A 131275-nucleotide genomic window follows, 5' to 3' on the forward strand; every position below is an offset into this window, starting at 1 on the left:
AAAAAAAAAGAAGAGAGATTTGTCTCTCAACATAATGCACAATAATACAGGTCTGTGCATGTGATCATGGGTCAAAGCTCTTTGTTGCTAAAAAGTCAGTGAGCTTTGTCGACACACAAACAGCTGCTGGTTTTGGTGCTTTGTCACCATAGCAGCACGTCGGACCTCACACTACGATTTGACTATTTACAACAACACATTCATGACAACACAAAAACACAGGTGGGTGCTGCACACAGGCTGTACTTCAGTTTTTTGTCGCCTGCACTCGGACAACCCATTATCTCCTGATGAGGCGTGCTATTGAAACGGAAGACATTGCTAATCACAGCCAATCACTTTACAACACATAAGGGAAGGTTGGAGTAATTACTGGTAGAATAGAATATAATGAGCGCTGTTATACCTCTCCATTTGATCCTGTTTTATTGTCTTTATCATCATTATTACTAATCACTGCTTATTCAATTCAATGGGGCAGTGAACAGCCCCTCCAAAGCGCTGATTTATGTAACAGACTCCACTTACTCTGAGTCAGTTTTGCTTCATTTCACCAGCTTTCCACACTTGATTTTGATTTCTTCTTCTTTTAAAGAACAGTGATTGCACCGCAGCCTTGATTGGTGCTTATTGATGGGTGGTGCGTATAATAGCAAAATTATGGCTAAGGACGTCATAGCTGAATATAGGATACCAGGAGGAGTGTCTTTAATGAATGGGGGAGCTATGAAATCCATCGAACACACTGTCAGGTGATAATGATGCCTCACACTCTTGTGGACCAGAGCTATCAGAGACCAGGTCTTCTCTCGGTACAATCTTATAGATTACAGGCTGTGATAATTGACCTGTCCACTGTATGTTCCTTATTGATGTTCTGGCAGGAGCCTGTCAGAATTGTGGGAGACATATATGTCTTTATTTCACCTTTGTTTGACAGCAATCTGTGAGAGGGTGCATTATGAAGCAGCTACTTTCTTATTCAAAAATCAAAGAATGGTCTATCTAGACAATCTGTGGGGATTACACGGAGATGTTGTACAGCGTAAAAGCAGAGAGCCATGTGCTGGTTGTAGATGGATGGTGAGGAGGGTGGGCGAGGCGGCACAACTAAAGCTCACTGACTTTTTAGCAACAAAGAGCTTTGACCCATGATCACATGCACAGACCTGTATTATTGTGCATTATGTTGAGAGACAAATCTCTCTTCTTTTTTTTTCTTTTCTTTTTTACAACTAAAGGTGCATTCCACTCATTTTTCACATTAAGATGAGTTTACTAAAGGTGCATTCCACTCATTTTTCACATTAAGATGAGTTTCCTTATCATAAAAAGTGTTACTCAGGCTGTGAAAACACCTCTTTGTCTTCTGCGGCTCTGGAGAAAGCTCCAGATGATAATGAGGTAATTAGGGTTATCTCAGTTTGAGGATTAAACACAAATTCTATTCAGCTGTGTTAGGGGAAGTGTTTTGAGACCAAGTGTTTTGAGAACTTGATGATAACTAAGGGCTAAATGTCGGAACGTATTTGACATCTGCTGCTTAGATCGTTTTTTAAAATCTGTCTTTCCTACTTCCTTCAACTTTGTGCAAAGTGCAATCCAAAATCGGAGTATTCCCACTTCTCTCTCTATTGCATGCACCCAATTTATTGTCGAGCTCTCAGTTTAAGATGGTCTAGAAGTCTGTCTGACCAAAGCTGTAAATAATAAATTGTGTGTACGCAATAGAGAGTGTGCAGCGGCTTTAATTTCTTTTTGTCTGCCATGTGTGAATATAAAAATGTCTCATTCTTAAAGATGTCCCGTGAAATTTGCTTGTGAGATGTAAAATGATCCTGTTAATAAGGCATTGCAAAGCCGTAATTTTGAGCTCTTGTAGCGTTGACCTTTGTCTTGAATTTAATCAAACCATTTAAGCAAACCCTTTTTTCCCAGCAGATCAGTGCCTGCAGAGGGAGAAATCTACATGTACCAAAATATGTTTTGGAGCTATCTGACTCATACTCAGTGTCGACAGAGGATCGGGCTTAAGACAAGTGAAGGGCAGATGAAGAGGTCTGTAAAACTAGAGAAATACACTTGAGGGCGATGGAATAGGAGCAAAGGCTTAAGAAGAACTGGTGGTTGTCTGCAGCAGGTTAAAAATGATTGAGTTATTTCACTCCAGAAGGCAATTAGACCTCAATTAATGGTATTAATCTCCTGCAGACAGGGCATCACTGGCCAAAAAGGGGGGATAGTATCACTGCAGGCAACTGTACTTTCACACCATAATGGCGGGAACACACTGTGGGATTATTTTCTATCCCTACCCTCAAGAGGATTGCTACAAAAGCCAGGAGGGGCAGTTCTTTTTCAAATATACCAAAAGGAAGCAGCTGTATTGCTGTTCAAAATGTATGGGTGACCCCTCTCAGCATCAAGTCTTTGTATATGACTTTTGATAGTCTGTTTCACCCCGGTCACTCCACTCTGCTCTTCTAATGATTTATTGTTCTATCCAGTCTCTCTATTTGCTCTTTGTATGTCTTACTTTTTCCCCACCATCATCCTCCCGGCTTTTTAGCGCCGAGATCTGCTTTACCTCTTGAGTTTCTCTGCACTTCGAGCGAGGTTCTTATTTACTGTATTAGAGGAAGGAATTAAGTGCGGCGTGCTTTTAATTTCGTACGGCGAACGTGAGTGCGCTGACAAGAGGGGGTGAGCTATATGTAATCTATAATCTATATACACTCACGTGCAAGGCAGTTATTGATGATATTTGAGTGATATTTATTACGTTATCTTTTTTTCTGTTATTATACTGGTTCAGAGGCTGCTTCTTGTTCTTAACCTGCACTTTGTTTAGTGCTCAAAGGGAACACAAATGTCTCAATCTTATTTCTATGACGTAGGTCAACTAAGACAATTAAAACAGGATGAGGCCAGCTTCTATTAAAATCCAGTTATAGCAGGTTTTTACAGCAGTAATTGTGATTGTTTCCTGTTACTGCAGTGACATCTTACACATATTCATTCAACACCTGCCAGGCTTGCAAGCAGTGTAGCCGTTTGTGGACAAAGCAAGTTGAAAATACAGTTAAATTGAATTAAAATAGCTTCACTTGTCAGCGAAAAATATACACTTAGATAACTGTTAAAACACATTCCCAGTCCTTCAAAGTGCTTGCAAATTCAAAGGTAAAGGGTAAAAGGTCTTTAAATTTATTCACAGAGAAGCTTTACTGGAACTTTTTATAAGCAGCTCTTGCATAAATCTTGTCGTTTTCCCACACTGTTGTTGTCCTATCATACCTCTCAACAACACTCTGTTATATATGAAAGGTAAATATGACCTCTCAATCAACTTGTCAGCTCAGAGTATTGCTTTTCTCATCGCGCTGAAAGAAAATACGACAGCTTCCCTCAACTACACTGCGGCATTTAACTGGAGATGTGACACGTGCTGTGGAATATTTTCCCACCAGCATCATCATAGCTTCTCTATAAATACATGCACAGACACAAACACACAATGACCCACATGCAAAGCAAACACACGCACTGCCACCATGACAGTGAACGGAGATGAGAAACACTTGAAAACAACCGTCCCCTCGGGATTCACAGCAAGGATTAGAACTGTACGTGGAAACATACATACACAGGCAGAAAATCACAACATAACATATTTTAAGAATAGTTTGTTAATGACTGGATCTAATAAGGGAATATAGTGAACTAGGTGAATTCAGAAAGTATGTGAAAGTGGGAAAAAGAAACACAAAATATGAGCAAACAAAAAACTTTCAAGTCTGTCATGAAAAATGGATTTTAAAACTTCATCACGTGGCAAAAAAACCTCATGCCAGCGAGCAAAACATTTGATCCCAAGAGTCTGATTTGTAATCAGTGACAAAAAACACTGTCCCTCCATTCACATGACAATCAACTCATACAAACAGACACTAGCAGTCTGACACTAAACTAAATGAAACTAGAACAACAACGGAACAACATGACGGTAAGTGCTTTAGTGCTCAGAAGGTAGAAACCCACCACAGAGGACCACTCTGCCACCATCCAAGCAAACATGTTCCCATTTCACATCTCATCAACAAGAGAGAGCTGTGATCCAAACACATGGCAAAGACAAGGCTTATTTATTATATTACTTATACTTATATTGGAGGAGACACTTTGCCACATCATATTTTGAATTTAAGATTCACATAAAAGCAGTAGTCAGGGGGGTAAAGGTCTAATTTCCGATCAAGCTCTGAAAAAAACAAGGTCAGTAAATGAATGTAGTCCTAATAAACAATCCTTTGAAATCATGCTCTCATGGGGTTATGGCAGTTCAAGGCCAGCTAATGATGTGCAGCTTGGAATATTTTCATCTGGATAAAACATGATGTTAAAACCATTAATTGCTCTTAAAAAAATAATCAAACGGGGCCACATTCATGTCAAGCGTGGCGCATCCATGTGACTGGAGCATATCAACACTGTGGGTGCCTGGTAAGAAAATGGGAGACTTGAAGAATCCAAATTACTATACATCCACTTGGATCCAAACAAATCACTACAGCTCTTACCAACATTTCCTTCTCCTCTTGGACTGTTGACTGCACAGAACGAGAAAAACCAAAATGGTCAGGAGCTGCTGAAGGCATCCCACTGATGTTTCACATCCGAAAAACACGCAAACGCGCAATTAAAACCACAAGTCCGGAGGCTGTTTTCAGGCCCCACATAAGTGCTGCTCTGACGATGAGGTGATCTGTTATTGTCGCCTCCAGTTCGGCATCCAAACAGGTTTGGACTGTCTTGTTTCCTCCACTACTAAAGCCCCACCATTTGATTCATTTCGTACAAGACAGTATCCATTTGAAGATCCCTTCCAAGTCCAATGTCTTGATTTAAATATATGCTCATACATTATATTGTTAAAAAAAAACATGATCACAATCAGGATGAAAATTGTTACTTGCATTTAAAAAAAATAAAGTGCTGTAGTCGAGTGATAAACTTACCAGTTTGGTGAGTGGGAATTCCCTTTACATCCTACTGCAGGTGTCGGTGCGCTGCGCTATCACCAACACTGGACCCAGATTCACTCCAGCGCTCTCCAGGACAGCCGGCTGTCAGCCAAAAACGTGACCAGAATAATTTGCCTCCGTTTTGTCATAAATATTACAGCGGGAGGGGGCGGGAAACCCTCCACGACTGCAGATACAGCAGTGGCTGGTGCCAGCACACAAATCAGATAATATGACAGTGTGTTTTTTTTACTTTTTAATTCCCCAACTCAACGCGGCGCGCCTACACCTGTCCACTTTTACGCAGCGGACTTGTACAGCATCCCACACACGGACCGGCCAAACGCATGATTATGCGCTAACTGCTCGCTGGAGCGCAGTCGCTCCATCCTAGGGAGTAATACGGTGATCTGCAAGCGGAGGGGGAGGGAGGAGGGAGGGAGGATGGAGAGGGAGGGGGGGGGGGGTTTTGATTTGGAAGGGGGAGGAGACAGGGATGCGGGAGGAGGAGTGGGGGGGCTGCTGGTGTGTGTATGTGTGTGTGTGTGTGTGTGTGTGTGTGTGTGTGTGTGTGTGATGGGTAGCCTTTTACAAGGACGACCTGAGATTCCTCAAGGGTGAACGCTCCTCTGTGGTAATTCAACGAGATTTCCCAATTACTTGCGTCTCCCTCCCTCGAAACATATTACACACACTTCACCTGATCTTCCCCAAAGCAAAATGACTAGGATTCAGGCTTGACTTAATAATATAAGTCGTTCCCCACCCAACACCCCCCTCCCCTGGTGTGTGTGGAGTAGGCGTTTGGAGGCTTCTCCCTATGCTTTGCTGCGCACTGGAGGCTGTACAGTGAGTGTCTGCCCTGCACATGTCAGACTCACACTAAATTTCCATGTGGCGACTTCATCGCTGGTGGAAGGTGAGCTGGTTGCACAGAGAGATTCATGAGGCTTGAAGCTATATTTTACCTGGGATTATCATTTCATTGTAAAGGGTGCATCCTCCACCTGCTGTGGCTACAATAACCACCCTGTCAATATGAGCTGTGTTCAGGGATCAAGGTCACTGACTGTTAAATCTTTGACCTTGGGAACACACACAGTAAATGTAAGGTGCCTGTCACTGCAGATTGCACAGGCTGCTGTTTTAGCGAGGGGCCGTAAATTACTGCGCATGTGAATGTGTGAGATAAACTGTGCAGAAGGAGATTTAGATAAAAGGTGTGAACACCTGTGGTCTCCGAGGAGAGCAGCTGTTCACTCGTCTTAAACTCATGTGGTGGAATGTGAACTAAAAATAACAATAAGATCCCTGAATAAGACTTGATATATCTGATATACGTCTTATTTTGAATTGATAAAAGGTTCCTAGAACCTGTTACACCCGCAGAGGTAATTTCCATATCCGAGCCTCGTTTCTAATAAACAGATGGTGGAATAATTTACATTTATCAAGGATAACCTTGAACAAGAAACATTTTATACCTCTACAGAAAAATTCAATCAGGGTAGACTCTCCTGCACCTCCATCCTCCGCCTTGTATTTATTCTTGATCCCAATCTTAATTTTCCTTTTGCTATCGGCCACCACCATCACCACCATCACATCATCATCACCATCACCGTCACCACCATTACCATCACCACCATCACCATCATCACCACCACCACCATCATCACCACCACCACCACCATCATCATCATCACCACCACCACCACCATCATCACCACCATCACCACCACTATCACCACCATCACCACCATCATCACCACCACCACTATCACCACCATCACCATCATCACCACCGCCACCACCACCATCATCATCGTCATCACCATCGTTGTCGTCATGTATACGTTACGTCTTTCAAAGTCTTGCAGAGTGTGTTGCAACAGTTAATGCAACAGTTTGACATTTTAGAAAAAGTGCTTACCCACTTTCTCTCCAAGACACGAGAAGCTAAATATCACTTCTGGTTAACGTACACTGGAGGTTAGCTTAGCTTAGCATAAAGACTGGGAAACTGGGGGGAAACAGCTAGGCCTGGTTTTGGTCAAAAGGTCCAAACCCTTTCCTCAGCACGTCGAAAGCACAATAATAAAACATCATGGCATATCTTGTGTTCTTCCAAAAAAATTTGTTCAAAAACTGTAAAACAACAAATTGCAGTCTCACAGTGGTTATGCTAGACCTCTTGACTGGTTGCCTAGCAACCCCAAAGACTACAGTCACATAACTGCAACATAAAACTGAATCTTCTTGGGTTTTGGTACGGATCAAACAAGAGAGATATAAAGTATTAATTAGAGAGCTTTGGAGACGTTTGTTGGCAGAACCGGGGATCGCTGTTTCAGTCATTATGCTAAGCTAAACTGACGGGCTGCTGACTTATACTGTATCATACAGACATGGGAGTATAATGTATTCTCTCATCTAACTCTTGGCAAGAAAGCGAGTGAATGTTTTTTACCAAAATGTCAAACTACTCCTTTAAAAACTGAATATTATTATTTGATAGAGACTGTATCGTCCAGGCCCGGGTCTGGTTTTGGACTGATCATCAATCTGTAGCCTTGTGTGTGTGTGTGAAATGTGTGTAAAGGCACTGCGAGTACTTCGATTTTGGGGAGGGGGAAAAAAAAAAAAGAGTGGAACATAATGATTTTACGTGATACTCCACTGATGGTCTCAGTCTAAAGATTTTAGCAGTTTTTCCACACATTTATCACACCCTTAACTCACTTCACACTCCACCCCCTCCCTTCCCTCACAGTCCACCTCTTCCCTTTCACTGCGCCACACATTTTACACAGGACACGGAGGCACCCGCCCCCCCTTCCCTCCTCCTCCCATGATCCGGCAGCCGCATCTTTATTTCGACAAACACAAATATGCAGTGAATTGCCCTTGCTACTGATCTGAATATCTTGTGAAAACAGTCACATACAAATTCAAAGCTAGCCAGTGATTAGGAGCATCTGCCAAACACCCACATACCATATGCCTGTATCACTCAGCCAAGGGACAAAACACAGAAAAACATCTAAACATGCACACATGTAGTAGAAAGCAAATAAATAAAAAAAAGACATAATGTCGACAGAAGGCCTCAGAAACAGACATGTGCACACAGAAGCATGCACGGAAGCACACAGATTATTCATACAGTAAACATTTATGTGCTGAGACATGTTGCAGTGAAAGACAGACGGGCCAACATTCAAGAGTCACAGCAAGTATCTGATAAACATCCATCTAAACAGCAGATAAATGCTGTGTATACACTGTTTTGGTGTATACACCTTCTCCTGCATCGGCCTTGTGAACTCCATCACCTCATCTATTTTACTGATTTTCTATATTTCCCAGAATGCCTTTAAGCAACACCAAGACAAGGGGCATGAACTTGCAGCATGCAGCTGTCGGGTTTAAAGAGCAGCAACAACAAGAAGAACACAGCACAAGGTTTTCCAGCCACCTGACGTGACTAAGTTTAAGGAGAAACTCTCTTATATATCTCTCCTTCCTCCAGCAGAGGATTTCTTCCCACGTGGCTGTTAAATGTCAGTACAAAATGCTACGGCTAAAAAGAAACCCCTGCTCTATGACTTTTGTGAAGTGATATAAAAATGCGATCCTTTCTCTGACGTGTCAGAGCAGTGAGGCTTCTCTCATGCCTCATTGCAGCCGGAAACATTTTCAGGTAGTCTGAAATGTGTGAAGTAAAAACTGAACCCCTAAAAGATGATTGTCCTGTTTCATCTCTGGAGAGAGATTATCAATAAAGCATCAGGTCTTTTTTTTCTGTGGCTTTATTGACTCTGTAAGGTAGTGAATGTAAACAGTCTGTGGTCACGTTTCCAGACAAATGTGGGAATTAAACATTTATTGGAGCTATGATATGCTTTGGTTTGTGTACATACTGTAGCCTGCGTGGTGTGGGTTATTGAGTACGTTTCTGTATCCTGTCTGACAGCATGCCCGGCAGTGAGGAGGGTCTGTGGCTCCGTCTGTCCGGCACAGCATCAAAGACCCTGGCAGAACCTCTGGCAAGCCTGAACACGAGTCAAGGCCTGCAGCCCGGTCTGGCTTGTGACCGGTCACCAGAAAGAGAGCAGAAGGGCCTGGTTGCACCAAAGCCACCACACCAGCCAGTGTTAGGATCCTTCCTTCACATTGTTTTCTTGTCTGTTTGAACATCTGGTCCGTCTGTCTCTGTCTGTGCTGCTGGGTGCGACCTCCGGTTTTCCCTCTCACCTGCCTAACCACCACCACACCTGTGTGCCATCATCCAATCAACTTGCTCAGAACAGAAGACAAGCTCCCAGACTCTGGCAGACTCTCTATTGTGGAAACTACAGCTACAGCCAACTCAGTATGTTATTTTTTCTTTTGGTGAAATCTGCTCTGTGACTCTTGTTTAACTTTGATCTCTGTGTGCTTCAGGAACTCTGCCAGCCATTCCCTCACCGCGTCCAGCTCTGTCTCATCTCCCCACCTGTTTTTTTTGGGTGGATTTTCTTCACCACCGCCAGCCCTGCACCACTCCACACCACAGATCACCTTCACTCAGAATACATCCTGCTGCTTCTTCTTCCTTTGAGTATTGTTTTGAACCTCACTGTCGGGTTTCAGTAAACAGTTTCACTAAATCTGGTATCTTTTTTTAAATTTTTGGTCCATAACAGTCTGACCCTTCACATATATTTATCTTTATCTACTGGTTGCTAAGCCTGGAGTGTACACACATGTATAACTAACACTGTTACATCATAACACTTGCTGTAACCAAGCAATTGTTAATGTTGCTTGTTACACCTGCACTTTTCCTGCTATGGCAAGTTATAATGTGTGGAAAAGTCTGAGTGCTCTGAGGCTGGAGACCACAGAGTTACCACACATTTTGTGTAGACACACATCAAAATGTAACCGTACACTCGAAAACTCCGATCATATAAGCTACTAGATGTAAAACGATGTATTATTTTGTAGAAATTAGCATCAATGGACTTGTGATAATGATAAAATAGCTTATCCAGCTCAGGCGTCTGATAAGTGACAGACACAACATGGCATTGGCAGTCTCGTCTTTGATTTTCAAAAGATTTCCTCCGAGCACAGATGTGATGCCCTTCTTCACAGTTATTTCTGTCACCAGTTGTTTTGTTTGGTCCCGTCACTGCCCCTACTGTTCACAAGTGTTCTGCATTTTGCTGATCCGTTGCAAATGTGCACGACCAATGCTACAAGTGGACACGGGATATACGAGGTAGCGTATGATTTTGCTTAATGAAAAGACACCACATTCATTAAGGTTTATACTTTAGGAACCACATATGTGCAAGATTACATGAACAGTATTACAGCACATGTCAAATGAGGAGGAAAGGTATCAGCCACCTGTAATTTCCCAAGGTCTGAGACCTGAATGTTAAGCTCTTACAACAGATATTAAATATGCTGAGAATATAATTGGGATATGTTTAAGCACTGTTTTATATTCAGCCGTAGTTAGGTGTGCCCTTGAATATGACAGAAACATGCGGTGGACACATACTTATAGGTGACCTTATTATAGTCACAGACAGAAAGATGACCAGCTGGAGTGTCCCATAAAACTGAAACAGCGCAAATTAAAATGTCACGATGCCTCACCGTCGTCACCCACTGACTCAGCTGCACTTCCTGCTCAAATGAAAGGACTTGAACATAAGAGGCGAGATTGATCAGATAGACCCGAGAGGAGAGGGAAGCAATAAGACCAAAATGAACAAGGAGTTCACAATCACTTAATAGCAGCCGATAAGACGAGACCGACCGTGAAAAAAACATAACAAGGCTTTTACATAATACTGAGACAAGAGAAGAGAAAATTAACCATCAAACTGTGTGACCTGATATCCGTTTGAGCATGAGATGGTATGAGGAAGAGGAGGAAGAGGAGGAGGAGGAGGAGGCGGCAATGAAAGCAGAGACGCATAAAAAAAAAAAAAGAAGTCTGTGAAGCCATTGTGGCTTGAGAAAATGACCTTGAGTTGATGTTTGAGGGAGGTAAACGCTGAGCCAGGGGCACGGGGCAGACAGAGAGGATTATGGGTGAGGTAGAGTGACAAAGACAGCCAATGAAGAGGGATAAAGAGAGAGAGAGAAAGAGACAGAGAGAAGGAAAGAAAAAGAGAAGAGAGAAAGACAATGATTTGCCGTGGCTGTTTGATTCCAGTCCAGCCAATTAGAATCCTGCATTATGAATGAGGAGAGACAAATTTACCTTTTTGCCAGCATAAAGAAGGGGAAGCAGGGCGGAGAGAGAGAGAGAGCGCTTCACTAAATGCCACCTCTGAAGTGTGTTTGTAAAAGCTCATGGTGTCCTGCCTAAGGAGGGGGTAGAAAGACAGCCCTCTCATTAGTGTACCCAGGAAGTAGCGCTGGACCTGCACAGTGGGTCTAATATTGACTGTGTCACCGTGACTGTGTGACCCGGCCGAGACTGGCCATTCGCCTTTAGCTGGTATTTGGTGGCGGCTGTAAACTATAATTTTCTTGATGCGGCATGCCCCACTGTGAGTCTACTGGCTGCTGCTTTTCAAATAAGTCTAATGGGCTGTGAAATTAGTTTTATCTCTACGCACAATATGGCTACAGAACAATTCTGGACTATCTAGTCTCCCTAAAGGCTCGAATGGGGGGAAAAAAAAGTCTATTTTCAGTCTGAATTACATGAAGTGTAGCGCTCAGAGTATTCATTTACATATACATGCTTCAGTTCAGGAAATAACACATTGAAAACATGTTTTTTTTTCTAATTTTATTAGATGATATTTTTGTCTGGCGCAACACAAGTGGGCACAGGTGTCTGCATGACTACGCGTGCACCTGTGCTCCTGCAGTCGAATTCAGTCGAGGCATTTCCTGGATTGATTGAACCACAAAAGGACCGTATGATGGATGTAAGATGGAACACGCGCTGACTTTTCACATCATTAACCCGCGCTCCCTTGCTTCCACTCTGGACCTTTTCCTTCCTTCCTTCCTGACCTCTGCCTGTGCGGTCTGCGTTCCCTGGGCAGCATCTGACATCCACGTCCCTGTCTCTTCAGCCCGAGCCCTCCTGTTCCTCGTCCACATGCACAGCCTGTCACTTCTTTCCCATCTTGAGTCATCTACCTTTCATTTCTCCAGCGCAGCAACAGCAGCAAGGCTCTCCTGTACCCCCACCTGCATGCATAAGCTTAGTAATAGCTTGTGGTCATCATCCTCAAACATTTTAAATTAGCTACTACTTCTACAAACTGGTATCTATGTTTCTTTTTCTTTTTTCTTTTAGACCACAGCCGGAGGGTGTCATTTGATTCAGAGTGAAGATATTACTCGAAGCCTGCCAGAGATAATATGCTGAATAGGAGAGACGTATAGCCCTGGAGCCCCGTAATCCAAACTGATACATCCTCACAGACAGCTTCCATACTTCCATCTACAGAGACAAGGAGGAAATAATCTTCTGTCTCACCTCACAAGTCTTCTTCTATCTCCACTGAATGGCACTCTCTCTGAATGCCTTTCTGCTTGAATACGGCGATATTCAGTCAAAGGGAGCTTTACATTAGACAAATTTTAATGAATCAATAGGCAATTACTTAGGGAAGCAGTAGTGGTCACACGAGGTCCGTTAGGAAGCAGAGAGCGTAAAAGTCATTCAGGTAATGATCCCATGGGTCCAGAGAAACAAATTGAGTCATTAAGGGAATGAATAGTTAAATTGAAGATTAGAGCCTAGTTGTTTGTTTTTTTCAAAGCCATTACCCCAAATGGATATCGAAGTGAGTTAAAAACCTGAGGACAAACTTTGCTTATCCAAAATCAAAACTGAAATGTGAGCCGGAGTGAAGGATGACAACTCAAGCTACCGGCTAAGTGGCGGCAGTAGGTCAACAGACAGCGCTCTGCACCCTAACCCTGTCTGTGAGTATGGTGAGATGGCCGATGGCACAAACAAACTGAGGAGGTTGAGTATTATGACACGGAGCAAAATGCAAGCAGTTCTGTGAATCTGTACTCAGGCACTGTGTTGATCTGAATTAAATGGCTGCGTTAACAGGCTGATCATGAGCATGTATGTTTACTTTTGCATCTGAGTTTAGTGTGTAACCGGGTTTGTACAGAGCGGTTAAAAACAACAAGTCAGGCGGGACACATTTATATATCCTTCTTACCTGTAATTGCATATTTTTCCCATATTCATGCTGATGTCAGACACCCCTAAAATGGACCATACCATTTCTTAATCTCACCTTGTCCACCCAGCTCACTCCCATCATAGCAGTGGCTTGTTGTCCTCATTAAAAATCAATGTTTGTGTGTGCATTTCACAATCCAATGGAGACGCTGTAATGTGGTTAATGTAAGTAAGCTCTTTATCCATTGATCTGTATATACACTTTACTTTCTGTCATTTGTTTTGGAGGTATTTGATTGGTGGCATTCTCTGTTGCCACTGTAGGTCCTCCAGCACCTCTTCCCTGCAGCTCATGCACCACGCCCCCCCTCCACAATGACGAACCAGTGAGTCATATAACCTTAGTCTACGCAGATCACCAATCGTAGCTGACTGGCCACCAACTGACTAGCCATATTCATACAGGTGTATAGTGTGACCATTATAACCTGACACCTCTACGAGTCCCAACACCTCCTCAACCACTAAGGAAATTGTTTTTTTCCATTAAAACTCTGAATTTTTGAGTTCGTCTTCAAAGGGGAGGACATTCTACACCAAATCGAACTGTAGAATAATTTAATATCAATGGTTACTATTTTTTTTTTTTGACTGAAATGACAGTTTTATAAGAGAAACCTGTGCTGACATGAAACCTTATGATCAGAGGTAACAAGCTGCAGAGACACCTGGGTGGATCTTGTCATCCCGCTACACGATACTATAGGGAACAGGTCTAGGTGTTGCGGCTCCAAAGAGCAGGAAGTTCTCCTTACAGGATCTTATCTTATTGCAATCTCACCCTCTCTTCCAGTAAGTAACAATTTCCAACCCTCTCTCTGCTTCCTAGTCAGCTGCAAAATTACAGATCACAGATTTGGTTACAGTCAAGAGAGGGAAGTGGATCGCTGGAGGGGAGAGAGATTGAAGGAGAGAGGCAAAGAATTTGGAGGGAGAGCGTAATGGATAAGGAGAGCTGAGAAACTAAAAAAAAAAAAATCAGGCCATCGGTACTTTGAGCATAAATTGAAATAGAGCATGAGCTTCTGAATGACAGCAGGGAGAGATGAGAAATGGCATATGCTAATTTAAGCTTATGTGCCCGAGATATCCCATGAGGGCCATTTAATAATGCTGAGGCATTGTGACACTCAGGTGGCCCCGTGCTCATCACTGCCATAATGAAGAGAATATGCTAATAGCTGACTCATCTGCTGGAGGAAAAATTAAAACAAAGTAAACAACACCTTCGCTGTTCCCTGTTAGTGCGTGGAGGAGATGGACAGAGACAAAGTGGAGGAAGAGAGAGAGAGAGAGAGAGAGAGAGAGAGACGGAGGAGGTGCTGACGGACATTAGCAATGAACTGCATGTGAAATCTCAAAATTTAGACACAGTTAATGTACAGCTCATGCCTCCATGACCTTCATTTCGCATTCATAAAGGTCTCTTTAGATATTGAACATTTTTAAATGACATCATTAAGCACCAAACCCACCGAGCATAAAAATATACGACCCAATTCAATTCTAGAAAAAAAATATGAGGTGAGCAGAGACAGGACTGGCATCCCTTTCGATTTCAAACTGCTTTGTGTGAAAGTGCTCAGTACAGCCAGAGGCCCCCTCGAGAGGTTAACCCAAATTGCTCAGATCAATGAATGAACGCTTAGGCTGGCACAACTGTGAGTGCTCAAGTGAAAGACTTTCCAGGACAGAAGCAACTTCTGATGCCCCGTCCACAACTCACAAACTCCGGGTAGACGGAAGAGAGAAAAACGTGAGGTCAAAGCATCGGGGGAATCTGCTGCGAACAGCACGCACAAGCTTTACAGTAATCCCACAGTGCATGTTGTTCATTTTTATCCTGACGCTCACACACGTGCATATAAATCAGCGAGTATATATATATATCTATATTATATATATATACACCCACATCCAAATGGTTCCTGTTTTTTTTTTTGCTTAATGAGCAATATGTGCAAGAAAGTGTGATGGAAATAAACATATAGAAGTGATACGGATCATATGCTAATATGGCTGAGGGGGTAAAAGTGAGATTGAGCACATTTCTAGCATGTTTCATTGCTATAGCAACAGCCTTTGTACTTGTGGAGGGAAGTAGGTGGCAGAAAAAAAGAGCAAGTGTGAGAGGAGTGACAGAGAGAGAGAGAGAGAGAGAGAGAGAGAGAGAGACTTTGGCTTGCTCCTCTCTCTTGGCGAGGTTTTACCAATCGTGCTCCTGCCAACCCGAAGACCCCGGGGCTTTAAACAGTCAAGGTCACCGAAGAGGAAAAATGAACAACTCCTAAACGTGTTTCTGCATACTCCACATCCGAGGAGCACTTCTGCCTCACACAGACAGAGGGAGCCACCATTGTATTCACTGCTGGTGCTTGATTGCCCTCCACGAGACCCACTACCAACCAGCAGAAGGATCATGGTGGCTGTGAAATACCCTTGAAGGGTCACGGGAGGGGGAAATCTAGAAGAATTTAATCCTTATTGTATTTATTTGAATGGCTCAATCTGGCAACAGTTTCTATTTTATAGTGAAAAAAACAACCACTCGACATGAGAGTGCTGCTTGTTTTGTATGCACACGCTCATGTTCTCAATAATGAAACCTTTATGTCAGCGGTGGGAATTACAATAACATCAATGAAGCACGGCACATAAACGCAGTGAGGCGTAGTTCGTATTATATTACAATTCAGCTGTATCCAACATTCAAACACACATTAGCATAGATCTGTGAAGGACAACCTTGAGTCACAAAATCAGTGTGTTTAGAGAGACAGAGAGCCCCAAAGGTAACAGAGTGAATGTCAAATTAGTTAAGCTTATTAAAGCTTCATAGAGACCCAAGTTTGCACAAGCCCCCCCCCCCAACATACACACACATGCAAGACTACCTCACGTGACTTGCGAGACTGCTCTAAAGGCTTTACTGCCTCATGTAAAGCCGGCTGCTTACTGACTGCTGAAATCAGCGACAGCTGCTATTTATATGATATATGACAATATGACATGTATCTCACACAAAAATCATGATGAAATATGAGTGTGTGCCAGTGAGCACACACACACACACACAGACCGGAAGAACTGAGCAGATTGAAGACATGGCAGGAAGCAGAGAAGCGTGAGAAGCATATCCATACATTCATACATGCATGGTTGTGTTTCCACGTCATGTGGCAGGTCTGTGTTTGAGTATTTCTCAAAATGTCCTCAGTCTTTATCCTCTGACGGTGCAGCGTGGGTCATATGAGGTTTATGACGGTGTCATAAAAACAGCTCATTACATAAGTCGGCATGGATGATGAAGCTTTAGTGTTTCAGGCTCAGCTGAACAGGTAGGAACAGGTGACTGAGAAAAGGCAGCCTCACGCTGTGGTGTCGTATTCATGCTGTTGCTTTGAAATGTAAAAGTGTTTAAAATACATTTATTCCCAAAACACAGTCCACATTTAGTGAGACACAGCATGTTCTGGTCCACTTTGCACACAGCAATCTGCTTTAAAAAAAAAAAAATCTCAACAGAGGGAAACCTTAATGCTATTGTTTAAAGTAAGTACATTTACTGAAGTATTCCTTATAGTAGTTATTTACTTTATTTGAAGTATTCCTTATAGTAGTTATTTATTTATTCTTTTGTATAATAATATACTATGTTTTGCTCAAGTCCATTTAGTGAGAAATATTGTACTTTTTAATCCACCACACTCATCAAATATCAAATATATTCCAACTAAGGTTGCACATCTCTCTGTGATTGACGATCTAGATACACAGGTTACGATACGATTCAAAAACTTTTATTACAGACTGAATACGAATCGATACAGCGTAAGAACGATTTGGTTTGATTTGATTCTATGGTTAATATTTATTGTAGATATTTTATAAAATAAAGAAGCCAATTCTATGAAAGTGACTATCATACAGTACAGTACAATATTTTCTTTTCAAATGTGTAAAAGACCACACATCCCCAAGCATTGTTGCTTTATGGCACTGGCAAAAATAAAATAATAAAAAAAAGAACAACAACAAAATCACATGTTAATGTATTTATTTTTAGACATGGACCCAAAAAAAGTCTGGCTGAATCAACATCATTTGTTGGAGAGAAAAATAAAATACCCCGTGCAAACTGCCGGTCGTAAAAACAGACAAAAGCGAAACTAATTAACTACGTGGCATATTTACACACGTAGAAGAGAAGCAACACGTAGAAATTTGAGCAAGTAAACAAAGTCTGGGGGGCTATCGCTCACAACCCTAATTCCAACATATCAACTTCTAAAATAAACTACATGAAAGAATATAAAACACTGAACTTCTCTAAAATGTTTTTTTTCCACCTCATACATACAGTGATATTTTAGTGTACTTTCAGCTTCTTCCAGCAACACAAAGAAAAGTCATCAAAAAAATGGTTTTCAGAGGTCGATGTGGAAGAACTTGACAGACCTGCACAGATTACAGACCTGAACCACATCCAATACTTTCAGAGAGTCAGGCCAGCATCAGTGTCCCACTTCACTAATGCTTTGTTCAGAGGTTCAGAAATCTTGTTGAAAGGAGGAGGCAGTGATTTTAATTTAAACATGCATCTTTATTTATATCTCCACAGTCTCAACGCTTCTGAGCTGATTCTGTAGCTATATGAGATGCTGATTGTCAAAGTTTGAATTTTACATTTTGAAAGTAACTCTAATGTCATTCCTGAATATTAAACAAGACCAGCCTTCAACTAAAATGTCAACATTACTCATCACATAAAAAAGCAGCATCTGAATTGGTGGCAATTTACTGTGACACTGCAGCAGTGTGCACAATGTTCTTTGTCCATCACCTAAACAATTTGAAGCCTTTTTCCACGTATTTATCGTTGATCATCTCTGATCTTGTCTGCGCACCGTTTGTTGAATCTGTCTCACAGCCTCCGACAAATACGTGTAAGCCTGCGGCATGATAAGGCGCTGACTGAGATAACTTTTAAAAAATGAAGTCAGGTAAAGAAAGAGGGTGAGGTCGACAAAGTCATGCGAGGCCTGTTGAGGTGTGATGAAGTGGATATGGAGTCAGTGTGTCCTTCACCAGGGGAAATCAACCGAGGGCAGAGAGCATGGAAAAACCAAGAGAGGAGGAGTCGTGGCCAACAAGCAGAAAATCTTCTCATTAAGAAAATCTGCTGATTAAATTACAACATCTAGATCAGTCACACGCACTCACGCGATGATTTATACTAATCTCCATTAACCCCTCCAATGAAAAATTATGTAGTGAATTTCCCTGATTGAAATTATTCCTTTCTTGTCTGTACATGGACACACATCATTCAGACCTTATCATTGGATTTTTGTTGTCTGCTAATGAAAAGGCCACCGGTTCAAAAGCTACACGTGTTTTTGATGTGTTGTTTTTAAGTTTGAGCGTGCTCACCTTCTTACATGTTTTACATCTAAAGCTAAAAGCTGTAAAAGATCAATAGCTAAAATAAGAGAAAACACCAAACTCGCCTTTACTCAGACACTTGGTTTATTAGAAATGGTTATTTAAATGTTCCATAATACTACAGAAACAGGTTTGTACCACATACAAAACAAAGCGCTTCCATCTTCAATACACAGTATAAAAATACCTTTAAAAATAGCACCGTTTCTCTGGCAGGTAAATATGCAGTCGTGATCAGAGACACAACTTTCCCCAAACAATATAAAACAATATGTACAAAATATTGGCAGAATATTGTGCTTGATTCTTCATATTTACTACAAATGATAACACTATATCCATAATAATAACCCAATATAGTTGTACTTGCATAGTTATCATGTAGAGAAGTGTGAGGACTTATTTCAGGCATCAGGAGTTCTGGAAGTAAAAGTCTACAGACAGTATCAAGGTTTAGATGGAAATCTCCTCAGTTCATTTGAATCAGGCTGCTGTTTCTTTAAGTACTACAAGACCATGTGCAGACAAACTTTAGAAGATTAGGCTCTGTAAATAATATTATAAAGGGTACGACCTTGTTATGGAATTTTCTATCCTTAGGTTACACGAGGTCACGTGTGGGCCTTGAGGTCCTCGGCAATATTAGCTGTTTGGCTTTGGTTGAGAACAGTAGGTGCCAGTCTATGTCAACACTGTGGTGACCAGGGTCGAAGAGACCTATTGCTGCCTTCCTAGACATAATAGATAGCTGCTGTTGGCGGTCCAGTCTGCGTAAACAGACATCTGTGTCTCCAGACTAGAATATGTTGAACACTTTCTTCCTTCCTGACCTCACCACCGACCTTTGACTTCAGCAATTTCTCCACAACAGACCTAGAGCTACTCTATATGGCAAGTGTCGAGATATTTGAGATTACTGAGATTTCTGTTATGATTTGGTGCTATATAAATAATAATAATAGTACAGTTGAATCATCATTCATGCAATGTTGTTCTATTGATTTTTTTTAAAGGGGATAAAAATAAACGTTGTAGAAATCTGTTAATACGTTTGAACTGATTCACTTTTGCATTCTGGATCCGTTTTAGATGAATTCAGCATTCGTGGTGCACTGTTACATTATTTACTGACGCTCTGATTTGCGATTAGATATTTTGTCTTCTCTCTAGCAGAGACTGCAGAGCAAACTGATCGATGAGACGCGATTTCTCTGAAACAAACACAAACCTGAAATATTGTCACTTGTTCAGGTGACTCTGGTGTTTCATTACAGTAACATTACCATTAGAAGAAAACCTTCAAATCCTCATTTACAATAGAGAAAATACTTCCAGAACCCACATGTCTGCCCTGTACTGCAAAGTAGTATGAACAGCCTGTACATACAAGGAGTGAGCAAAGCGATAAAACAACATTATAACACAGCATCCTTACGATAACCAGTTTGGTGAAGTTCATTAAGGGTGTAGTTTGTGCTGCCTGTTAACAAAATGTCCTGCTGTGTGTATTTCATTCTACTTGTGTTCCCCCTTCACTAATACTCGACACATTCAGGCAACAGATACTATAAATCCTGATTACAAAGGCAGCTACACATAAGTCTTAGCAACATGAGGCACAACTCGCATCCGACTCAAATCATAAGGACATAAACCAAACACAAAAATACTGTTCATACTTTTTTTGTGTGTGTATTACCCTATTAGTGAATGGAAATACAAGTAAGTAAGGTTGGACTACTGGTTACATTAGTACAACCTGAATGCAATCAATCCGAACAATGACTCACACAAGAGTTTAATGACCACAAATTAAAATTATATCCACACTCCACAACCAACACCGCCACCAGCAAACCTTTTAAAACAGTGAAACTGTGTCAAGTGCTTGGTTTACTGCTGTATTAAGTTATGAAGTTCTTTAAGCCCATTCAGACAAAGAGCGATTTGTGATTCAGGGCTATCAGAATAAAAATTAATTTGACTTGACTGAGAGAAACATGTACCTTGAAAAGATGGAACAAAGTGCCTGCAAACAATGGAAGACAGAGAAGTACATCTTTGGATTAATTCAAGTGGGTGGGAGAGTGTGTCAAGACATCACCTCCAAACAGAAAGAGGTTTCTTTGAGTTTCTTCGTTTCAATAGTATTAAGAAGACACCACTGAGTTAATGAAACTTCACCGTATTGGTCTTTATTTAAGGATTATTGCATTAGTCTGTAAGGTGTCCACTTCCTCTCTGTATGCAGACATGAGTCTTATTATCTGTGTGCAACATGAAATCGATAAAAGTACTAAAGTACCTCAATACTGTGGTTAACTTATAAAACTAAGGGTGAGCCCTTGTCTTCAGTGTGCAAATGTTAAGATGTTTGTCTTACTAATGCACAAAATAATAGTATTTCCTTAAATCAATAAACACTACTTTGTCCTTATTTTTCTGGTTTTGAGAACATGAAGCAACGAGGCACTCTGGTATCCCCTCTCAACCATGCGGTGAAGTTGTGGCTGAGTTTACCGAAACAATAAATAAACAAAAACAAATTCTGACCATTGACATTTGACAACATTATGATCTATAAAAGCAATATAAAGGCTAACATTCGTGTGGCTGAGGAGGATTTGGCCACAATCATCGCGCTGTCTTCACTGGACCTGCACGACAGATCAGTCGTTAGTCTGCGCACATTTAATACCTGACATAACCAAGTGTCTGTGTGTGTCTATGTGTGTGTTCGTGTACCTTCGGTCTTCCCAAGGCAGACCTCCTCACACTCCTCCTGGTGAAGGAAGCGGTTGCCGTTTCCTTCACAGCCGCTGTAGATGAAGGGCCTACATGCCTGAACCTGGCTGTTAAAGTACCAGCGTAGAGTGTAGCGGCCACAGCTCCCCTCCTCCATGGGCAGCAGGCACAAGTCTGCTGGAGCTGCACAACACACACACACACACACACAAACACACACACATGTGAGAAGTGTGCATGCATAGACACAAGAAGGCACAATGAGGAAAGGGCAGGTCAGGCAAACAGGAGCGGAGGCAGAGCGGCAATAAAAAGCAACAAGGGACCCAAAACAAGCATTCGTGACCGCAGAGCTCATTAGCACCGTAACTCATTAGCACTGATATATTACTCTTTGTTACTGTTGTTTTTTATTTTTTTTATTTTACTGGCTGCATAAACGCCTTGAAGTCAGCAGCAAAACAGCCAATGCAGCCGGAGACATGCAGAAAGCGCCAAACACCAGCCAGGCACAATAGATCTTTTTTCTCAGCAGCCATTTGGACATGAAGTAGTAGGGTCAACGCAGGTGTTACCAATGATACTAATTAAGCGCCCTGACTCTGTTTGACCTGAACGCAACTCAACCTTAATTAGTTTCACAGGTAACACCTGTGTTTACTCTGCTGTTTCATGTCAAAATGGCCGCTTTGAAAAGGGTCTACTAACCCTTACTAAATCCCACAACAGGACGACAGCACACGAGCTGGTTTACCTTCCCCTTTGACACTCCTCTTGGACCTGACTGCTCTCAGAGGTGTAACTTTTACTGCTTTCTGACCAGCAACTGTTGCTGTTTTCTTAACGCCAGCTCTAGCTGATATTTTGGGTTCAACTTTGACTGTTTTGTCAGTTTCATCTTTGACTGCCTCACCTGTCAACACACACAGAAAACACAAAACATACACGCACATAAACGCAGTGACACGCACAGAGACACACACACACAGCAAGGACAGCATGAACACATTCGGTATAAATAGAAATAAATAGAAATCATGATCGTCATGAAAGGTCACAGGCTCAGGGTGGTGTGTGCTTGTAGCAGGCGGTGGGAGGAAATATGCGAGGCCTCATAATGTCATGAAATGAGCACAAAGTGCAATGCATACATAATGTGAGACATGCTCCTCACAGCACAAATTGGATTATGCACTGTCTGAATAAACCAAATTACGGGACATGAGCACGAATTCGTAACGCTATCTTCTGTTTATCACATGATAAAGTTTGTAGCATATAAACAAATCTGATTAACGATGGGGTCATTGTTTTTTAACTAAAATAATTGAATTAAAGGGGAATCCCAGTATTTGGTGACCGGGTTCTCTTTATTATTTATTTGTCCATAGGGACTTTTTTTGCCCGAAACATTACGGTCACTACATTCATTGTAGAGATTTGGAAAACCCAGACTTAATGGCATAATGTCAAAATAGATAGGCATGTTAAGTTATAATGGACAAAAATCTGGAATTAGGGAGTTGAACAATAAAAGACACAAACTTCCACAAGTATCCTGTGGAGTTTTTGAGCATTTGTAGTATTATAAAGCAATGTTTGTATGAGTGTCTCCTGTATATCCAAACACTGGTCAATAGTTTATAGTATAGTATTCTGCTGATCTAGTCAGTTGCTGGTGGTAACATGAAACGTATCAATCTGCAAAAAGGAGAGGCAAGCAAACATGTAGATAAATATACAAACATTTCAGTTCACAATTCAGAAATATTTTTTGAAAATAGATGCATTTAAAAGATTTGTCAGGTCTTGAACTGCTTGTTTACTAACTTAAAATAACTTAACACCCCCTCCAAACACCTCTCCGACATCGGATTCTTCATCCGATGTCGGAGAGGTGTTCAACCATTTCTCTAAGCTTCTGGAACTGATTATTTCTCTCTGACTGCCTTTTTTTCCGACTTGTTACACGAGTAGTTTTGTCATCTGACACTGACCATTTTGAATGCTTTTCAGGAGAGACTGTCTGAACATGTGCACCATTATCCCCCTTTTTTAAACAATTATTATGTCTCCCAACTCTCTATGATGCCTGGCTTTTAACTCCCACTCCAGCAGTGTCTGTTCTGAACTGTGATAAACACTTTTCATTTTACAACGTGGTCAGATATCATGTCTCACGAACTAGCTGTGCTCGAGCATAACCCACACAATATGTTTTGGTGAGGAACAGTGGATGTCAACATGACTTTTTTCCAGGTAGTGTTCTTTTACTTTCAGGGCAGGGAACGCACAGATTTTTCAAAATAAACTCATTTAGCAAATTTCATGTGAGACCATGCTGGTCAAGTTGGTACATAGTGTGTAAGAAAGTGCTACTTTACTGCATAATAGCATCGGACTATGTTGTAAAACACAGTACCATCACTCTGGTTGGCAGAAGGAGCGAAGTAGAGGAGCTCGTCCGCAGGGTCATCGTAGGACTCGATGGAGTAGATGTGCTCATAGTCGGGGTCATTGGTGTTCACCACCACACGCAGCTCACGGCCTGAGAGAAAAGCAACGCCACACAGGTCAGAAGATCCTCCACTCCAGTGTGACAACCTCTAAGCTTTAGATACAGGCGAGGCTCAGTCAGTTAAATAGAGCCTGTACATTTGTAATTTGTCTGGACAATCTCAAAGATAAAGCATATTTTATGTGGGACATAGATGGAGTCCTCTGTTTTCTTGATTAGAAAACCACCCAGTGTTCAGAGATCTCCAGACGCATCACCACCAAGGTCAACCTGTTTGTTAAGGACGGACACACACACAGACAAACAAATTGAAGCCGACAGGCAGGGCGATGGACGGACACACTCACCCTCCTCACCCTTCACGGCCAGTTGTTGTTCCGGTGCAAGCCGAGCCCTGACCGAGGGCTGGGACCGAGTTTCTGGGACTGAACCTGAGAAAGCCAAACAGGTAAAGGAAAGAGGAAACAAGGGCACCGAGGGAGCAGAGACAGGATCCAGGGAGTGAGAGGGACCACATATGTGTTACACAGGAAGGAGAAAAGGGGGGGGACCAGAAAGGTAACATGATGAAAAAAAAGGACGGACAGAACATTCTGGTAGTAAAAACCTTCAGACACATGAGCCAACAACAACCCCAAAGCACCACAAAAATCATTCCACCGTTCCAACAAACACACAAGCTAAAAGGATTTACAAAGTTTTTGCGAGACTGGTCAACACGGGGCAGTCTTCCAAAAACTGGTTGTAATCCTTTAAGGACTCAAGCCGCCTTAATAAAGACTTGTGTCACACTCGAGTCAAACATTTTTTGACTTGAGTCCAAGTCAAATCAGAGCTGATTCAACCAAAGACAGCAAACTCAAACTGTCACTGACTTGAACATCATGAAACACACAATGACTGCTTCTTAGATAATGAGAAATAAATTAAACATGAGTGAAATGTTTGTTTTGGCCTCATTCTCAGTAACACTGCATATTTATTAACAGCCTGCATCACCATCACTCATCTCATGCTGCTGCTTGAGTCGTGCATTGATCAACAGATTAACACATTAAAAACTTTGGAAAAGTTGATCGTCTTGAGTTTTTTTTTTCTTTTCATTCATTTACTTTGAAATATTTAATGTAGCACATTTTCAAAATACATTTAGATTAGATTTATTGGACAAAATATGTCTAGTGTAACTTTTGTGTGCATAAAATAATGGAAAATGGAAGCAAAACAAAAGTGTGTTTATATTTTAGCTGAGTATAATAACATTACGCTGGTTCAAGTTCATCATAATGATCAACTAAATATCAAAATTAGGCACTTGAAAAGTAAACAAGAAATAATACAAAACATCTATGCACAGCAGAAGATATTTCAGACCAGTGTTAAGATTATTAGTTGTTACTTTGTTCAAAGAAATGCCTCCAACCAGGGAACAAAACTATGTTATTTATGTCTACATGAGGTTGAATGATGATGCATTTCACTCATTTAAACTGCACACGAATGTTAAATGAGGGCAAATGCATTGAAGCATGTTACAGATATATAATATATGAGGCTGACTGCCCTCACTACAGCAGCATATGTGGTATAGTGCACCGCTGTGACTCATGCTAAATCACAGCCCTTCTGTCCACCACTCTCTCTTCTGCTGCAGCTGAATGGCTCACTCACCTCCACACGCTGAGGATCAGGCAGATGGACAGGAAGGAAGCAGAAAGAGACAAAATAATAAAAGGTCAGTTTTAAGAAGTCATGGCTTCTTTTGTATTATATTTTCACAGAGATTGGCTAAGGCTGTGACTGTGATTACCATCTAAAGTTTAACTGGACGATTCTGCTATAAATGAGCAATTCAAGCCTTCTGAAAGACTCACCACAGTGCTGACTCATCTCGGAACGGACGTAGGCTCTGACTTCATCCTCCTGGATTCAAAATAAAGAGAGAAAGAGCAAAACACACTTTGAAAGCAGCACTAATATCAACTCTGCTTGAGTGTGTGTGTGCTGTTTGGTTTCAGCGTCTTCAGATCGAGCACTGACCGTCATGCCTGGCTCTCCTCTGTCTCCCTTGGCTCCATCTGGCCCGAGCTCTCCCTGCAACATGGACAGGTCTTAGGACACACACGACCCACAGAGAGGCTTGCAGCACATTAATTCATTAAACGCAAACCAGGTGCAGCACTTGAACTGAATGCAAAGTCAAAGTGAAAGGTTAAATCATAAATTGTGACTTATAGAGACACATAAAAAGATTTTATGTATTGTATGAAGCATGGTTCTCAATCTTGATGGGATCCCTAACAAAAAATTGGTATTATTAAAGTTTAGAAATCGATGGAAATAATATATGACTGTCACTTTAAATTACCATTTTTTGGTCCTTACAAATTTAACTGGCAAAGTGATGAAGGTTCTCACTGAGGGATAAAATAAGAGAATATAATCTTCTTGAAAAATGTTGTAAATTTGGCAAACGTTTTAACACTGAGGCTCAACAAGTGATTCTGTGCTATGTGATTGTGAATATTTTCAGATATTTTTGATCAGGGTCCCAAGATTTTCCCTGACTTTTTTTTTTAAGATGGCTGTCAGGTGGTGAAACAACACTAACCTGCTCTCCTCGTTCCCCTGGGATACCTGGGATACCACGTGGACCCACTGTGGCAGGACCGGCTGGACCTCTCTCCCCCTGGCACAGAGGCAAAACAACATTGCATTATAAAACATGTCTGCAACAAAAAGAAAAACAACCTCTGTTTATGTCACCTCTGGACAGGTGCTATTTGTCTGCATAGGTTCAGTGAAAACAAAGTTTATGTTACACTATATTGTTTTTTTTTTACTTTTTTCTGTATCCTAAAGTCATTTTCACGACATCAAGGCTGAAGATTATACAGCTTTCATACTTTCATAATCTAGTTCTGTTACATGTGCTCTTGTATTTACATTGAGACTGCGGCACACAGATGTTATATCTGCATGAATTAATAAATACATGCGCACACAATATGCTGTAAGTCTCACAGTTCCGCTTATATCTTGTATATCAAGTCATTACAGGTTTAAAGTCTTTGTGCTTTTTCTGTTCTATTAGCAGATCACATGCTCAGCATTTCTTTCAGGCTGCACCATTGCAAAATGTTTGTTTACGGGAAGAAAAAAAAAATGGAACTAGGTTCTCAGACTGAATAAAAGGTGCATCCATCAGATAGACAGATATGGCTGCTCTCCTGTCACCGGCTTTCTTCTTTTCGTTTACGCGATGACGCTGCAGACAAGCCAGTCAAAAGCACGACCCATCAAACTCTCAATTACCATAAAGCAATGCACAGCAATCAAACAAAACTACCAGTCGTGTGAAGAAGACAGAGCGGAACAAATTAAGGAGGAATACAAGAACTCTGCATTCTTTTTATATCACTCTTTTATGTCGTACTTTTATTGTCAAAACTGTCAAAAACAAAAGGTTTATTTTTGGTTCCACTCAGGCACCTCTGACTGCTGACATTTTCTGCTCTGTGATGTAACTGGTTTCATGTAATGTACCAAACTTTTCTTTGCTAAACCAACCTCCGATCTGTGCACAGCCATAACTGATGGTGCACACACATCATTTTATATCTCGTCTTCTCTTTGAACAGACTTCTGCCCTCACAGATAACAACCAGCGTATAGAATTACACCATGAAGGGTGTCACCTTCTGTCCCTGGAGACCCTCGGGGCCTTTAGCACCAGCTGGTCCCTGAGTGCCAGTCAGGCCCGGGACTCCATCCACCCCTCTTGGTCCAGGAGGACCAGGTACCCCAGGCGGACCCTAAATGAAGAATAGAGACAGTTAGTTATGCATCTCAGGTAGTTGTGAGCAATGTTGTGCTGCTGATAGTACATACATAATACAGTGATCAGGACAACATGAAGAAGTTGAAGTTAGAAACTCACCCTTTCGCCTTTCTCTCCCTGAGCCCCTTTGGGCCCTGCAAGCCCGTCAAAACCACGGTCTCCCTACATAGACAAAGGAAATGGGTTATATTTTAAATTTGGACATAGTTTTTGTACGAAGAAAAGTTATACAACACATACCTTGGGGCCAACTAGCCCCTCTTTTCCTGGTGTGCCGGGAGCCCCAGACGGTCCGAGTTCCCCCTGGAAAGCACAGAAAAGCATGTCTGTAGGAGTATGATCTTAAAGTAGCATACAATACACAAGAGGATGCCTGTTTTTCTACCACAGATATGAGTCATACCTGTTCACCTTTTCTTCCTGGTAGGCCAGATCGTCCATGAATACCACCATCTCCCTGAAGACCAAGTACATCACATACTGTACACTTCTATTTCTTCATTATTTGGACAGAATAAAAAACCCTGTGTGTCAAAATCCGAGTGGCTTTGACATTTTATCTACGCAGTTTCTTCATTCATGATTTTTCTTCTTTCCTCCCTCCTACCGAATAATATTTTGTCTGTCTTTTTCAATCCCACCTTTTCTCCTTTGGGTCCATCGCCTCCACAAGCCCCCTTTGGTCCTCGGTCGCCCTGTAAACACATAACTTCATCATTGACAAAGGCACATTAAGAGGCTTATGAGTCACAAAAGGACAAAATGGACCAGACCAGACAGACTGAGAGCCCATCTTTACACAGACAGTCCTCTCACCTTCCCCTCAGGCTGAATCACTGTGCATGGGCACTTACTGCGTACACACAGTGTACATGAATCACCTTGTGTAGCAAATTCCAAACAACAACGGATATGACGCAGAGCCGAACGCTATAATTTTTTTCTGATAATGGGTTTTCAGACAGCAGTGACAAGTAAAAGCAAGATAAGTGGCATCACAGCTGTAGCACTCTGAGAACTCAAACTGAAGTTGTCTGGTCCAGCCACACTGAATCAATGTGCATGGCACACTAGTATTATCTTTAATGGTAAATACGAAGCTCCGGCCAGTAGACAGTAGCTTACGCATATTTCACATACTCAGCTTAACATAAATACTGGAATCAGGGGGAACGGCTCGCCTGCTGCTGTCCGAAACTCACTCATTACATGTTGTGTGTTTAATCCGTACAAAAACATCACTTTGCTGTTTTGTGAGGATTATTGTGGCAGACTATTTTTCTTGGCCAGGACCAGTTGCCAGGCAACCAGTGGAGTGTTCAGGAACTTAGTGGTCCGGGCCAAGAAACAGAACTGGCACATGACCCGTTTTATTTTTATTTTATTGATTCTTATACTTTTGTATTAGGTAAATAAATTAGTGATTTTCAAGCTAAGCTATGGTAAGCTGCTGGCTTCAGACGTGAGAGCAGAATCGACCTTCTTATCTAACCGAGCAAAATACGCAAATAAGCCTATTTTCTCAAAGTGTCGCACTAGTCCTTTAAAGCTTTATAGCGTTTGCGGCGACGTCTCATCCAGCTGAGCTATTTTAAACTCTGCATCTTTTGAAGATGTCTGTGATTGCTTCTGATGTTGTCTCTAGGTATGTGCTTACGTGTGACTGTGTTTGTTGTGTGTCTGTTTCTTCATGCTGTACTCGAGGATTATTATGTCAACGATTACCCTACCTTAAATATAATATTATAATATAATATAGCCAACCAGTCTGCCATGTCTGTTTCATTATACACAGTATGTAGTGAACAAGGAATTTGAAGGAATCCATTTTTTTTTTTGGACAAAATGGAAGTTATTATGAGAGAGAAACAAGAAATGCTGTCTTTACTAGTTTGAGGACTGATAGGTAGCTTGGTCATGTTATAAAAATTAAGATTATACTGGGGTGCAGATGTCTTAACTCATACAGATAGTGTGTGTCTGTCCTGTTCTTTGTACGTCTCGCATACCTCCCTTAGTTGGCCTCTGATTTACTGAGGCTGGTAGGGAGGGACAATTATAAATTAGTGGTATAAGGACAGGAGAGACAGGCTAGGGGAGTACCATGTGGATATAAAATATAGTGCTCATTTCTGAGTAGTAAACCAACTAAAGGAATGTTATGACGTTATCTGTATCAGTGGGGAGGTGTCAGAGACAGCCCATTTTTGAACAATGTATAAAAACCTATTGATAGTGCTCCTCAGAGAGCCTTTTCTCTGTAACCCTGTTTGTGTGTTGCACTGTTAAACGCTCCTTCTTGTACAAGAATATTAAATTCAACTTAAACAAAAACTTTGATACTTTAAATCCAGTCCTCTTTATTTAAGGGTTCTTCTTAAAAATTCTCGTAACATTTTGGCGCCCAACGTTGGGCCCCAATATCTGTTCTCCTCTGGAAGCAACGGCACTGGAAAAACCCTGCAGGTATATTGACTAAAAAAACGCCACGAGGTTCTTAAGACCCCGTTTTGGCGTAGGCCAGGACCAGCTGAGAGAGGAAACAGTGACGGGGTCAACCACACAAAAAGGGTTCTTCTTAAAAATTCTCGTAACAAGTCACATGTTGCAATGAGAAAGAAAGGACGACTGTATACTGCAACACTGGTATGTTCTGTACCACAGAAATGTGTTTTTGCAGAACATTATGACGTCAAGTTGACCACTGATCTTTGGATATCACTTCACTCTTGTCTCTTGTTTGACATTTGTGTCGAACTATATCATTCAGTTATGGCCAAAAACGACCCCGTTTTGAGGTCACTTGACCTTGAGTCCAAGAAAATGATGAATGTATGGATGGATGGAGAAACACGCCAAAGACATAAAAATGGAAATTAAGTTTAGCAGGCTGAGCAATACGCCCATTTTCAGGTACAAATCATCATTATCTGCATGGATATTTTTCACACAATTTGTATTAATCCTCTGCAGTCATATCAATTTTATGCTATTACTGACTTATGACCATCATCACTGACCTCTTTCAAGGTTGAAACCACACAAAATAAACACTGTCTTATGTGCAAACATGCATAGAAACACTGAAAATACCTTGATTCCTCTCATTCCTACAATACCAAGCTCTCCCTTGTCCCCTTTGCGCCCTTGCAGCCCGTCGTTTCCTGATAAACCCTGGAAGACAACACAGAAATCATCACTCATTCTGTCCCCTGGACAGAGAAAATCACGCATAAATAATCTGTTTCTGGATGAAAGCAGAAATTACAGACCGATTCACCAGGAACTCCAGGCTGGCCGGCTTCTCCCTGCCGAGAGAAGATAGAATTACAGTAATTACAGCAGTAGGATCATTACCTGTACTGATGACTGCGTTGCTACTAATTATGATACTGATTCAATTACAATGATCACCCATGCTCAGGGTCACTTGCCTTCTGCCCACCCGGACCACGAGCACCCGGGAATCCAGTGGACCCTCTTTCTCCTGGCTCTCCCCTCAGACCCTGATGTCAAACACACAGAAAAATACTTATTGATAATCTGTAATATCAATATCTTAACGTGACATCTTATCTCTGGTTTTGGTTACTACGATAACAGGATATTCTTTAAATGTCACCATGAAGTGATTAATATTCCTGATCTTGTTTCGCTGTTAAATAACTAATCAATGCCTCAGCCTTGAATAATATGCCATTCAAACCTAATTTAGATTAAATATAGTAAAAACAAACAAATAAACAACAATTTTTTTTGTTTTTATTTATTTATTTATTTCCCCATGTTTTAAAGATTATTATTTTTTGGCTTTTTCAAGCTTTATTTTGATAGATAAATCTGAAGAGTGACAGGAATGCATGGAGAGAGATGTGGGGAATAAATGTGGGAAAGAGCCACAGGTCGGATTCGATTCAGTCAATTCATTGACAACAACTTTGATAATTGATAAGATTAGCTGATTTCTTGGCTTTCTCTGCTTCTTTTTGGTGAATATAGAATATCTTTTCTTTGTTGGATAAAATAAAAAATGTCAAGATTTCACCTTGCGATTTTGGAAATTCAGGCGAACACTTTTTACTGTTTTCTGCCATTTTCATTAGTTATTACTTAGAAAATTAATTAAGTAGCAACCCTAAAACTATCACACCTGTTCTGGCAAGAATAAACAAATGTACCTGCTCTCCTGTAGGCCCTTCTTGACCCTTCACCCCTTTTTCTCCTTGCACACCTTTTGGTCCTCTGTCACCCTAAAATGAAACAAAACCAAATATACAATATAAGAACAGAACAAAATTGGATATTTTCAATATTCAAAATTTTAACCCATCCAGGTGTTCACTGACTGTTTCTCCTTTGTTGCCCTTTTCTCCAGCAGGTCCTCCCACCAGCACAGTGTCCCCCTGTGAGTAATAGTACAGCTGTAAACATCTGGTGTCACCCCAAAGTCAAAACATCGACACACAATGTTTCATCCTGTTACCTTTTCTTAAGCTGTGCCACTCAAAAAATATCGCAGCTCATTAAACATTGTGTGTATTCATATATTCCTTCTGCTGTCTGCAGAGGAAATCTCATGAAAGAGCTATTTCAAAACAGCCACTGCTGACACAGATACGCCTCAGTTTCCCTTTTCTCCATTTCTGTGTCAGTTCCATTTGCAAATATAAACAAATACACAAGCAGAGGAGCTTATTAGATATTAAAATGCACACACCTTCTCTCCTTTGTCACCTTGCAGCCCGATGTCTCCCTGAAAAAAAGATTGAGAGCAAAACATTTCATTCAGGCGTGTCAATATAATTCACTACTTTACGCGAGCTGAACGCTCAGGGGATGCAGCCCGCATGATGACACAAATAGAAAAGGGACTGGTCATATTCACCTTCTCTCCCCGAGCACCACGAATCCCTGCGGGACCCTGATGGACACACAAAGACATATGCCATCCCCCATTATATACTGTACAGCTCCACAGTGAGCACAGATTGATTAGATTTCTGCTGCTCTACAATGATGGGCATTGTGACACTGTGAGGGAGGACAAGGCCTATAGAAAAAATGTTTTACAACCTAAGAATACATTGTGTCCTTGTGAAGAACAGCACTTTTATAATAACAAAGATTTAGGCTTGTATTTCTTCCTTTATGCCTCTCTGGAGACTTCCTCCTGGTGATTTACCCATTTTCGAAAAACAGAAAGATTTAATGAGAATAAAAAAGGAAATATTCAATATTTTACCGGTGACCCTCTCTCCCCATCCAAGCCAGCACGACCCTCCTCTCCCTAAAACATGACAGACAAACCAGTGTTAGTTTCATCATCCAGAGGCAAATTCAGATCACATCACATCTTCAATGATACAGTGATGTAACCGATGTCTTACTCTGGGCCCTGAATCTCCTCTCTCTCCTCTGGGACCGGGTACTCCAACGCCAACTTCCCCCTGGCAACAGAAAAATATGTACGCCTTTTAAAGCTGATCATTAACATTTAAACAGGTAGATGAAAATATGTGTTGGCTTTGATAGTCACCTTGTCCCCTTTGACACCGTTGGTACCAGGAGTGCCCTACAAAACAATCAAATCATAAATTACAAGTGTCTTCTGAGCTGAACCCAACTGCTAATCACGATGTAATAAAAACTAAACTCACTGCCAGTCCAGGAGGTCCAGAAGGACCAGGAGGTCCAACATTTCCTGCACGGCCTGCAAAGCCCTGAAGTCCCTGAAAATGAGACCTCAATAATTGAAAATCATAGCACAGAGATTAAGACTGAAAGCGCACAATACTGTGTAATCAGCAGCTCCACCAACCCTCTCCCCTTGTGGTCCAGGAGGGCCAGGTTGTCCAATTTCTCCTCTCAGACCAGGCGGCCCAGTGTCACCTGACTTCCCCAGTGGCCCTGGAGGACCAGGTGTACCAGGAAGTCCTGGATCTCCCTGAAATCAAGTCACAGTTAGATCCTGACCTGTGGCACGTCTGATAAAACCACATCTGATTCACTGGACACCACGTGCTGCTACTCACCTTCAAACCTAGAGGCCCAACCCGACCAGGGGGACCTGCCAGTCCTATGCCTTTCTCGCCCTGAAACACACATTTTGCCACAAATGTTACATGGATCGTGTTGATTTCAAGCAAATATATAAAACATATGAAAAGCTCACCTTATCTCCTTTTGGCCCAGGAGGACCCTGTGCCCCCTGCATGAAAAACAAACACGGGGATGTGAAAAAAACAAAGTTTTATTGAAATGTTGATGAAATGTTGAAGTATATTAATAACAAAGTGCTGTTTCAGTTTGTTTAAAAAGTGTGACAAACTTTTGAAATTCATTATTATGCCGGTGAAGACACATTCCATCAGTACTGGTGTGTACTATCAGCAGCTCGGCTGTTATTCCAGTTAACACGCCTCGTTAACCTCAAGGACGACAAATAATCAAAACCTCGAGCATCAGAGAAGATTACAGTTGACACTTTTAGATAGGAGGTCTAGAGACTGTAATCACACTGTGATAGAAAGATGGCTGATTAAAGCAAGATTAAATAATTGGGCTGGCTTTGGAGTGAAAGACCTTGACAAAAAGAAGACTAGTTTAAAATTTCCATCATTAAATATAGAGAGTACATTTGTTGCACTTTTTTTGTGATTTCTGGATAACAGAAATGTCAGGCCACTAAAACATGACTTCAAGTATGATGAGTAAAACATTTGGAGTCCTCTGAGCATGCTAAATATATTATATGACACATCCATCGATCCATTTCCTGTAACCACTTATCCTTATCAGGGTCATGGGGCACTGGAGCCTATCCACTGAGTGAGAGCCAGGGGACACCGTGGATAAGTCACCAGATTATCACAGGGACAACCATTCATGCTCACAATCTATATTAAACTATAACAAATATTATATACAATTTATATATAGCTATATAGATCAAATGCATGATACTTTTGATATAGAAAAGCTGGATGTTAAATTAGAGTTGTTACATACCTACAGTCCATCATTACGGTAATGATAAGCAACCCAACATGTTAACAGCATATTGAACTCACAAGGATGTGAATGAAAACTATCAGGAGTAAAAAGAAAATGAAACTAGGTACTTCAACAAAAGAACTCACTGGCTCAATAAATTATAGTTCCCATATGTGCAAAGCGAAGCAAACTTCAGGAGCAATTCAATTTAAAACAGATATAATCATCAAGCTCAACGCTTTAGGCACAATTAAAATGTACAAATATCAATTATATGCTAATTACTCGACTTAAAACCCTTTAAAAAAACATAAATAGGTTTTAACATGTGACACGTGATTTAGAAAACAAACACCACAATCTAAATCCAGACGGGCTGATTACTCACGTCTTCTCCAGGCTCTCCAGGTTCACCACCTACTCCCTAGTATGACAACAGATAACATGTTGTCACCTTGTTGTGATGTTAACATGAGGTATATGTGTTGTTCTGCAGCGTGATGGTAACTCACTCTTTCTCCTTTGATGCCAGCAGCACCTTTGTCTCCCCTGGTACCCTGACAGACAGCAGGTATCATAAAGTTTTAATGAAAAAGCACATTTTCACGCCGACAGTGAGCGTTCACTGCTAATGGTTGGTCAGACTTACCTTTTCTCCAGACAGACCTCTCTCTCCAGGTGTGCCTGGCAGTGTTTGACCCGGAAGACCCTGCATCAATCACAGGGAGACAGTGATGTCAGGTGCTGCCAGCTGCTCTGTTCTGCTTCATCATATAATTCTTTAGTCTTTCATTTCCAGCTTGAGCTGTGTTTTGTATGTTTGTTTTCTATGCGTCTGTATGGTGCAGTTAGCTGATTTCTGCCTTTTTCATATGAAGTTTTATGTGTTTCCATGTATTTACTGTTTTCTTATTCTATTTTTTCATCTAGTGCACATTGGACCAACGTGAATAGAACATTATCATTAGTAGTAGTACTGACTGAACGGGGCAGCTGTGGCTCGGAGGCAGAGTGGGTCGTCCACTAATCAGAAGATGAGCGGTTCAATCCCCTCCCCTCGAAGTATCCTTGGGTAAGAACCCCAAATTGCTCCATCGGCGTGTGAATGTAAATGACGTACGTACTGTAAAGCGCTTTTAGCGTTCAGAAGACTAGAAAGGCGCTATATATATATATATATATATATATATATATATATATATAAGTGCAGTCCATTTCCCATTTACTACATTAAGCATCTGCATTCAATACCTGTATTTGACAGGCATTGCTACAGCTAAAATGGAAAAAAAAAAGATGAATACGTTGGTGCCAGTAACAGTGACTCACCTTCTCTCCTTTGGGCCCAGGAGGTCCAGCCACAGCCTGTAAGTGTGCAGAAAAATTGAGAAAATAACAGTAATTACCTATGCTGCACAGTATATGTTCTTGTTCATGGAACAACCATTAGGCTTTCAAGCTATATTAGATCAAGAGCCTTAATGTCTTCCACAAGGACAGCCAACAAATGCACAACTTCTACGGCTTAACCACTGCACTACACCAGACTGAAAGTCTGACATCTAAACTTTTGTTTTACAAAAATGTGTTTTTTTGTGCCCTGTCTTCTCAGATTCCAGAAAAGTTGTTTGATTCGAGACTGAGTGAATGAAGCAAAGTGGAATCCTGACTTCTTGGACTCAACTGAAACACAAAAATATGCTTGCAGCGGTCTTTTACAAAGCTTTATATATGTCTTTTATCAAAGTCCATTTCAGGTGTGGAGTTGAAAAATGCAACGTCACTTCATCTTTGTTTCCGTGTGTGTGTGTATGTGTGTGTGAACAAATGGTGAGGCAGTTGAGCAGATGGACAAGTGTTGCCTGGTTATTTATCAAGCGAGTGAACTCACTGACAGTGTCACCGTAGCTCTGTCCAAGGTGCTGAACCTGAGTCTGTCAGCGGTGAGGGAGCTCTTCGAGACACTCATCACAATTCATGTCAACATCCCAAACAGCGGGAATGGCAAGGAATACAGAGTGCGTAACAATCGAATTCCATCTTTGTGTCTTTTTGTCTAGACACATTTCACCAGCAGAGATAAACAACAACCCTGGCAACGAGAATCTCCCGGCAATGATGAGTTTAAAAAAGAAAAGAGGACAGGGTGTCTAGTGGCGTACCGGTTGAGACACATACCATATGCTGTGAGACCTTTATGCCGGGGACCTTTGGTAAATGTCATACCTCTCTCTGATAAAAGTTACAATATGATATGAACTCAGGACAAATATCCCTTGAGACACAATATGTGCACCCTTCCATAATGAAAAAACACCCATAGAGGCAGCATGCAAAAGGATATAAAGAAATTTTACAAGCAAACATTGCCGAGAAAAAAATGAGTTGGAGCACCAAACGCTAGTGGAAAGAATGAAGATGTGTGACAATTAAATTGTTGTATGGTTGGATAAACATGTGCCTTACATGCATAACATGAACACCTCGGCTTTTATACATACTGCCAAACAGATGTTCCATCTCTGAAACACCTGTTCCACATCTGTGCAACGACTTATCGACTTGCTATCAAAATGCTTAGAAAACAGTGCAGTTTTGAGTTAACAGCTAGTAAATGTGTGTGTTACTGCATGTCACTGTCAAATCTGGCAGCTAACCTGCTGCTTTGCATTACAAAAGGCTCCGCTCCGGGCTAAAAAGTTTGATCACTCCTGGCTCAAACGAGGGCGGAATCTGTCGCAGCAGAAAATTTAGAGCGGAGTCATTTTTTAAGATAAGGTCAGGCGCATGCACAGGTTATTAAAAGCTTGAATAAAAGTTTATATGTTAAATTAGTCTAATTGGTGTTGGTATCTGCAGTGTAGAGGTATGAGATGGTTTTGACTGAAATTTATGAATGTATCTGACCTCTGTCATTTTCAGTCTCACTAAGCTGAAATTTGGCTTAATTGAGATTCTCATTGGCAGAGCTGGCACAGACTTTGTGAAGCCGAGCCAATCCTTATTAACAGATGCCTGCAGTCACTCAAATACTGGCAGGCAACAATATTTCAGTGTCAGTGCTAAGGTTGTATCCATTTGAAAGCCAAGTAGAACTGGCAAATCATGGCTGAGCAGAGGTGGACTTTACCTTTAGTCCAGGTTATCTATCTATCTATCTATCTATCTATCTATCTATCTATCTATCTATCTATCTATCTATCTATCTATCTATCTATCTATCTATCTATCTATCTGCCTGTAACCATAACGATACAAAGTTTCCTTTGAACCTAAAATATTGATGCTTGGATATGGTGAAGAGTAATATTTAATTCAAGCAATAATTCAAGGAAACTCATCGTGTGGATGTCTTCACCTTAACGTGGGAGAAGCTACGCATCCAGTTTACTCTGCTTTGCCACTTCCTAACAGATGTTTAACGTGCATGATCGTGCATGATTAGACAATGAGGTCTTGGACTGGTGAGACTGTAACGCGCGTTGCTTTGTTCTGCTTTTGGTAAAATCTTGAACTAGCACAATATGTTTGTGTTCACCAGGCTCTTTTTCTTGTCATTTTTAAAGGTTAAATGCAAAATGAGATTCGAGCCAGGGATGTAGTTTACATCTTACCTACTACAAGATATTTAAGAACAAATACAAGGCAACCCAGACCAGCTGGTGCTACTTGCTGACTGACAGTGCTTTAATAGAACTCTCAAAGCAATTATCCATGCAAGGATTTAGCTGAAATTCACATTGATGTTTGGTTATTTTTAGAGTGGGAGGCACTACAGTCCTCCACAGGGTTTTCCCCCCATTTCGATACAATCCTGCAAAAAAAAAAAACCCTCAAGGGCTGTACTGCACCAGATAATATAAACCTGTGAGGGTAGAGTGAACACAAGGAAAGAGTAACTAAATATTTTTCAAACATGTGAAAACTCATTTCACTGGGTGTGCAAGTGCCAGAGAATTTGCTCTTTGAATGTCAATCAATAACAGAGAAATCCCACTGAGACAGCTTGCATGGGAAGATGCAGTCCTTGTGTTACCGCCTAATCCCAGCTCAAAACACTTACCAAATGGCAAGGGATGTTTATGAAAGTACACAGCTCACTAACAGACATGACCTTATTTGATTTAACCCCAGAATTTTGTGAAAGTTTGGAGAAACGCGTCTCCCCTGTTCCTGGTTAGCGTGAACATCGAGAGGAATAAACAGATAGCAGAGGCAGCTGTCAGCACAGAAACAAGAGCAGTTTCCAAATTCATTGAGCATTCAATGACCACCGCAAACCTCTGCTTTGCCCGTTGTATTGACTCCATCCGCAGGCTACTAATGGATCCCCTCCTCCACAGATAGAACATGTCCGTCTGTCTATATGTCTGACTATATTCTGTTACTTTCTGTTTGCGAGCAGCTCACACTGCTGCAGCCTTTTCAGAGATACCAGAGTACAAATATCAGACTTTATAGACAGCGAGCAGCAGCATATAAGTAACTAACAGTGCGACTCCGGACCAACTATAAAAAAATGAATAGCAGGGAAATGTTTCTGGAGGCAGCTCCAGCTCCTGGGTGGACAAACAGAAGCCCAACCACTGCCCCTGCAAGATGCCTCAAACTAGGACCACCTATTGTTGTACATCAAATGAAAACTGCAGTAGGAGGCTAATAATAGCACTACAAAATTTATTTTTTTCATTGCTCTAGGCAGCAAATCACTCTGTTGCTGGGATCACATCCAATAAAAGCAACCACAAAACCAATTTCATTGACTGTCTACAGCTACAACATGTTCTCACCTTCCCTGGAGGACCGCTGTCTCCCTGCTCCCCCTTTAAGCCGGCCTGGCCTGGAGGTCCAGCAATGCCCTGAGGGACAAATTATTGCACGATGACCTGATAAAAACAGCACAGCGCACGCTACACACTACATACACAGTCAACTACATGAACACAAACAGATGCACACACACACACACACACCTGCTTTCCTGGTAATCCATGTATTCCTTCTTTGCCAGGTACCCCATCTCTTCCAGGGACTCCTGGTTTACCAGCTTCACCCTGGGGAGCAGCACAAACTTCAGTGTATGTAACATGTATTTGTGTGCAGTCACAAATAAAAATGTGTTGGGTTTTTTTTACGTCTCCAAACATCACTTCACCATTTTCCAGTTTGTTTGCTTCTCGTTATAATTATTGTTTTAATATATTTCTTCTGTGACATTGAGATATTATCACACAGTTTCCAACAAAAATAATATGATAACGGTAACTGTAACTGGTAAAAATTCAGCATGGTATACATGCCATGCTGAGCGGTTTGCTTGTTTTTTAACTGAAGGAACAACAAGTCACATGTTCCCGAATTATGAACACAAAACGCAGCTGAAGCCGCCATTTGTCAACAAAAAACTCACTGCACATGTTTTTGGCATTTTTATTTAATTACTTTCCCATTTTCAGTTCTAACAGAAAGGCCTCAGGATCAAAACATTTCTTCAATTTTACACTTCCTCACTGTGCGGTGCAGCAACAGTACCAGCCAGATCAAAATTGCACACTCACCACCTGCCCTGAAAGTCCTGGGGGGCCCTGTGGACCCTGCGGGGGATAAATAAATACAGTGGTATGTGATACACGAACGCAAGATTTTCAATGAATTTCATGAAACATAAAAGCAGTTTTTTCCCCCTGAAGAGACGCTGTGATTTATTGGAACACTTACTACAGCTCCCGGAGGGCCTGGTGGTCCCGGCAGACCTGTGCTCCCTTGAGCACCAGGAGGCCCCTGAAGAGAGGAGAAATAAAGTCACACACTGCAGATCTGTTATACAACTTCACAGTCTAGATTGTGATGTGTAATGTGACTGTGTACTCGGGCAATTTGATGTCTTTTCTAAAATACCACTGGAGTTGTTTTACCTGGACGCCAACACCCGCCTCTCCTTGGTTACCCTGTGAAAAACAAACTTTTTTACAACTATGGCCTGCAAGAAAGAAGGAAAAAGAGTTTCTGCACACTGTGATGAACTCACCTTCACGCCTGGTGGACCTGGAAGCCCGTTGGGACCCATGGGGCCCTAATAAATACACATATCAGCGACATGTAAACGGCTGTTGTTAATAACGGTCTGTGTATGCGTATACGTGCTTTGTCATGTGTGTGACACTTACAGTTGGTCCCCTCATGCCAGGCTCTCCTGGGTTTCCCTAGAAGAAAAATACAAGTCATATACAGTACATGATATATTTACTAAAACAGCACACAGCCAACATTTTAAAGAAATATTTTGACATTTTGGAAAAGATTATTTGCGTTCTTGCTGTGAGTTAGGTAATAAGACTGATGCTACTCTTGTGTTAGTCATTAAATGACTTCTTGGAGTCTCCTCTAACAACCTCACGGTGACGACAAAACTCCAGGAAGTCACTGCACACAGCTAACAAACGCATGACACATATTTATGCATAAATATGTTTCTAAAAATTAAGCACATAAAAAAAATTGACTTTTTATGTGCTAATATTGGACAACATGGATTTAACACAAATAATGCACAGACATATCACTGAGATACATGAGTGTCTCTGCAGGAGACAACATCTGTGAGTCGTGACAACAGGTAGGACAACACAGACACAAGAGGATCAACAATGTCAACAAAGAGACACATGCTAAGCTCTGAGAGAAGTAAGCACACGACAGACAGCAGGCACAGCTGCATGCATGATAAGCAGACTAAAGCGAACTGACAACACAGTACATTTTGGAGAACACTCAATTTAGTAACACCCTCACTTTTGTATGTTGGATTCTGGTAAGATTCGGCTCAGGATGTCTGATTTCCTTTCAGTTTTTCAATTTGCCTGGAAGTTACATGACCTGTGTGCATCCTGAGGATAGGTTATTCTAGTCTACTGTTATTAAATGCAGATACATCTTTCGAAGCTACTTGATGTAACCTAAAGCCCACTGGTATCTCTACAGCTTTGGTCCACTCCCACATCTCCCTCTTGTATCTGATACCACAGGGACCAATAATCCCAGCCCGCCCTCCTCCAGAGCACAAGCATGCCAGCCTGCAGCAGAGAACCTACCGGTCTGCCTAGAACTCCTGGGAACCCAGGCAAGCCCTAGAGAGGATGAAAGACAGAGGAAGGTGGATGACAGGAGGGTGGGGGGGATAGGTGGGTGGAGAACAGTGTTGGAAAAGGGGAAACAAACAACACAGAAAAGGAAATGGACAGAGATAAGGCACATATGAGAGACAGAAAGAGAGAGAGGGAGAGGAAGTTGGAGAGTGAGGAGTTAGCTGCACAGCTGTAAAAGGTTACTGTCTAAAGGATCTATGAAGCCTCGGCCCAAGAGGGGGAAAAGAGAGCTCCATCAGCTTAGTGCTTGCAGCCGGCCCAGTGGTTTTCTCTCAAGCTCAAGCCTAAGAAAAGGCCCATTTGCTGGTTACTCACTGGTTGGCCTCGAGGACCAGCAGGCCCTGTTGGGCCCTGCTCCGGCATGGTGGGAAGGAAAACAAAAAGTGTGAAGAAGTGCTTAATATCTCTCCTTTCTTAACATTCACTCCTGCACCCAGATAACAAGCTGGCACGAGGTATACAGTTCATAATCTGACCAACAGTGTGTTTGGGAGTTTAGTGAATGAAGAGACATGAAACCTTAATGTGTCTCTGATGTGAACTGGAATGCTGCTATATTTACACACGATGCTGTAAAGTTATGAAGACAAATACAAAAGAACAAATAAGCAAGAATTTTATGAATACATTACTAACTATAAATTATTAACTATATTTTGTTACTCTCATAAGAAAAAATACACACTTACCAAGTCTTTGAAGCAAGAAATATGAACAAAAAGTGTCTCTGAACCAAGAAAGTCATTACTATATCATGCTCTTTGTGAAAATTTCAAAAATCTAAAAACACAATATTGTCAGTTTCAACTTCACTGTCATCTTCAGAGGTATAACTCAGCTCTCACATCCTGTATTTATCCAGTATCTTACCGGTTTCCCATCCTGACCAGGTTTTCCTGATTCTCCTGGTATTCCCTGAGATGACAAACCACAGATCGCTTCTTATGAAACATGTCATAGTTTTTCATTGTGCCTTGAATGTAGGATTGTAGGACTAAGTGTAGGTAGGTTCAAAGTCGGATTTTGTGATTATTACAACATTCTTATCTAGATTACACCTGAGAGTCGACTCACCTGCTGGCCATCACGTCCTCTTTCACCAGATTCTCCTCTGTCTCCTTTGTCACCACGAGCTCCAGCAAAACCCTGTGAGGTACATCAAAAGTAGGTCATTTACATATAGAAACGTATCACAGTGCGTGACATATTATGTATGAATCTTACCCGCTCTCCTTTAAGTCCTATTGGTCCGGCAGCACCAGGTTCTCCCTTTTGTCCTGCAACTCCTGGAGCGCCTCGGGCCCCAGGCATACCGGTCAATACTGACTCAGCAGATGCTCCCTACAGTACATACACACATTAATGTGCGTGAACTCCATTGTATGTGTCTCTACAAAATGTGGTTTCACTGCATTAGAGATGAGGAGGAGTTTACCTTTTGACCTGCTGGGCCGGGGGGTCCTGTTAGTCCGAGTTTACCCTAAAAAACAGACACATCAAACATAAATTTCTTCTCACTGGCTTTGATTCTGAGGACCAAAGTAAACAATGTAACATAAGCACTTACAGACTCTCCTTTGTCACCTTTCTCTCCACTCGCCCCCTGAAACACAAAGAAACGTGATATTAGCAGAATCATGTTGAGAAAAATGAAAATTTGTTTACCCAACTCTCCCCTTCACCTGTGCTGGGTATAGTTACTTTGGAAAGTAGCTAATTAGGTTACAACGCTATTTACGTTACAGCATCACCTATGAATAAAAGTAATGCGTTAGAGTACTCAGGCGGCACCACGCACATGCTGCAAGTTAACTGACACAGACACACAGCCTGTTTTAAATGCACCGAGACGTCCTGACAATGAATAACGTCAGTCATCCAACCAAACTAACTGTAACAGGAAAGACAGTCAGCAATACGCCACATAGCGTTTTATTAATTAATTATTTTTTGATCAGTCAGAACATATGATCAAAATTCAAGAGTTTCCTAATCTTGTTTGGTACTCATATATACCTACCCAGTCCAGGTAGCCTATATATGAACACCAAACAAGATTTTTTAACCCGAATGCAGTTATGAAAGTGCATTTAAGTACGCTTAAGTAAACACAATCTGAGGTAGACAGGTAGCAGATTCAGATCCTTTTTTTAAAAAATAACGAAGTTACTGATTGCTTAATGCACGAAACTAACGCGGTACGTTACACGTTACAAGAAAAAAGTAATTAGAGTACTCTAACGCGTTACTTTGTAACGCATTACCGACAGCACTGCCCTTCACCTTATCTCCAGGTCTTCCAGCCTCCCCGAGTTCTCCAGCTCGCCCAGGAACTCCCGGTATTCCCGGCTTGCCTGGCTCTCCAGCAGGTCCTGGGGGTCCCTCAGGTCCCCGCTCACTAATGGCTCTACCTGGAGGCCCAGTTGCTCCTGCGGGTCCTCGCTCCCCTTGATCTCCTTTGACGCCTCTCTCTCCTGGAAAACCACGACCACCCTGGTGCACAACAGGAAGTGGAAAGAGATAAAAATATATATAATTTTTGAGCATGACGTGATAAACATTTAAATGTAGTGTACCCTTCGGACTTGTTCTGTTCTCACTGGGGGCTGTTCACAGGTGTTTCCAAGATGCCTTTAGTCATACTTACATCTAAACCAGATTGTCCTCTTTGTCCAGGTTCACCCCTGTCTCCTTTTGCACCTTTCTCTGGCTTCTGCACTGTGTGAGTCAGTACTGTGTCCTTTATGGCCACAACAGCCTTCAGATCAGACACCTGTGTGGAAGGCAAAAAAGGGGAATGGTTGGCAAGAGCTTCACAACTCTCAGCCAGTGGTCCCTGTCTGTGAAATGCGTTTGATCTAAAGTGAGGACTAGAAATATAGTGTCCAAAAATATCCAAGGTTACCTAATGGTAATTTTAAAAAGTGATACATACAAAAACTCTGAACTGCGAGAGTTTGTCATCTGCAAAGAATACTAAATGAGGCTAGTAAACTATGAATGCACTATGTTTATTCTAAGAAGTGATAAGTCATTACTACATGACCTCAGCCGCTGCATACTGCTGTGGTTTTAAACTACTGCCCGTCCTATTTTCACCATGCCCATAAACCAGGAGCAAATTTTTATTTGACCGTGGCGACTCGGTTAATCCACTTTTACTGGATTGAAGACATTTTATTTTCACACTATTTGAGCTGTTTGACGCAGCTGAACATGAGTTATAAATACATCCGGGAGCTGTAAATGGAATGATGACATCTGCGAGAACAAATGGACAATAACACTTTACCGGTTCTCTGATTTTTTTTCCATTAGCAAGACAGTTAAAGTATTTATCCCTAATAGATACATAATAAATGCTCTGACTGTGTTTATGTAAATCTAGAGTTTGCCAAACTATATGTTTATCTATATATAGTACTGATGAGAAGAGTACCAATCAAAATGCTGTGCAGTGTGTGCAGTGTGTGTGTGTGTCTACTGCATTTAAATTTAACATAATTACATAAAATACTGAAAACTAGAAACACAAAAGATTTAGAGAATCATTCAATCATAACACACATACCTGAATGCCTAAGCCGGACAGAGCCTTCTGTACATCCTGGTAATAAAAATAGAAAAGACGTTATTCCACAAGGATGAACAATATTGACAATAACTGTTTCCAGAAGTCACAGTTGAGTCATCGCAGGTTATGTGCTGAAGTCTTACCACTGCTGTTCCAGGTTTGCCCGGTGCCCCGTCCTCTCCTGGGTCTCCCTGCCAATAAAAATATATCAAGTGTCAACACAAAACACATGAAACTTCAACTCGTGTCACATTTTCAATATAACAAGGATGGAAGTTTAACTTACAGCTTCGCCTTTGAGGCCGGCTGGCCCTCTGTCTCCCTGGAACAAAGAAAGTTAGAAGGTCAAAAAGCAGACTAAGTGGTTAGTAATCTAAAGCAAACCGAGATCAATAAAGACCATCATGACTTACTCTAGCCCCCGCAGCTCCTGGGATCCCAGGTACGCCCTGAAGGACAGAGCAAGGGCAATGATAAAAACATCAACAGATAAAAGTGTGGGAGGGCTGCAGTAGCATACAGAGACAGATGTAGATAAAGCACATGTCTTTGCTGCTGCACGTGGGAGAGCAATGCTGCTGAGGGATAAAATGACCAGACCAGAGCTAGATACTGTGTTTAAATACAGTTTTTTTCTATGGTGGCATGCAAAACCAAAACATATTAACATGTAGGGGGATTGTTTTGTGTGTAAAATGAGTTTATTCCTACTGTATATTATTCCTAGCACACAACACTGCAGGAAAAGCAGTATTGCTTGTGTTAGACTGTAATCCGCATTTAAAGAATGTAATTAACAGCAAGTCATGCACACTCACAGGGGTTCCTGGAGGCCCCTGCGGACCTGGGATTGGTGCCGCTTCAACTCCTTTAACATACACAACCTGAGAAACAGGGATAGGGATTTGACTGGTAAAAATGGAAAACTCAGTCACGTTTGAAATCGTTTTAAATGTGTCTACATCATTCAGACCTGCCCAGGAGGACCAATGTTGCCAGGTATTCCAGGAGACCCCGCAGGCCCAGAGGGTCCTACAGGTCCAGCAAGCCCCCGGTCTCCTTTCAGCCCATCACGGCCCTGGAAAACAGATGCGATTAAACAGCTGAGACTCTTTCTACACGGGTTACTTCCTCCTGCACTATAGTAGAGGCTGAACTATCAAATCAAAGCAGGTGGCTGCTGCCACCCCTCCACTGATGTTTGAGAGATAATTAATAAGAATTTGCACATGAAAACAGCACTCTGACATTTGGCGCCTCTCTGGATTCCTCTCAGAAGTGGCTTCCCCTTAAAGGCTAAGCTTGATCATTAGAAGCCAGTAAATGTATATAGCCGCTTCTGAGAAGCCTATTGATTCGGCAGTGAGTGAGAGTGTGATGGTAATGTCAATGTCAGAGCAAACTACAGTTGATAAATACACACTTGAGGAGGGGAGTAATGAGGAGAAAAGAAAGGAAGAAAACCCGTGTAATACAATAAAGTCAAGGAAGGCAGGATCAATACAGGAAGGAGCGGGTGAAATAGGGCAGGTCGAGTGAGGCAGGATAGAGTGAAGAAACAAACTGACAACAAAAGACAAAGAGATAATAAAATAAAGGAGATCTGCCAAACTGACATCTCTTCCAGCTGCTCCTGGCTCTCCTTTGTCCCCCTGCAGATTGAAGACAGCAGAGTCAAGTTCATGAAGAAATACAGACACAATGAAAACATTACTCACAAACGATTTTATAATATCTTTATAAAAATGCACTGGTCCGACCAATCTAAATTAACGTTGGATTTCATTTTGAGTTAGTTTTGTTTATTTTGTGCTTTTACATGTTGTGTGTCCTGTATGCTTCAAAATAATAATTAGATGTTGAGCAAATATAGATATATGGCAGCAGTCATATCAGAAAATTTGACAGCAACATTTTGTTTTCGGGCAGCTTAAGCTACTTTTATTGAAAAGGATCCTGTAACCCTGGTAACTAAACCTCATCCTGTCAGCGCCGGATCGTCACATAAACTAAAAAAAATAGCCACAAACCTTTCTCCCATCTTCACCTGGAACACCATCCTCGCCCTGTAAGTCAAAATAAAATGTATTAGAACAAAGGTCTGATGGCCGGTCTGCTGCAGGAGCACTCAGATAATTCAGTACCATTATGCCAAGACAGCCATTACTGTACTGCTTTTGATCAGTAAACATAATTCACAGGGAAGAGCACAATCAAGGCTTTTACTAATTAGAGAACCATATAGAGACATACTGAGAGAGAGAAACAGCACTACTACTGTAACAGGATTCATATTCTGACTGAACAGAATCAACATCAAAATATGTCAGTCGACTCACTAACAATGTGCAACCTGTCATATGTCACAGAGAGAGGGCATTAATTATAGTGCTGAATTATACCAGCTGAGAAAAAATAAGAAAGTTACCATTTTTCCAGGAGCCCCAGGTTTGCCATCTTCACCTGCTTTACCCTGAAATATGACAGCAAGGGTGAAGAAGCATAACGGAGTACATATGATTGAAAAACAGACTGTGAAAGCAATGAATGGAGCAGACTGCCGGAGAAATATGTATATACAGAAATGCATGTATGACTAGTATATAAAAAAGGTTTGTGTGTGGATGTGTGTGTACTCACAGGTGTCCCTGCTGTGCCTGGAGGCCCAACAGGTCCTGCGGGGCCCTGTTCTCCTCTAATTCCTGGTAAACCCTGGTAAATGAAGCCAACACGCATCACTGTGCATGATTTAATCTCACTTTTATTCAGTGCCTGATAAGAACTTATTGAGATTTGGTCAGATTTTATGGGGAGCTTAGAACACTGTTTGAAGTGTATAATTTAATGCTGTAACACTGCTAACACACTGATTTGTACATCTAAGAAATTTAGATGTACACAGGACATGAAATGGGAACTGCATTTTGTTTTGGTTGCAATACAGTAGCAGTTATTGAGCTGTCACGTCTCTGCCGCTCAATATGGGATTGAGAGTCTTGAACTAAATCGTGTTGAACAGTTGTGTACATTCAGAGTCATTGTTATAGTCAATATTACACAATAATCTCCTGTAAAACTGGACTCGGAGCGTCTTGCAGTGAGCTTATGCAACAGGAGCAAGGACTGAATTAACACCTCCACAGTGCCCTCTACAGTACGTACAGGTAAAGTGCAAGTCAGGGTTTAATATGTGTTTAATACAGAATTTAAATAATATGGTCAAAATGAAATAAATAAATAAATAGAAACAAATCTATTACTAATCTCACTACTACAGTGAGCATAAAACAAGCATATCAGCATTCATTTCTAAAATGATTGATAAATGAAAGAACAATGGTATTTTTCTAATAAAAATCAAAGGGCCATAAAAGAAAAAAAGGAACCTTACATCTCTCCCATGATCGCCCTGTTTCCCAGGATCACCCTGTAAACACAAAGAAAAAACACAGTCACCACCCAGTGCTGCTGTACATACAATGTGTGTTTTATAGTAAAGATGATATAAACTGAAGTACCCTCTGACCAGGTGGTCCAGGAGCACCTGGTTTACCATCCAGTCCAGGACGTCCGTCTAACCCCGATGCTCCCCTTTCTCCCTGATCACACAGAGGTTTATGGTTAGAAAACTACTTTCACTTTTGGCCAAGAAGCTTCCTGCCAGGCCCTCTGCATTTCATCCCACTGAAAATCTGCTGCACATGAAACAGAATCCAGAGGAATGAAGTATATGGGTCAGCTCAGTAGGTGAACATTGATTTCAAACCTTCTCTCCAGGTGCTCCTCTCTCTCCTGAGTCACCCTGGAAATATATAATATCAAATGCATTAGATGTGAACGTGATGTAAATGAGGAAATGTGCAAATGATTCGTATATTTTCAAAAATCCAGTTATGAGAAATGAAGTAAGAGAAGCAGTCAGAAAAAGTAAACTCACTCTTGTGCCTGCGGGCCCTCGTTGTCCCTCAGGACCCTTTAGACACAGCAGGGAAAGTCACAGACGATCATCAGTCATGCATACTAAGTCAACTGGGAAAGAGGTCAGCATGCATACAGATGCACATACAGTGGCTTATCAGATGCTACAAGAATGAGACAAACTCACTCGTAGGCCTGCGGCTCCAGGAGTCCCTGCTTCGCCTTTCTGGCCTTTGCTACCATGCTCTCCTGGGTCACCATCGTCACCCTGGGGATCGCAGTGACATTGTTTTAGCTGCTAATTTCTTTTACACAATTCACTTTCAGCTAATTATGACATGGTGGTCATGGGTTTTACCATCCCATCTCTGCAGTGACCACAATAGACACAATAAATAAATGGATTTTAGAGAAAACTCCTCACAGGGTCATTACATACCTTCTCTCCTCGCTCTCCTTTTAGCTGACCCTGGATGTCAGCCTGTTGAAGAGAACAAAGATTGAAAATTGCATTTAGTCTCAGAAGAGGGTTGCAGGAAGTTTGCAGAATACAATGATAAGTAGATGCTTGAGACTGTAGTGTTCCATTTTAGTTACAGTTCATTTTGTTTTAAACATATGGACACACTCACTACTTTTCCCGCTGGTCCTGGAGGCCCTTGGGGTCCCTTGAAGATGAAAGAGAAATATGTGAATCCACTAGCGGTGTATACAAAGTTATAAAAGCACTTTGTTCAAATAAAACCAACAACAGACCACTTCTCCTTTTTCTCCTCTCGCTCCCAAAGGTCCAGGGCTGCCCTATGGTCAAACACAGATCAATAAAGATGCTGAAAAAAGATGTTTCATCTCTCAAGAAAATCAGTCGAATAGCACAAGAGCATATTGAAAAACTATGTGTCTCTATGTTGATGTATAAACGTGTCTCACATTTCGTCCATGCTCTCCTGGGTCGCCCATGTCTCCTTTCTCTCCTGGCCGTCCTGGTTGACCGTTCAGTCCCTGAGGGGGATCAATAAAAAAGTTCCATTTACTGAACTTTCCACTGAACGTTGAAAGAACAAAAACTGTGTGAAAGACACTTGTCCTACCCTCAGTCCTCTTTCTCCTGGCTTCCCCGGAAGTCCAGACTCCCCCTGATAAAAAATAAGTTTTAACGCGAAAAAGACATCTGCAGTGACACACTGATCTTTAGAAATAAACACACACTTCTTATGATGTAAGTGGATGTTAAGATGTTAGCAAGAATAAGAGGAAGAGATCATACTTACAGGTACACCGTCATCGCCCTTCTCTCCTCTCTCTCCCTGTATAACACAAGTATAAATAATTAATTCATTTTAACTGGGAGGAAACATTCATGGCATTACATTTCAAAATCAACAACATCGAGAGAGTGGACAGAACAGAGAACATACACCAAGAAAAAAGGGTTTACCTCTAAAATGGCATCATTAGAAAGTCATGCATGTTGAAAGGAACAGAAGAAAACTTAACAATAACAATTAAACAGTTTGATTATGTTTTTACAACAGTATAATGAAGTGTATCTTTTTTCAAGAAGGGCTTGGTTGTAGATCTTAGAAAATCAGTGACAACTAAATCCAGGTAACACTGAAGAAGTCCCAGAGGACTCACAACCTCTATAGACTTATGTTAAAGTGTAACATTAAATGTGCAGTAAAGGTTTTGCAGTAGAAGTTTAGTAAAAGAGCTGAAAAATACGGTTCATATCATGAGCATAGTTATCATTCATCTGGACAACAACAACATGATAAGATCACAAGAGCTGCAACCAACAATCTCTATTGTTTGATCTGCTGATTTAAAAAGTGTTTTTAAATGATCAAAAAGCCAAAGATGTTCAGTTTACAGAGCTCCACTTAGTTCATCTATCACCGTACTGCATGTAGATAATGCTAACAACAAGATACTGCAGCAGGTGTGGAGAGATTGGTAATGTTGAGGTATTGTATGAGTGAATAGCGTTTTTCACGGTTAAGACTTGGATGAAGTCGGGTCCCATATACCACTGACCTGTTTCCCAGCAGGACCCAGCTTGCCTGGGATTCCTGGTCGCCCATTCTCACCCCTCTCTCCTGGTTCACCTGGCTCTCCCTAAAGATCAGTTACACGACCAGTTTAACAATAAAATACTGATAAATTAACAGAAAAGCACCTGTATTAAAACAAAGCAGGCCTCTCACCTTGGCACCCGGCTTTCCGCTGATACCCGCAAGTCCCTAAGGGAAGAGCACATGTTTTATGTATTTTCTGCGCAGTTTTAGGGCACGATTTACACTGACAGGTGGCACAAGGGAATGTTTCATGAATAATGGATGCTATTGTCGGAAATATCACAGCAGCTGTAAACGTTATGATTCTGCCATTTGTTGTTCTGATGAGGACGTGTTACAATGACTCCAGTGTGAGCTTACTCTCTCTCCCGGCTCTCCTTTAGGTCCAACAACGCCTGACCCTCCGGACGCTGGCGACCCCTGACAAAATGACAAGGAAAGGAAATAACGTTTAGATAGAAACTGGAAATGTACCTCACACAGAAACAATTCAATATTTTCTTGCTCACTTTCTCTCCTCTCTGTCCAGCTTCTCCTTTTTCTCCCCTTGACCCCTCAGCACCAGTCAGGCCTCTTTCTCCCTGTGCAAAGGAACAGAAAGATTTAAGGAACGTGTATGAGTGAGCTCTGTTAAAATACTACAAGAACAGAATTTGATAGTTTACCTGTTCCCCTTTCTTCCCTGGAAGACCTGGGATCTGCATGAATAATACAGTAAAGACTTGTCATCACAGACAAAGACCGTCATGGGCATTGAGTGCATATCCAAAATGAAAGGTAAATTATTATATGTCATGATTTTTTTTTTCTTATCTGATAACTCACACTTCTGCCGGGCTCCCCCCGTGCACCTTCGTTTCCCTGGGAACAGACGGGTTCACTTGTTCTATCATCTTTGCTTGGAAATTCATTACATCGCATTATGAAACACTATGTGATGGAACCACGTTCCTATTGACCTGCTGCCTTTCATATGATTGCACCTAATTGAATCAGTCTCACCTTTTCTCCCGCTGGTCCACTGGGCCCTGGTAAACCCTGATGACAAATGCAGAGACTCATTCATGAGACTTGCTATGAATTTAAAACAGTCACACCGCGCAGCAAAACACGAGACAAAAGGACACACTGAGTGTCATTAGCCAATACTGTATGACAGTCTGTCACTCACTCTCAGACCCGATGTTCCTGCGAGGCCTGGCTTCCCTGGGTCCCCCTGAGAAACGACATTATTCAGATAACAAAATCACACTGAAGGGAAAGGACTTTAAATTAAAAGTTAATACTGCTGAACTCACTCGCTCTCCAGTTTCACCAGCTGGTCCTCTCTCCCCCTGCAAAGGGACACATGTCCAGATTCACTGAATGGTTTCTTGGTAAAGTTTGCCCAGTATCCCCTTTGTGTATGTAATCGACGTGATCTCAGAATGATGTAACTTAGTGTAAGTGCATCTTACACTAAAGGACTGCTGCATTCTTATACTGATCTTGGTGAATATACTGTACATTATGTAACTTTTAAAACGGTTTGTTGCTAGTGACTGTTGAACTTCTGAATTTACACGGGCTCATCTAAAAAATAATAATCAATGTATGGAAAGGGATTTCCACATCATTTTTTCTGATGCAAAGAGGCTTTATTTATTTATTTATTATCATTATTATTACCACCATCTTTTACGTGAGCTTGATGAGACACACATCTGGCTCCACGAGACTGTCAATATCATTCCATTTAGATTTTTTAAAAATGTGCATGTGCTCTTCCTTGTGGTAAAACTTATGTCGAAACCTGTACCCGAGAATATGGACCGCTGTCGTTCAGACTATTAGAAACCCACAATTAGACCACAAAGACTCTCACACACACAAGCAGACAGAGACATGCACATACTTGACTGATCATATCATATTACTCACCCTGTCTCCCTGTGATCCAGCCTCACCTTGCTGTCCTCGGTCACCCTGACAGAAAGTGACAGTGACAGAGGTCACATATATTTAATTTATCTTATAAAAAGTGATTTGCCTTACCTTTACCTTACCTTGCTACCAATTTCTCCTGGAGGCCCACGGGGACCCTGAAAGACACGAGCAAAATGTTTGAACATAGACAAACATAAATAAATCAAGGAGGTTATGTTTTAGTCCCGTTTGTTTATGCATTTGACTGTTAAAAGAAGAGACACAGGAGATTTTAGTGATAGAAAGTTGGGCCATGGGCCAAGAAAGAACTGAATAGTTTTAACTGTGGAGAGCGCCATCATGTGGCCATTTAAAGACATTTTTGGGGTTGTTATGCTCTATTAGAGTCAAACCCGGGCCTCTGCTGTAGGGGCTCAACCTTAGTACAGATGGCACATATTGTATTGGGTGAGTTTATGATATACATTGTGCCATTTTATCCAATATTTAACAAATGTGATGCAAATCACTTTAATTCTTTAACTCATTGTGCAACCGCAGCCATATTTTAATGGTATATGCATAAAACAACTTTGTAAGATCTTGCCAAGTTTGATGGCATTATACTTATTGGTGACCACAACATAAATACTTTTAATATAAAAATCCTCTTTGTACAAGTTTCAGAAGTCCTTGGATTGATAGTCTTTTAGTGTATGATGAAGATCTGGATCCAGAACCAGGAAGATTTTGAAATTGTGATCGGTGTGAAGAGAATTGTGCCGGCATAGCAGAGGCATGTGCGATCAGTGTTTTCTAGTATTCACTGTATTCATATCATTCATCATCGTGACATCAGCCATCTAAAACTGCTGTGTGTTCAACCTACCCTGTCCCCAGGCTCTCCTTGCCTGCCTTGAGCTCCAGGCAGCCCCTCACCACTGTCACCCTAAAAAAACAAACAATTTTTCTCTGAGATAAACATCTCACATGTTCAACCACTCGTACACCGAATCAGTCTGTGGCTACCTTGTCTCCTTTGGCACCCTGTGGTCCTGCTAGCCCTCTAGGGCCCAGAGCTCCTGAAGGTCCTGCAGTACCCTGACGATAAAAATTCAATTAGTAAATGCAAAATACACTCCAACATGTGCACAGGGTTTATCTGCAAACTAAACATGTCAGCAACACTGGCAGTGATTGACAGCACTTACTGGGGAGCCCTTCTCGCCCTTCACAGCCACCCCACTGCCGACTCCTGGAGGTCCCTGTCAGCAAAGAGAGATAAGGGCTAAGAATCATTATGCTCGCATGCTCCTCGGGACATTTCTACAGTGAGAGGACAAGCTGGTGATGGTGTGACTCACCCTCTCTCCTGTGCTGCCCTTGTCTCCCTGCAGAAAGAAAGAAAAATAAATAAATAAATAAATAAATAAAAAGAGAGAGAGAGAGAGGGTGCTGATCATTGTTATTTCTTCATGATGATCCAAATCATCTATATTCAGGTCACAGGTTTCTTCATGATGATCCAAATCATCTATATTCAGGTCACAGGTTGATACACTAACAACCCATCTCTCTGTTGCTCCATGTATTATCTCAGCATTTAGGCAACTGAAGGAAAAAAAGAAAGAAGACACAGTACCTGGAAGAACACTAAATTATTGTTATAATATAATATTTAATTTTCTTCTTCTACTTCTATTTCTTTCACTGAAGAGCTGAAAAATGTTGTAACGCTCGTTTGATCAGAATGAGAATCAATCATTTTAAACAGCGTGGTTTAAAAATGCACTAGAAATACCATCATTATCTGACTCAACTTTCAAATACCAAAATCGATTTTTGGATTCACTGAAAAAAAAAAAATCTGAAAGCAGGCCTCCTCACATTTACGAACGAAAAAAATGAAACTAAATAGTTAAGACCTCAAATAAAAACAATGTCTTACCAATACATAAGTGGCTCAATGCTACCACCATGTGCATGAATCTGGGGATGACAGTTTTGTCTTAGAGCAGCGGTGAAGCCATTATTTATTACAGTCTCTAAACTGTAGTCTGATGACTAGTTACTGTTTCAATAAAATTACTTTTAATTTATCAATTTCAACAGAACCAGAATTGTTTTCTATGTATTTGAGTAAAATGTTTTCTTGCAAATGTCAGTAAGAAGTTCAGCAAAACAGCAAAAATATTTAAGCTCCCAAGCCAGTTTAAATGATTTTAGCATAACAGCAAGCAAAGTGTTTCACTAATTTTATTTACATTAAATATTACAGCACACTCATGTTTGCTGTCACTCCAAATATCAAAATGATGACAGAAGCAACAGATCTTATATTGTTAAGTCTGGTGTTTTAAGGACAGAAAGATGTTTAAAGACAGCTTGTATTTTGTTTGTGAGTTTTGATTTGTCACTTGCACTTGGTGAAGATGTGAATCATCATGTGCTGTCTGTTCTAATGAAAATCTTGCCCAGTGCATCTTACTTTCCAAATTAAAAAGTGACATTGAGAGAAGCAGCAGGAGAGTAGGCACACCTTGATGGAGAGTCCTGGTGTTCCTGGTATACCTGGGCGACCATCCTGACCTGGTGTCCCTGGAACTCCAAGGCTACCTTTGGCCCCATCGCTGCCTGGACGACCTGGAGTACCCTTAGTACACAACACAAACGCTGGTTAATATATAAAAATGACTTGGTACATCCAAAGCACCTAGACACCTAGACAGTGTTCTGTTTTCCAGTTTGTTTCTTACCGGTATTCCTGGGATGCCTGGCTCCCCTTTCCTCCCAGGTAGACCACCTCCAGATACAGTTGAGCCCGGTTCACCCTGAGGCATCAGCAAAGCAAAGTGAAAACACGTACAATGTTTTCTGTCTCTTTCAAACTGGAACAAAGGAATTATAAACACTTGTGAGGAGGGTTAAGAATAAGGTCAGAAATGATCACTCAGCTCACCCTTTCACCTCTTTCGCCCTTTTGCCCTTGTGGCCCTGTCACACCAGGTCCACCCTAGAACAACAGAAAACGACTTTTGTTCATATGTCCACTAAGAAACTCTGCAGTGCAGGAGATTGAGAGTTACTCACTTGGTCTCCTCTGACACCAGGTAGGCCCTGTGAACCCTGCAGACAGAAAAACATCATTTCATGACCTCTATATCCTCTATAATACGACAACATGACCACGTTCCAACAGGTCAATGAAATCTGGTCCCTGTACTCACCGGGACCCCGGCGCTTCCAGGGGAACCAGGTCGTCCTGGCAACCCTGGATTTCCATCAATGCCAGGAAAACCCTGAACAGAAAACAAACCACATGTTACAATAGTCCTAATGAGGCACATTTGTATCATTTTGGTATGGTCTTAGATGAACTCACTCTTTCCCCCTTTTCTCCTTTCACGCCCCCTGAAGGGTCAATGGGGATAGTTTGGCCCGGTGGACCTGGGCGTCCTTCAGGTCCTCTAGGCCCTTCCCTCCCAGGCAAACCATCACGACCCTACATCATACACAAACACACCATATTACTGTGAACAATCAATTCATCATTTTGAAAAATCAATACATCAGTGTATAGAGGAATCGTCAACATCAGTGTTAATGGATGACTCACAGGCTCTCCCTTGCGTCCATCGACACCATCTCTGCCTCTTTCACCCTGTGGAGTCGAACAAAAAAATAGCACCATAAGTGCTGAATATACAAATTACAAGAAGAGTGCTAAAAAATTAGCAACTTCCCGCACTGTACCTTCTCTCCACGCTCTCCCCTCTCACCCTAAAAGAAATTGGAAAAATCAAACTTAGAGATCAGACAGTAAGGAGGAGTAGGCAAGAGAAGAGGAGCAATACAACTTGAAGTTTCTGTCAGTCGTCAAATCTGCAGTATCTTCATCAAAGATGGGGCCAAGTCTTTAAACTCACCTGAGGGCACTGAATGTTACAATGATCTGGACCTGGAATTCCCTAAACAAAACAAGAACAGAAACATCAGGCTGAGATGAGTCTGTTGTCTGATATGCTGCTTTATTACTGTGATTCAGTTCCATGCTTTTTCCATTAAAAAGCTGTTTGTGAAATAGTTGAACTGAGAGTCACAGTATTGTATTGTATGTTGCTTTGGCCATTGTTATTACTAGGACAAAAAACAAAGCATGCTTTTTCCTGGTTTCTTCTTACGTCTGGTATTCTGGCAATACCACAGAGCAAGTCTGCCAGATCGCTGTGTAGGGTGTCCAACTGTGCTCCATCACGGGTATACAGGATGTTCTGGGTGCTGCCATCTGTCACCACCCGACGCAGCTCCTCTACATTCGCCTGGTCTATACCCACTGCTAACACTGTCACACCTGGCAGACACACACGCCAACAGATTTGTCTCAATGAAGAGAGGGCAGATTTTTTTGGGCTTGTGTGTGGAGTGTACAAAGTCAGTGTAAGGAGACCCCGTTACAGAAATACAGTTTACATACACTTCTGTGACTGAAATATTGAAACCAAATTGCCTAGTTGAAGCCAACTGCAGTGATCTAGTAGGCGCAGGCAGTTACATTCAGTCAGTCTAAGTTTCATTCTACAGATGATTGTTCCAGCACACCTGAAGCCCTGAGACCACTGGCTGCGAGAGTGAGGTTGTCAGCTGATCTTCTGTCAGCGATGATCACGACAGCACCAGGGACCCTCGGCCTCCGCCCAGATGTGGTGGTCAGAAGGTATTGTCTGGTGAATGTCACTGCCTCACCTGCAGAGGGAGACAGACAATATCAGAACTACTGAAACACAAACATACACAGACACATACTGAGCAGGTACAGATATGAAGTTCACTAAGGACAGAAAAAGGACAACGCCAGGAAGAACAGAAAGAAATACTGACCGATGTTATTCCCTGGGCTTTCATCAAAGGGTGTGGACTCGATCTCTTGAAGAAGCGTGTCAGATCTGCCATGGCGATTCAGCAGGAACCATATTTTGGGTCTGTAACCGTATACCACAACTCCCATCTGAAAGAGGCAGAAAATAATCTAAATATTGGCAGCACACAACTAAAATCTACTTTTCAATACCGTGTTTAGATTTTTTCTTCTCCGTAGAGCGGTACCTGTGAGTCCCGGGCTCCGATAGTGTGGAGCGACCTCGCTGCACTTGTCAGGAGTTCACGCAGAGGTCTTGCAATGCTAATCCGATCTGTAGATGCCGGCACCAGAAACACCACATCCAGACGCCCGTCCACACATACTGTTGAACAAAAAAGTTTGTAGTTGTAAATAAGGTATCAAAAAGGTGTTTATATGTACAATAAGTATATGAAAGGGCATGTGTTGGTGGGTTACCAGTGTGTTCATCTACAGAGCTCTCTGTTCCCAATCCAGATGCAAAGGTGGGCTGCACGGTAAAGCGATATCGACGACCCAGACGCAGCCCCGTCACCTGGTAATAGCTTGACGAAGCAGGGAGCGTAACAGACAAACCTGGACCAACATCTGAGAAATATGAACAGTTAAATTGGTAGGACTGTAGAGCAGGCATATAGGAGTGTAAAAGAAATGAATTATATATAGTTTCACCTGACTCCTCTCTCCAGCGCAGAATATATCCTGTGGCACCTTGTAGTGGATTCCAGCCGAGCCGCACAGAATTCTGGGTAACCTCTGCCACTCGTAAGGTTGTGGTAGGTAGTGATGGAGGTGGGGTGACGGCACCAGCTGTATGTAGAAAAGAAGTAAATACACAGCAATCTTATGCTGCGCCAAACAGGAAAAACACAGAGACCAACATGAAGAAAAACACACAAACACTGCCAGTGTTCCTAAGTGGTTGCTCCAGTCTGCTGCAGCACCATCATCCTAATGGTGTCATCATTAGGCCCTGCATAGGTCATCAGCTGGCAGACGTTAACACAAGGTTGCCATCACAACCAGGACAAGAAAGGACAGAAAGTAGCAGAGATAGACAGGACTCACGTGTGGTGACTCTGACAGACACAGGGGTTCCCTCCCTGTTTTGAACTAAAGCCATGACCTGCACCTCGTACTGGGCTCCGGGGTCCAACCGGTCTAGATCCACTGTTGTCACTTCCCCTCCCACCAATTGACTCCTCTCTTGACCGCCTACAGCAGCACATAGTCATAGTAGTGAGTAGTGTAACACAGACCGGCCGCCATAAAACATCCTTATTTCTCATTTTAAGTCAAATTTAAATATGGCAACTTGATGTTTTTAAAGAAACTTTGATTATTTCTCTAAGATGTGAGATGTGTTGAACCACAAATGGACTACCGTCTGTTTTCCTCCAAGACACACGATAAGCTGTCGCTCCTTGCACACCAACCCAAGTGATTCGGACGACCTCTCCATGGGTCTCGTGGACTTGCAGTGACGTCACAGTCCCGACCACGGACTGATCTGACTCTGAAGATCACGACACAAAACAATCAATCAGTTATTCTACTTTGCATCCCCCTACTGGTAGCCAAGTTTCTCCCAAAAGACAATGCGGACAACAATAATGTGTATTTGACAAATTAAGTCAGGTACCTGTTCTGATAGCCAGGGTGGAAGGACTTCCCTCTCGAGAGCCACTTAGTGAAGAAACTAACACAGTGTAGGCTGAATTTGCCTGTAGTCCATCAATGGTGTAGGAAGAGACATCGGCAGGTACATTACGAGTTGTTTCAACTCCTGCATCAAACAAAACACGGCAGTGAGATGGAAATGTAGAACACACACCAAATCTAAACACTATTCATTATATTACCTTGTTATCATGTATGTTGATGTATCTCATGAAAATAAAATAAGAATAATAATTCTAATCATTGCTTACCATCATCACGCCGCCAAGTGATCTTATAGCCAGTTGCCCTAGTTGAAGATGACCACGCAATACGGATCCTCTGAGATGTGACGTCGATGATGCGAAGGCCAGACACGGATCCGCCGTGAGGGTTAGTCCGAGAAGACAGCGTGACCACTTCTCCAACACGCTGATCAACCATAGGTGCCACGCCAATTACCAGTGCCTCATCTGGTTGCAGGCCGTCTATAGTGAAGGTTGCGACCTCCGCGCCGAGAAGACGGGACTGCTCTGCACCTGCAAGGCAGAACATAAAGGAATATGAAAAAATGCACATGAAAAATTGATTACAAGCCAAAAAAGAGAGAGAGAGGAATAAAAATGTGAAACTTCAAAGTCTGCTGCTGCTGGGCTGCCCCACTGCTGCTGTCTTTTGAAGGATCATGAGGTAAGATCTAAAAATTACAGCCTCTGCTCTGTCTTCAAATTGACGTAAAAGAAAAACACAATAATACAGGATTGACAAAAGGATGACCTCACAAACACGTAACACTTACTGTTGCCTTGTCTCCAAGTAACCCTGTAACCTGTTGCCCCAGTAACACCTGTCCAGGCAATTCGAATTCTCCGACTGTTTGCATTTGTCACTCGGAGGTTAGTCACTCTGCCAACACCTTGCTCTGGAAAAAAGGGCATACACACCTCATGTGGCAAAATTCATTGTAAAAAGAAAGCAAGCCTGAGTATTTCACGTTGTAGTGCAGCGACAGGGACAGAGAAAAGGTTTAAAACAGGAACGCTAGAACAAATGTGGAAAATAAATGAAATAAAAACTGGATGTTTACAGGGACAGAAAGACAGGATGAAGCGCACAGCAGTACCATGTCACTGCTTAACCTACCTGGTTTAATGTAGACAGTAACTGCGTCCCCTTCATTTTCTCCCACCAGCGCTGTGACACTGACGCCGTAAGACACTCCCACTGTCAGGTCTCTGAGGTCAAGGGTCGTCTGGTTCCCAGGGATAATCCGGGTTTCCTCTGTTCCCGCTGACATGACATGAAACATTTTCAAAGGCATGCTTTCCTTCATAATTAGGCACCAAATAAATCAAAATAAATAATAAAATAACGGATAAAATCTGCAAGCGTACTTTCTGTGCTCAGGATAACGATGCGGTACTGTGTGGCTCCGGCTACACCCGTCCAGCCGATTCTGACAGTACTGCCCAGAGACTCGACAACTCTCAGGTTGGACACCCTCCCCACAGGCTGTTCCTCTGCAACACCAGAGAATTAGGACACTCATGAAATTTGAAAGCAAAGACATAGACAGAAGAACTACTACTAATTCAACTCCAGCACATGTATGACCAACAAATCAATCTAAATCTAAAGTTTATTGTTTGTGGCTGACCTCTGGATGTGGTGGAGACAGGTGTGGCCTCCTCACGACCTTCGTACAAGGTGTACAGGGTGATAATATATTCTGTTTTGGGCTGAAGGCCTGTTAAATCGTAGCTGGTAGTGCTTCTGGGAAATGACAGGCTCTGGACGCGGCCTCCTGGAGACAAAGATGATGATCAGTGGATTTATGTCTACAGCATCATTATATACTTCCTACTGTTTCCAAATAGACTGTTTGCACAGCAGCAGACATTTCAACATGTCATAACTCACAGGTATATTAATGATGGCTGCATTCCACATAGGGGAGGTCCCTCTATTCACTGTTAGTCTTACTGGGACACTTAATGGAGCTGAGTTGTTATTACTGTTATTAAGTCCACCTGTGTCAATCCAGCTTTGACAAGCCAAAAAGTCTTCTATGCAACCAGTCCATTAAAAGTGGAGCTGGCATTTAATACACTGTGAGGCAAGTCAAATCCTGAAGTGATAAAACTTATCAGGATACAGCACACACAACAAGGTTAATGAAAATCTAAATGATACTTAAAAGAACTATATTTTGCAGCACATATAAAAAAAATAATTTATTACCTTCCCCCTCCCTCCACTCGAGGCGGTACCCTTGTGAGGACTGAATGATTCTCCAGGTGAGGCGAATAGTGGAGGGGCCGGTGGTAGCTGCTCTGAGGACCTGCTGCTCCTGACGCTCTGATGAAAACACACGTTATGTAATATGTATGTAATTATGTAATATGTCATAAGGGAAGCTTAATCAATCAATGCATGGATGAAACTTGTATTAACACGCAGAATGACAACAAATAACCACAGGAATAAGGAATGACTGTAATGTATGTCCGTACTGTCAAACTAATCTGAAAAACAACGTAGAATTGATTTATTTGTAGAAAGACATGATGATTCACTGCAAACAACTCAAGCAATGCCAATTAAATAATGCCGGAATTTCGCCAGCTGCTTTAGGCTCAGCAAACATGACTGACATGTATGTAGCATACACACACACACACACACACATAACAGCTGCCACAGTAGCATTTCTTTCAGATTTCACTTGATAACAGCTGCCACAGTAGCATTTCTTTCAGATTTCACTTGATGCTTAGAAAAAACTGCTGCACACTACACTCAAATCACATGCTTATATACCTATCCTGCAGGAGCTGCAGGGTTTGCCTGCAAAGATGTCACACTCTGACACCTCCAAATTAGTATTATGCTGAAGGCTGACAATTACAAGACTGATGGAATGATGAGTGCCATTAAATAAAAGGTAGCACAGATTATATGAGGTGTGTAGAGAAACCTCATGAGAATAGGGGTTTAGGCACCTGAGCTTTTCTGTTTGACATTACAAAGTATCTGGGCCCAGATACTGAGTGAGTGATCACAAATATGCCAATATGAAACCTTTCCAAATAAACAATTCAACACCTGGATGGAGTATTTTTTTGGGGGCCTTTTCGAGCTTTATTTTTTGAGAGAGAGAGATGAGGAACGACATGAAGTAAAGGGCCGCAGGTCAGATTCGAACCCTGGGCCGCTGCTGAGCCTTCGTACATGGGACGGATGCTCTACCAACTGAGCTAATCGACACATCTGGATGCAACATTTTAACACATTCACTTACACGAGCTGTTCATATTCATGCCAGAGCTCTGGACTTATTTTTAGGGTTCAGGAATGTGTTGTGAAATGGTGCAAAAACTACCGTTTTGAGAAGGAGATGAAATACCACACCTCTGCCTTCAGGCTGCTGGTGTGGTGGACTGTCAGAGAGCAAAAAATGATCACACAGGTCAGTCCCGCGGGATAGATGTAATGTACTATATACAGCCGCAGGTCTTGATGGTGATGAACATAAATCAACAGGAAAGTGACAGTGGGCAGCCCACAGGCCAGACAACAAAGTCTACAGACGAATGGCTAAGCAATATGCACTCAGTGATGTCTCTTCTAAGCCTGACAGTCAGACTATACACTAACAAATAAACATTTTGCTCCATAGCACAGTCGTTCGCTTGACTGAATGCCATGCAAAGATACTGAAGTGGTTGCAAATGTGGAAGAAGATAAACAGAACCAAAAACCATTTTAAAAACGATGTCATGCAGTCTTTGTTACGTTGTCTGAGACTTAATGTTTGGCATGACACATTTTCCTAATGAGGAAGCAACAGACAAACCACAGACACAACACACAGTTGTTAATCTACCAGTTTAAACAGGAACAAACAAGAGAGAAATCAGCTGAGGTAAAGTTTAAGTTACTGTGGTGTGCAGTATATAGAGGACTGTATATGTCTCACTTCTTTGATAGCAGATTTGGGCCACACAGAGTTTTTCACTCCTCCATTTCTGCCAGCTCTCTGCTCGCGTAGCGGGCCCCGCAGTGACTCAGCCTCCATTGAAATAACACTAGTCGACTGAAGTGACACCACATGGGCATTACTCACGAGATGCAGATGGCGTGTGTGTATAATGAGTGTGTAGGTGTGTGAGAGATGTTCCTTAAACAGAACTAAACAGTAACACGTGCAGGTTTTCAGTATAGAGACAAACAACGGGGGAAGATTGTCAGCCATTTTCTCTATCTGTGCTTCCTGTCCCTGTACTTGGCGGGACACACCAAAAGGCAACCGCCAATTTAAAAAGCAATCTTTTACGACAATTACTAATCTAAGAAACGAAGGGACACAAAAATAGTATGTAATTTAGTGTATTGTGGCAATTAAGTGCTTTGGTCTGTGTTTAACAGTGAGTTTTTAGAGGGAAGAGGGTATAATGAACTCAGAAATACTCAGAGAGAGACGTTTCATGTAATGAACTACTGAAACCACACCTACCTATCTTAAACCTGGCTGTTGCTCCAGGTCCCTCAGTGTTTCCTTCATACAGTGGGATAATAGTGACAATGTACTCTGTGTCGGGCTGCAGATTGGACAAAGTGTAAAACTCGCTGTCAGCAGCAACCTCCACAGTCTCCACATTTCGACCTTTGTAAACAGAAATAGAAGAAGAATATAGAAACGTGTAAGCATTTTTTAAAATACCGACGGACAGATATGCAACATGTCGTTTGATGTGTGCTTTGTCCTGACCTGTAAACGGCCCCCAGACCAAACGGTAGGCTCGCGCGCCGCTGACACCTCTCCACCGCACACGCACACTGCCCTCTGACTCCGTCTCCACTGTTAACTGCTGCACTGCCTCAAGGCGTACTGACGCATGCAAAAACATGAAGACAGACACTTTGAATAGTATTTGATAATTACACAGAAACCCATTACAAACCACAAGGAGACACTTTTACTGTACATATACTGTATCACTTGTTTTATTACAAAAAGTCTAAATAACGGGCTGCAGGGTGGACTCACATGTGCGAGCGTTGAGGGTGGATGGGGATGCAGAGTTTCGGGGGAACAGAGGGTAGAGGCTGATGACATACTCTGTGTCGGGCTGAAGTGACTCCAGGGTGACTGATGTGGAGTCTGCAGACAGAGACTGCTCCAACAGCTGAGCTGCTGGCTGACCTGCTCATCCACCCACACAATAGACAGGGCACACAGAAATGGAGGTCATACAGCAGAGCAATTACGGCGCTAATAGAAATCACAAATTATACTGTACAGTATGTCAACAAGCTGCAGAAATATGGAAAGTGTCCTCACTTCATTAATTTTATGACGTGGATGTCCTGTATGTGTTACCATGTCTGTTAGTATCTGTCTTTTTGTGTGTGTATGTGTTACCATGTCTGTTAGTATCTGTCTTTTTGTGTGTGATGTGCACACTTGGTAAACAGGTAGAAACATCTCATTACAGGATACACACTGACCTAATTTAAATACTCTCACACATATTCTAGCCTAGAGAGGAGCTCCATGTGAGACCGGCGCTCCTGCCACATGTTTGGATGGAGAAACTGTTTATATCAGCCCTCAGGGGCCACTTTTCTCTCCTGAATCATGGTATAAGCACCCAGACGTCTTTACATGCCACACCCTGTCTCTAGAAATGCGAGGACAAAAATGACTGACAATCCGTGACTTAAGTAAAGGCTTTCCCAGTTTATCTAATTTCAACGGTTGTGATGATAAAATGTATTTGATATTTTAGGTAATGACTGGGCAATAAATATCCTTACTGACAGCCTGTGCCTGAGGGGAGTAAGGTGTAGGTGAAGCTCATGTTCCCCACACTCAGCTTTGATTGCAGTACATTCTTGACATGTTTCCAATTTGCCACGAACCAGTTAACTGTTATTGACTATTGTCATTTTTTTTCCTTCTTCGTTTTTACTGTAAACAAACTTCCACAACTTTGTGATAATTCAGTCACAGCTGACAATAAATGCTGAAAAGAAGAGATGTTGCTAATGTACTGGAAATGTTACTCAAACACAAATGCACAAGTTGAACAAGAGGGAGACGGAAAGAGAGGGATGTGTGTTCCTGACCTCGTGGTCCATAGGTGAGTCTGTAGCCCTGGACAGGTGATGAAGGCTGATCCCAGCCCACAGAGAGAGAGAAGAAACCTGCCTGGATCAGCCGCAGACTGGAGACCCCTGGCAAAGATCCTATATGAGGAGACGAAATAACATTGCAGGTGTATTATTCAAATCATTTTGATGCTACACTCACTTGTAATCAGGTGACTGAGGTAATCAGGGGCAACCTCGGTCATTCACACTCTGTGCCCTGTACGCCTGTTGTTGCACTCAACTCTCGGTTACTAATAGAGTTTCCTACTGCCAACTAATGCTGCTGTCAGCTAATGTTAGCTCAGTTTGTTAGCCATGCTGGCCCGACTGTGGGCTCAGAGCACTGGCAGAGTGTTAATGTTTGTACCGCAGGTGTTTGGGACCACTGGGAAGAGGAGGTTTTCAGGCTCAGGATGCTGGAAAACTGAGGGAGTGGAATAGGTGTTGTGCCAGAACCAGAGCTGGGAAAGCAGAAAATGTAAACGGACATAATGACAGAGGTGAAGATACCAAACAGTATGTTGACAGAGGACGCTAAGAAGATAAAAAGGGGCGAGTGACCGACCAAGCCGGATGAGATGTTTAGTCGTTGGCGAGAGCTTTATGAAATAAAAAGCTCATAGACGCCAAGCTGGGCTTCCTGATGTTGGACTAGTATTAATTAATTAAGCTGGCTGCCATGTCTTGTGTTGTTGATATTTATTTGTTGACACTTTTTACTCACTGGTTCGTTGTTTGGCAGAAACAGACTCTCCCACACTGTTGGGGTATTGGGCGATGACAGTCACCAGATAGTCGGTTCCTGATCTCAGCTCTCGTGCTGTAAAGGTCCTCTGATTGGCAGCGACAGACTCCTGCAAGGAGAGACGGAGGTCATCTTTGTAAACGGTTAAGCCTTGAACAAGTTTTTGCAGAGTAAATGACAGCTACATAATGGCAGAAGGCTGAGCTATGACATTCTTCTATCTTTATCATGTCTGCCAACATAGACAGAAGGGAATTTCACTCTTTGCTCTGCCAAACTTTAATCACTAAAACAGCAACATGAAGAAGATCCACCCATTAGACAGGTTTATACTCAGCCTGAAGGCACGCGTTTCTCTCACAAAGCAGGATTGACTTTGACTCCTAAAGCTCCAGTTTGCCGTTTCAATCTGAATAAAATCAATGTTCATATATGTCAGGAGATAATCTTCAACACTGGGACTCACTTGACGCAGTTCTGCTGTGATGGGCTGACCCAGCCCGGACAGTGGCACATACTGGACCACATAGCCACTCACAGGCCCGCCTGCTGGACTCCAGCGAAACCTGAGAGAATCAGACGTCTGGCCTGTGAACTGAATGTTGGACGGACCAGAAAATGCCTCTGAGTAGGATGAAGGAAGGGCGGAAGCAGGAAGAGACATAGAATTAAATGCGGGTTTACAGTGACAATAAAGTCTGAGACAATAGACACAGATTATATTTTTGTGTATTTTAGTAGAATAATGCTCTTGAAGTTAAGACACAAACCATCACTAGCATAGACTCCTCCTGCCTTGGAACACACTCGGGGGCTCACAAGAGGAAGAAGAGTATTCAGCACTTTGAAGTCTCCAACAAAGGAGGTGAAATCACTGCTGGGCTGGGAGGAGATCTGAGCTAATTCATTTCTGTCTGCACTCTTTATACCTAACAGACAAAAAGAATGGCAAAGTAAAAAAGAAATCGCAGTAACAGAAACAGAAAAAGATAAACTAATCTGAATAAGACAGGAAGAACTGCAGGTGAGACACCTACCAACTGCAAAAACATGCACTCCTAGACTGCGCAGCTTCTGTGCTGGCTCTTGCACATTGTCCTGTGACTTCCCATCTGTGATTAGGATGGTGATCTGAAAGGTAACCAGGTGGAATTATACCTTAACAAGTTCTATGTTAAATATGCAGTCTTATAATTAGGAAGCTCATCAGACCTTTTGGACACTCCGACTGGACGTAGGGTGGAAAAAGTTATCGGCAACAAACTTGAGACCGGCACCAGTTCGCGTGTTTCCACCCTTATAGTTCAGATTCTGTACAGCGGTCACCAGCTCGGTGCCATTCAGGTAGGTAGTAAATGTAAATTCAACTCTGAAGGGGGAGAAAAGTGCATGAATACATTAATACATAACTCTGCAAATGCGATGAGATCACTTCCATGCACGGGAAAGTAGTGAGGTGAATATTAATCCTGTCAGTCACCTGGAGGTGTCACTGTACTGTACGGCACCAAACCGTATCCCTGACTCGCTGACAGAGCTGGCGAATGGCTTGACGATTCCAGCCATGAAGCCCTTCACCTGCAGGAAGTTAGGTCGGCCGATACTGGAAGACCCATCGACCAGGAAAACAATATCTGCTGCTTGCACATTATTACACCTGCCTGCAAATACAAGTCACGGAGAATAACGTGAGCACATGAATCTGAAAAACACTTTGGGGCTGTGTCATGTGGTAGTTGAGAGGAGAATTAGAGTTATTTATACCCTGAGCTTCAGCCTGTTTCATGGAGGACAGGAGAACCGTCACAGAGACAACCCAGCTCCACATCTTCACAACCTGGGCACACAGAGGACAAATAAACCTTTTTTAATTAAACTTCATTGCAAATTGTGTTATTGTGTTGCTGTTAAATGTCCTGTTAATAGTAATATCTATCCAGTAAATAGTATTTAAATTATTTATTTTCAATGTGCATGCTTGCAGATTTTGAAGGGTTCGTCCTTGTTATAACTACTCCTTCCTCCTTTTTTTGTGCCCCCAGGTGATTTTAGTCTCTTGAGTTGTAACCATCTCCTGTTAGATGATATGTTGCCATCCCTCGGCTGCTTACTATTCATCCCCGTCGAATTTCCTGTTTCTGCTAGTTGCCTGATCATCTCACTTTCCTGTTCAGCTGCATCCCATTAGTCATTTGTTCCTCAGCGTGTTGAGGATGTTTCAGTCCTGTTATTTGTCAGATTGTCGATGTTGCCTCAGAGTTATAGCAATTGTTCCTGCCTGTACCTGTTCTGACCCACCTAACATCTTGGATATCCTGCCTGCCGGCCTTGTGGCTTTGAACACGTTCTCTTCTTCTAAATGTCTATCTGACTAAAACTCTTTTTGTTTTACCAGTCAAGATTCACAGATCTGCTTAATGTGCACATTCTGTTTGCATCAGAGCCACTGAGTGTTAGTACTGTAGAAGCAATCTGACTAAATAATTCCTAAACTAGTATAACAGCCAAAATTGGAGCTTGTAATGTAAGTTGAATATGAGTGCCACCTAAACACACATTCACATAACAGAGTGCTCCATTTGTCTGCTAAATAGTCCACAGATCCACTGACACTGTTACCCACAACATCAACCATCAGCTCAGTGTAATAAATTGCCGTTGCAAACTTCTACTGAAGCTGTTAAGTGCTGTTTCCCCCAAGTGGCCACTAACGCATTGCAGGTTTTAACCATAACCTGCCACTACGCTGTCATAAATAACACTGGAAAACAGTGTCATGCCTTGCACAGCTGACTCCAGTCACATTTTTATCTAGCTATAATGTAATGATGGGTTGTGTTTTACGAGGCCTTAATATCGCATGGACAGTGATCTCAAAATATGCACACGGAAGCCAGGAAAAATATATATTATCATAAATATGAAAACTGCATGTCAGTGCTAACATCTGTTGCAAGACCGACAGTATATATGCACGTATTTAAAAAAACTAATACATGTAAATGCAACAACTCCTGAAATAATAAAATATGAAACAAATTATGGTCTACTGTGAATAAAATCTACACCGTCTAACCCGAATAAATACTTTCATGCTCTCTGGCTCTCTGCACCATACTTTAATAATTATACAGTTGTATTTGTGAGTAATGAGCAGGATATCCAACAATATCCTCAGCTCAGCACCCGACATCTGACTTCTCGGTAAGCATTTCTCGCTTCAGCTTAATCGCTTCATTTTAATGCCGTTGTCATAAAGATTCTACTTCTCAACTGGAGGACAGCATTACATTATCTAATAAGCTCTGTCGTTACATAATAACTGAAGACAGTATAACACAGCAAACATCACAGACATTCACAACACACCATCAAACCATTTTCGGAGCCAGTTCCTTTTTACATCTGCCCCTCCTGACAATAATTAGTACCATGAGAATATCCTGCTTTGACTAGAATAAGGCAGAATTATAATCAAAACAATCAATCACTGCTTCTTTGTGCTTTATACTTAAGATTTAAGCTCATATTTAAGTCTTATGCTTAAGACTTAAATATGAGCTTTTTCAATTTAAAATAGTGCAATGTCTAACATTAGCTCTCAATGATTGTGGTCCATGGGTTTAACCGCAGATGGAAGTCTTTGTCTCCGTGATATTACTGCACACTGTGGCTAAACTGGTATAATAGTGAAAATACAAAACAGCCACTGTGTTTTAATGACTGCTATGCATTGCAATCTGACAGAATTAAAACTACAAAATACTGTAAGCTGCAAACAACAGCAGACTCATTAAGATAAACTACTTATAGTACTAACTGACATTAAACTGATGTTGAAACCAGTCAGATGTAACTATTATCACTTATCACTGATGTGGCACTACACAGGAAGTGTTTGCAGATAAAATGTTATTACTGCCAATTTCTTCTATTTATTGGTTTAACTTTATGGGTCTTGCTTGAAATAATGGTGACTAAATCTGCACTCATGCTCGGTATCAAAGAAAAAATACTTTCAAGACTGCTGATTGAAACTCCCTCACCTCCCGATCTCCTTCCGAGAAGAGAAACTATGGTGGTAGCGAAACACGCAGAAGGTTCTTTTTAAAACCTGTATTTAGTTTATTTAGTTTAGCATGGTGGACTCTGTGGAATTTTACCTGCGGCATCTGTAGATATAAGAGGCTCATTCAAAGTGTAACACATAATAATTCTTATCTTCAGGTGATCATACACTAATGAAAACATTATATTCCATTTCTGGCATATTCTGTAAATAATAAATCCTCTTAAGCTCTAAGACATGGTAAAGGACGACACTTAAAAATACATGCACACAAACAATAATGCAATGCTGCCTATTATATTTTCTTTTTCCCTCTGTCCTCTTTGCCCTCCTTAGAGCCCCATAACACACTAGAGCTTCACTGTAATCAAGTCTAACTCAGATTTTGTGTCTGTCTTTGGTTACTGTCTGTCTGGAAATGAGAGCCAGAACCTTATGGACAATCTGTGCTGTACCATTCTGAAAAACAGATCAGAGAATGCAGGAATTTCTTACCATAGATTTTTTTTTGGCCCGTGTCGTCTCTACACATCAGTGTCACCAGCCACTGGTCACAACTTTCTCATTCACACAAATCAGTTTCAGCATATTTCAGTGACAGCTTTCATCTGCTGGGAGAAAATCCATTATGTACGGTTGTGGTGTGTGTTACAACCTCTCTTAATGTTCACCTTTTCACAGAGGTGATGCACAACACACGGCGACAACTGCAAATAGTTGACAGATGCTGAGCCAACAGACAAAACCTCTGATCTACTCTGTAGAGCGATGGCAGCTAAAGTAAACAATGTCAGGGGCAAAACCATGAGAAACCACTTAAGTTGATGAAACCAACTACGGTATATAAGAAAGAGCAGCAGGGCGGCAAGAGACAGAAGAAGTGAATTTCTCAGCCTTTATAAGAATGCAAAGAACATCAGCATCATCTGGAATTTGGTTGTTCGCATGCAAGATTGACGAAAAACAGATTGAAAGAGTGTCTCTGTCATAACTAGCCCACATGAAAGACAGCTGCACTTGGTACATACTGACGGGCTTGATAACATTTACAGCAGACAGAAAACTACATTAAAGAGCACCCACTTTGCTGTATCTCTCAGTGTACCACAGAGTTAGATGAGATAATTGATACCACTCATACATCCGTCTGGTAAATATAAGGCTAGAGCCAGGAGCCTGTTAGTTTAGCATAAAGGCCGGAAACAGGGTGAAGCAGTCCAGTTCTGTGCAACAGTAACATAAGATGTAAATCTCACTGATTAAAGCATTATATCAAATTTTCTGAGTAAGTCCAAAAACTGGAGCCACTGCAGCCAGCCAAGAAATAGTTTGGCAAATAACCCCATGTTATACACACAACATGTCATATTTATGTATGGATTAAACAAACAACACAACAAACAAAGATATGACATGTTAATTAGTGATCTGTAGAGGTGTTGGTGGGCAATTAATCCCCGTCTTCACTGTTTATGCTAAACTAATATAACCATCACCGAGCTGTTGCGATAAAGTATATTTAAAGTATATTTACACTTGGTAAGAAAGTGATGAATGAACACTTTCATTGCCCAAAGCTCATAATTACCCATAAATGTCCTTTCCCTTTGTAAGAAGCCCACAAACCTAACACTTTCAGAGTTTTTCTCCCAAACATGCAGCACACATGTAATGCTTAATATGTTCCAAATGTATGGCCCCTTTCCCTTTTCAAGATTTAAAGTCCTTTTTAAAGACTTCTACACTTGTAAAATCAAATGACATACAATTAGCTCCTGACGGACCACATCAGCTTGCTCACCTTTCATGTTATTTTTCTTTTTCCTTGCATGGATCTAATGAACCGATGTTTATTTCTAGCTTCATTACATACACCAGGTGTTGCGACCGCAGTCTATACCCACGGCCTATTCTGAGCATTTACGTCTTGGCTTGACAGATCGAAATTGAAAGGCATTAATGATTTGAGGCCTGTTAAAACACCAGCTGACGACTAACGTGGCAGTAAACATTGAGAGCATCAAAAAAGTCAGGTTTCTGCTTCTCTTCCTGCCACTCCCACAACACACCCACAAACCCAACTCTATTCTCAGACCCTATCCTAATCTGTGTGTAAATATAATGCAGCTGGTATATATGTTCAAATAACTGAATAACTCACTGCCAACGTTGGGACTAACCCACTTCCTCCGATAAACTCCCTTTTTTGTTAGAGCATATGTAAAGTTATTCATCAAGCCTTTATTAAGTGCATTCCTGGGGTGGCCTGAACATCTGGAATTTTAAAAGGATGAAGTAACTGCTTATAGGTATGGCCACACCCACTATTAGCCACCTGGGAATTGAACCAAACACATGGGTTAAAAGGTCAAAGACACAGTAGCAAAGTGCTGCTAAAAACCTTCCTGAACAGGAATCAAGTGAGAACTTAGTGTGAAAAAAAACAACCTGTTCCCCACAGCAAGACTTTTCAGGGACAGGAAGAAAAAGAGATGAGGACTCATCCTGGTGAGAGCTGTACAGAGGCTGCGGCTTTCTGAAAGCTCAGCTGAAGCAGGATCACACGGTTGTGGTTTAGTAGAGATGCCATTCTCCCAGGGGGGGCGGCAGACCACAGGCCACTGCAATGTGACAGAGTGCTGGATTGTGTAAGAGCCAAGCTCCCTCAGCATACCATCAGTCCAGGGACAGAGAGTGACACAACTGGACAAGGGGATAGAGGGGTCAGAGAGCGGCGGGGGTGTCACAGTAAATTACTCCTGCAAGTTTCCCACAAATTCGCACACCAGGATTGTGTGTACTTGGTAGTCACACGCAGCTGGTAGCAACAACAGAGGAGTCCTACTTTCTCTGAGGCTGTCTGGGAGTCAAAGTCAGGGGAGAGTGATCCTGTCGCCTCTCCCCTCAGGTCAAGCACGGCATTTCTCACTTCTGCCATTAATGGATTATCATTCTGTTTCTTTGTCCAAATTCAACAAAAGTACTAAAAACAGCAGCTTTTGAAAATAGTCTATGACCCCTTGTTGGAACACGTTTAAAAAGAATCACTGATATAATCCCCCCTTGGTATTTCACAAGCTTTGAATTACTATTAACAAAAGCCAGATGGACTACATCAGGAAAATAACCCCAGCCATCAGTGGGTTGTCTTTCTCATTGAAAGACATGAATGAATGGAGACAAAAAGTCAATACCTCTTAGCTTATTTCAACATAAACAAAGTAAAAATCCATTTAAGCACCAGGAACAAACAAAATACACAAATCTCCACTGGCTGCAGGATTTTTGTTGATAAAAATGTGCTACTATTAAATGTTGAAAATAAAAATCAAGCTCTATTTCTAAACCTCAAAGCAAAAGCAACAGAAAATGTTCCCACACAACACATCAAACACACACACTAACCAGCAACAGTCCTCCACAGATGACACACTTGGGATGAGTCCAGAACAATCCACCACGAGAGTGGCACGTCACGTATGGCTGCAACAATGCAGTGAAAATATGAGAGGGTAAAGGTTGGAGGGCAACCAATTAAACTAAAAGTCTCTGAGACATCACTTAAAAAGTTCATGTCATTAGGGGATTTCTTGGTCTTGCGTGAGCCAAACCACAGCAAAGAGATAGATGCCCTCAGAAGTGGAACAGACGATCGGAAACCAATCAAGACACAAAGGCAGAGGAGGAAGCGGAGGAGTGAGAATCCCTTCCTCTGTGCAGCATCATGAACTGCAGGAGTAATGCCCACTCACTAAATGAGTTCAGCTGAGGTCAACATGGTTGTCAAACCCATGATCCTTGCAACTAATAAAGACTAATGCAGGCTGGACAGAGGATTCTGATTTTTAGATTTTGGTTATACGTTAATTCATATTTACAAACATGACAATGTTTTTTAGTGGGATCACATAGAGGAATCATCTGCAGGACCCAGATGCTGCTAAGCTCTATCTATTTTATTACTATTACATCTCAGAGACAGACACGGTGAGGTGATGAATGATCTGCTCAGTCTTGTTCAAAGTCAAGGTTTTTGCTGCAGGGAAAGCAAAAGGCTAAGGAGTGGTGTACCGGCTACAATTTAGATAAGTGCTCTGTAGGTACAGTTACAAAGTTATCACTTACCAGTATGCACTTGCAGAGTGAATCAATGCAGATATGTGTCATATTGCAGACATAACATTAATCTCAGTCCTGATCCTGTAGCTCATAGTGCAGTAATGCAGCTTGCAAACTGTAAACTGTAGTAAACAACAGTATTCCCATAAAGGTATCTTCAGCAGACCCATGCATATGAGACACCAGGCAGCACATCTCACCGCCTCTGTCTCATCTTACCTGGGGGACTTTGCTCCGTGCACCTGGCCACAGCTTGCCGCTTCACACCTTCCCACCTGTGGCATATCCAGCCCTAGCTCTCCATGCAGAGTCTGCACACACACACACACACACAGTAGTAATCCCAGTCAGCGATGTTCAGTATCACAGCTTCAAGAAGAACAAGACAACTTCCACGATCATCCACTGTAGCTCAAAATCTGAACTGTCGGTACATCCCTGCAGGAGACTGTAGACGCTGTTTCTAAATCCCGAAGGCTGCTTTGCTTTTAGTGTAGGCTGAACACAAGCAGCAGCAGAACAGTCCAGACTTGTTCGGATGCCTGAAGGGGAGTCCTGAGCTCTCTCTCTCTCTCTCTGCTTTTTTTTCTCCCTCCAACCTCATTCTCTCTCTCTGCTGCTCTCGTCCCTCCCTGCTCCTGCCTGCAAGCTACCCATGTTACCATGTGGAGCTGCAACATTAGTCTGATTAATCCGCTACCTTCTTCAGGTAAGACAGAGTTTGAAACCACCTGCAGGAAGGTTGACAATAAAAAACAGTACTGTGACATTACAGTGTCTGCATGCATGCACACTTTTAACTTTTGTTTTAACATTTTCACTTTTTTTTTTACACATTACAGCTCCATCTACTGCATGTGTATTTTATTAGGTGTTTTTGTTGTTTAAAATTATAATTAAAATGACTAAATAAGCGGAGTCAGCTCTAACAATGGATATACTTTCTTTAGCCTTACATAACTTGACACATAACTTGACACCTAATCTGCACTTACCCTGCAGGCAACTGTGACCTCACTACCAAGAGTGCAAGAGTGCGAGGTTGAAAGACAAATGTTTTAGTTATTAGTTTATATAGGGGCAGTGCTAAAAATGGAAATCCAGAGCATGTATCCATCCCCCAGGAAGTTGAGTAGACTGTCTAATATCTCTGCTTGAGTGCATCCAGCAAATAAAATTATTATGTTCATCAATAAAATCTAATTCACTGATAGCTGATAATCAGCCATTACATTTCAGTGAATCTGAAATATGAGAGAGGAGATCGGAAACATCTGGAAACAAAGCAAACATTAGACAGACAAGCCAATTTTGTCAGGCTCCAATTAATACTCTTTTTTTTTTAAAATCGTGTCACATGTAATAAGGCCAGCTTTAAATAGAGAAACTCTCTCTTAACTTACTTACAAGCACAAAATGTAATGCCACGTTAGCTACATTTAACCTACTGAGGTCCACTGGAGTATTAGTTCGATATAAACTGTTAAATAATTTGTATTTGTTTTTATTTATTTGGATAAGTGAAATCAAAGTGTAACATACCTATTGTAGAGTCACTCACTGAACCTCAGCAGAGACACTTCTCTCACATCCTCTGGTGTTAGACTGTCAGAGGTGCTTGCACAGGTGTTATGAATAAGGTTAACGATGGCTCTGTTCCATTCATTTGTACCAGTAAGCCATGACTGACAGTGAGCCACCACGCTCAACACCAGCACCCTGAGAAGCTTAAAAATAGAATCAAGCCACTGTTAATTTACCAATTTACACCTGTGCTTTTCTTACCATGAGCAGCAAATGGAAGCAGCATATGTGTGAAAGAGAAGTTAGGCTTCAGCATGGTCTTAAAAACGAGGTGTCTGACTCTCTTTAGGCTCTTAGTAACCACACTGGCAAGGATAGGGTTGAGAGACATAGTCTTACATTCATGTTTTTGTTGAGGCAGACCAACCTGACAACAGGAGAAGGATCAAGAAGGTGATGAGAGATGTTTCTTCAGCCACAAGCTCTGAGTTTGTTCTTGTGGTAGGCGGTGGGTTTCACCTGTAGTGGATTCCACTATAAGGATGCCTAGTAATGGACTTTATATGTATAATTTAAGTAAAGAAACGCGTTGTGTCGTGGCCACATTATGATGGTGGTGCATATATGACTGCATACTTGTGGTGTACAGTGGTGCGCCATTTATACATACATCCATATGTGCCAAAGATTGTGCAAACATTCCTTGTAATCCCCCAAAACACATTTTCCCATTCCCCTATAATAGAGCCAGAATCCCACCGTTTGGTGGTGGGAATCTAAGCCCCTGCTCTATTCGTATCTGAGGTTTTTAAAGCATGTTTAAGACCTGTTCTGAAGTCAATTAAGTATTTTTAGTGCCCACTCTGCCCCACCCTTAGTGACAAGTACCTACAGTAAAATAATTCATTAGTATGTTCTGGTTTTATACGATGCTTTTTACTGGTGTAAGGACAGAGGTTAGTTAATTTGTTAGTTTGTTATAATAGGTACTAATTATTTTATGGATAGCCACTTTGGTACAGATTTCCATGGAGTTTAAAGCAAAGACTTCAGTGGTTTGAATTGAACTCTAGAGCTGCTATGAGGTTGACATTTGTGCTTTTGAGTTAAATGTTTCAACAACTACTGGATGGGTTGCCGTAAAATTGGGAACACATTAATGTTGGCTTTATTAGCTTTAATCCCCTGTCTTTTCATCTTTTCATCAATGCTTTGGTTTTTGACTACCAGCAAAACTAATAACATTCCCATCAACCACAGCTGTACTTTATATTTGGAGCTGGGGTCTTGTTTTACCCTGATATAGATCATATTATCGTCATAATATAGATCTTGTTGTTCACAGTCTAATCTAGTTTGTCAACACTGTCTATTCAGTTATCTTCTTGCCAAACGCTGTCACACCACCAGCCTCTCGAAGGCTCAGTCTCTATAATTTACACCAAAACAAATTAGACTCCTCTCCATTTTTATAGAGCAGCCTCCCACTGTTACCTCTAATTAGTGTGCTATTTATTGTTCCCATAGCAATACCTGCACAACCCTGCTCTGCTTACAATAGTGGCGTTATTTCGGCAATCATATTCTTACTGTTTCCAGGGGTGTAAATACAGATAGTGCAGGCAGTGCGATTGCATTGGGGCCAATAGGGTAAAGGGGCTCGCAGAGAGAGCAGGCCCTCCAACAATGTGTTGAGCGCAGATCAGATCGCCACCTCAAACATCTCTGTCATATTTGCAATTTTTTGGTGGTGCTTAACCTACAAACTATAAAAATACAAATAAATGATACAGTTTAATGAATCATTTCTTATGCAATGATGATTGCTGGGTAATATGTATGTTTATGCTGTCCAATGTCATGTCTCTATTTGATCACGTGACAACAAAATACAACATATGGTAGTAAGGGCACATCGTAAAAGAGTGTCTCTGTGTTGTATTTCATATATTGTGTATTGTTGTCTCATGCTATGGTTTTGCACTACTTGTGGGGTTTGCTGTGTGTGAGGTCCTGACATGTGTGCCACAAGGTTGTCTTGATATAATTTCAATTCAGTTCTGGCTTACATTTATTTTTTATTTATTTGGGTTTGATGCAGTTTTCTGAGCTTATTTTAATCCCTCTAGCATTAGAGAAAAACCTGCTGTGTCACAACTTTCTCATAAAATGTAAGTTAAGCCATTGGAATAACATGCAAATTGTTACCTTTAATTGGTGGCTTTTTTTTATGTATGTGGGTGTGCACTTACCATTGGGATGTACTGTTTGTCTAAGGCGGAGATGAAATGGGTGTCATAAGGCATATTTTGTCAATCATGCATTTTTCATTCCCTCGTTTTAGGGATAGTAACGGCCTTAACAGCACAGTGTATTTCTTTGCATTCATTGCTTCCGAGCCACTGAATTAAAGTTCAGCTTCCTTTTGTGCTTTTTAAGAGAGACAGAGGCTGGTGTAAACATGCAGGCAGATTGAGGTCGAAAGAAATCTGTGCGAAGCAGATGTGTTGTGCAGCTCTGGATCTTTTGAACCAGCCAACAAAACTGAAACCGTAACCATGCTGCACTAATAAAAACACATTCCAGCACTACAATATATGTTCTCCTGACACTGCTATTTTAGTCTGTGTTGGTTTGGGACAATAGAGACATGATGACTTGTGGTTGAATCTGCTTCAATTTGCACTTTGCACACGACACCTTCAAATCTTTTCCTTTCACATAGTATCACGTGACATCTCTCTGTTTTAATCATAACCAGGCTACAACACAAGACAGCCTAAAGGTTAGGCGTTTCGCGTTTTGAATTCAAAGACTTGCTGCAATCCTCTGGTCGTTATTTTATCTCTGTTTTATGTCGCCAACAAGTGTTTTGATGGATAACCAGTTGCTGTGGACTGTCATTATAATGATCATCTCCCAAACTATGTGAATGTGAAACAGAGTTTTGCTAAAAACAACTTCCAAAGCTGTGAGGAAAAAAAATGAATAAGAATCATATGGGATCCTAACTCGGTCACACAATATTATTTCATAGATGTGAGGCCAGAAGAAGATGTCAATGAAAAGATATAATAAGATCTCTGACACACTCCAAATCAAATAATTGTCTGCAAGCACTATCACTTCTCATGTAAGGGTTCAGTCTGGAGAGGCTAGCAATAGGACCCAGCAAACCAGATGTAATAAATGAAGAGATGAGTATAGCTTGAAGTGCAGCTTGTTGTAATATGCATGAACTCTATACTAGCAGGCTGCTGTCAGTCAACAGGTGTGACCTTAAGAACTTAAAAAAACTTTAAAAACAGTAAATAGTGGTTTCACTCTGCTTGCCAGACTCAGTGATGTAGTTACTTGAGTAACTTTGGGATAACCTCATTAACTCCTAATACAATTATTAAGTAATTTCTTTGACAACACCTTCGATTTCAAAATAAAGTTCCTTCCATCCTTCAAAAAAAGGTTGTTATGTAATATACATCTTTCATCTTTTTTTCCCCTTAAATTATAACCCATTTGTAATTCAGAAAAGATGTGGGAATTTGAACTTACCACATTTTACTTGTTGTTTTAGTGTCTGTTTTCTTCCAAACGGAGACAGGAATGCAAATTTACTGAACGATGACATGCAGTGTCTGTCTTCTGTGCTTTCTTCTGTGATTGACACTGATCTCCACATTCTCCACCACCGGTTGTTCTCGATGTCTAGCTGACTTAACTGGAATTAAAGATGTGTGACAACAGAGGGGATAGGTGAGATTACAGGAGAGTGTGGTGTTTTCTTTTTCCTGTAGGGAGTCCTTTTCCCTTTTTTAGCTTTATGAATATACTATTGTGTGAGTGGATTTGGCGTTTGGTCTGAGTGCAGAGCGGTGACAGGGACGAATCCGATTATGTTCACGTGGTCTGAGACAGAACCAAAACTCAAAGTGTGTGTGTTTGCTTAGGGTTATCCTTAAGAACAATTTTGTTCTGATCCTGGCTGTTGTTTTGCCTTAGGGACGTGAAGATGGTTTACCTCATCACGAAGCAGGAATTCACAGGCTCTCACCTCGTTCTCTCAGGCAGAGTTGGAGAGGAGAGAGTTGGATGAACAGCCAGGCTATACTCAATCGCCTGCAGCTTTCACTCCAAATACCACCTGTCCCAGTGACATACAACACAGTGCTCTCATACCTCCATTAAAGAGACTGGTGATTAAAACAGGGGAGAGGTGAGGGGAAAAGTACCAGAAATAACATACTTGGAAAATGCTCAGTTTAACACCTTTTTGGTGGTAATTGTTGGGATCACCAAGCAAATATCAGCAAATGTTGACTTTTTATAACCAAGAGGTTGGCAGATTTAATTTCTCATTTCAAAATTGAAAGGTTGGCATATTGGTGGTGTCCAGAATCAATATGTGTCCTTCATCTGTGGACAGCAAATTAGAAAACTGAAATGTAGGCCTGATGGTGGAGCTAAAAGACAGATCATGACAAGACCACAATCGATTTTTTTCTTGCACTTGAATGTAATGTGAATGTACACTAACTGGCCATCAAGCTTTATTTGGATTATTCACGTACAATATACTGTTCAAAGTTACAGTGTTCTCCTCTAACTCTTGGTGAAAAACGTGTATTTCTGAAAAGGTAGAATTATTTCTTTAAGGTCAGAGTTATTATTACATGATCTGTAGAGATGGACACTAGATTTGAACACCACCAAAACAGACCACAGGCTGACAACATATCTCAGAAATAAAAGTAGAAAAAGCTGAGAGGGAGTTTTTTTCTGCTCTGTAGCTATGGTCAACATATGATGTTAGCATGACTAATACCCAGCACATACCCAGCACACATGGACATAAAGATACTACACATGCTGTACAGAAACAAAACAAAGAAGGGGAAAATAGAAAATCAAATATATCATGTATAACAGTGAAGCAAAAGAACAACTGGTGGGTGGTCGTTCAAAGCAGAGCGTAGAAGTTAATTACATGAACATCTGTAATTGAAACCTGAATTCATCAGACAAAAGACAGATGAGGGTGCCAGTATGAGTTTTTTTTTTTTTATTCAATTCATATGCAAGCTTTAATTGTTGTTGTGTTGCAACTTTATTACTTCATCAAAGGAGGTTTTGTATGTTTGTTTGTTTTTAAGCAGGATAATGGAAAAAACTACTGCCCCAACTTTAACGAAACCCGGTGAAGGGTGTAGCCTGAGCCAAATCATGAGTCATGGATGTAAATCACAGAGTGGATGTTTCTCCAAAAATGTTCACAATGTAATTGTAAGCAACTTAAGTAAAACTCTGACTTAACTGTACAGTTGTGTTTACTTAGTATAATTTAGGAAACGGATTGCCTTGGATGAATAAAGTAAACACAACAAACAATGATTAGTTCACAGGACACTTGATTTTATTTTGACCATCTCAGGCCAGTTTTTGTCAAAGCACATATTTAATATATTACAAGTAATTTATACAATGAAAATAAATCCCCTTTAAAACAGTCACTCCCCCTGACTTTTAACATAAGTTAAACTCTAAAATTTCAACAGGCCTAATCACGAATGCCATGTGACGGCCTTAAATTTGGCCCTTGTTCTTCTTTGTTCCCGGGAAGTTGAAGGGTGTCACAGATGCAACACATCTGAGCAGGCTGGGCTCACGAGGCTATAAATCAGACCTGACCTTGCTCTCTTTCCCTGCTCTGCCAACTGATATTGCTGTGCTTGGCCAGGTGTTTTGCATCTTTGGCAAGGTCTCAGGTACATCCCGGGACATCCCGGGACAATGGGAAAACACAGCCAACAAGGAAGAACAAGATAGTGCCATCCAATTTATAAGCTAAATCAAACAGTCCATAAAACTATGCATATCTTTATTTATTTATCTTTTTTATATTGTTTTGTGTGTTTTTATCCTAACCCGACCAGATGCAAAATCATCTTACTGTGACATTACATTTTCTTGTTTTACTGTCTTGACAAAACAAAATACATTAAACTTACTTCCAAAGTGCATCTTTCAAACTCTGAACTTTTAGGCTAGTAAGTTACCTTCTCCCAGGTTGGGTGAGCATCACCCTGTGAAGTTGAAGGTGTTCTTTAGTCTTTCCTTCTGGATAATCCAGGTGAAGACCATGAAGCGTGTCCAAGTATAAGGCAAATTGCTTAAACAAGGCTTTCAAAGTCATTCATGACAACATTAGCTTCCAGTACAATAGCAATGCTGGATGGATCAAGGTGCAGGACATTTGTACCTGGCTGTCTTCAATTAACTTTTTAAAAAGAAGTGCATTGATGATCTCTGCGTTCGCTCCAGGAAAACAAGTTAGCAGTCCAGTTACTCAAGTGAACTTACGGTTAGGGTTAGCAATAGGGACGATACATGAGTTTAATCAACAGGATAGTTAAAAATATTCTGTATTCCAAACTGGGGAAAAACTATTAGACACCACCAAATGCTGCAATTGTGACTTAAAGACCTTTTTTTTCCGCATTTAGTTGCTCAAAGAACCCGAAACAGCAAAAAGGGTCTTAAGGATGAAAAAAGTTCTCCATAGAGCTCGGATAAGAAGTTTTGCACTTACCAAGAACCAGCTTTAACAAAGTGTTGTTAAGGATAAGACACTGCTGGCATAAATGTGAGCTTTAAATATATTACAAAACCTTAAATCAAACCTCCCGTAACTCCATGTATAAACAGCTTGGTTTACTACATTATTTTGATAGTTGATGTTATCTTCTTTTGAAAATGATTAACCTTCTGGCTTGTTATCTTATCATACCAACCTGCTCTTTCATGTCTAACCACAAAGTAGCACACGCCAAAAAACTGCAATCGAAAAATTGCATAGAAATTGTAAGAAAGTCTTGATGAGAATACAGATAGATGCATGCTTTGACTTTCAAGTTAAACCAATAAAAACTTTGAGGTTAAGTCAAATTTTGTCCAAAATGCAGAGCATAGGCGCATACTAGACATTTCACAAGAAATAAAATGTCTCTTACACAGACACAGAAAACAGAATAATTAACTGATCTCAACTGTTACAATAAATAAACTGTTTCCAAATGTTTCAGTGGAACTCCATTATTGTCTTACCGGTCACACCTCATTTACTGTAACAACTTGAATTTCCGTCTGTGTGTTCCTATTGACCTGCAATGGAAACACCGTGAGAGGCAGACAGAACGCTGCAGCTGATGCTAAGAATGAGTTTCTAATAACATGAGTGGTAACATGTCTGAACAAATTGATGTAGACAATAGAACTGTCTTTGATGAGTCACCAGTTTGGCTTGGTTGTTCATTTCCTCAGTAATAGCACTGATTTGTTCATTTGTTCTTGGCTTTAAGATCTGACATGTTTTAAAAGATTTTAAAGGCAAAACCTCAGGATCAAATGCATGTGAAAGACGTCTTTACACGGGTGGATTTTCTCCTTAATCTCATCAGAGACTTCACTGTAAGTGGATTTCTTGCAATTGTCTACTACAAATACATGTTTGCATAATTTTCTAAATATAATTGAATTCTTTCAGGAATCACATACATTCACATTTTGGGTGTGGCCCTGCTTTTACTGAAGCTTTTACTTTTTAAAAATAGTACTACTTTACCTTTCCCATCCCATAACTTTCTCTAACAACAGGGTTCAGAGGCTCTAAAGTGTTGACTTGCAAATACCACAGTGACTGACACTGAGAGCTGCGCTGCGTACAAGAGTTATCTGTGCACGTGTGTCAACCCCTCCTCAACAGAGGAACTGATCGTTAGGGTTCACACTTTAACATTTTTGTCCTTTAATTAGTTTCCGCTGGGTCATACAGTATCATCAATCACTTTCTTGTTGAGATCTGGATGAAAAGATCTATACATTCTTAGCTTAGCTTAGCACAAACACTGAAAACAGAGGGAACAGCTAGCCTGACTGTCGAAAAGTAAAAAAATCAACTTACTGGCACTTCTAGCTCACTAATTAACATGTTATATCTGCTCCTCCTAATAAGTACAAAAACTGCCAAGACATAGTTTGGTATGTAAACCAAAGCATGTCATTTTTACACTTTGGTTTTTGGCATGGATCAAACAAACAAAGATATAACATGATAATTAGTGAGTTTAAGATGTTCTGGGCTGAGTTTGTTACCTCAGGACTGAGACATACTAGTGTGGTCTTTATGCTAAGCTAAGTTAATTGTGTCCTGTCTGCAGCAAATCCCAGCTAACATCGGATGAGAGGTGGGGTACACTCTGGACAGGTCACCAGTTCATCACAGGGCTGACACATAAGGACAAACAACCATTCATGTTCACATTCACACCTATGGGCAATTTAGAGTCACCAACTGAAGTATGGAAAGTCTTTGGACTGTGGGAAAAAGGCAGAGTATCATGAGAACGTGCAAACATACAAACCACTACACCACCATGCTGCCCTGTGTCTGTAAAGACAACAGTTCACCAGGATATTTTTTTGGCCAGAAACAGTTGTCAGACAACCGGCAGAGACCCCTAGAAGTTATATGGTTGAAATCCAGCTATGACCCTGGGTGCATATGTGGAATACAGAGCCATCAGTGGGTTAACATACCTTTATTATTATTATTTACATATTTAATTTACATTTCATTTAGTCCAGCTCATGTTCAGATGATAATTTTCTGGGTGTTCTGTTAAGTAAGAGGTTGGTTTTAGGGTTTTAGGGTTTATTGATTGGAAAAATGTAGCGTTATCTGGCAGTTATGCATCGTCTGACTTCTACCAGCGAGGTTCACTATGTTGTGTGTGCAGGGACATGGGAAATCTCTTGGATAAACAGTTACTGTGTTGACTAACTGACAATAATATGATATATTTGCTCTTTGCAGATAGGAAGGGAGAGTTAGAAATGTGTAATTGATGGATGAGTATATTGTGATGGATGTGTGGTGGTTTGTGATCCCGGTTGGATTCTGTGGATAAAAATGGTTGTAAACGTTACTTGTTTGTTGTTACCGAAAAACGACCAGTCGGCAGTTAGCACTGGTTGCCTAGTTATCGCAAGCAAGCGCTAGGTTGATATTGAATGTGCATGATGAAACTGGTCTGGAATATAGATGTAACATATGGGATTTATTGTTTTGATGTTGTTTTGATTATTGTTTATTGTTTTGATGTGGATAAGCATCAAGATGTTCATAATTTTTCTGTGTTATAATACGAGAACGAGATCACACACTAAGAAAAAAACAGTTACTGTGTTGCCAACTGACAATAATATGATATTTTTGCTCTTTGCAGAACAAAGATTAAAAAAAATTTAAATGTGTAGTGGAGGACTTCATTCTGTACCACACTACACATACACTTTATTTGTCGTTGTGCTATACTGTCACACTAATTAATAAAAACAAAACGCCTAAAATATGTCATAGAAAGTCCTTAATATAATGAAATTTATTAATATTAAGCATCATGCTGTCACTCTCTGCATTTAGACACTTTTAAGAACATGTGCAAGTTATTCATCATGCCTACGTCCTGCAGCTTGTAACCACCTCTGTGTCCTTCCGGAACAAACAAGAAAACATATTTCCTTGTTATTGTGACGCTGAGGAAAAATATCAAAGTGACTGTAAACGTGGTTAACATGGGCAGAATGGAGTAAATAAACATTTGACAATTTGAAAGGAGACATGAAAGGAAATCCACACTTGATAGTCACAGTTTGGAAATGTTGAGGTTTAGCTTAAGGGGTTTGTGTGTGTGTGTGTGTGTGTGTGTTTGTGTGTGTGTGTGTGTGTAGTGACTGTAAAATCCCGTCTCTGATTTTCAGACAGATGACTAAGAAAATCCTCACTCTGCATGGTCTGAAACAGACATTTCGGTATTTAGCGAGCCCATCTGTCTCATTTTAATTTTAATGGGTGAAAGCCAATGGATAAACACAACAACCCGCTGAGGTCCTCTAGTGTTTCACGGGAGAAGTACAGATTTATTTTTTATTATTTCATACAGTACGGTAGATTGTCATCAACAATTCCTGCAGAGAAAGTGTTCAGAAGGAGCCACTAAACTGATTAACTGTGGACTGCAACAATTTGACTTTATTCACAGTGCAGGGACACATTCAATTTATAATACATAATATAAATGAACGGCACAGCAGTGTGCAGGTAAGTAAATGTAATATTGTGTGAGTGCTGCATACATTACATTATCATACAGTATCTAAAGGCTTCTTGTTGCAGACAACAGTTAAAAAAAGGATACAGGATGGGAAACATTCATTTCCAGGGCAGAAAAAATAAATAAATGAAACTTAATGGAGCTATATGTTGAGAAATATATAATAAAAAAGCTAATAGAAGCTGCTGTTACTTTGAGGTCAGTTAAAATGCTCCTAATGTAATAAACTTGAACGCGTTTGTGACTCCCTTTAAGTAGACTGTTGTGAAATATACAGCACGTCCAGTAGAGGGAGCCAGAGGACAACGATCAACCTGTCTGTCTGCCTATTTCACTTCATACCAATTAATGAGGTTGCAGACAAGGAGACAAAGCATTGTGCATTGAAAATATATTAAGTAACATTTGTATGCAAAATGTATGTAAACCGAAATTGCACTTAAAGTATTAAAAGCAGAAGTACTCAATTCAGAAATATACAGTTATATATTATATCATTAGATTATTATCACTCATGGATTAATGTAAAAACAGGTTTGATATTTTAAGCACTGAATCTGAAAGTTACACACAAGTATACAAGTAGCTTACATAGCTTTACGCCTGTTGTTTGTAATGCACTGCTCGACTCTTCTATCGATTAATCATTTCAACTGTATTTGTATCTACTGTTGGGAAGTAAAATATATAACTAAATATACTTAAACAAATATATATATATATAAAATAAAGATAAAATATAAATATAGCATCAGTAGCAAAGGACATGATAAGTGCAAGACAATACAAGTGCCTCAAATTTGTATTCAAGTAAAGTACTTGAGCAAATGTTTTCCACTACTGCACTCAGAAAATAAAGTACAGAAATGTACCTTTAGGGGTACATTGGCTTGTCACTGGGGCAGTTTTCTACCCTTGACACTGGGTACTTATTTGTACCCTTGTGGTTTGTACCTTACAAAGACCAATCTTGTACCTCTGGTGGCAATTTTGTACCCTTATTTTGAAGTACAAAAATGGACCTTTAAAAAGGGTACAAAATTGGCCTTTATAGGGTACAGTATAGTACCATTATTTATTTCATAGATTTTTTTGTGTATCTACATTATACAAAACACAAATACATTTTAAATTTATCAGAATGTATTTTTTATTTTCATATTTCAATTTCATTTAACTTTAAACAATGTAAAATTGTCCATTGGAGGAGTTCATTCTCCACCAACCTTAAAATTGCATACATGAAAATAACTTGTGGCAGAAGATCTAACATTTTCACATGTCAATTTTGTACATATTTAAATACTATGAAGTGTGACATACAAACTGTTATCCACAGAATAAGTGTCAAGTATTTGTACTCGCCGCCATCATCTGGCCCCAGTGCCTCCTCCACAGGCTCCATCCTGCAGAGATTGTGGAGAATGGCACAACAAGCGATGACTTTGACAGAAAAGTGTGGCTTCACCTCCAAGGCCTTGAAAAAAAACTGAGCACCACCTTGCCTTCATGATGCCAATTGCCCTCTCAACCACGGAACGGGCCTTGGCGTGGTGCCTGTTAAATCTGGCCTCAACAGGGTTTCTGACAGGCGTGACAGTAAGGGGTGATGAGGGCGATGATCCCGAGGTGCAAGGATACCCACCATCTCCGAGAATCTGGAAGCCTTCGGGTGGGTATAACTTCTGGACATAAAGGGGGCTGTTCTTTAAAACTCTGGCGTCATGGACAGAGCCAGGGTAGCCAACAAATATGTCACTGGCACTGGTGGTCACAGACTGCTTGGAGTTGTATGGAGTGAAACAGTTTTCTGGTAAAATAACATTGGGCATCAGCACTTGGTGGCTTAATGCGGATGTGGCAGCCGTCAATAGATCCAGCCAAACGTTCGAACCCTGCACCGGTTGTTTGAAGCTGATCAGCTGAGGGGAAAAAGATGAGCCTGTTCTTCAGCCTGAGGACTTTTTTCGGTGACCCTGTGGACGATGTCATGGACCGTGGATCATGGGATGGCAAATGCTCTGGACACGACACGGTAAGATGTAGCGCTTGCCATCCAGAAGAGGAAGACCAAAACCTCCAGGTCATGACCCCAGCCGTGGTCTAGTGGAGAGCGAAGGAGCCGGATAAGGTGGGCAACAGTTGGTCTTGAAAGGCGGAAGTCTGGGCACGGTTCACTCTCACCATCAAAATAGATGACCAAGACAGCCGTGACGGTTCAGGCGACATGGGTGACCACGCTGTAAAGAATAATAAAAACTGATAACATGGTGTCATGAAATTATGTGTATTAAAGTTATGACAATACAATCACACCCTGTTGGGTAACTATTCATAATTACCATCATTAAAAATTATATTATATTGATAAAAGTGATGAAAAAAGCCTTTCTTGTTTATCAATGATAATTGTTTTGTAAATCATCTATACATATTATTTGCCTGTAAAAAAATGCAACTATCATTGATAAATGGTAAAATAATATTTAAACTTAAGTAATAGAGATGGTCGCAGCTTTATCTAGAAAATGTACATAGATCGTTTAATAAGTAAAGCTTAATTCGCCATTTATTAATGATAACTAGTACAGTGTGTGACTAAAAGCTGAGTGAAAAGTGACAATACCACTGTTTGACAAAAGCTCTGTGGTAGGCTATGAAAACCAATTGGCTCTATGCTCAGCAGAGTCAGCCAGGGGGTGTAGTTTGACGGAGGATAGTTTATTGTTCAGAGAATTAAAGAAAATGATATCTACTCTAATTAAAAAGGCGCTAAAAAGTAGGATCACTCACAATTTGACGACGTCTTGCTAGTCTTAGAAGAGCAGCGCATCTTCTCCTTTTCTCTCTCGCAATTCTAATTCTCCTCCTGATCATCAATAACTGAATTATTGATAAAACAAACACAGCCAGACTGACAGTAGACGGCATTTCTATAGCGCTACGGGAGTTTTCTAGAATAACGGTAAGTGTTTTTTTCCTGGGGAACTGCTTGTAGTTAGATGGACAGGTGGATGGACGAGAGGCACGAAACAAATGTATGAGTTGTGGAGCAGTACAACAGTCACGAGGCTAGTTTATTCTATTACACATTTCAAAACAAGGCAATTTAAATGGCTTCCTGCATTCATTGAAGAAAAAGTGTGAAACCGAACAGCGTATAATTAAACATTCCAGTAGATTACACTGTAACTTTCTGTTACTAAAAAGCCAAGAATATAAAATATGCTTAAATAGAAAACAAAATAGGAAAATAAAAAGTACAGGACAGTAATCAAAAGACTCTAATTTAATAAAAGTGCAGTAGTAAATGGACAAGGATTATGTGAGACGACATTAATGCGGTACGTTTTAATTGTGTGACAGCGATTACGTAATTACCGGCGCCAAGAGAAGTGTCCGGAAAAAAAAATTCTGTTGAGCTCACTATATAGTCCATTACATTTATTTCCCTATGTAGGGAGTAGTTTGGACACAGCATCTCTCTCAGCAGTGTCAAATGTCACAGGAGTAGCTGCAGTTGATTGCTCTGCTCTGATTGGTGGGCTCCACCTGGCCCTGGTTGCTTGGCAACCAAAGCTTGCCCCTCCCAAGACTGACTGTGATTAACTTTATTGAACTCTCTGTATAAAAACAATGACTGTCGATAATACAGCTTGTATGTCAGCCATTTTATCCTTCTCTCTCACAGGCACAAACACACACACACACACACACACGCACGACAAAAAGGCGGGAAAATTTATGGAAAAAAGCAGAGAGATACCAGTTTCTTTTGATCGCTCTAAAAGTCACATTCCCGAACTTTAGCCACATAAAATATATATATGTAGAGCTCAGGATGCTCACAGTAAAGCTGGTTAAATACGGTTTGGCCAAAAGTCTTCTTGTTCAGGTACTTTCAGCGATTTTTCTCTCTCAGCTGTGTCAAATGTCACAGGAGCCCCTGCGGTTTAATTAGCTCTCAGCTGTGTCAAATGTCACAGGAGCCCCTGCGGTTTAATTAGCTAGCGCGCTAACATTAAAAACCTTAACATTTCGTCAACTAACATTACACTGCTGTGTGAATGTGAATTTACCTCTGAATCTCTGGGCTTCGACTTCAGTCACCTCTACACCTGCCTCACGTAACTTCATTAGGTCCTCGGATGACAGGCCAACGAGCGCCATGGCTCGAAATATGTCCAAAGATGAGAAATTTCTGGAAACAGTCGGTGTTGTCAAGTGTCTGGTACGACAACCAATCACGTTTGCGCTACACGTGAAACGCACCAATCAAAAAGCAGAGCTGGCTAAAGTTCCCCAGCAACAGGCCAAGAGCTCTAACAAGTAAAAAAAAAAAGAGGTGTTAATGAAAATACTCACCTGAGAGTAAAGCTGTCAGCTGTCATCAAATTGATGAATAAAACTCAGGAGAGGCAAACATGTAGATAAGCTGGCCGACTACTGTTACCGTGCGCGTTTTTACCTGCGCATGGCCTGTCAGGTAGTCACAGGGCTAATGTGAAATTAACGTATTGGGATACCCTGCGCTTTGTCTCCCAGGCTGTAGGTAGCTGATTTTACTGTGCATGGTTGGCCGTGTGTGAATATCATAACACATTATTGACTGGATGATTAGTAATTTTTCATACCTGCAAATCTGCTCACAAATTTATTTTTTTTCAAGGCTACTCAAAAATGGCTTAGTTAAAATCTTCATTGAAAACTTAAGGAAACAGTGAAGCCTTTTAAAAAATATAACTACTCCCGAAGAAAGACTAAATAATTATTTAAACATATTAATATAATGCTACTGCCATTTGTAGAGCCAAACACAGACTGTCTATTGTACCCCAGCATGTAGAAGAAAAGGTACATATATGTACCTTTTACCACTTGGGTACATATATGTACCCTTTGGGCCCTCAAAAAGGTACATAGTTACCTTAAGGTCCAATAATTAGCCCTAGGCCTAGGGGGTACATTAGTGTAGATTGTACCTCTGGGGACAAAAAAGGACTCGTACTGTACCCCTGTTTCTGATAAAAGAAACATATTATTCTTTATAAAAATGGTGAAGGGAATATTCTAAAGTCTTTAATATCAAACAGAGAATTCTGCACCAAACATCATTTGAGAAGCAGGAAATGTAGCATGCTCACTTTTTTGTCTTGTCACCAGAGAGCAGCAGAGATCTAGCCAGAGAGTGTCTTTGAGAGCAACCCATAATTTTGTTCCCATAGACTTCTGTTGGTCAAATATCAGTTTGTTGTTATTAATGGTTATATACACACTACTGTTTAGTGTCATTTGTTTTTCTAATGATTCATTGCAGATAAAAACAGCATCATTTAGACATTAAATGTATCGAAACATTTAAATAGTTCAACTGCATAATGTGCACGTTGACACTGAAACAGTAACCTTTTCCTGTGTAAATCTGCACAGATTCTGAAGCTGAATTTCCAGTTTCTCTTACCAGCGACAGTTCTCATTATCATACTCCTCTAAATGTTGCTCTAAGAGATCTTCTTTGTCATTTTCTGCCCTTCCATTCTGGTTTGCAAAACATAAATTTTTTTCAACCCTTCACGGAAAACAACATCTGCTTGTTTCTACAACCTAAAGCATGAAAAAACATAGAGTAGTCCCTTAATCCACCTGACTGCACGAAATCAAGCTTTTGCAGCAGGCGATTCCAAACTTTTGAATAGTATTGTGTGACATAACAAGGAAAACAACAATGGAAAGTCAAGCAGAGTATCCAGATAAAAGGGCGCACGGTAAATGTCAAAGTTCAGTTTACTCAGAGGATTGGGATATTTAAAGCAGAATGACAAGCTGTTGTACAACAACACAACAGTAAAGCCAAGATACCCTGACCTTTTGTTTAAATGTTTAAAACCAACAGACACAGTAATCGGTCTGATCACCTGAGGATGACTGTGTTGTTGTTGTTTCATCATTAGGCCAACAACACATTCTGACGAGAGGAAGAGATAGGGAAGGAAGCAGGGACAAGCAGAGAGATAGATATAGATATATATAGATGATAGATAGAGAGAGACGATGAGCTGAGGAGATAGAGAGATATATGAGGGAGCGATATAGATTAGATCTATTATAGAGATAGAATCATATATCAATATAACAAGCTGCCACATCTTGTATATGGACATTTTCCACTCTTGAACTTTTGCCCAGTGTTGCCACCGTCATGTTCAGACCTGTCAGTTCGTGACACTGCAAAAAGTGAAGCAATAATAGGCATGTCGTGGATTAGAGAGTCCCTGTTCATGCCCATCCCAAAGTTTTTGTGAAATTCAGTCTAAGTTTTAATGAGTTATTGATGCATCATTATGTCGCATGTTTACAGTACTCAGCCGTACGCAGCTGGTTACTAAGCCACTGCTGCTGCGCTTTTATCAGTCATAGATGTTGTGAGAGACGATGAATAGACATCCATTTTTCTTACACTGATTAATAATACACACACCCATCGAGATGTGTTCCTTTCACTCCTCTGATAAATGAGCTGTGCAGTAAATAGCACACAACGATGCACGAGGAAAAAATAAAAAAGTCTTTGGGGATACCTCGTAATGGGTGAGAGGTCTTTTTTTTCCCCTCGAGAGCCTTTTGAATAGACTCCAGCCCGGTCTTTTTTTTTTGTACATAATCACATAGACATCCCCCTTACAATCCTTTCAGCCCTGTTGGAAACACACACTCAAGCGCACACACACTGGCGCAATAGACATTTCAGTGAATGGCTGCTTTCCTCCCTGCAGTTCACTGTAGGGAGGACAAATATACATAAAAGATTTGAGAGCTGAGTGATGGGGGGCTTACAGCTTTGGGGAGAGGTCTGTGATGAGGTTATGTATGGGCTTGGATACCTGCTCAGGTTCATGATTTATGGATGTGACTGGAAGTCTTGAGGGTTTGAGTAGCATCCTGTTGCCAGTGATGCAAACTGAAATACTGTTTTAAGATCTACATTATTTCTAGCTCCTTGTTGCACCTCGTTTAAAATTTGCAAAAGCATATTACTTGTTTTGCTGGACATTTCAACCGTTTATTGAATAGTCTTCCCTCAATTTCAGCGTTCTGCTCACTTGCCAGCATGGCATTCTTAATAGCAGCACATGGTGTCAAGTTGTTACAACCGTGACTCAGATTTGTAGAAGGTGTGTCCTGCACATTCAAAATTTAGCGTCACCAGTCATTATGATGAGAATAACTGGCTGGGAATCACTTCAAAGAAACAGAAAATCTCAGCTGTCTATGATTGGATTTGAATTTGGATCTTGTGATAATGAAATAATTAATAATATGTCATAATATAATGCGGGTTTATAATTATGGTGCAGGCGTCAGGAGACAAACAGAATATTTTAAGGCTTTTATGAAACCAGACTACATATTTCAATACTGCATATTTTCAGAGCATCCCTGCAGCTGCAGCTGGCCTGTATTTGCTCAATGATTCATTCAAACTACACCCTCTTACCTTTGAAACTCATATTTTACAGTACAGATGACGGCTGCTTCTTTGTGTTTATGACAGGCTGCACTACGAAGACAGAGGACTGGCAGTCTTTTTCTATCCAGAGGCTTTCCCTCTGGAGGCAGTCTGGCTAACTTATCTGTGTGTCTGATAGACCCACATAACCCCAGGTCTTGGCTGGCTGAACATCACATACACCACATTAATCACTGTGTATTATTGTGCTTTTCAGTATGAGTTTGTGTTCGAACCAGTTGTGTGCTCAGCTTTGTGAATTTCTCCTGAAGGCTTTGTCGGGAAATCAACAAATCCAAAGCCGGTAATTATAATGTCACAACACGACTACGTCACAGCCGTGGATGTGCATGCGCAGATCACCTTTACCACAAACTTACACAGAGGAACTCGAGTCGTTTAGTGCGTCACAGTTTCAGTGTGTGTGTCTGTGCTTGTCTGAGAGTAATTAACAGCTTCAGTCATGCTCACTTCATCCCCACCTTCCTCTCCCTCAGACTCTCTTGTTTCTTTATCCTCAGTTTGCCTTCTGCATTCTGTCCTCCTCCACGCTCAGGGTCTTTGTTTGTGTTGGTTGTGTGTTTTAAGGCTATTCTTACAGGGCAAACATGCTCCATTTTCTTGAGTGAGGTTTTGTCACTTTGTCAGAGCTCCTGGCCTGACCCTCACGCACACACACATACTCGAGCACATGTCCAAACACACGTGTCAAACAAGCTCAGACAGCAGACTCAAAGCAGCTATTATCAATATTTTTATACAGCAACAATGCATAACATATCACTTATACGTGAAAAACATTGCTTGCAGCGATGAAACCAAAGAGAATTTCCACAGAACTCTTCCATCCATACAAATGCTTTCGAGCTATGTTGAGGTCATTGTTTATCCCATTTGTTTTGGTCCAGGCAGCAGTTTTCAGTGAAAATTCTGTTTAACTGTTTGCTAACTATTTCAACACACAGGTTTCCTCTGCAACCAGAAATAATTGACTTAAGGTTTAATAATAAATAAATGCTTTTTAAAAAAATTTCCAAATCCCATTATGTTAGCGAAGAAAGGGCTTTTGATGTGCAGTACCATATAATTCAACAATAAAGATGGAAATTATCTATGTTTCTTATTGTCAACAAATACCATGAAATACACAAAACTAAGAATTGGGTGGCATGACATCAGACATCAGAATAAATGGCAATTTTTGAATCAATCCCACGTACACCACCATCCTGCTGCGTTAACTTCTTGCTAGTGCACCAAATGTGCATTCATCCAAAGCTTAATCTTGAACTTGAAAGTCTATAAACAAATATTGGTTATGTGCCCAACTGTTTTAGGAATTAGTGAGTAGGGATGGGAATCGAGAACCGGTTCTTGTTGAGAACCGGTTCCGTGTGTTTCAATTCCATGGAATCGTTTGGCAGTTTATCTAACGATTCTCTTATCGATTCCAGCAAGCACGACAAATCACGGCACGTAACTTATGCAAGTTTCGCACGTGGCGTGCAATCAGTAGTAAACAATGTCACCCACTCAGTTTAAACGCTCCAAAGTTTGGCTGCATTTTACCAAAAAAAGATGGCAACGGGGCGACTTGCAATCATTGCAAAGTGGAGATAACAACGCTGGGAGGGAACACGATGAACATGCAGAAACATTTGCGCACACAACATGCAATATTTTTAAATGAATGTCGTGTTTTTGACACGCTTCGGACTGGAGATGAATCTCAACCTTGCAGCAGCAGCAGCCAGGCTGTGACCACCACTGCGATTACTATACAAGAGAGAGAGTCTGGCTGGCTCAGAGGCTGTACTAGTACATGCTCCAGTTCACTACCTCCTCTAGATGATGCTGATCAAACTGTTTGTTCTCCTTTTTTTCCCAAATGAGAATCGATAAGAGAATCAATAAAGAATCGAATCGTTAAGCAGAATCGATAATGGAATCGTAATCGTAAAAATCTTGTCAATTCCCATCCCTATTAGTGAACCTTGGAAAGTTGGAAAGTATGGAAGAAAGGACAAACACTCTGTATCTGGTATTTGTTGTCTATCCAGAATAAATCTAGAATAATGTCACCCTTATTCTTAAACTGAATTAACTTTATGTATGCATATTTTCTTGGGATCTCTGCCCATAGAGACAGACAAAAGGGAGATGGAGAGCTCTGCCTCTTAACAGTTACATTTTGTAAACTCTGAAGCTCTGAGTCTGTATATAGAAGCCTGTGAAACAGTCCTGATGTGTGCACCGGCTGGCTGGCCTGTTTCTGACATTGGTGGGCTTTTGTGGTGTGTTGTCTTTGTGTCGGGGTCCTGGGCCTGGCACCCATCACACACAGGAAACAGGCCCTGGCCCTGAGCTCCACATTAAACACACAGGAAATACACACAGGAAACTGTGACTCAACCCGCTTGTGCACCGCTCACACACTCCTCCATCCTGCACTCCTCTCCTCCAGATCCCAGAGGAGGGCAGGCCGCCAAAAGCCCTGCTGCACACTCAGCTGACAACCTGTCTAATTTCTCTGCAGTGTGTACAGTCTACCGTTTACCATCCAAACCCACTCACTTCACATCGCCCACATCCCCCACTCCAGACTGTGAGCCCTGGAGCACAATCTGTTTTTCAGAAGGCAGAAGTCAGGGCAGAGTTCACCGCTCTTTTAAAAAAAATGCTTATGAGGACTGTAGATGTATTTGATGTATTTATTTGTAATTGCATGTGAAACCAAAGATACATCTCATACATTTCTGGTTTTGAACTCACACTTTGAGAAAATGCATGCACTACCAATGAGTTTGCAGTTGTTTGAAAGACATCTTTTCTATTTAGGGTGTTAAAATCACCTTCTCTGCACCTTGAAACTGATTTCCCCTGTGTTACACCCTCCACTGCTCCACTGCTCACAGTCACATTGCCATGTGCTACTTAATACGCAAAGATCTGTTAACAGAACCAAAAAAAAAGAAAGAAGAAGACTGAGAGATGAGAATAAATACATTCTTTCCTGTTGGCTCTCCTACGCCTGCAAAGCTCAGGCCATCCAAGTCCTTCGAGACGAGATAATGAAGACCCTATCTGTTTAGTGCTGATAAATCAGTGTCATGTTTAGCTCTGCTGCTTTTGGAGCTCGCTCTCCCGCTCGGTGCCAAAAGCTCAAGACACTTACATAGGCTCTTTAACTCTATAACCAGTGTAGTATTAACATAGTTTTTTGGGATCTTGAGTATTATCTTTAAGAAAACTACACCATAAACACAACCATACTGTATTTCTTTTCTGTCATTCATCAGCAGTCAGCAGTTGCTCCAAAACTCTACTTTCTGACTCAGTAAATACTGTGAATAGAGACTCTGAGAGCGCTGTGTTTACCTTGTGAATATCTACACTATAATATACGGTAATGATATGTACAAAACAACACTGAAGTGACACGGTTAGTCCTGTGACCGGTGAGTGACCTCTGAGATGTAAAAAAAAAAAAAGTCACAGCATGCACATTAGAGCAAGTCCTCCGCTAAAGAGATTCGTAGCTAACTGATGGTCACAGGGTTCCTCCGACTAATTGGCCTATTGATTTAATTGAAAACTCTGTCAGACTCCTTCTCCAGCATTATTCTCCCATTTGCAGAGGAATGTAGTGACTCAGAGGGGCCTCTTCAAATGAAAAGGTCTAGTTAAAGTTGCAGTATCGCTCGGGAAATTAACCAATTAAATCAAAACGAAATGCTCTTCCCTTCCAAAAAAACGTATCTTATTTGATTAAAACATTCATATTGGTCGAAGAGCCCGTGACTGCTCACAAAGTAATCGAATAAGAAGGAGCACTCCTGTATAAATGCGAACCTCGCTGTCATCCTATTCATCACCGGAGCTCTGTTTCCATGCCTGTCCACCATCTGGCTCACATGTCTGCGTTTCTAAGATGGAGACATCCATCAGTGTGATTTCTCTTTCCTGTATTCTATGATCTCTCTGTTAATGTTTCTGTCTGCAACTCTGTTTTTGTGGGTTTCTTTCACCGCTTTTTCTCTGTCAGTCATACAGATAAAATGAATTTAATGTAGCACAGCTACTGAGGGGGAAAATTCATTCCCTGGGGTTAACAAAGAACAATAATGTAAACCAGTCCCAACACATTCCTCACACGGTGCACTGCTTTCTTTTATTGACGTGCTGAAGCTAAAATCTTGCATTCAGCTTTTATGGAGCATATGAAAGGATCTGGAGGAAAAGCAAAGATCGGAGATGAAGAGACACACAGGGAGAGGGCGCACGTCTCAGAGTGATAAAGTGTGATAGATAGGGGAAGGAACAAAGATGAGAGAGTCAGAGAGTCATGTTTGATAAAGACCTGAGCTTTCTTTGATTCCTTTGAGCTTTTAAATTGAAAGATGGATTAGGAGTTTCATCTTAAGGAAAGCCAGTGGGCTGTCCATATATCCTTGTGACACTTTGAGTTGTGACTTAATTGAAAACCGACTCCTGGAGTTTCAGCCTATTCTGCCCCCCCCCCCCCATCAGCCCCATGAGGAAGAGTGACCTCTTCCTGCAACCTCTGGTGACCTTCTGTCAGGACCAGAGTGACTGACTGATACTCACCTGGTTTTCATTATTTATCAATCGAAACACTTCTCACATCAGCGGCCCATATCTCATGCAAATTTAGACTGCAAAATATAATGTCAGGTAGGCCTTATTCATGGTTTCTGACATAAAAATGTCAAGACACTCTACATGTCATATGTAACTCAATACATGTGACAGTCTGTTTACTCTTCGACAGGAAGCCTGCCCTCTGTTTCAGTCCCCTGACCTGGCGTGGAGAATCAGATAAATGACAGGTTAGCTCTATGTAAAAGCTCATCATCTGTGCCTGTATTCAGTTACTCGGTGCTGACTTACCTGACATGTGTTCAGAGAGCAGGATCCAGATGGAGGCATGACAGATCTGAATAGAGATGGTCATGAGGATCCCCCCCTACAACCCCCTAAATACATGCACACATGTATCCATGCATCTCAGTTCCACTGGAAAAAGGATCTAGTGAAGAAGTCCCGGCGGCCCTCATTTTTCCATGTAGGAAAGTGTTGCTGAAATTCCTCCATGCGCAGCATGTTTTATGGGAATAAGGGCGCATGCGATATCAGCCTGAGGTAAATTGAGTCTTACACTGACTGATAGCGCATGTCTGGAGGCACACTTTCACTCGCCGTTCTCTGTAAAGTTATTCTGCACAGCGTCTCAGCACAAAGTGAATGTTCTCCCTCTTTCAAGGTCTAACCTGGCTGATATCCATGAGCTTAATGATCCAAAAAGAAAAAAGCAACAGTCTTCTCAGGACCATTACGCTCTTAACAGCACTCTCAGTTTACACCCGGGCAATGTGACCTGTCTTCAAACCACTCATCCCAAGTACATTCAACATAACCCTCATCCTCCCGTTTTTCTCCTAAAGTCACTACAGTGTAGACGCCTCTTGTGCCAGCGCAACACTGAGGACAAAAGAGTGGAGAGAAACGGCTGATGAAACATGCATATGTAAACTGTTGTTAAGACCTAAATGAAAGAGTGAAACAGAAGCATGTGTTATGTATATGTGCATACATCTGTAGATGGACTCATGGCTTTAAAAAACACACACCATGTTTTCATGTTCATTGGCTGTATCTGATCCTGTGCCCAGACTCACCGGGTCACTTAGTGCTCACACGGTGTCAAAGAGAATTCATCAGCTTGTGTTTTCTCGAAATGAGGTCGAATAACACGTCCTTATCTATCAAAGAAATATCTGCATAAAGGTGGACAAAGTGAGTAAAATACTATCTGAAGTACATTTCAAAATCAGTTTTCCTTATTGTTACTTTACTTGAATGTCAGTGTGGAGTTTGACACCAGAAGTCTGTTTTCACATTCAAGTTGAACACGTGTACATACGGGCCTGATTTCGTGACATCACATGTACTTTTAAAAGCCAATCACGGTCCAGTACACAGCATTACATGTGTGCAACATGTGTTATGTTGAAACTTTCTGCAGTGCACATAAACATAAGACATCTTGTGTCCAGCAGTAACAGTTTGGAAATGAAAACTATTCGCAGATGTTTTAACGAGGGGGAGAAAGAGAACTGCAAATGTAAGAATTATATCCTACATGTAACTACATTTTTTCAGACATAATGTTATTTATTATTGTGCATTTTCTATGTTAAAACATGCCCTGAGGGGATCTTTAAGTCGCCTCAAAGATTCTGTAGAGACATGGTTTTAAATGGCTGACAAATACAAGTGATCTGTGAGAACAGTGACACAACACTCCGAACTGAAATTAATATATGGTCGAATGGAGCTGGGTCACTTTGGCCCTCCTGAGGCCTGACCTCAGGGTTAACTACTCAGCAAAGTGCTATAAGTCATAAAACTAAATGTGAGAGAAAAGGATCATTAACAAGGAGCGCTCCATGTTAATGTAGGGCCGGTGTGGTGATGATATGTGTCTCTCAGCCGGAGACCCTTCCTTCCATGTTGCATTGTGTCATATCTAGAACAGGATGGGGCCTCAGTAGATCTTGCTGTCATGCAGCACAATGACTGTGACCCCTGTCCAGCTGTGACATGATTTGATGCATCTTGTTATGGGCTTGAAAGTTCAGTTTTAGAGTTCAAACACACAAAAGAAAATGAACAGAAGTCTTCATAATACTTGCAGTAGCCTGTGGGAGGGGTTCGACTTCATCTGTAAAAACAGTCAAGCCAAACGACCTTGACTTCTGAAGGCAGATCCGGTCTAGCAAAGCAGGTTTGAGTTTCTGCACAAGTAAGTATTGAAGCTTCTGATTCAAATAGCAGGAAAAGCCTCTTTGATTCCTGTCACATCCTCTGGGCTGAGCCCCGGGGCCTTGATGCTTGTTGTGGTATGCGGTGGGTGCGATGACGGCGCGTCCCTCGGGAAATATTGTGTTACACTACTGGTTTTTAGATCACACATAGGATTCAGGATATTCGGGATACTCTGGTGCAAGGATTTTTTGGATCAGCGGATAAGGCAGCGGTTTTAAGAGGAGCATTGATTTCACATTGTGACGATGATCCCTGTCATCATGTGTTAAAACAGAGAAGACCGTACATTTCCTTCCTTTAAGTGGGCCTGTGTTTGCAGTTAATATTGTGACCATTTTTTTTATTAGCTTTGACATAACACATGATAGCACGCAGTGAAACATCTGGGAAGTTTAGAAAAGGAGAAAGAAAAACAACCTACGAGTCTCAAGTGGCATGCAATAATAGCACAGGCTCAGATCATTTGGATGAGACAGAAAAATACAAATAAAATAATAATCATTTTTACTTGGCCGATAGAGATGGTGGTTTTAGGTGAGCGTACTCCTGGGTCTTTCTTATGAACATTGCATCATGCAAATAGAAGAGGAAAAGGGAAGAAAAATCCAACACAATGAAATGTAATAAATAGCAACAGAAAATAAGAAACAGATGGGGAAAACTCAACAAATCATACAATCAAACATAATCCCATTCCAGCCTTACAGGAGGCCAACCTACAATTTTGTCCTGCTGAACGTCATTTCACAACAAAGTTTATATTTTCTGAATTGTCTGGTTGCATTTAATGTGTTATTTTAAATTTGAGGTTTAAGATGTCTTCTGCCAAATTTTGTTTAGAAACAGAATGAGTGGCCATGAGAATATGATGGTTTTGTCTAAGATAGTAGTTAAGAAAGACGAGGTGGAACACCGGGCAGTACCGTATCATAACCCTGCGGGACATATTGTTCTATGCACAAATGTGTAGCGAACAAACTGGTGATTGTGGCTGCAGGGTGAAATTGAGATATTGCTCCGAATTAGTTTCAAGTCCACTGCTGGAAGCTGGATGTCAGTCCTCCAGACATACAGTAGTTTAAGGCAAGAGGCTCATACTAAGCCTTATTTAGAGATGAATAGTTCCCAGCCAGAGGGAGTTTAGTCTAGAGTTCATTCTACATTGGATTGTAGTAGGTCTTAAATAAAAAGATGGGAGGGCAGTTTGTCCATTTATAACTAAAGATAAAAGAGAGCCAGGTAGGTGGAAATCAGTTGGAAGTCTTGAACACAGCCCATCCACTCCTGGAGATTTAGTTTTATTCATACCAAGTAACACACTGCACCGTTCTTCCGGAGTAATGGGAGCCAGTGCTGATTCAGCTGGCATTAGCCATCCATTACAGCTTTACTGCAGTTCCTTTGATTTAACACAAGCATTTATTTCTATGGGGTCCATCATATGACTGTTGTCATTTTTAAAGCAAGAAAGCAACTGGATGTGCATTATTTGACTGATTCATAACAATAACTTTCAGCGTGATGTCTCATGTTCATCAAGAATAGTTGGCGGTAGCTCGCCATTATGTGTTATAGCGAACAAAGCTGAGATTCCCAACCATGAAAAAAAACATAAAGCCTTTTACTGCATTCCAGTGAAAGTCAGAAGTTCATAAAATATGAATATATAATCTTTATGTGAGAAAGATTTATTCCTACCCGAGAAGAAATTCAGAGATAGTTAGTTGGGTTCTCTCCACAGTTTAGGCCCGCTCATGTAGAGCTTTTGATGGACCCATATTCAGAGATGCCCCATCTAGCTGTCGGGTCCATATACAAGTACACAAATGCATGAATCTAAGTACTTAAGAACAGATCCTAAACAGTTTGATTCACTTTGCTTAAGAAACCTAAAACTCCTTCATGCACCATTTCAATGCCGTCTGTGTTAATGGAAGAATGTCTCTGTTGTCGAATTCATCGTCATGTGATCAGAAATCCAAATATTATTATATTTCCCTCAAGTGTCACATTTTACCCAGAATAGGATCCAAACATAACTTTCCATTACCCGTCTATTTGCAGGTTGGTGTAAAAGAAAAGTTCACTCTTGTTCATGTAGGTTAAAGTGGTACTGCAGGCTCCACGGTGGAAAGGGAGAGAGAGGAGTGCGGTAGCTCTACGGTGACTATACTCACAAGCTTTGCTTTGTGTGGATTGCCGTTTCCTGCGTTCACAGGAAACACTCATATTGGAAACAGATTTTCTCTGACAGTTGTATTCGAGCCAAAGCCCGATGGAGAGCACTCTCAGCTGCTTCAGCCTGCACACAGAAAAGGAGGAAGGAATGGAGGGAGGGAGCAGCTTTGAAACTCATCTCCCTCATCTGCAGGGTGTGGGGTATTTCCTTCGTTATTTTCTCTTCTTTTCTTTTTTTCCCTTTTTTTTTTTTACGACCACATATTTTTTCTCTCACTCTCTTTCCTTCACTCTCCTCACCAAAACTGCTGCCCTTTCCTCCTCGTGCAGGGCTCGTGTTTCACTGCTGAGTGCTATTTGGTTTTTCAAATGTCAACACACAGGAGCCTGCCTGGGTGGAGGAGTTACCCCCAGCCTTAGCCGTACAGTGAGGGTCCATGGTCAGATGGGAACAGACAGGGCCCAAACATAAATACAGCATGCGACACACCATCACAGCACCCTTTTAAACCCTCAAACAGAGGAAGTTAACATCTGAGCGTCGCAGTGCAAGCAGCCAGTCATCTATTGGGTATATAAAACTGTCAGGAGAAACCAACTGACCCTGGACTCAACCCAAACAGTCTCTCCGCTGTATGCTGCATGTGGAGACACACGTGTCGGGAATATGCACATGCAGGAACATTGATACTTATACAACAGTAAAACACATGTTGAGTGATTACATTATGTGCTATTTGGTTCGGAAAGAAAATTGAGTGATTACATTATGTGCTATTTGGTTCGGAAAGAAAATATAATATGCTATACTCAACCATCATGTCTGTTTTTTATTGTTCAGATGAAACATGATTACCAACACCCTAATGTGAGAATGACAGATACAGTTATGTCTATTGATGCAATGAATGACTCCTCGGTGACCATCACACCAGAACAGCTGTTTAGGTCTGGCTAGGTATCACCCAGTAGCCACTATCATTCCTCATGGGTGCTGTAGCCTGGATTACCATGGTGATAACCCTGAGGTCAAGGGAAGTGTGCCATGGGTGGGACCCCCCACACTGCAGGCAGGGTCCACAGGGACTACACTGTTACCTCTCAGGAGACTATTGTTTACCTTATGTCATTCTGAAGTGGCCAAATGGGTCAAGCAGAATGCAAACATGAACGAGCGCAAGAAACTGGCAATAATTTCTCCTGTCACAAGCTTTTTGGGAGGTAAAATCATTGGAAATTTGTCTAGAAGATCACGTTTACAATGCAGCTATAATTATTGGCTAAATGCTGGTGGGATGGAAAACATATAAAACTGTATCTGATTGCAGTAATTCAACGCTTAACAATGTGGGAGGTTTCTTAAGAGCTCAAATTTATTGCGATCATTCTTTAATGTTGGTCACTGAGATCTGTGGGACGTTTTGGCAGTTTCCTTCTGCATTTTCAGTTTAAAGAAACATCTGCAGAACATCGAAATTCAATCTATATTTGTCTGCACAATATAATTCATTTCTATGATTTTAATTTACTGTTTGCTAAACCCCATCCCTCACTGTGGTTACAGACATTGGCAGCCTAAAGTCATCATATTTTTAGCTGGATGTCACTAACAGACTATCAGCATCAAATTATCGGATCACTAGTTAATTAGCTAGCGTCATGCCAGAAAATGCTGCTTCTGGGTGACCTTTTAATGCTTATAGCCGACTCATTTTAAAACAGAGAAGCCTGTAATGGAATCTGAAATATGCCTTTCATGATAATCATGTTAAAAGACTGAGGCTCAAGCTGTATTTAAGAAAGAAGGTCAGCCGAGAAGACTTTTAAAATAAACAGTTTTGTTGTTTAATTGCAGTGCTGTGCCTGGTGTTATCAGTAAAAATTAGTTGATTCAATTATTAATGCAAAATCTTTATTTATCTTTATCATTTTATTCTAATATAGTCATGTTTAGCTGCTTATTCTTAATTAATACTTCAACTAGCAAGGTAGGGGTTAGATTTATGCATTTACCAGTTTGTTCCATTTCCACTCATAAGAGAAAATTCCATTAATATGAGAATTATCCAGTTTATTTGTAATGTAACATATATATCGGATAATGGGTTTGCAGAGGTTGTTTGAGTCTAAACTTCCCAAAATCCAACAAAGTAGGAATGAGTTGAAGACGTTAGCAAACACTCTGATAGTATTCGTCTCCCACACGGTGCAGATACAGTGCCAGCATTATATGAATGTATCACTTTTATGTTTGTTACTTGCTAAACTATGATTGGATGATTGCCATCAGGAAGAGGGATTTAGTGAGTGGTCAGCAGGGGTTTATGATGTTACTGCTATTGATGATTTCCCACCTTTCTCTCTTGGTGTTGTATTTCTCTATCGCTAATCCTCATCTCAGTTGGAATCCATTTAGTTCAGTCCAATCTCCTTTTTTCCTGCTGTGCGCTGGTTTGGCCGATTTTACAGCTTTTGTTCTGCTGTTCTGGTGGGCCAGGCATCGTCTTACCTTCCAGGTGTTATAAATGAGCCGTACGTATCTCAGTAACCCGGCAGCGAGCTGTGTCGCAGATGTGGGTGCACAATACACCCTCCATCACCAATCCTTAAATCATTCCAAACAAACTCTCCTGTTGGATCCTGTTTTCCCACCATGCCAAAACTGGATCCACGCTTTAATTATAGAACAATGCTGACATCAACCCCACGCAGCAATGCACACACATATGCACTTTAACCCACTGAGGGCAGGAATAAACCACATGAGTAAGGGTGCATCTGTTGTCAGCTATGGAAGGGAAAGGCTTCTCCAGCTCTACTTGTGGGAGAGGGCGAGTGTTCACAAAGCCCTGAACATGTAGTAAAGGATCTCTAAACAGGGGTTAGTGGGATAGAGGTTTCCCTTCCATCATATTTTATTCACAGGAGTAACACACTGCCAAACAACATGTTGATTTTTGGATGATCCTTCAGGGTGTGTGCTGTAACCTTCTGCTGGGAAAGAATGTGCTCTCTGTGTCATTTTGTGCCTTTGCTCTTGTCTATATTTGAACATGAGAATGTCCACTGTGGTAAACCTAATGCTTTGCTCTGGGTTCAGACTGGGAGTTTTTTTCCTTGGCGTGGTCTTGTGATTAAATACTAGGAAAGAGCTACCCTGAGCAGCTGAACAGCTTGGGATCTCTCACCACAAGCCAGGATCCCCAAAGTGCTCTGTGGTCAGAGCTAGATGAGAGCTATTATCTGACAGCCCGTTGTATGCAAAGTATTTTTTTTTTGTTATACATTTCATGCTGAATTTGTTTTGCCAGTCTCTTATCAAGCACAGCATGGCAAACGCTGATGCATTTGTATAAGATAAGGAGCCCTCTCACAGCTGTTTAAAACAGCGATGCAAATGTAAGAAAAACATTTCAGTTCAGCAGGGTGATTTTAAGCAAAGGAAACCGAGCTACACATGTTTATACGGCGCTTTCCTATTTTCATTACACATATCTTCTATCTCGTATTCCCATCTTGCTATCACTCTTATCTTGTCGAGGCTCATCATCCCTGTGCGAACCTGAAAGTGCATATGGTGGTGATTTTGTAGGGCTGGTTCCAAGGAGAATAGCCCAGTCCCCCACTGCATTCAAAAGCTTTTCACACCTGGGTGCTATGGGAGGTTACGGCTTCTGCACGGCCCCAGTGCAGCACTCCAAACAACATCTATAATGGACTGTTCACCAACAATGGATCTGAAATAATAGAACATCTGTATCTATTATGTTTTACATCTCATCAGTAGCTAACATTAATAAAGAGCCAGTAATACATTTAGGAAAATATGCATATTTGCTTTCTTACAGAGGGTTACATAAGAAGATTGATACTATTCTCATGTCTGGTATCAGTAAATATTAAGCTACATTAAGCACCTGGTTACCATTAAAGATAAAAATAAAGAACGAAAGATATATATAAAAAAATTCAGCTTATCTAAAGCTAATACACCAATAAAAAGTGAAATCTTTTTTTTTCTTGCAATGCCTTCCTGGAGTCTTGTTCTTGCAAGAAATATATTTCCCAGAATGTTGAAACGTTTTTTTTAAAAGGATGTTTTCAGAGTGGTTTGATTTTGATTTGCACTGCATGCTGATGAATAAAGGGAACAGATGAAGGAACATAAGCATGTAGCAGCACAAGCTTGTGTCAAGCCATTTTTGGATGTTGTTGACATTGAGAAATAGAAATTATCTTTACAAGCTGCAAAGCAAAACTAATGTTGGATCGCTGTCTAGGGTGATTTTGAGGTCATCTCCTTCTGGCGCTCGGCCACGGCCAACTTCTAAAAACTTACAGCAGATACATACCACACTTTGTAAACATGTAGAGGGGGGAAAACTATAATGAATAAGCTATGATAAAGCATGGCAGTACATTCTCATGACCTGGACTATCCACTAATAAACACATAGAGAGCAAAGAAGGAAAAAAAAAACAAAGCTCGACCCTTCCTTTGTAGTTTGCAGCCTGGTGCCAATTATCTTGATTGGACAGGGCCTGCTGTGCGAAGGTGATTACATCCCAGGACCAAACCCTAACGCCATCAGGTGTGGGCGCACAGAAACCCACTGAAATAAGAGATGGGTAGTGAGAGTTTGGCATTGGTGTAGTCCAGCTGTGATTCACTCTGCAAAATTAGTTTAGTGTTCTTGAAATCTGATTCTTTCACAAAATGGTACACCATCTTCAAAAGCGGTAAAGCTGAGCACTCTCATTGGTACCAAACTGTGTTTTTACAAGGAGGTTTGCAGTAAAAACAAATATGCGGGATGTGTTACATCCTTGAAGCGGCAGGCCATTCATCTTGAAGAATAGCTGTGGACACGGTGAAGATTGAGTGGAGGCCAAACTTAATTTTGGGCCAGTACAAGCATTCAAGATGTTCCAGAGGCAGCAGACCTAATCACTCAATAATATATTATATAAAGAGATTTTTCCTCCTGCAGGCCAAGGCCAAGTGTTGACTGAGACTGCTTATTCACTTAAAAGCACTATATAAAAAAAAAAAGGTGCTCTCCTTGTACTTTTCAAACTGCACAGAAAGTATCTGCTACAAAACTCCCAAGACATGGCGCTCAGTTACACTCTATCATTAACGGCATGATAAGCCACACCTGTCACCTTCATCCAAATATGGTATTGGATACATAAAGTGAAATCCTCTCCATATCCGCCTCACTTGCTATTGTTTAGACAAGTTGCTGTAAACGTCTGCCCATGGGGAGTACTAGCAGAAGTTAACTACATTGTTTAAACTCAGCAGCTTTCAGTGCTTCTTCAGCCCTTTCCATATATAGACTCAGATCATCAGTTCGTTTGGCCGCAGCGTCTTGTTTCCTCCAGGGCAAGCGGACAGTGAACTCTGGAAAGGCAGCTCTCAGGGTCCAAGAGGTCACTGCCTGCGGGCGCCTTAGATTAGCTCTAGTGGACCTTTTGTCTTTGTGAGAGTCCCTCTGTTCTTGTACTCTTAATATTGCCACACTTGCCTTCTCATATTGTTAGTAGCTAAAGTCCCAGTGTTGTGTAGAAGCCTGCGTTGTAAAATGGCCAGGCGACACTGAGGACCGGTCTGTCACAACTGACCCTATTGATCTTCACCCAACAACTACCGTGACATCTGCTCAGCACTAATTGAGAGAAGCTTCAAGTGTACGACTGTCAGCCACTATAGTGCCAGACTGTTGTAAAACCAATTCTCTCAATGGCGTTAACAAGTCTGTGTCGTTTACTGACAGGCAGGACGCAGGTACTCAAGATGAAAGTCCAAAAAAGTGTTCATATGCTAACTGGCTATATATTTTCTTACTGACTGAATTCATGCCATAATCAACATAATAAACTCTTAAAGGAATAATTTAACATTTTGAAAAATATACTACACTTTCTTGCCAAGAGTTTTAAAGAAGATCAATACTACAATAAATACTATATACACTATACTACATACAGCTAGATACTACTATATGAAGCTGGAGCCAGCTACCAATTAGCATATAACCTGCCTACCAGTGCAGGTAAGGCTCACTAATTAATGCAAAATACAAAGACTGAAGTGTTTTTTGAACATTTTTATAGAGTGTTTTATAGACTGCTATCTACGGTACTATTTTCTTGTACAGGAGCGGTAACCCTGATGTCAACGTGTAGTCGTTAAACCTTGGTATTTGAACAGATTAGACAAACAAGATATGACGTTGTAATTTGTGACCTTTAGAGGCGCTGATAGGCAGATTTTGTCACCATTTGGTCAGAACTAATCTAGCTGATTCCCCCTGTTTCCATGTCCAGTCTGTTTTGGTTTCATGCATCTACACATATGAAAGTGGTATTAATGGAATGGAATCAGTGTTTGTTTTTTTATTTCCGAAAAATGCTATAGCGTTCCTTTAAGCATAATTATCAGTAAACTACTTCTCTCAAACTTACACTTGATAGTAAAGTCTTAACGACATTTGCAGCCATTGTAAGCTGCTATTCTTGGCACATAAGTGAACACAGAATTTCTCAAAATCTCAAATCTTTTTTTTGTCTTTCTGTGCTAATGAGAATTTTCCATCCTGTTGAACAATAAAACTATATTTTACTGTGCTCTGTTTAACCTGGCTCTATAAGAGTGAGCAATATTACCTTGAAGGATAGTGCAGTGGTATTCAAGGTAAGTGGAGAATAAACACTGATTACTGTTGGACTGTGCAATGATCAATTTAGTAATTAATAGATTTTATAATTCAAATCTAAAACAACAAACAGGGTATATGCCGTGCAGCCTGTTATCTATACTGTATAGCACATGTGTGTCACATATCCCCGCACAGAGAGCAGACTGAAGGGCACACATCACCTCAGGGTTCAGGGGTCAAGAGGAGCCACACTTCCTGTAGTCTGCACCGTCGAACCCCTGCTGACTGCTTTACTGGCTCTCTCATTGTTCAGATTTATCATCCCTGCCATTGATGTGGCCTCTCGCAGAGGCCATTAAAGACCAAAGAGCATCACCCCAAACCAGATGTTTCACCTGACAAAGTCCTCGGTGCAGTCTGTCACTGAAATATACAAAGTGAATGAAAGACTGATGGCCTCATGGATAATATTTAGAAGGCATAGGCCAACATAAAGAACCCCGGCAAGTAAAAATATCTGTGGAAGACATTCCTGCTATGGTTTTAATTTGAACAAACACATCCTCCATTCGAAGAATAATGCATACTGTATATTATAAACTGATAGATGATGTGAAAGACAGACGCTTTGTGCGAGAGCTTCAGATGTTAAAGCAGTCTGTTCGGCAAAATGAATACGTTTAGGTCATGTTACAATAATGAATAAACCATACCATGAAGTAGCAGGTTTTATATAATAGGAAGGCTGCTGCAGAGGATACTAAATCTGTAATCTGGCATTATTGGTTATAACTTTTTGTGCTACTAAAGATATGTTGTCAGCTAACCAGTATTTATATTTTGTTTATACAATTTTTTTTGGGATCTGTACATGGAACACTTGGCAATGCTGAAAGGACTGCAAGGGTGATAAAAATAGTGGCTAAAACCTTAAAAGGCCTAAAGTCTCAACAAAATTTAAATGGATATTATTTTTTGAGACCCACAAAGAACCTAAACATTGTGAGGGTAATGTCCCCACTTCACCACCAGCAGCTTAAAGACAAGGATAGCATACAACATGTATTTCACCCATAATTTAGCTGTCAGAACAACTCATTCTGGAGTTATTTCTGTGTTTTTGTGACGTTCTGTGGGGGCAACTCTGCGCTTGTTGTGGGTGAGAAAAAGTCCCATGAGGTCAAAGAAAAAAGAGGAAAGATAAAGAAAGTGAGCGACAGAAATAGTGATGCAGAAGAGAATGTGAGAAAGGGAAAAAGAGAGCCTGGTGTGGCCTGATGATGTGACATGAAAGCTCCCTGTCATACTGGAGTCAGGGGTGGAGGATCAGCACCCCTGCTGCTGCATGCTGGGCTACAGAAGGAGGACGTGGCTGCAGAGTCAAGGGGGTGGCTAATGTGATCACATCAACCCTATTAGGAGGGTGCATGTGGAGAAAAGCAGCTGTACACAAAGGAGCACAGTATTCACTTCTTTGCTCTGATAGAGGAGAGTGTTCAAAATACCAGTGTGATAATGACATTAGCATGTAATCAAAGGCAGCAGTTCAGGCTTTGCTCCCATTGCAGATGATGTCCATTCATACTTGTGATGATAGCATGGTGGGGCAGGGCAGTAAAGAATCAACATCTCTGCCTCTTTGACTCTTTGCTCATTAGATTTAGATGGGGAAAAAACAAAACAATGAGGACCTACTCTGGAAATGAAATCCTCTTTGAAGGAGGTGTGTCAGATGACATTTTGCTGACGCTATTAGAAATCCTCGAAATAGGATAATTCCCAATTAACACCTCTGGGTTTCGCAGCTGTGTTCTGACGCAGTGTGACTGACTAAGCATAGACAGTACGTGCTCGGGACAAAAACAACAAATTGTGTCATGAGAGTTAACATGAAATCAACACATCACATGACACACTTCAACACAGGCCCTGCGGGTGTAAAAATGATTTTTTTTATACTGACTGGCAATGTTCTGAGAGGATTAGTTTGACATTTTGTCAAAAACTTACATGACTTCAATGAGAAGATTGATTCCACACTCATGTGTCTAAATCCAAATTCAAAAGCCTGTTATCTTAACTTAGTTTAGAAAGAGTGGAAACAGAGGGGACCAACTCCAGCTAACAGCATCATAATGGCACATTATACCCTGTTTGTTTGTTTGTTTTAATGTTTTATGTGCCTGATTATTTTTTCTTTCTTTTCTCTTTAGTCTTTACTCTAAGCTTAGTTAAGATAAGATAAACTAGGACCGATTGCTGTAGGTTAATATTTATCGCACAGATATAAGAGTGGTATCTACCTTCTCGTCTGTCTATCTATAAGAAAGGGAAGAAGCACTGCCAAATTGCAGAAGTACACCGTTAAAGAACAAATCGTTGTTGTTTTTTTTCCACTTTGATTGAAAGAGAGTCTCATCTGGAACCATGATAAAAACCCAGTCCTGGCCTGGTTCAGCTGAACTTGCAGTAAAAACATCAAACACAGCATGCTTGTGGGTTTACCACTCAGTAGGAATGTGAATGTTAATTGCAGCTGAGCCAGTATATTTGATCTGTACTAAGCGACATGCATTACTCAGCCTCGGAGAGCGACAGATCGCTGAAAACCTGCCAAGAGCATGAGCCTGAGTTCACTGTGTAAACACTGGCATTATCTGGGGTTTATTTGCTCTAGTTTGGCTGATGTATGTGTTTGTATTCAAATACAGAAGGTGAAAAGGCAGTTCAGATAACAGGAATGGGACAGAAATCGACTCCTGATTAGATCACATGGAGTTTATGTGATTAATAGTGCTGATAAGATTATGCAGAGGTGAACGAGGGCTGTTATTTGAGCTGCTATATTGCAGAGGAGACCCCAATGGGAGACTCAATTGTCATATATATTGTGCCAGACATGCATCTTTTTATGCAGTGTCTCAGTGGATGAAAAACAAGCGCTTCTTTCCTGCATATTTTATCATGTCTCAGGTCTGAGTCAGAGGTTTTGCTCTCTTGCAAAGTCAAAAAGACTTTCACTTTTGTCATGGGTTATAGGCACTGTGTTTGGGGGGAGGGTTGATGGCTGGGTGGTGGGTGGGTGGGTGGTGACAGGTCACAAGGGACCACAGAGGTGACAGAGCTCAGCGGCAGAGTAATTAGCAACACAGTGGTCAGCCTGTGCTGTCAGATGTAAAAACCGCTGTACTGTTCGGCCCTGCAGCTACACAGACACAACGGTGCCACAGGTCAGCACGACTGCCGTGGTCATAAAGAGGTCGACATCACAAGCTTCCGGTGTGTGTGTGTGCGCCTTTGTGTCGCTGCGTCATAGATCACATGATAAAGACAGCATTACGTCACTCAGATTTGTGATGCTTTTTAGCCAAGTCTTCTCTGTATTTGTGTTTTTTTCCCTCTTCATCTCAAGCATAATTGCATAACTATAGGCTGAAACTATGGTGGTTTTCATCATTGACTCATTTCATAATGAATTTAGCGATCATTTTGTCTAGAAAATAATTGAAAATGTCCACCACAATTTCCCTAAAGCCAAAAGTGACATATTCAAATTGCAGTCCCAGACAGCACAAAGATATTCAGCTTACGATCTTATATACTGTAAGACAAAGAAAAGCAGAAAATTCTCAAATTTAAGAAACTGGAACCAACAAATGTGTAATATCCTCGCTTGAAATATGATTAAAACAATCATCAAAATAGTTGCTGATTAGTTTTTGTTGATTGACTATCTTTCAGTTCTAAAGGAACTTTATTAACATGATATCGACAAATAATCATCAAGCTCTACCAGCCTAAATAGTGCCATGGCAACATTTCAGTGGACTATTGATTCATTTTGTTGTACACTGAAATTATAAAACAGTTGAAATCTGCAAAAAAAATACCCAAATATTTGTGGTTCTCATTGTTTGCCAGTGTTACAGCTGACATAACTTGACAGTCTTTGGCCATTCTAGCCATTCAACGAGGCTGTATTTCGGTACATCGGTAAAATGCCAACCATGTTCAGAATCCTTGCACATAAGCTAACTAACATTTGCTAATTGGCACTAAAGTGCAGCTGCAGTTAATGGAAATGTCATTAAGTATTTTGTCATTAATTATTTTAGCCTGGCAAAAACTACACAAAACAATCTGGCAGGGATCAAGTGGAAATTGACTAGTATATATACACTGAGGGGCTAATGAGCAAATGGACTGCAGGTGAGGAGATGGGCGGGGAAACCAGGTGAGGGAAATGAGCTGATTGCATGGAAGAAAGGTGGGATCTGAAATGACAGGAGAGTTAGTAATGAGACATGGAACCAATTAAGACAAACAGAGTGTAACTACGTTATACATTTCAGTCTGGATCTCTGGACATTTAAAATATCCATCTAGTCTCAGGGCCAATTTTTATTGAACACTAACCTTTTAACTGGCATGCATAAGTGAAGTAACTGATACCAGTGATATTTTTCCCACGCTGCTTCCTGCCTGCCCTTTTCCCCTGCATCACTGGGCTGGTTCAGCAGGTCTAAAGTCTCACTGGAGTTCCCACACTGCTGTGCCTTGGGTGTAATAGTGATCCATCCCGTTTCCTGACTCAATCTTCTGTTATCCTGCCGTTTACATCCTTGTTAAGGGACAGAAGGCGTGGCAGCAGGTAGAGGAGGGACCGCGGGTTATTTTAAGACTGATCTGCAGTGGCAGTTTGGTAGAGAGGCCTTGAGGCCAACGATGAATACCTGCAGTAAGTTTCACTTCAGTAAGTGACTTGATGACAACCTCATATGACAACTCAACTGACTACTACTGAGAAATTGACTGCCCCAGTGGCACTGTACTATTGGCAAATTTGTCCCCTGACATTTTCAGAAATGTTTGTTTCACTTCAGTTCTCTGTCCTCCTTGGTGCATCTAATAAAGGACAAACACTTTTATGTGTTCCCAAGCATTACACCAATAAGGTGTGTATGTTAGCTGTCCATTAAATTAGTCAGTTCTTAAATACTGTTGTCAGATGAGACCAATCAGAGGATCCAACAACAACAGTTACTGCTGTCCATCTGTCTGTGTGACTCTCATTAAAGTAACTGGTTTGATGTGTGAAGTGATCACTGCTCGGAAGAGTCCAGTTAGAAAACAAAAGTGATGAGTAAAATAAAGGCAAGCGTTCGGTTACACAAACTGTTTTGAGACATAATTATTAATCTGAACAATTCAAACTGTTCGTGTGACATGTCACCCAACCTGTCTCACCTTCTTGTGAACCGCTGACTCAGCTAACTGAGTATAGTGAAAGGCCACGCTAGGGCTTGAAATTCTGGTTATCAAACGGTAAAAGTGGTTGTTGTTTTTTTGGTTTCATTCTGACTCATAATTCATAATGATATTCATAAACATACATAGAACATACTGTATACAGAGAGATAATTTGCCCAAGATCCAAATGGTTTTACACACATTCAAAACCATAATAATATAATAATTCGAAATTCATTAATAATAGAATAGAGAATAGAAAATATGCTGTAAAATCAATTCACAGTCACTGTAAGAAAAAAACATTGTTAAAAAGATCACAGTTAATTTAGATCATGAATGAATGGTTCTGAATCAGAATAACCAAATATTGTTGGTTCCAGCTTCTAAAATGCAACAAAGCTGATATTCACCCAACAGGCAATAAGGATGGTAACAACAGTAATAATCATAATATTTGTCAACATGAAAGTTTTTTTTTGACCTTGGAAATTGTGGTTTAGCAAAACACAATTCAAACTCAAGGTCCACTTTCTAGCTTTGTCCAGAGCTTTCAACAGCTACTGAGCTCACATGCCAGCGACAATTTCCCAGAACAAGAATGAATTTCATGCTTAACTTTCATCAAAAAAGAAAGATCAACCTGCAGGACATACAAGTTCAGTAGCTCAGTTCCATTGAGAAGCTACTGAACTTGTATGTCAACAGGTTGATCTCCAATGACATATAAGCAAACGCCAATGCTGATGAAGACCAATTGTATGGTTGAAAGCTCTGCAAAAAACTTGTAAGTGGACCAGGATTTGGGATTGTTTTGTGAAACTATACAGTATATATTTGATTTGGTCAATTATAATTAGTTAGGTTCATAATGGATGTGTATTGCGCAGAATGTTTGCCCTAGAGTGGGTGACATCATTAATCTTCCGCCCTTTTTTGCCGATTAATACGGCCCACAGCGGTGAGAGGACCCCAACAAATTATATATTAAAACGTGCGTCTTGATCCCGAATCCCGTGCTATTACTTCTCTAATTTCTCATAGGAATGAATGGGAAACCCACCCGCAAAAAAAAATTTCAACAGACATTTTCAACAATGAACTGCTCTGGTATACTTACACAGAGAGACTTCATTTAAACTTTAAATTGTAGGTACTTTTGCCTTCTCATCCGTGATTCACTTCACTTATCGACAACTTTTACCGTTTTTAAACTATCAAGGCCTAAAGATGAGCAGGTTTTTAGTCAAATTTCTGGGTTCATAATGGGTGTGTATTGCAGGTTTTTAGTCAAATTTCTGGGTTCATAATGGGTGTGTATTGCGCAAAATGTTTGAGCTAGAGTGAATGACATCATCAGTTAGAGTGAGGAGCAGAGAGAAAAATCAGTGAAAAAATAAAACGTATTCGACTACCGTGGCCTCAAATGCCCCACTACAGACATGATTTATACATAGAAACGTAGAGGACATTACAAGTAAATGATCAGCTAACCCCCTCTCAAATATACTTTCGTTTAATTCAACATCCCAATAAGAAAATCACCCTCCCCCCCACCCCCCTCCCCCCCCCCCTCCCCCCCCCCCTCCCCCTCTCTCCGCGCTGGCACCATGCCCTTATATACTGGCCATTGAGATAAAGTGCTTTCCACTTGTGGTGGTTATGTCCACACTTACCATTATTCATTATTATTCATTTAGATTTTCTTCTCTGATTATTGAATTAACGAGTGGAACATGCAGATATTTGTTGCCTGTTTCTCAGCTCGGGGCCATTGAAATCCCTGGAGCGAGGGCATTTGTTTGAGCTACCATATGGTTAAGATCACACAAACCATCTTATCTGAATAACAAGCACTAATATGCCCCAAAGAATCTACCACATATACACAAAAAACGGTTGAGATGTAGATAGGGGGCAAGACGCCAACTCAGACGGTGACTGGATAAACAAAACTTGTCGGCGCGTCTTGTGAAGTTCTTGTTAAAACATATACATGCACAATATTGTTATAGAAAACAATGAGATTAATAAGGAACCATAGATGCAAATGTGCGAGCTTTCATCTTCACAGAACATATACTTGACAGAAGCTTTAAATGTTTGTCACATTAATCCCATAAAAGAATTTTATACCTTTGTTTTAGTGTTAGAAAGTGTCTTTTTGCGTTTAATTAACATGAGTTTGTGTCTTAAATATAAAATCATGAGAGCTTCTGTATGGGTAAAACCTTACAAGCCGACAACTCCGAGATCACTGGTGCTTTTTCAGTTAAATCACATTAACTGGTTTGAATCGGAATCTCATTTACTGCGAGGGCGTTACTCCTGTGGCTTACAGGCAGGCATACAACACACTTTTAAAGGAGTATGCGGGTGACCAAAGTCAAGGCATACAATAGTGATTTACCTAAAGCAACTAATTACACGTGTATATATAAAGATCAAAAATAAAATGGGCAAATTAGAAGATAGCCCATAAATAAAAAACAATAAAAACTAGCGCAGATTCAAGCCTGACAAACACACCAATGAGTATGAGGAAAAGATTTAACCCAGCACGGAACTTTCTTAGAGGGCACCCTGCAGGTCTACATCAGAAAGACTCTACCGTCCAGCTCTTTCAACCAGTAAACTCCCGAGGCCATCTTCCGTTTGTTTGTGTATCCACGAGAAAAAAAGAAAACTGTTTCTCTAGGTTCTGTACAATTTGGAACACGTTCTTTTTCCGAGTGAAGGGAACACAAACGGATTCACTGCACGTGACGGTTGCGTGAACGTTTTAAACAAACTTTTTGCATTGTGAGAAAGTTTGTTGCAATAAATAATTTCAAACTTACAAGCCAACAGCTACAATAACATATCGTGAATTGTTAAATTTTGTGCTTTAACCATGACCTGAGAATGCTTGGACCTTAGTTGTCTTACCGTGGGATCTGAAAGGCTGAACACAATACAATAGACTAGATTAAAACTACTAATTAGTGATGTCAGGTACTGTGTTTCGGTGCTCAGACTTGGTTGTCTACGTTTATCTTTAAGACTGTAACTCAAAAGCTGAGGACAAACATCAGATGATTATAAAATCAATAGTGTTTTTCTGACAGAAGCAAATTATCATGACCTTAATGGCTATGGGCTTGTGTAAGGACACCACCTCACCTAATAAGTAATCCATTAGGCACTCAGGGGGAGCAGAACTTAAAGGTCAGCCTGTTTGAAAATTGCAAATTACATCACATTTCCATTGAGCCCCTCTGGAGTACTTCATTAACTGCATAGTGTGGAGTGTATTACTGGTGGACGTGAGTGGAGGGCACCATCCTTCAAAAGGTTTTTTTTTTTGTTTGTTTTTTTTTGGAGAACATAATGTTGGTATAAGTGAAAGTTGCTGGAGCTTCCTGGAAACCTGCACCTCTGTCTAACTGTGCTCTGTTACTGTTGCATGTTGTGAAGCTTTATGTGGAAAATGCTTGTCAAAGACAGAGATCAGAAGGAAAGTATTTTTTTTTTCGTTTAGAGAGTAATAACGAGTGTAGGGACGAATAAAAACATTTATAGACTGTTCCTACTGTCGGACTGGAAGATTTAAATGTGATCAATTGATTTAAACTTTAATATGATGCCAAAGATTGTATTTGCGCTGACTTACAGTGTTGTGTTAGTTCAAGCGTTAAGCAGGCTTAGAACATGTCAAAGTACCTCTATGTCATTGCTATGACTTGCTGTGGAGGAACAAATCTGCCACTTGAACAGCAGGGCCACCATCAGATCTGGCATTACCACCAACAGTAATGAACAGAGTGCATTCCTCTCTAGCCCATCAGATTTGCATAACATCACCATCATTGCTGTGAATGGAAGGGAGTGAGGCCTAAATGACCGTAGGGCTACAGCTCAAGCAATCTTAGGTTGCGATTATTTACATTTACATTTAGGTATTTTGTTACCACCTGATCAGTGTCCCAGCAGAAAAACACCTAGACTGAGGTAAATGGCAACACAATGTCGACTTGTAAATAAAACAAAATAGAATATAAACAAATACATTCGTCAAGATGACAGAAAATTATTCTTACTGTAAAATAAAAATTAAAAAATAAGTCCTTGACTGAGTCCAGCCCTTCAATGTGCAAATGTGATTTCTATTCTAGTTTTATGATCATACAACTGGAATGCATTTTGGGCTTGTTGATCAAAGCGTTTAGTTGAATGAGGTTCGCCTTGGGGTTTGGCAAAACTGTCCTTTTGATAGCATCAGCTGATTTGCATGAGTTCTTAGCTATCTAATGCCAATTAATTTAATCCTGGACACCCAGGGACAAGCTAAAAAACCTACTGCATGATCTCAAGATCTTTACCCGTTTTAATGTCCATTAAAATCATTGCAATACGTTTATTTAATCCTGATTCAACTACTCATTGCACATAATGTAGTCAGTGAGTGAGTGAATTTCTAATTATCACGCTCGAGTGAAGCATGAGAATTAAATGATAATCTGATAAATTCCTAGATATCCACAGATACATTTCATCCTAGTGAGTTTTATTTGCTTATTTTTGCAGTGTGTTAGCTGCCCACAGAGGTGCATTCACAAATGACGTGCTGTGGGTTCCATGCGTCTCTGACTTTGGCTCCTCTCCGACACGAGTGTGTGTAACTGGCTCAGGCAGAGCGCGGAGCTGTAAAAGGAGGGCGCGAGCGCGTGAAGCGCTTCACTCGGGCACATCTGGCCTCCGTTCAAGCCGGACTGGATCCATTACCGGTGACACTGTAGCACCCGAATGAACTGAAACGGGTACATTTTAATCTTAATTGAGACAATCTTTATTGACTTGGGACTCACATACAATTACAACGTTGAGTATCTTTTCTGTTTTTTTACTTTTATTTAAAACATGTTGTGGATTTATTTTATTTTCTTTTATTTCTGTGTTGTGAGATCTTGTTTTAAAAGTGTATCCATCTTTTTTCTTGCAGGATCTTGAGTTTGCGATCTGAGAGGAGGAAAAGACCATGGGAGTTTCATCATCTGATTTATACTTTACTATAGCAATTCAGAAATAAAACAATTAAAGATTAGTTTAGTATATCATCTATATTTGCGTCTTTAAACTATGGAGAAAAACATCTGCATGATGTGTATGCCGGATGGCCCACAGCTTGTGAATTCAGTTTGTAGTCAGTAAATGAATGATTGTTCCAGCATATGGAGATGGTTACTAGTTGAAAACAGGCATCGCGTGGTTTTCATGAGTACGAAAGCAGCATAGTCTCATTTTATGATCAACATGTTCTATGCCAATATTAAATATACATTTAGTTTTTTCGTTTGTTGTTGCTCCATGCTGGTGTGCCTCAGGGAAATTTCTCAGTTCTTGAACATCTCGCACGAGTTTGGATGAAAACCAAGTCTTGCGTAGTTGTCCTTGCAGCAGGGTTTCAAATGCTTAATGGACGGAGTTGGACAGAGAGATGAGACCACAGGATGTATTGATGTGCCATTAGAGGTTCATTTTTTTATTGGGTGACACCCTTAACTGATTTGGTCCCAGCTCTAAAAATAAGATTAGACTGAAAACGAGCCACATACATTACCATGGTCATAAACCCATAATATTCTGGCTTCACTAGGTGATTTACAAAACTCATCTTGTTTCTTTGCTTTTTACGTTCTACTCTTAAACTCCTCCACACCCCACACACCACACCACACACACCACACCCACACACACACACTACAGTCACATGATCTATTGCCCTGTTTGCGTTTGAGAGTGAGCCACCGTCTGCCTCACTGGCTGATTTAACCATCAGCAGAGTGAGTCAGAGAGGAAACACAAGTATTTATATTCCTAGCGTTACTTGAATTTCATAGGCAGGCATTGCGGCACCCTTAAAGAGGCAGACCCCTGTGGTTTAAATCAAGATCCAAAAGGGAGCCCAAGTCAGATGTGCTTGCATCTCTGCACGTGTTTTTACTTTATTCCTGGAGTAGCTCTCAGTTGTGACGGAATAGTGAGGTTAGACATCAGTCTGCCAGCTCTTCTGTAATAACATCAGAGGGTTTCGTTGAATCACGGCTGAGTCAATAAAAATAGGGCGTTTCACTTGTTGTCGGGTGGTGGTGAAATTAACGGACAGTTTTGCTTTGTTTTGAAGGAGTGGTCTTTGATTATCAGGCAGGCTGGCCATTCAAATGACAATAAGGGGAAAGGTGCTATCTTCATAGGTTGATGCGTTACTGTTGTGCAAGCCTGAGCGCTGAGCCCATGAAGCATTCTTTTGTTACATTTACTCTACTCTTGTTATTTAGAGCCACTCGATGCATTAGTTCTCCTTGAAAGACTTTGACCATTTCACAGTTATGCCTTTGCTGACTCTCTGATTGCTGACAACATTTGTCTTTACTCGTTTGTCCCCTAGCTCTGCCTACGTGACTTCAAGCGGATTGCCTGGCTGGGGAGAGATGCAGTTATATGATGAGGTACACTGCAAGACCTAAAACAACTGCAGACAAAAACCGCCTGCGAGCCAGACCGCCCCCTGCTCTACCATCAGTACCCAACTCCCAGCTTAGTGCGGCAATCTCCGGGGTGGACACGTGCTGTCACAGCGCAGAGGCATTGCAAAGAGAGACAACGCACACGGCTGCGGATGTCGATGCCAGCACGGCCAGGCACTACGACTCGGCCTGCTTGCGCCTGGCGAGTCCTCTGGCAGCGAGGAGGAGGCGATGACAAGCCGCTGCGCACTCAGTTGGCTAGGCTCTCCCAGCAGTCAGAAAAGTTTGGAGTTGCATTCAGGCTAATCTGACGCATCGTGGCAAGTGAAGGGTGGTTCTCAGGAGGACGAGGAACGTGCGGGTGTCCTCGTCAGCCTGCCTCCGCACAAACAGAAGCCCCAAGTGACGTATTCGACCCAAATCCACATCTCACGCCTGTCTGGGAGGTGGACACTCGTTTGCGGTCAGCGACCCAAGGACTGGCACAAACTCTTTATGACCAAGGACGCAAACGCCAGCCTCTGTTCTCGGTGATAACAGCTTTGCAGACCTCATACAGAACTGGATGGACTTGCCAGATTGTCCTGGCCCGCTGAGCTGAAACCAATTCAAGACAGAGAATGGAAGAGGTTTCTTTGTCAACATGAGGAGGAAATTGGCTGGGTTTTCTAAGAGGTAGAGGACAGAGTGAGAATGAGATCCACAGACTCCGCTCGTGTTAACAGAGCGACAAATGCTCCAAAAAGTCTGTCCTGTCCAGTTGTGCATCACAAGCCAAAGCCCCTTTTTTCCACCAGTCTCACACAGGCATTAATGAACTTGACACGATTTTATCACTTTGCGGCCCTCATGAAATCAGGCAGCCGGCAGCCAATAATCTGCAAAGATTCATTGGCTACATCTGACTTTTCACTGCAAACCCATGTACAGACTGGACAATCAAAGTCACTTTATTTTTATATGACTGTTTTTTTTTTCACTTTTTATTGCTGTGACTAAGCTAAAGGAAAATAAGATGTTCTCATATATTTAAACTCTACACGCTCTTGTTATATTAATCAGGTCTTGTGATGTGATTGTTGATATAACTTCCCAGACACATTTTTATCTGAATGAAGCTTCTGCCACAGTCATCTGAGTTTCTTACAGCTCATTACACTGTGACTCCTCGCGCGGATTAGTTAGAAGAGGCTTGTACTGTCTCTGCAGTAAAGTAAATGAATGTGGTCATTTGTTTTTCATTAGAAAATTTAATACTCTGGGGTGTTTGAAGAGGTTTGTAGCTGCATTGGTTTGTGTAATTGATCTATATAAAAAAAGTATAAATTGAAAAACATGATAATATTCAGATTCACAGACTTGTAGCCAGTTCCAGGACTAATAAGAGACACTTTGAGTTTGCACTCATTAGATACCAAGGGCTCAATGTTCTCGGTAAAATAAGTTCTGTTCTTACGCAACAAAAGTTGAATCCTCAGAGAGGCTTTAAAACGGGCGTCAAGGCTATTTACACGTCCAGAACGCAGAGGCTGTATCACACAGAGTGCGGCATGCCCGATGAGGTAATTCCCCCATGTGTCATGCAGAAAGAGGTTAAAGGAGGCAAAGGAGGCCAGCTGGTTGCGATGGAGTAGAAGTTGCTCTCCCGTTTCTTTATGAAGCGTAGCGTCTCATAACCGCCACCGCCTCATTTAACTCGGTCTTGCTCTCAGTGCGTTCCAGCCTCACAGGTGGTACCAACTCTCCGCACACATCGGTTGATGCACTTTAGTTCTGGGAACAAAAAGGTAGAGGAGTGACATATGCGCAGATAAGCTAATGATCACTTCACCTTTGCTTTACATATTCGCTTTGTTCATCAATTCAAGGAGCCATAACACCAGACATTGCAAAGATAAGATTTTTCCCCTGCTCCCCGCTGCAGCCCGCCTCACCAATCATGTCTGATATCAAGGGCATGGGAGGTTCCAGAAGAGAGATGATTCTCACTCTGGGTGTCGTTGTCTCGGCCTTTATCTGGGTCTTCTGGTGGAATGTCCCTACGGCACTTGATGAACTTCTACCAGGACAGTGAAAGCTTGTTAGGTGCGACCAGCCGTGATTAAAATGGAACATCTTCGCTAAGAGAACTTGAAACAAATATCTGAGCCATTTCTGAAGGGTTTTTTTTTCTGGCTCTACTGCGATTTTCCGTTTTAGTGCGCATCATGCTTCCCCAGTGGTCTGCAGCTGGATAAGTGCATCAATACATCACCTTCCCCAGCTGAGTGAGAGTCATTCAGGGAAGGGGAGAGAGGAGAGAGGAAGCAATGGATCCAACCCCATTACTCAAACTCATCTCAGCAGCTCATACTTCCTAGAACTAGTCCGCTGTGTATCCTGTGAGCAGCAGCGTAGTATGCAGGGCAGCAGATGACATCATTTATAGTCGACTAAACCTTTATAGCTGTAACAGACAAAAGCTTTCAAGACCATCAACTGAAGTCAGTTTTTCTTCAGATATACTCTTGTTATATCGCCAATCATTGTGTTGATTGAGTCAAAATTAAATGATTGGGTCAGTGATGCAGACACTCAGATTAAAAGTGCAGTTGTGACTGATGTGCACACGCCGCTTGTTGAACCTTAAAGCCTTTAGACATCGGCTGCAGAAGAACATGTCAGATTCAACTCCAGTGAGCCAAACACATTAAAATGAGTTAAGTAGATCTAGTCAACTACGGTTATAGTGTGGTCTATAACCCATTTTGGCTTATGACACCCGCTGAAGAATTATTACTCTTGCTGGACATGAAGTCGATTGCACCTCCAAACAGGATATCTGCTGTGCCATAAAGCATTAAAAAGACAGGAAAGTTTCCATCCTGAATCACTGAGCAACACAAAAAGACTGTTGCACTTGCACTTGTTGAACTGTCAGTTTTCAAGCACTTTATGTTATTGCTCTCTTGCGGTCGTGGTGTGGCCGCTTACAGCTGCTCAGTTTGTCAAACCGGTCATTTATATAGCCTCTATGTCTGACCATGTGCTCTGTATCTTATTATTTCCACTATGCATGCCACTGTACGCTATTTAAATAGTATCCGGGCTTGCTTCATTGCTGATCTCAGCACAATTTTCTGTAGTCTGTCCACCATACGGGACACTTTTTAAAAGACCTAGCTTTCAAACTATAAAGGATTAATATGGCTGCCACCCACAGGTCTGCTTATAACGAGGAGTGAGACAGTGAGCACTGGTTGGCATAAACAGTGCTCAAAGACTTGGCACCCAGGTGATCTCGAGCAGATTTGCTGAAGCATTGCATACGTATAGGGTGGTCCAGTCTACACAACAAATCTGCTGTTAATGAATTAGTAAATAGAAGGAAGAAGGAGAGATGGGTCATTGTTTAAGTTTGGCAACTCCTCCATCTTTAGTGTTTCTTGTGTGATGACAGAAACAAGCTCTAATTAGAGCCACATTTAGGATTATTGCACTGCGGACTTACATTTATCTCACTTGACAGTTTCAGATGTCTAAGTGAGCTTTATCTTCTTGCTTGAACTGCAGAATGTAATGAGTGCAGATGTTTGGCCCACGAGTACCGTTATTCTATGCATTATCAATGGCGGGTGTTGAGGTGCACACCATCAGTTCTCTGCCCAGGGACTCGTTGTAATAAATACGGGGGGACAAGAAAGGGACAAATGCTCGGGTGAATGTGTAAACAGAGCTTCAGTCTAGAGTTGAGCTCAACCTCTCCAGGAAAACAAAGAGAAGTGGATGAAAAGTGGCGTGAAGCAGGTGAATCACACTCAGCTCAATAAAATTGCTTAGCTTCCTGGTGGGCACGTAGAGTGAATGGATGTGTCTATACTTGTTCTAGATGTGTCAGACAGAAGTAATAATTATTTTGAAATTCCTGTGGTTTTCCTCTTTACTGGTTACGTAGATCTGCCGCTGATTCCACACATTATGAAACTGAAAGTCACTGGGAAGCTAGACGTTAATGTCATCGGCCATTTCGCTGGAAGTAACGTGCGCTGATGTGTGACGCTTCCAGAAACAAAAGAAAGGAAACTGGAGTCGGTGGTGGAAAACCATGACAAACTAATGAGATACCAACTGACAGACAACAATGAATATAAATGATTCAAGTTTGATTATTCCAGTGGATTGTGTCACGTTGCAGGTTTATATTGTGTGTCTTTCAGCGTAGAGGGGTTGAATGTGTAATGATCTTATCAAACGAAACATCTATAAAGTGTGCACGGTTTGAAATAGTTCAGGGTTTGGCTTCCTATCTGTACACAAATGGACAAGAATTAGAAGTCTGTCTGCTGCACAGACAGAAAAATGCTCCATCAAAGATAGAGAGAATCAACTTACACTTCGTGTTGCCTTTACCGAAGAGTCTCACGACCGCTCACCCACAAAGGCTGTTCCTATTACCTATCAGCTATGGCAGAGAGTGAGACAGGAAGTGAAATGCGGGGGGTGTTCAGCCTGCAGTCTGGCAGAGAATTATGTGATAAATGTTCAGTTTTGTTTTCTTTCTTCCTTCTTTAAACTCCCCCATTAAACCTGGCCAGAATTAAAAATAATTTCCGGAGTCATTAATTCACATCTACTCCAATTTTAAATTCTTTATCTCTTAATACAACAATAACAACAATGACCCTTAAAGTAGAATTTCCCACATTAAAGTTAAGAAAGTATTGAATTTTGTCATCAGACATTTAGTTATTCTTGATAATTATTTCAAAAATAATTTCTGAGGCCTCTTCCTGTTTGCATATGTATTATATATATATATATATATTATATATAAAGTCATAAACACTCTCCTCATTGTTCCGGATACAATGTGGAAAAAGAGAATCACAGAATCATCACACGAGCTTTATTTATAAACCCCACAGCTGCTTCTTCTTCTGCTTACTATGAGGTTCATGGGAATCATAACAGACGAGATGACACGGGCGAAATATCCCAGAGGACTTTGCTTTGGTTCTCATGGCCAACAGGGCCTCTTAGGTCAGCCCTGCTTCCTCTGTTCAGTACAACACACGGCTTTACAAGCAAACCCACATCCCATAGTATAAATAAAACGGCCTTGTTAAAGGGTTAAAATACAGACCGTTGTGTTGTAATTGTCATTATTGCATCACAGTATCATTATAGGTTTCATCTTTTGAACATGAGAAAAAACAACAAACCCATGCAGAAAACATCATATTCGCTTTCTGCAAAGTCAGCATAGCTCAGCATTGATTTGGTTTTCTTCAGTGCAGAAAATCAACATTATAATAATCATAATAATATTACTTTTTGTATGCCACTGTGTGCAATCCATATATATTCAATTCACCATTGCACGACGGCAAAGCTTTTTCCTGCAATTAAGCTATTTCTCCCCTTTCTGTGTAATATAGACAGAGTCATTCTTTCCTGTCTTGCAGGTTTTTTTAAGCTCGTAATCACCATCTCTGGAATGTATTGCTATTCTTTTCCATCTATATGACTGTGATTCGCTGTACCCGCATGTGAGTCTGGACCTGCCTGAGCCTGCGTTGTGTCATGTCCCAGTTTTCACCCACAATTTGGCTCAGTCAGTGATACGAGCCGTGCCTCTGCAGAGCCTCCCAGCCAACAGGTTCAGGCCAGAGCCTGCAGCCTGCTGCCAACGTGAGTCTCTCCTCATTCTGCCTTGGAAAAAACGGCACAGTAAAGAAACGGAAAAAAACATTAGCTTCTCTGGGCAATTAATGGTTTTTCTTACTTCTTGCAGAGCCTCATGTTTCAGCACTCCCATAAGCAGCCGTTTCCCCTTTGTCTTAAAAAAGATAAAGAGCCCACAAGGTCCATTTGGAGAAAGCCAATTGTTTGAGAACATGGCACAGAGATATTTTTGTTTTTTATGAAGATTAAACTTTGTCATGCAGCTTTCTTTGCAGGCTAAAACTGGAAAGGTTTTAAAATGGTTAGCCTAAATACCGCAAGAAGAGACTTTCAAACAAAACCTGTGCCAAAGCCACATTGGTGACAAACTTTATCATAACTTTAAGCTTTTTCTGCTGGTGAATGCAAGTGTAAAAGTGTCTTTCAGTCCATTCACAACCACACGACCCAATGTGTGTTTATGGTCTCACAGACAAGGCATCAACTCCAGCAGCCTGGCTAAGTCAAACACACACTTTCATTGCCAAACACAAATATTCACACTCTCGTGCACCCAAACATTGTCACCTAGTTTACCTTGATACAATAGACACAGAGGGTTACAGTCAATAAACCAGAATCTCCTCTGAAGAACTCGCCTGAACCCTGAAGGGATGCTCGAAATCAAATGCTCATGAGAACACACAAAAACTCCCGCCGTCTTCTGATTTGGACATAATGGGCCTTTTAACCCAGAGTAGCCAACATGTGACTGCCTTTGTGCTTTAAATGGCTGATAAAAAGTTGCCCATATTTGCTCCATCACTTTCTTGGCTGAAATTGGCTCCACATGACTGACATCCAAAACCGGGTAAGTAATCTAACATCTGTCTTGTCCGAATATCGCAGACACCCAGGAAGCATCATAGACTTCAGCAATGTGGGAGAGAGCGGCTTGCCTGGCTCATGGTCAGATGAACTCAAGGTGTAGAGCGATAAGAAGAGGTAGAGGAAGACACATAAATCACACACTATGGGAGGAAGGGAAGAAGAAGAAAGCTGATGAGGAATAAAAGAGGAGGGAGAGATTTGTTAAGCTGGCTGCATGAAAAAACTTTGGGATGTGGAGAAAAGTGTCCGTGTGGGAAAGCCAGAAGTCAGAGCGTAAGCTCGTGAGCTGCTCTGTTGGATAATTGGTGATTCTGGTGAGCAGGAAACCGAGTCAGAAGACTGACCTTGATAAGTTGTCTTTTTGTGGTGCTCCCAGCATGTCGTGCCACTAACTGTCTTTCTGCAGCTCCAGACAGAGAACCTCGCTAGACGCCTGCACAATAGTGTCCTTCTTCAGTCTAAGATGGGCCACCTGAGGAGACGGACAGAAAGCAGACATTGTGTGGTCTCAAAGATCTTCAGTTTCCCACTTCCTCCAACTCTTTTACTCTTCTTTTCTTATATGCATTTTCACTTCCTGCTGACCCTCACCCCACATCTCATCTCTGTTATACAACGTCCTTTCAATTCACTGCAATAAAAACGAACAAACTATTTGCATTTTATTTTGTCCCATCAGAACAGACCCCTGCAGCATTTGTTGGTGAAGATGTTCTGTTTGTTTGTGTGACTTTGCTTACAGCGCTGTCGTTCCGATCCTGTTGGTCATGGCTGGCTCGCGTTCCCACTGTGTCTGGCTATGGATAATTTGTTATGATGGCTGAACTTGTTTAGTGACCTCTTGTCCTGATATATGCCCGAGCAGGCTGAGTGTATAAAAATGTTGAGAAAACGTCCACGGAGGCCATGCAGTCACACACAAATTATAATCATATGATACCCCACGGATTGTTTGTTTACATTCTCAGAGATTTATTTCTCAGTGCTGAACAAAGAGAAATTGCAGCGCGGGTCCAAGTATAACCCTACTGTTGGCCATCTTAGTCCAGTTTAACCAAAATGGTTTCAGTGTAGAGATCTCCAGATGTGATTAAGCTTACCAATTTCTTTGAAACTGCTTCTCTGTTGTATGGAAAACCTTTATAAGTGCTTCCATCTTCAAGAAGTTCTCCTGTGACACAAGTTGAGAAAAGTTAAAAAGCTACATAACCCACCTTCCGTGCGTCAAGGATCCGCTGGGTCGACGTATGAGGGCATGTCATCTTGTGGTTAAATTGGGGTCAGAGGATCATGTGAGAGACCAGATGCCTTAATCCTTAACCAAACTCACTGACAAAGTAGGGTGAATGGCATAATCCTTACATATTTCACAAGTGAAAGTCTTCCCACATAACCCAATGTATTTGTGCTTTGGGCTATAGTACAAATAAATTTGATTTTGATTTGATTTGACTTAGCATAAGACTGAAAGAGGGGAAAAGCTCTGTCAAAAGATACATCCACCCACTCGCCGCTTAAAGCTTACTAATGTTATGCCTTGTTTGTTTAATCACTCAAAAACTGAACAACACATTGTGATTTTATGGATGTTAGCTGTTTCCTGTTTATGTAAGCTAAGTTACATCTGGCAGTAGCTTCGTATATACAGTAAAGTGAAAGTTTCAAATAGCTCACTAATAGTTTATTTCCTGATTAATTTAGCAGATTAACAGGAAACTCTTTGCCTTGCCTTTTAAAATTCATTGTTTTGGATGTTTATTTTAATTTATAATGCCATTTTGTATATAAGAGAGAGTATAAGAGTATATATCAGTTAAATAACATTAACTGATTGTTATGTGAAGAACTGTCATCAGTTTCTAAATCTCTGTGTGTACAGACATAAAAGCTCCTGGCTGGCAGAGAGGCACGTCCTCTTGTGGCCCCTGTGTCAACACACGCCCAGTGGAGGTGGGCTACTGCAGCACCAGATGGCCGTCTGCAGCACCTGGACTACTGTTGATGTTAAACAAAGCTGTCAGTTTAATGCAGAGCGTCTGACTGAGGTGACTGCCTCAGCACCACTGATGTAGTCAAATATTAACTCAGAGTTGTCAAACTAGCCACGGTGCCCCCACCCCCACCCCCCGCTTCAACCCTTTCACCTCTTACTACCTCTAGCTGACAGACACCGTACACACTGGCACATTGTTCTGTTCCTATAGTTTTTCATTTAAATTGATTCCATACTGATCGCTGGAGCTCCTCGTTTTCCATAAGAAAAAGCATGACTGCAGTGAGCTGCTGAACCCTCCACCTCCACCACTTTTTTTTAAATCACTTGATTGGTTGAAAATTTGCATCATTGTTATTGCATTCATATACAACTGAAAATTCCTGAAATTTGAGAGTGCGAGTGGGCTGTTGCCGGGGTCTTAGCATGTTAGCATTAGCATGTGCAATTAGCATGTATTTAATTCTTAGTGGCTGACGCGCTAGCACTTAGCATTAGCACTAATTTTAGCATTGGCCGCTAATGTTAGCAATTAACACGCGCTAGCTGCTCTGCTGTCTCTGTCATTTTAGACAGACGAGTTCAAATTAAGTGCCAAAACTGCTAAAATGGCCGCCGCTGGCTTCTGCCTGCCGGCCCTAATCAGCCGGCAGTTACTGCACCTGTTAGAATGCCAGTTGGAAATGCTGACAGAGGGAAGAGAGAAATGCTGAGACCACCCTCGAACAGGAAGGATTTCTGGCCAAACCGTATTTCCAATCATTGAACCGAAATCACTGGGAGCATCCTGAGCCTTTCCTGAATGTCTACATAGTTATTTTGTGTTGATAAATGAATAAATCTGACCTTTACAGCGATTCAAAGAAGCGTTACTTCTGCTTTCCTCCAGAAATGTTCCCGCCTTTTTAACATGGCAGTCTATGGGGCAGTCTATGGGGCTGTGGATGGTGTTGCTCGAGCATCTTTGTGTGTTACACCAAACTATAAGGCTGACAGCTTTAGCAGCGAATCTGAGTGAGAGACAAATTTCCTCTGT

The 131275-nt window shown here is 41.2% G+C and overlaps 3 protein-coding genes and 1 pseudogene across 4 annotated transcripts in view; 1 reads left to right on the forward strand and 3 right to left on the reverse strand.

Moving 5' to 3' along the window:
- Positions 1-5424, reverse strand: part of LOC104930507 (G-protein coupled receptor 22) — an 18706-nt gene extending 13282 nt beyond the window's left edge. Inside the window, exon 1 of the mRNA XM_019265986.2 lies at positions 5019-5424. The gene's annotated coding sequence lies outside the window, so the exon portion shown is untranslated. The remainder of the gene's footprint in view (positions 1-5018) is intronic.
- A 14069-nt stretch (positions 5425-19493) lies between these two features.
- Positions 19494-34693, reverse strand: LOC113745875 (collagen alpha-1(VII) chain-like). Its single transcript, XM_027279434.1, has 26 exons — positions 34667-34693; positions 33979-34014; positions 33839-33898; positions 33625-33750; positions 33464-33535; positions 33343-33378; positions 33194-33253; positions 32524-32559; positions 31985-32056; positions 31241-31312; positions 31079-31114; positions 30900-30980; positions 28448-28501; positions 28210-28263; positions 28047-28109; positions 27906-27968; positions 27664-27780; positions 26577-26654; positions 26006-26059; positions 25840-25888; positions 25637-25645; positions 24313-24396; positions 23870-23995; positions 22202-22360; positions 21448-21630; positions 19494-21359 (listed from the first exon to the last, which is right to left on the reverse strand). Exons 1-26 carry the CDS (start codon positions 34691-34693, stop codon positions 21337-21339), a joined length of 1830 nt encoding a protein of 609 aa, XP_027135235.1. The 3' UTR covers positions 19494-21336.
- A 420-nt stretch (positions 34694-35113) lies between these two features.
- On the reverse strand, positions 35114-75835 carry col7a1 (collagen, type VII, alpha 1). Of its 2 annotated transcripts, none has more exons than XM_027279699.1 (91): positions 75284-75835; positions 68641-68713; positions 68357-68537; positions 68089-68245; positions 67914-68007; positions 67647-67805; positions 67343-67500; positions 66856-66985; positions 66108-66227; positions 65026-65181; positions 64747-64866; positions 64492-64641; positions 62217-62333; positions 61633-61779; positions 61370-61495; positions 61119-61265; positions 60775-60897; positions 60248-60514; positions 59959-60102; positions 59701-59832; positions 59385-59531; positions 58989-59126; positions 58755-58904; positions 58523-58659; positions 58298-58424; positions 58019-58162; positions 57601-57770; positions 57346-57387; positions 57173-57199; positions 57036-57080; positions 56802-56921; positions 56647-56718; positions 56510-56545; positions 56379-56432; positions 56176-56250; positions 55959-56072; positions 54784-54810; positions 54631-54684; positions 54449-54520; positions 54309-54368; positions 53560-53595; positions 53435-53479; positions 52813-52848; positions 52686-52730; positions 52517-52552; positions 52340-52375; positions 52180-52212; positions 52024-52095; positions 51875-51934; positions 51644-51679; positions 51474-51554; positions 50708-50743; positions 50528-50572; positions 50367-50438; positions 50193-50237; positions 50069-50104; positions 49876-49917; positions 49624-49704; positions 49456-49491; positions 49285-49320; positions 49037-49117; positions 48910-48945; positions 48159-48230; positions 47947-47991; positions 47549-47584; positions 47135-47170; positions 46492-46596; positions 46337-46402; positions 45932-45967; positions 45805-45840; positions 45662-45709; positions 45516-45551; positions 44592-44717; positions 44228-44437; positions 43512-43547; positions 43380-43424; positions 43169-43285; positions 43019-43090; positions 42815-42859; positions 41891-41926; positions 40967-41002; positions 40828-40872; positions 40715-40747; positions 40518-40580; positions 40358-40393; positions 39773-39853; positions 39590-39658; positions 36129-36164; positions 35449-35508; positions 35312-35356; positions 35114-35223 (listed from the first exon to the last, which is right to left on the reverse strand). In XM_027279699.1, exons 2-91 carry the CDS (start codon positions 68702-68704, stop codon positions 35161-35163), a joined length of 7335 nt encoding a protein of 2444 aa, XP_027135500.1. In that variant the 5' UTR covers positions 68705-68713; positions 75284-75835; the 3' UTR covers positions 35114-35160. The 2 variants fall into 2 exon arrangements, with proteins under 2 accessions (XP_027135500.1, XP_027135501.1); XM_027279700.1 differs by lacking the exon at positions 41891-41926 and adding an exon at positions 42260-42295.
- A 45841-nt stretch (positions 75836-121676) lies between these two features.
- Positions 121677-123346, forward strand: LOC113745876 (PAK4-inhibitor inka2-like; annotated as a pseudogene).
- The last annotated feature ends 7929 nt before the right edge of the window (positions 123347-131275 follow it).

The sequence above is a fragment of the Larimichthys crocea genome, chromosome VI (assembly GCF_000972845.2).
Source record: "Larimichthys crocea isolate SSNF chromosome VI, L_crocea_2.0, whole genome shotgun sequence".
Classification (NCBI taxonomy): domain Eukaryota; kingdom Metazoa; phylum Chordata; class Actinopteri; family Sciaenidae; genus Larimichthys; species Larimichthys crocea.

Excerpts from the sequence above, each read along its gene's own strand:
- LOC113745875 (XM_027279434.1), bottom strand. The coding sequence starts at position 34,693 with ATGAATGGTTGTCCCTGTGATAATCTG. Across the intron at positions 33,751-33,838 it reads TTGGGCCTCTAGGTTTGAAG|GGAGATCCAGGACTTCCTGG; the intron begins GTGAGTAGCAGC and ends ACTTGATTTCAG. Across the intron at positions 32,057-32,523 it reads AAGGTGACAAAGGAGAGAAG|GGTGACAGAGGACCAAAAGG; the intron begins GTGTGTGCATTT and ends GTTTCATTTTAG.
- col7a1 (XM_027279699.1), bottom strand. The coding sequence starts at position 68,704 with ATGTGGAGCTGGGTTGTCTCTGTGACGGTTCTCCTGTCCTCCATGAAA. Across the intron at positions 58,425-58,522 it reads TCGGAGCCCGGGACTCACAG|ATGGGAGTTGTGGTATACGG; the intron begins GTACCGCTCTAC and ends TGCCTCTTTCAG. Across the intron at positions 48,231-48,909 it reads AGGGCGATCATGGGAGAGAT|GGTTTACCAGGAATTAGAGG; the intron begins GTAAGGTTCCTT and ends TTCATTTACCAG.